Source organism: Takifugu flavidus, chromosome 21 (assembly GCF_003711565.1).
Source record: "Takifugu flavidus isolate HTHZ2018 chromosome 21, ASM371156v2, whole genome shotgun sequence".
Classification (NCBI taxonomy): Eukaryota; Metazoa; Chordata; class Actinopteri; order Tetraodontiformes; family Tetraodontidae; genus Takifugu; species Takifugu flavidus.
Window position 1 is genome coordinate 6,003,052 of NC_079540.1, and position 124,137 is coordinate 6,127,188.

At 52.0% G+C, this 124,137-nt stretch overlaps 7 protein-coding genes and 3 long non-coding RNA genes across 23 annotated transcripts; 5 read left to right on the forward strand and 5 right to left on the reverse strand.

Moving 5' to 3' along the window:
• Positions 1 to 2,995: 2,995 nt before the first annotated feature.
• On the reverse strand, positions 2,996 to 7,203 carry LOC130518660 (uncharacterized). Its single transcript, XR_008948117.1, has 2 exons — positions 6,679 to 7,203; positions 2,996 to 4,083 (listed from the first exon to the last, which is right to left on the reverse strand). It is a non-coding gene; the product is annotated as an uncharacterized LOC130518660 (long non-coding RNA).
• Positions 7,204 to 22,526: 15,323 nt separating this feature from the next.
• Positions 22,527 to 25,060, reverse strand: LOC130518514 (stathmin-like). Of its 2 annotated transcripts, none has more exons than XM_057021146.1 (5): positions 24,955 to 25,060; positions 23,822 to 23,862; positions 23,581 to 23,747; positions 23,314 to 23,505; positions 22,527 to 23,241 (listed from the first exon to the last, which is right to left on the reverse strand). In XM_057021146.1, the coding sequence occupies exons 2-5, from the start codon at positions 23,835 to 23,837 to the stop codon at positions 23,179 to 23,181; spliced, it is 438 nt and encodes a 145-aa protein (XP_056877126.1). In that variant the 5' UTR covers positions 23,838 to 23,862; positions 24,955 to 25,060; the 3' UTR covers positions 22,527 to 23,178. The 2 variants fall into 2 exon arrangements, with proteins under 2 accessions (XP_056877126.1, XP_056877127.1); XM_057021147.1 differs by having other exon boundaries at positions 24,891 to 24,992.
• Positions 25,061 to 31,403: 6,343 nt separating this feature from the next.
• On the reverse strand, positions 31,404 to 39,533 carry pkib (protein kinase (cAMP-dependent, catalytic) inhibitor beta). Its single transcript, XM_057020406.1, has 3 exons — positions 39,248 to 39,533; positions 33,086 to 33,237; positions 31,404 to 32,901 (listed from the first exon to the last, which is right to left on the reverse strand). The coding sequence occupies exons 2-3, from the start codon at positions 33,225 to 33,227 to the stop codon at positions 32,819 to 32,821; spliced, it is 225 nt and encodes a 74-aa protein (XP_056876386.1). The 5' UTR covers positions 33,228 to 33,237; positions 39,248 to 39,533; the 3' UTR covers positions 31,404 to 32,818.
• On the forward strand, positions 35,309 to 40,181 carry LOC130518076 (uncharacterized). Its single transcript, XR_008947926.1, has 2 exons — positions 35,309 to 38,823; positions 39,149 to 40,181. It is a non-coding gene; the product is annotated as an uncharacterized LOC130518076 (long non-coding RNA).
• Positions 40,182 to 40,544: 363 nt separating this feature from the next.
• Positions 40,545 to 43,987, forward strand: serinc2 (serine incorporator 2). Its single transcript, XM_057020392.1, has 10 exons — positions 40,545 to 40,702; positions 41,590 to 41,751; positions 41,863 to 42,050; positions 42,136 to 42,215; positions 42,295 to 42,432; positions 42,507 to 42,676; positions 42,752 to 42,842; positions 42,917 to 43,076; positions 43,169 to 43,381; positions 43,463 to 43,987. Exons 1-10 carry the CDS (start codon positions 40,664 to 40,666, stop codon positions 43,596 to 43,598), a joined length of 1,377 nt encoding a protein of 458 aa, XP_056876372.1. The 5' UTR covers positions 40,545 to 40,663; the 3' UTR covers positions 43,599 to 43,987.
• An 802-nt stretch (positions 43,988 to 44,789) lies between these two features.
• On the forward strand, positions 44,790 to 62,375 carry hivep3a (HIVEP zinc finger 3a). Of its 7 annotated transcripts, XM_057020381.1 has the most exons (7): positions 51,759 to 51,898; positions 54,201 to 57,444; positions 57,532 to 58,334; positions 58,655 to 58,788; positions 59,519 to 59,655; positions 60,027 to 60,484; positions 61,187 to 62,375. In XM_057020381.1, exons 2-7 carry the CDS (start codon positions 54,543 to 54,545, stop codon positions 61,526 to 61,528), a joined length of 4,776 nt encoding a protein of 1,591 aa, XP_056876361.1. In that variant the 5' UTR covers positions 51,759 to 51,898; positions 54,201 to 54,542; the 3' UTR covers positions 61,529 to 62,375. The 7 variants fall into 7 exon arrangements, with proteins under 7 accessions (XP_056876358.1, XP_056876356.1, XP_056876361.1 ...); XM_057020378.1 differs by lacking the exon at positions 51,759 to 51,898 and adding an exon at positions 44,790 to 45,409 and having other exon boundaries at positions 54,201 to 58,334; XM_057020376.1 differs by lacking the exon at positions 51,759 to 51,898 and adding an exon at positions 45,345 to 45,502 and having other exon boundaries at positions 54,201 to 58,334.
• LOC130518073 (uncharacterized) lies at positions 48,776 to 51,732 on the reverse strand. Its single transcript, XR_008947922.1, has 3 exons — positions 51,595 to 51,732; positions 48,993 to 49,157; positions 48,776 to 48,907 (listed from the first exon to the last, which is right to left on the reverse strand). It is a non-coding gene; the product is annotated as an uncharacterized LOC130518073 (long non-coding RNA).
• Positions 62,376 to 65,752: 3,377 nt separating the features above from the next.
• Positions 65,753 to 67,741, forward strand: edn2 (endothelin 2). The gene is made up of 5 exons (XM_057020405.1): positions 65,753 to 65,956; positions 66,088 to 66,241; positions 66,321 to 66,434; positions 66,779 to 66,847; positions 66,930 to 67,741. The coding sequence occupies exons 1-5, from the start codon at positions 65,890 to 65,892 to the stop codon at positions 66,994 to 66,996; spliced, it is 471 nt and encodes a 156-aa protein (XP_056876385.1). The 5' UTR covers positions 65,753 to 65,889; the 3' UTR covers positions 66,997 to 67,741.
• A 7,156-nt stretch (positions 67,742 to 74,897) lies between these two features.
• On the forward strand, positions 74,898 to 87,972 carry phactr4a (phosphatase and actin regulator 4a). Of its 7 annotated transcripts, XM_057020387.1 has the most exons (17): positions 74,898 to 75,254; positions 75,424 to 75,854; positions 77,579 to 77,650; positions 78,355 to 78,399; positions 82,070 to 82,240; positions 82,315 to 82,395; positions 82,479 to 83,588; positions 83,785 to 84,123; positions 84,625 to 84,747; positions 85,169 to 85,733; positions 85,803 to 86,029; positions 86,107 to 86,269; positions 86,362 to 86,417; positions 86,708 to 86,769; positions 86,840 to 86,977; positions 87,109 to 87,185; positions 87,285 to 87,972. In XM_057020387.1, the coding sequence occupies exons 4-17, from the start codon at positions 78,387 to 78,389 to the stop codon at positions 87,298 to 87,300; spliced, it is 3,141 nt and encodes a 1,046-aa protein (XP_056876367.1). In that variant the 5' UTR covers positions 74,898 to 75,254; positions 75,424 to 75,854; positions 77,579 to 77,650; positions 78,355 to 78,386; the 3' UTR covers positions 87,301 to 87,972. The 7 variants fall into 7 exon arrangements, with proteins under 7 accessions (XP_056876367.1, XP_056876365.1, XP_056876366.1 ...); XM_057020385.1 differs by lacking the exon at positions 78,355 to 78,399; XM_057020386.1 differs by lacking the exon at positions 75,424 to 75,854.
• A 5,883-nt stretch (positions 87,973 to 93,855) lies between these two features.
• Positions 93,856 to 98,540, reverse strand: oprd1a (opioid receptor, delta 1a). Its single transcript, XM_057020395.1, is given in 4 exon segments — positions 93,856 to 95,501; positions 95,779 to 96,134; positions 97,695 to 97,795; positions 97,797 to 98,540. Coding segments are annotated over 4 exon segments (1,155 nt in total). The 5' UTR covers positions 97,965 to 98,540; the 3' UTR covers positions 93,856 to 94,971.
• Between the last annotated feature and the right edge of the window lie 25,597 nt (positions 98,541 to 124,137).

Below are 124,137 nucleotides of genomic sequence, written 5' to 3' on the forward strand. Positions count from 1 at the left end.
GGCGCGGCGCAGCGATCCCGCTAATGTGAGGCGTTAAAGCGCCGTTATCATCTGGACGTTTATTCACGTACGGAAGGAAGCTGAGAGACACTTTCAAAGTAAAAGAAGCACCGTTGAACTGGAGACGTAGCTGTCGCGAGCTAACGGCGTCGCTGATTTGCTAGAAACGCAACTTAGCTGTGGCCACAAATGAGCGGGGGGAAAAAAAAGATTGGATTAAATCCCATCTTTGCATTTTTGAAAGGATGTTTATTTTGAAAAGTCCGACTTATTGAGGATCTTTAGTTGAAAGGTTTATTTTTGCCACCATTTGGATGGAAATCTGTTGTTTCGCTGAGAGAAGCGGGTTTCGAAGGCATCTGTCCACCGTCCGCTAGTTAGCTAACTGCTGCTAAAGGCTCCGGGACTTCTATCGGACCATCTGCGGCTCCTCCCAGTCAAGAGCTTCAACCTTCGCCATCTTCGTCACCATCATCATCATCATCATCATCATCATCATCGCGCACGCCTCCGTTTCAGGAGTCGAGTCGAGCCTCTTGAATATGCTACGTTCAGCACATCAAAGCATCAAAGTGGATGAAAGCGTCTGTACGTCGTCGAGGAAGCGCCTGCTTTACCGTATCGTTTCCTGTTTTCCTTCCGTTTGCCTCCTCTGTTCTCCGCAGCTCTGCGGATCTTTCCCCTTTTTTCAGCCGTTGGCTCACATCAAAGGAAGCCTTTTCCAGTTAATGGGCCATTAGCTCCGCTCCGAGTCCCCGTCCAACGGCTCCCCGCCCGTCTCATCTCGTGTGTTTTAAGGGCAACAAAATAAAACAGTCGCGCTCCTTTTTGATGGGAATTGAAAATAAGGGACATGAAAGGGAACAAGCAGCGGATCACAGGAGCAGAACTCCGCGTTACTCTTTGGATCGCTCCGAGATTGTTACCAGCCCCGTGGTGAGTTCAGGGACCGGCAGGTTGCTGTTGTTAGCCTGGCAGGGTGGAGGTTCAATTACCCCGCTCGCCCGTCAGGACCTCCTCGAGACACCGGAACCTGCAGCTGGTAACCTCCAAGTACCTGAACGCACCGTCTCAAACCAGCCGCGAACTTGGAGAAATCAAAGCATCAAAGGCCACTTTAGGTATCAGCGCCTGTCTGTCGGCGCCCGACAGTAAAATCAGGAAGTGATTAGAGAGAGAACATGATGTTTTATAAATGAGCTGTCAGGTGGGTTCTGGAGTCGTCAACGTTCCCGTGGCTTCCGTCCCATTCAGCCCTTTCAGCCCTAAATATACAGCCGAGAACACTTAAATTGGATCCAAGTGCTCCGATGAGGGGGAATAAGCAGCGCATTTAAGAGGAGAGCTCTCAGACGTTAAAGATGTTTTCCCAGCCGACTTTGAGTCCCCGTGTCCGTGTTTCTGATTTAAAAATAATCCGGCTTATGAAAAACAGCGGCTCATTTTATTCCATCCTGCCCTCTGAAAATGGATGTAGCCTTTTCCGCTAATCAGGAAATTGTTGTTTTGATCTATCGGAGCCTAAAGAAAACCGCCGCAACAGGCGCCAAATCTGTGGAAATGTTGCGAGATGGCAACTTTAATGACAACCTGCAACCGTGTGGAAAATCTTCAAACGGCTCTGGAGTCCTCCAGATGAAGAGGGCTGCCGGTTTGATCCCCTCCGTGACTGCATTAGCATGCAGAGACACTGCAGCCCTCCCCGGCTACACGCCGCCACTGTCGGGTCCTTTCACGCATGAATACACGGCGGGAATTATCGGAGCTGACGAGCGGTTCAAAAGCTCCGCTCGTCCATTCTCCGCTCCGATACAAAGTTGAACTCCGCCGCTGCGGCTCCCGACGATGCTAAAGGCTCAATGTTGTAGTGCTGCACCTTTGTTATGTGTGCTAGTGCAGCGGTTAGCTTAGCTGCCTCAAAGCAAGAAGGTTCTGGGTTTGGTTCCAGTGTGATCAACAGCTCTGCATGTGACAGGCAACGCTAAACATGCTAAAAGAATGTTTGGTTTAGCATTTTTAGGCTAAACTACCACGTGATGACTCTTAATTCAGGCTACCATTAGCAACAGCCGTCACATGCCAGGCTGCCACATGTTGGTGTCACAGATGCCTGAAGCAGCTGGTCTACTGATAACTGATGGTATGGAATAAGCTAGCTACCCACAGGATGGGACTTTGCTAACGATCTGCTGGTGTTAACGACCGTTTAACAGCTTTTATAAGATACAAATACGTATAAAACACAAACAGGCTTCCTTTCAATCGTAACAGTTTCCTGCTCAACACAACATAAAAGGGCCAAAGGAAGCTAAACAACAGCAGCTGAACCCACGCTGATCAGTTGCTCTCTTTCATGTAAATATGCTTTGATCTGACAACCGCCGGGCTGCTCGACCAACGTTTCCATGTGATGATCCACCAAAGTGTTGGGTAACAACGCTAAACAACTGCGCATCGCTAATATTACATCCGCTACCCGTTAAATGTTTGTCGGAGTAATCTCGTAACCTTCACGCGCCGCGTCGATGCAATTACAGCTTCCTGCTTTGTTGCCGATTGATGTTTCCGCTCCGGCGTTCCCGAACGAGCGTCGGCATCGAGCGGCCGAGCTTAAAGGTGGATAAAGTTCCTGAGACGGAGCCGCTCCAGCCTCGTCTGGGCTTGACTGAAAATGTTCGCGGTCACAGAAAAGCGTCGTTACGATAAAAATCGTTCTGAAGGGAAGAAAACAGACGTTTGTCCCTTCATGTGAGGAGAAGGAGGAATGTTTATCTGATCAATCGCACTCAGGGTTAGATCAAAGGAGTCCTAGCACCTCAGAATAAAGAGGATCTGTTAGCACAGCTGAGTCGTTAGCACAGCTAACAGTGTTGACGTGAATAAACGACACATGACATCTGTTAGCATCACACATGTAGCACAGCGACAACACAAAAGCCCTCCTTAAACGACTTTTTCCACCTCTGATTGCGACAAAAGTCCAGATTCAACACAGAACGTCTGGAATTATGTTTATTTATAATGCGGCATCGAAAAATGAGACAATTTGGCCTCAGAGAAGCGATACAACAGTGTTGACATCCGTTGCCTCCCAAACTCCACGTTGAGTCAGTTAGCGGGACAACCTAGCTAGCTGGGGCGCTACAGCCGGGGAAGCTAACCTGTTTATCTTAACGTCTATTCATATTTGCTGCCAGCTAGCTTGAGCTGCCCAAGGTTGCTTTGAATAAAATCGTAATGATATACGATGCGTCGGAACTCTCCTTTCCTTATTTTCACATGTTGCCATGGAGACGCGCCTTTTTAGAAATGTTTAGAAAAAGTCTTGAAAAGCTGCACAGTGGGAGGAGGAGGAGAAAAAAGACCTAAGGCAGAGTTCTCAGAGGGTTAGGAAACATAAATCAAGAGGCTGTGAGAACTTTGGTCCGAGCCGCACAAGAATATAACGAAAATAACCCAAAGTTCAGACGGGCGAAGGAAAAGATTCCGTAGCAGCAGCGAGGACGGAGGTGAGGTCTGAGGCCGAGGAGGAGAGCCTGTCGAGGAGCCAAAGAGGTTCTGGAATCATCTCAGAGGGAAGTCCCGCGTGTTTAATCACACGTCTGGTTCCGGAAGTCGTCACCTGGAGGTGGAGACGAGGAGCCAGGGAGCAGCAGGGGCAGACCTTCCATCAGGCCTCCAACGTTCCCTCTGACCTTCGGGGAGTTTTCCTTTGGGCCGGCGCTACGATGCCGGTTCTGAAGAGAACCTGAAGGAACCTCAGAGCCACGACCAGCAAAACATCAACGTCGCTGAAGAACCGGAGATGGTTGAAGGTCGCCTGTGGAATGAATCGGGTTAGCGTGAACACGGCCCCTCCTGGACGATCCGCCATCCTGGGAGTTAGCATCACTGGGAGGATAAATACGGAAACTCCGGCTCTGTAATTACTACCACACTTCCTGTCTGGACCCGGCAGACTTCCTCGGCCCTCGGAGGGGAGGGGGGGTTAGCGAGCTAGCGAGCTAGCTGCAGGCTGAATAACTGAAACCTGAGAGGAATTCTAGCGTGATCCCGTCGCGCTGCGTCCCCGCGAGGTTCCATCTGCAGGAAAATGACAAACAAAAGGTTCTGCTAGGCTCTTTTCCTCTGCGCAGCGCAGACTCCTGCGCGGCTAATTGAGTATCAGATGCTAATCTTCCCTCTGCCTCCTCTGGAAGAGGTTCCCCTCTTATTTATTTAGCGACGGCTCAGAGCAGCAGATCGACTTTCCAGGAGATAAAAATCCTCCCTGGCAGCCCGGATCAGCCCACAGGCCCGCGGAGGCTCCGACTCCTGATTTTTAATCAAGATTCCCTCCGGAGGTCACATGGCCTCGTGAACGTTCCTCTGAAATCGTTTTTAGAAAGAACGTTTGTTTTGTTGCGTTTGATTTTGAAGGTGTCCAGTTTAGCCACGCCCCCCGGGGACCCTGAAGGATGCTGGGATAGCGAGCGGGAGGCCCCTGACTGGGAATAAAGGACATTTAAGGAGACACCGTGTTTGGGAATCACCAGAATTCCTGCGATACGATACCTTCACCGAACTTTTGTCTCGACGCAACATAAATGCGATATTGAGCAACATTCAGAGAGGAGAAGTGTCTTTTTTACATGTAGCATTGTTAGCACTGTTAGCAGTGCTAGCAGTGCCGTTGTGGGTTTGGACTCCTAAAGGTTAGAGCTCGAACAGTCCAGAAAACTTTTCCTTAGAACATAAAAGAGAATCGTCGCACTGATTTTCCATCAAAGACCTCCCGTCAGGGCAATCAAAGGGGAAATTTCAAGTGGAAATATTCCCGGGACGTTAGCGTCTGTACCACCGGAGAAGCGTCGACTCTCTGAATGTCTCGTGATTGCCCAATAGGAGAACCTCCAGAGGGTCGATTCTTCGGAAAAAGAGAAAGTTAGGAAGTGCGGCTTCTGTGGTTTTAGCCTCTGTCGTCACATCAGCCATTTTTCCTGAGTTTTCCACACACGCTGGTGGACTGGAGGACATTCCCAGCCCGTCCCTCCCGGCGGCTCCTCTAATGCATTTTACCACCGAAAGGAGACAAATCTCGCCGATGCTAATGGGGGCAAAAGGAGCCTCCGGCAGCACTTCCAGATCCTAATGTGGAGGGCCGGAGCGCCGGAAACGAGGTGGTCACGCTGAAAGGAGATGGGATTGCTGGGATTATAATGGCTTCTGGAGAGGGGGAGAGGCGCAGATGGGCTGCGAGGGGAGCCGCAGCCAAACCGGGCGTCAGTGGTCGGCGTGGGTCACAGGGGTGGCGGCATGGCGGCGTGTTTGAAATGCCGTTAAACTCTGACGTCTGAATCAGGCCAGACACACAGGTGCAGCGGGCACCTGCTGCCGGCATCGGTACCACTCCACAGTGCATGCTGAGGTTTTCCCGACTCATTCGTCACGTGGATTTCTGGCGTGGTTTTCCCTCTAACAAGGACAAACATCCGACGTCTCCTTTTGAAAGGCTCCAGCTAGTTGCAGCGCCTCCGGGCTCTGTGGCGCCCCCTGGTGGCCGCGCCGCCAGCTTGATCCACAGACACAAACAGTCCAGCTCTGTGACGAGCTCGTGCTGTTAGCGGCCGCGTGGCTGCGGCGTGAAATAAAGGGAAAATCTCCACGACAGCTGAGGAAACTGGGCCGTCGCAGGTTTGAGTCCTGTCCAGGTGAGACGGGAGGAGGTCGGATTTATCCCGATGATGTGATTATCCTGCACTTGAAGTCGAGAAATTAAGAATGCCAATAACGAGCTAGCAGCCGCGGCTAATCTTTGTGATAGTGAATAACTTAACTGTAACATAATGTCCAAATCTCCCCGTTTGAGTCTCCGTAATCGTGTCCCTGATCTGTTTCCTGCTCAAACCTACGCAGCCTTTAATCACTTTGAGGCGCGCGGCGCCGCCGAACGCCGCGTCGCTGCAGACAACAATCAAACCATCCGGTTAAATCTCAGGAAAGCGGCTCACATGCTTCCTGCCAGCCCGTCTCCAATCTCCTGCATCTGCCGCGCAAATACAGAAATAAATAAATAAATAAAAACGTGGCTTTATTGCCGTTCCAGCATCAATTTAAAAAAAAAAAAACGTGGCGTTGTAGAAATCCTCTGGTGGTTAATCCCTCCGCCTCAAACCTCCAATCCCACTCTTGGGAAGGTGTTTTTGCATTTCAGGGCCAGACAAAAAGCGCTCCGTCTCCAGACTTTCCTGCGCGTAAGGACAATTCATCCTTCGCTAAACAGCCGCAGTTTAATCACAGCGAGGGCGAACGTATGAATTCCCGCTCGTTACGGATGCTCGCCGCGCGGCCTCGTCCCGCGCGCAGCCATTTCCCGCTACAGCGGCGAGAGTCGTGGCCATCGTTCATGCTGCCATCGTTCACGCTTTGTGGCGCGTTTAGCGACACATGCTCGGGATACGCAGGGAGAGCGGAAGGCAATTGTGTTTAATCATCCCCGGGGAGAGATTTGCCTTGAAAATCATCTCGGCGTGATTGATGACTCCCGCGGTTTCCTCCTTACATCTCTCTCCGGCTCCTCCGACACCTCCTTTCATGAACACATATTGTGGGATGAGATAAGCGAGCTGTAGAACATTATTCCGAGATAAGACGCAACCGCCGAGCCGGAAAAAGGACTCGCAAACACAAAAATCGCACCTGCCGTCGCCGATTAATGAGCGGGATTCTGCGCTGCCTGAGGGGTGATTTACGGGACGGGACTTCCTGTCACATGGTGCCAATCGTTCCTCCTCCCGTGGGTCCGTGATGGCCGATTGATTTGGGAGTATCCCGGACGCCAACGAGGACCATCACAGAAAAAGCAAAAGTGTCCAGCGTCACTGAAAGGGAATTATGGGAGTGATTTATTGGGAATCAGGCGTCCACGTATCCCTCCTCGTACGGGTCGCAAACGTCAGTCACGCGAAGCTGCTGGTGGAGCGATTTTAGAGCGGGGGGCGCCGCATGCACGAGGAATGAAAGTCAAGCAGTGACAGGACGGTTTTCCATCACAGAGACCCCCCGCAGAGCGGCTGAAAGGCGGAGGGAGGAGCCCGGGAATGTCCCGCAGAGGCTGCAGTTTTGGGATTATTGTTTTGTGATTAGGTTGCTGATAATCAGATGTTTGCTCAGTCTCTGTTCTTACGTCTCTTTTCTTTAGCCCCCCCAGACTCCAGACTCCGATTCAGGCTCCGCTGGGTTCTTTATTTGTCCGAGACTTGAGGATTAATTACCTTTTCTTACACTTCTGCGGCTTCAGTTTGTCACACGCTGGTCCTAATTGTAGCTGATTGATCTCTTCAGAAGGAAACCTTTTTTTGGTCTTTTGTGTTCAGCTCTGTGCTGTCGGAGAACCTTTAACATTCCGGCTTGATGGCATTCTTAAAGCTCTCGGAGCGTCAATGATGTTCAATCAGAATGCCTGATTGGTGCTACTTCTGCCAGCGGGTGCCTCTATAGCTAAACAAATGCTCACATTTAGCTAGTTGGTAGCATTGTGCTTTGACTTTTGAAAGGTTGGGTGGTCTGAGGCTACTCTGGGCCGACTCAGACCACAGGAAGACTGGTCCCTTAGGAAGCTCCAATCAGGAGTCCAAGAGTAGGACACACAGTTTTCCTTCCAAGGTGAGGAGAGAATTGGCTCCTGTCAAGGGGAATGATATTGGAATAGAGGAATGGACACGTTAGAGCAGCTTGGCTCTTAAAAGCTGTTAACAAAGAGTGGAATCCTCCGTGTGCGACATCGGAATCCTGCGTGTTAGCCTGGAGCATCAAAGTTGGGCCTGGGGCCGACTGTCTGGACAGACTTGGTTAGCGTGTTGCTCCTCTCATCTCAGCTGGGAAGACTTGTTCATTCCCATAATTCTCAACCAGGCACCTGAACGGCCTCCTGCCAAGGAGGCAGAAACATGTTAAGGGTTTCCATGACAACAAGTGAGTAGATTTATTTTTTTTTTAGAGGAAAAGGGCGTAGAGGGAAGGGAAGAAAGACCTCCTGGTGTTGGGATGAGTGGTCGTTGTTCTCTCTCGAGGGATCAAGGGGTCAAGAGCCGATCCAGCGGACGAGGGAAAACACAGAAACTTCTGGGTTTCCGGTGCCGAGCGTTGAACCCGAGGCTGTTTCCTGAAACCGAAGCTGCCTGAAACAGACCAGCTCAGGCTGCTGCCGTGATTAATTATTCCCATCGTGGAGCAAATTCTGAGAGACAAAAAGAAAAGCGCGGTCCAATGGAAGGCTCGGGACATGAGTTCGGAATAATTACACAGCGACGCCACCAACAGAATCCCACTAACTATTTAGGGCGGATGAGACGCAAGTGGGTAATAATTTTTGAATTAGCATGAATTAGCACGTTGTGCCTAGAGAACGTCTGTTGTCATGACGGCGATACCGATACCAATTTGAAGAGGCCAAAAGGCGTGAACAGATGAAGATCGTGCTCCATGAAGAGCGCGGCTGATGAGCACTGAAGTGGGCGGGGCTTTAGCTTCTGGTGGAGTACAGAACGGCCAGAATAAACTATGTTCTGATCACCCTGAGAGTATGGAGCCGCCTCCCATGACCCCTGAACCCTGACCCTCCTGAAAACTTCATGAGTGCTCCCTTCGAAACATTTCAGAATAATTTTGAATCATCATTTCTGTAACTCGTGGTTCTGATCGTCTCCCTGCCGAAGAAAACGACCTCTGACTCTTCCAAAGGACGGCGGCCTCCGGCCAGCAGAGAGGATCAAAAGGAGAACTTCCAGTCTGGTCTCATTAGTTGGAACGGGAGATGGAAATGAAGTGGAGCGAATGCAGGGGAAAAAGGGCCGTTTTCACCTCCAGGTAATCTGCTGCAACAATTATTCCTGATGAGGTCACAGACACAGCGGAGGACGCTGCAAAGTCTGGATTCAGCATTTTGGAAGGACGGAGATTCCACCGAATTCTGCTAATAGTAGCAACTAGTAGCTAATGGAGTCTTTTGGAAAAACAACACAAGCACCAAACAAACAAATGGTGCACAGACCGAGTTAGAATCCTTTCGCATCCTCATAACTGAGCTGTTTTAGCTTTCAAGTCTGGAGCTGAATCCCCATTTCAGGAGTTGTGGAACGTGTGTAGTTGCAGGTGGAATCACAATCGCAGGCTGTAATTACGGCTCTCACCTGCCGTTCTCTCCCTGAACCGTCATCAGAGCGCCCATAAGTCACGCAAATCTGATTCTAAGTCAAGTGTTAGTCTTCCCTACCAGCTCTGACAAGTTCATTTGGGTATAATTACTCCGCCGCTCAGGTATTCTGTCGACATTTTTCACCCACGTTACCCGACCGGATTAATCTGTCATATTCCTCGACTTTTCCCTGCAGCCGCTGATCTAATCCTCCCAACTCGACGGAGTGTGGCAGCTCAAGAACTTCTTTCACCTGTGAGCTCGCAGTACTTTTTATTTCAGTGGGCTGCTGGTTTATTCATGCGCGCGGCCCCTGTGCTAGCAGATAACGTCATTTAGCGCGACCCTGATCCTTCTCCTGGTCAGACTCGACAACGTGCAGCCGATTCCGCTCCTTTGCCCCGACTCTGCACCACTTAAACTGCGGGCCGTTTGGGTATCCATTAGGAGAATCATTTCCTAATGAAACCTCCTCCTCCAGAGGGAGTGATTAATGGTCGCGGTCAGCCAGCGTTGCATTAGCCAACAACGGCGCACTCTGCAGAATACAGTCAGCAGAGCGCTAGCATCCCAGCGTTGTTGGGACGGCAGAGGCGCTTTCAGATGAAACGAGTCTCTATCTCCTGGATATCAGGAGTTTGCTTGTCCTATTTCCGCATCACAAAGAGCTGGCCAGTGATCTGGAAGTATTATTTAGTAATCCTTTGATTCACACTCGCCGTTTGAAGTCCAGAACCGCACACACCCCCGGTAACGATCGCATGAGATTTTCTTTAAGGGCGCCGGAGATGAAGGGATTATGCCGGAAAGGATCATTAGGTCTGTTTAATCACTCCCAGTAAAAAAGCTGCCGGGCCTCCCAACAAACCGGAGCCGCCTCGTTTGGAGACGAGTGAAACTCCCCGACATCGGAAGCCATCGCACAGACACACGACGGCCATATGTTGGGGACAACAGGATGGCGTCTTTGCTGGATCTCCCTCCCCCGGGGGGCAAAGTCTGCCAAACTCAGCAGAGCGCCGCCACTTTTTGCTTAAACATATGGCGGCGCCGCTGCCTGCGAGGACGGTGCCTTGCACCAGGGGAGGGTTCCGACAGTCGCGCGGCTCCATCGGCTCGGCGGGGCGTTCGTTCGTCGGTAATGACACGGACAGGAATCAGGAGAGCTCTCTGCGGGGAGAAAAGCTGTTTCCTCCACCATCAATTTACCGATCTATGACTTGAGCAAAAGCCTCGTGGCCCCGTTACGCCAACGGCTTCAATGCTGCTGGGAAACTTTGGCTGTTTCTCGGCGCTCTGACCTCCAGGAACTGACACAGGAAATGAGTCAGTCATCTCGCCCAAGAGCAATTTCATCAAAACAAAGGAAGATGTCGCGCGCCAGCACCCTCGACTGGTTTGATGAGGCGTCCAGAGCGGCGTTGAAGAGCACTCGGGACGTGGAGAGGCCACGGAGAATGGCTGAGACTGATTACAGGAGCCACTACAGCCTCTTTCAAACCCATCTGAGGACGCTGGCGGCCCACGCCGGCTCCCCAGGTCTTCAGACACAGCGAGGTGCTACAGGAAAAGCCCTCAGCTGCACTCTAATTCCACGGTGGCCTTTAGCCTGTGTGGCCGAGCACAGCCGAGCGTGTGACAGACACCACAGCCCGACCCGCGGGGAGCCTCCGATTTAAGAAGGTCGCTCCAGCTGAGACCCTGAAAGGGACGTTCGGCGGAAGAACCTGGTTCATTGTTCACATTTCCATTTTCTGGTCACTTGGCACTTGCTCTGATTAGCTCATTATGCTAGTCAATAGCCGGCAGATGCGGTAGAGTGTACTGGTGCACAGAAAATAGCTGCTATTAGGCCTGAGTGTCCCGGTAATGAAGAGACAACGGTGCTGCTTTTCACACGTGCGTGTTTCCTGCTGAGAGGAGGCAGCGGAGACGTGACGGGAAAAACGGATGCCCGAGGAGCCCTCGAGAGGCTTCGCAGGGCGGCTTAATGCTGGACTTTGTGGCCCCACTCCAGCGCCGTCCTCGACCGAGAGGTATGAATCAAACGGACATGAAGCCGGGTGTCATCCGGCTGCCCCGGAGGAAACATCAAGTGATGGATCTCGTAGCGCTCGGCTGTCTTAACAGCATCATTTTCCGCATTTCAATTTGGACCTGGGCGTTTACGGCCCCCCCGGCTCTGTCGGGGGGCCGTAACGGCACCTCATTGCACTTAAATGTGTTGTTTTTACCACCTCGTGTCCACAATAAAACCAGCAGAGGAGCTCGGGCTGAAAACGAATCGAGGCTGTCAATCAAGCATCGATCCATACGGGGATCAATCGGGGAGCTGCTGGACTATTCGGAACAGTGCGACTGTCCTTGGACGCTGTAGCGGGCAGGATGACTGGTTTGACCTTGGGCGTTGTTTTGGGAAGAGGGGAGGCGCTCTGCTCAGCCACGAGCACGCGGTCGCTAACAGGCAGATAGCCGGGCTCCTTCTGACACGTCGCTGAGAGCTTAGTGGCAGAAATAAAGATATCCCTCTGCAAATCCTGAAGTGACAGCTACTCCTCCTTTCCAAAGTGGAGCTAATCCGCTCCTCTCGGCCCACCGGTTGCCGCCTGATACACATTAGCATAAAACCCCACTTTTATTGTTGGTTACATGGGACTGGGAATACTGTGGCTGCCTTCTTCCCGTGTTCGGGTTGTTTCTGAGAATAAGTCGGGAATCTTGTGCAGGATCTGCCAGGCGCCCCACCCACCGCCGCCTCCCCCCGGGCTTGTCAAAGACCCCCTTCAGGGAGCGCCGCCTGGAGATGACGAAGGGGGGGAATGTAGTTGAAAGAGGAATCAGATAACGGACGATAATCCAGAGTTTGAGATCGCTCCCAGATCCCAGATGTGGACGGCAGCCTTTCGGCATCTGGACGTGCTTTAATAAGCCTCCGAACGCCGACGTCAGCCGGTCCGACGGGCTGCTTGGCAACATCGAGAAGGTTGATGCTGAGAGGAGGAGGATTTGAACAGTGGGAAACAAAACGTCCTAAGAGGCACTTAAAGAAGGATCCCGGTGAAGCTCCGAGACAACAGCAGGTTCAGTTAATCCCCCTCGAGCCCCCACATTAATCTGGAGCGACAAAAACCCCAGAAACGCGTTGAAAACAGCAAGAAGGAGCAAATGATTGGAAAGAAACTTTGAAAGTGATTCAACAGCCGCCCCCACGGGTCGTGACCCGAGTGTAGGAGCGTCTTCTGGGTGGAAAAGGTTGTTCTGGCTAAAATTATCCGACCGCTGCCCGAGTAGCTGCAATTTATCCGGACATCTCATGCTAACTTATTCACATATAAAGTGCGAGTGGCATCGACGGCGCTCGTGCGCTTCGTTATTAATGGCCACGGATTAGCAACCACGCATTAGCGCCACAATTCAGCCATTTTTACGCTACCAAATAAATAAAAGAGACAGATCCATTAGTGTCCTCAGCTGTCATAAGGCGTTCTAGTAAAACCACTTTGTGTGTCTTTTTTTCTTTTTAACGACGCGTCTGCCCGTTTTTATGAGAATCGTCCGATATCGCCGCCGTTTTTCCACCTAATTCAATTTTCTCCATCCAGGCTGTTTTTGTTATTGACGGCTTATAAAACTTTGCGGCTCTAATTAAAGTCCACTCTGGACACAAAAGACGGCTCGCTGTTATTGTAAATCTTAGCCATCGCTAATGCTAGCATGTGTGGTATACTGTGGCGTTCCCTGCTGCCTGTTTTCAGTTGATTTTGTTGCAAGTTTTTTGATCCCCAGATGGATTTTAAATCACGCCGATTCACCTGATTGTTGTCAGGAGATTGACAGAAAAATCGTTTTTTGTTTCATGCACTGAAAACAGTGATTTTAAGACGTCTTTGTCATTGTTGCGCTGACATTGTTTGGGCTGTTTTTTAAGAGAATAATTTCTCGGTTGCGCAGCGGGAGTCGGGCAGAACATCTGAAATTGAGCTTGGATTCAGGTGTTTCTCTGTGAGACTCTGTGTCACAGTTTTCCAATTCACAGAGGAGGAACTTCACAATAAAAGCGAGGCTGCTTTATTGTCTCGCCCTCGCCCAGACTCACATCCTGTATTGATTTGTTTGGGGAGCAGATTTACTCAACTCTACAAAAGAAAACGGGGGCACATTCCAGAGCTCGGAAAATGTGTCAAAACAACAAAATTACAAAAAGATCTAGTTTGTTATCGTAAAAATATCTTCCTCAGTACTCGAGTCCCACCTTAGACTGGAGCTTTACCTCCCGTGTCAGGGTCCCACTTTAGCTTGAAACTAGCTAAATAATTTTTAAAAAAGGACGTTATTTAATTTCTTATGACTGGCTGGAATATACAAACACTGTTTATCTTATCCAACAAGCAGAGTTTAGAATATGCATTTAAAGCACATCGTGTGGGCTCGAGCTGAAACAAACCTTCTCCTTATCCAGGAAAACTGTTCAGTGGTTTGTTTGCAGTGTTCATCTGACTCAGGCTTTTTGTTGGGTTTGTCTCCTTCATCCTGTCCCACCTCCATATCCACTGATTTCTGTTTCTATTTACAAGATTCGGAGGCTCTCATTTTAAAGCTGCGAAGCAAAGTAAACCCGTATTCAGACCCCGAAAAAGGAGGTTGCGCTCTAAAAGCGGACCAGGGTAGAGCAGGGGTGGAGCTACGGCCTCGTTGGCCAAAGGTGTCAAATTACATTCAACCATTCCATGTTTTGTTTAACAGTCTAAAGGAGCGTTTCATGGGGGAACAAGTGTCAGCAGCCAGATTTCAAAATAAGAGCACGAGCCTGAAGGATGAGTGTGAAACAGAAGAGTGCGCTGCATTAATCTCAGTGTAATGACGGCCCCGGTTCAGTGACCCCCCCCCACAGAATGAATTATTACTGTCCACGCATAATTACAAGGCCAAGTGCAGACCTTCCCTCTGGGTTCGGACTGGGAAGTCTGCAGGGATCCGATTCCCTAATCAGGCAGATGAGAGTGTGAGGACACAAAAGAGGAGGCGAGGAAGGAAGTGTAGTGAAGGAGGAGTCACCTGACAGCAGAGGGAAGGGTAATAAATCAGGAGTCGCCCTCCATCAGGGGACTTTTCTACCTGCGTTGACGGGGGCGCGGAGCATGAAGCGGAGGAGAGGGTGTCATGATGGGATGGCGATGGTGATGGTGGGCCGCTGACTGCAGAATGACTGATAGGATGAGCTCCCCCGAGCTGCAGTTCCAGCTGAGCAGGCAGGGCGGCGTAGCTGCACAGCACAACTGGAAACAGACCCTTAAAACACACGTCTGTTTACCCCCCACCACAGGATTAAAGGACCGAAAGGCGGCACAAGCCCCCCCCCAAACAAACCTGTGACAACTTCAATGACTGCTGGTGCACAAAAGGAGGCTTAAAAAGGTGATATGCCCGACTGCGCCCACCCCCCCCCCCCCCCGTGATGTGTTCCACCTGCGGCTGGTCACCGGTGGATACCGACGTGTGAAGGATCGGATTATTTCAGCTTCTTTGTTCACTGAACACTCACATGAATGGTCTCATCACTGAATCACTGTTTCTTTCAGCTCTGGAGAGGTCTGAAGTGAGCCCCCCCACCCCCCCCACCCCCACCAAGAATGTTATTTAATTGATTAAAACTGATCCATAATCAGGAAGAAAGGCTGATCACAGTCATTGTCATCGTTAGCATCACTCAGCAGCTCTACAATCCTATAAAAGGCTAAATAAATCAGTCACACACCAAATCGTCTTATACGGATGTCTGTTCGGCGGCGGCGTCAGTCAGCGATGGGGGGGGCGAGCTTAGCGAGGCTGAGACGTGGAGCAAGTAAACCAGGAACAAACTCTGTTCCTCACTGGATATTAATCTGGAATGAATCCTGGGGTCTCATCTCGCCTCTGCCGCAGCTGAAGAGGCCTCCGTCCACGTCCATCTACTGCCCCCTGCTGCCACCAACAGGAAGTCCACGCAGGTTCCCTGAGAAGTTGGTCGCTTGGGTCATAGCTTTGAAACAGTTTTAGCTAATTATTTAGGAAGAAAGTGCAAACACTGGCTTCAACGTTCATCAGCAGTAAAAATTTAGGTTGCTTTGATTGTTGCAGGAAAGTGTTCAAACACAAACGTGCACACATGTTCACCCAACATAACCCCCCCCCCAAAAAAAAAACATTAGAACAAATAGCAGCCTGACAACATCTATTTTAAGAATATCCTTGCTGAAGGTCCAGTTCAGCCACGCCCAGCCTCTGACCCCGCCCACCACACGCGGATCTCGGATAAGCCCCGCCTCCTTTGCACTTCACCTTGTGGAAATTGCTCCAGCACTGAACCCAAAAGCTCACAACCTATAAATTTGGAGAAAAGATGACCGCGGGTCCTCGTAACCAAGGGCAACAATCAGCCGCAGGTTCGGAACAAGTCATTATTCTGACTGCTTATCTGCGCCATGGAGACAGTCACGCGTTTACACTTTCCAGACTGCTCGAAAAATTAGTACAGCGGCTAAATCGGTGCTGCGGTGTGCTGACACCTCCTCCCGCGGCTCCTCCGCCTCTTCACACCTTGTTTAACAATTACCAACAGATGATTTTTGCTCGGATTGGCAGATCTTTCACAGGCCGCGAGTCCTGAAGTTGCTGTGGCTCCACATCAGGAGACTGCTGAGGCCTTTGGGGGGTTTCTGGAGCTGCCTCCTCTGAGTCCTGGGAGGGTTTTCAATCAACGCTGAAGGCTCAATTCAATCCAAATGCTTCATTTTCATCTCTCCCGAGAAACAAATAAATAAGTAAAAACACCAGATTTGATTTTCCGGGGATCTTTTTTCCATCTAGATTTGCTTGCGGCCACCTGACTCAGCATTTGTCACGCCGCATTTTGTGGCGGTTCGATTTATCTCGGCCGCTAATCTAATCTGAATGTGGTGGGATGGAGAGATTGGGCCCTCTGGCACACGCCGCCCAGCCGGAGTGCCAGAGAGTTGATATTCAGGCGCGGTTAAGGGGATGAAGACGGAACACGCATTAATATTTCATGAGGAGCTCCTCTTTGCAGAATAAAAAGGGGTTTTTTTTATGGTTTTGCAGCCGAGTCGTGACAAAGCGTTCCTAAAACTGTCGCTGCCACATGGAGAAGGATTCCACTCCAGCATGCATCTTAATTACTGTGTGAATATATTACTGCTGCCTTTTGGAATAATGTTCCAGGAATAAACCAGCTGAGCCGCGGCAGCAGTGAGGTCATTGCCCACCGCCCCACCGCCCCCTCGTTAGCAAGTTTTGTCCACTGATGAAGGTAAAAATCAGACGCTTGAGGACACTGCAAGGGCGCTGGCCTAAAGACTCATACTCTGGATCCACCCCGCCCACCCCAGGCCACGCCCACCCAAGTCCCGCCCACTCTTCGCTGGAAGCTGTTAAACTCCGCCCCCACCTCTTAGTCATGTGAAACTCGCTTCAACACTTCACCATCACCAACAACAGTTCACAGCCACAGAAATGACCACAGATCCTTGTAACTCAGGGCAACAGCCAGACCATAATGATGCAAACGTTCACGGCTAATTACGTCAGCTCTGACTCTCGTTATCCCAGTTTTAGCTCCAGTCCGTCCAGCTGAGGCGCAGCAGCGTCGAGCTCAGCTCGAGCTCCCCCGCTCAGGTACCCCTGCAGAGGACGGATAAGGACACTTTATCGCCTACTAGGACACTTTATCGCCTACTAGGACACTTTATCGCCTACTAGGACACTTTATCGTGTACTAGGAGGACACTTTATCGCCTACTAGGAGGACACTTTATCGCCTGCTAGGAGGACACTTTATCGCCTACTAGAAGGACACTTTATCGCCTACTAGGAGGACACTTTATTGCCTACTAGGAGGGCACCTTATCGTGTACTAGGAGGGCACTTTATCATATACTAGGAGGGCACTTTATCGTGTACTAGGAGGGCACTTTATCGCCTACTAGGAGGGCACTTTATCGTGTACTAGGAGGGCACATTATCGCCTACTAGGAGGGCACTTCATTGCATCCCTCCACTGGAAACACCTGAGAGGACGCCTCATCCTTTTTCCCAGAATGCACTTCATCACTCTGCCGTCTGTAAAAGCATCCGGGGGACATTTTAAAGAGTTTTCTGCACTTTATCATCCCTGCTGTAGTGGAAGTCTTGGCTTCGGTTTGATGTTTGTGAACCCCCCCCCCCCCCCCCCCATGCCCCGCCCCCATTCTGACCGCCGTCGACCATTTTTAACAGCGACTGTTTACAGCATCGGCTGAAGCCTTTATTGGTTTGAAGCGTGATTGATGATATATTTGTTGTTTTAAAGGGTTGCGTAGGTGCCCATTGCTTCTGGGTGCTGAGGAACGTGCTGTGCTGGGGGGGGCTGTTTATTGGCCCGTCCCCGCCAGTATTACCTTCCATTTGCATTCTAATTTTGTACAAATCTGCTGCTTGTTCAATGGGCCTTAGTGAGATGGATGCCCAGGTTTATAACACGCTGGGATGTCGTTATGGAAATGAGGGAAATATTATACCCAGGAGTCATAACCCCCCCCCCCCCCAACCCCCCCAGCGATATGGGCAAAAGGTGGCGGCGGCCACGGGAAGTACGTCTCGTCACCGTTCGTTGCCTCGCACAAATGTCGTTATGGTCCGATTTGCGGGGCCGAGGGCAGCGAAGCGGCCGCCGTCCCGGGCGGCAGATTGATGGGTCTGGCGCAGGCGCGCAGGAGATGTGCGCGGCTTTTAATAATGCGATTGCCGAGAATAACGCGGCGCTAATTGGCTTTAAACTTCTGCTGATTGGCGTTCATGGAGGGCCGCTCAGCAGGAGGACGGGGTGGCGAGGAGAGGCTGTCAGTCAGCCCTGAAACATTAGCAGCTCCGCAGCGAGGTAAACAAATGTTCTGGCAGCGGCGCGGCGGTGCTCAGCTAAGAGCCCCCTGGTTGGTATTCAGAGGGAAGCTCGTCCATTAAGGTTCATTCCGGGTCTCTCGGGGGCGACCTTAATGGACAGAAGCTACGAGTCTGTAACTCCAGCGAGCTGTGATTCCGAGCGCTGCCCAATGAGCCTCCAAAGACTTTACCCCCCTTGGGGGGGGGGCCTGTTGCTTTTAGCGGCTCCTCTTATTACAGTCACGGTTCATGTAAACATACGCAGCCAGATAACCTGAACGCAGCGCTCTGATTCGCCGCCTCTATTAAAACGATCAGTCATGTTGTCACTGTTTACTCTTAACAGATTCATCTTTCTGGTGGCGGTTGGAGCAGGGCCGTATTAGTCTCTACGCCGGCCCGCCGTGCTCGCTGGTGTGATGGATGACCGCCGGCAGGTGGCACTGCCTTCTGATGGATGGAGGCAGAAGTGTGCTAATGGCGTATTGTTCTAAAGCCTTCACCGGGCCGTAACTTAGCGCACCGGGAAAAGCCTTTTGCTGCAACTCCGGCAATTTGTTGCAACCCAAAAATATTCCGTTGCAACACGCGGTGGGGGAAGGGGGGGGGGGGCTGCTGGGTGATTTAAAGGGGAGGGGTGCCGGGAGCATAGCGAACCATATGTTTCTCAGCGTTCGTTAGTTTAACGCAGTGGTTGTAGAATGGATATCTTGTTGCTGTGCGCGGCACCAGGCTGATTAAACATCTGGACGCGTCAGCGTGAGTGATGACTTCATGAACGCAACATCAGGAAACCTCTGAAGTGAACCACGGCCGATTATATCCTGTTAAAAAAAAAACTTTTTCTGCCTCATTTTATCTTAGGTAGCTTCGGAGGTCTGAGTGCTAACACATCATGTCAAACATGGCACAAAACTTTGCTGTTGCAGTGTCAGTCAGAAAAGTTGACGTCTGTCCCCAGACAGCATTGTTCTTTAGCACCGGCTAAAATCATTCAACTATAGCAGCACATGTTGTGTCCTGCATCCCTAAATATTCAGAGTCAATATTCACAGTCTGATCAGCAACTGGATACTCAAACCCAATGTGCCCACTAAAGAGTTTTAGCTAATGCTAATGCTATCATCTGAGGAGTTAGTCAAGTTGCAGAAATTGTCTGAAAAAGATTAAATAACTGTTATTGAGACTCTTTTTTGGAAAGTCTGGTGTGGTTAATTAAATTCTCTGTATTGTTGTTTTTTTAAACGCTAGCTTGCGTCTGCGAGAGACTCATCAAAGTGTTTGAAAAGGCCGTGCAGAGACCTTACCTGCCGCGTTTCTGCTTCATTTGAGTCGAGCCATTCGTCTCTCAGGCCAAAAACTGTCGGCTGAATACAAAACAGACAGTTTCCATCTGTAACATTTATGAAATGAAGCCTTGTCTGCGGCACCACCGCTAGCCGCGCGTCTCAAGGACGGCGTCCAATAAACAAAACAACAGCAGACTGGAAATGAGGATCTCACCTCCAGATGGTGTTTGGAGTCACTTTCTCCTTTCATATTTCCTCAGATAAATCTTTATCTAGAACTTGCAGATGTTGCCTCTGCGTATTTGGACACGTAAACTCGCCGTAGCGCGCCGCGCTTTGTGTAATTAGGCTTCCTTCCAGTTTCATCAAGTGATGCCAACGCCGAGCACGCCGCTTCCTGCATTTCATGTCCCGTTCTGTTCATCTACCCGCCATTACAAGCGACCTCCGAGATTGCAGGGTGCCACGTAAAAGCCCCCCCACCCCCACCCCCGTTCTGTTGTAATGCCTCACAACAGTTGCCAAAAAGCAACACAACAACCATCTTAACCGAGACTTAACTATGGGTCATCTGTGGTAAATGGCGAGGCAGATGGATTAGCTACTCCTACACTGCGGTTTAAACACGCACACAAACACGCAGAGTTTTGGATCGATGTGTGTATTTGGAGTAAAGAGCCCGTTGACTTGCTGACACCTACACAACAAGTGCTGCTTTCAGAGACGTGACTCTCGAACATCCTCCTACTCTCCATCACTTATTTAGCATTTGTGTACATTTCGGATTTGGAGCTGCTAAAACAAGTCTGGCTGATATTTTTATATAATGTATTGATGTTTTTTCCGCTGATATGCCTGCAGCTAACTGGACTGTGAACATTGAGGCTTTATAGCTCATCACAACAGAACTTTTTAAAAAGGTCTCACAATGTGAGGCTAAGCTATACATCTTTTACTTTCAGGCTCTGAACGCCTGATATATTTGCAGGTTGTTTGTTGGTTGGCGGCCCATTATCTTGGGGCAGCGCCCCAGTTGTGGCCCACACACCAGTCGTTGCTGAACCACTATTTACCATTTTTAACAAATGAAAGTACAATTCTACTGAAATAAGATATCACGTCGTCTTTCAGCAATATTTTTTGGTTCTGTCATTTGCTTTTCTCACCAGACATCCAAGAATTTTAAAGTTGTAGAGAGATATGTTTTTGGAAAAGTACAGTCTGGTTTCATCCACAACTCCAGTAAAGTAAACAGCAGGAATAGTTTAAATGAGTGAAGGTCGGAATCTTTTCACCAAAGCTTAGCCAGGGACATCGTACGTACAGATGTGATGGAGTGACGCTAAATGCTAAGTCAAAAATTGTATTTAATGCAGTTATGTGCTAATGCTTCAATCAATCAATCAATCAATCAATCAATCAATCAATCAATCAATCAATCAATCAATCAATCAATCAATCAGTCAATCTTAATTTATGTAGTGTCTGTTACAATCAAAATTGTTTCTACGCACTTTCCAGAATCCCAGGGACTGACCCCCAACAAGAGACAGTGGCAAGGAAAAACTCCCCTTTAACAGGAGGAAACCTTGAGCAGGACCAGGCTCATGTAAGGGGACCATCCTGCTGATGGGGGGGCTGGAAAGAGAGGGGGAGAAGGGGGAGGACAGGTAGAGGAGAGACTAGGCAGAGATCACTGCAGGATTTCCTGAAAGTTAACCCATTAATCTGAACTCAGTCACATTAACTTAAGCATCTTAACACAAACAAGCTCTGCTTAAAGGCTAACCTTTGAAACCGTGAGAAAGTGTTAGCATTAAATCACTGGGGTGCATCCGGAGAGGGGGCAGGAATGATTTAAACAGTTGCAGTAATCTAGACGTGGTTGGGTGGTTTTGATTCTAGTTAAGGGCAGCACTAACACGACGCCACTCATGGCTCGGCCCTGCCCTCATGCTGGGTGGATGAGGTGGGTTGTTTGGAGGACTCAGCATCAGTTTCCTTCGCGGTGGAGCAACTAACCTAGTCAGGCCTATCGTTCTGAGATCATAAAGACTGCGATGTTCTTTTCTTTCGGTCGGATATAAGTTGACAGCTTTAAGGGCAGGTGAGGACTGACTGAAGTGAGCGGTGTGGGAACGACCCCATCTGGTGGTCAAACTAGGCAACTACAACGTTCAAATCCATACAAGAAAATAAACTAGCGTTTATACACACACACACACACACACACACACACACACACACACACACACACACACACACACACACACACACACACGATGTCCTTAACAACGTTACTTGGAAGCTTTGATAACTTTAAACCAAACGAAGATTGATTGATGACGTCGGCGCTTGTTTCCAGGGGCGGAGCTTCGGCCATCCCACCGGCCACGCGCGCGGCTGGGGCATAATAATCCCAAATGCAGAATATTAGTTCCACCTAGCCCTTGTTTCCGCACGGACGCATTCTATAGACGCACACAACAAACTTTGTGTGGGAGCCGAATCAATAGTTAATTTTGAAGCGTTTCTGTGTGTTTTTGTGTTTGCTCATCATATTTAACGCTAACAGTAGTGATGAACATTACATTTCTTCTTATGCATGATTCTAAGGCAGCTGTTCCGTGGAAAGCCATGTCTGCTGATGTTATATTACATTTGAGATTAGAGATTATGATTTTAGTACCGTAGATAAAACTGCAGCTTCCCATTTCGTTTGAATAATAAATAATGACGCGGGGGACACTGCCCTCTAGCGGCGATTCCATGCGATCAATTTAAAAACGTCTATTGCAGGGTGATTTTAGGCACTTAAATCCACATAAAAGCCACGTAGTTCACCTGCCTCCTTTCGGATTTGTCGGTGCGAAGCATCTTATTTTAGCTTTAGAATATTTTATATCTTTTATTCTAGAATATGCAACTCCTCCACAAAACCAATCTTTCCCCATTTTGAATCTCCAAATCTCATCCAATCCAGTTTGTAAAGGAATTCTCGTTTCCAAACACGCCAGAACCGTGTGCAGCACCTAAAACCACCAGCAGGGGGGCGACACAGGCCCAGAGATGACGTCACACCCCAGAAACTCCTGTAGTTGATGTCACACGGATGTTTAAACCATATCACACACGTTCCATTTGAAATGTTTTTATTTGTTTTAGTACAACAGTTCAAGTCAACTAGCCACTGTATCTATGCAAACGCCCAAGTGTATTGCTCATTCCACGTGCAGGCCCACGTCAGGTGATCTTCGCGATGGCATCCATTCGTTTACAGCTACAGAACAAGAGGTCGTGTGCTTTTGAAGACTTTTTATACAAAAGCAGAGAATCAGTGGCACAAAACATTTGCAGAAGGGAGGGAAAAACTAGCATATGGTAGCGAAGCTGCACCAACACCGCAATCAAACCTTGTGCTACTCTTTTTTTAAATACAGTTAAGTGCCGAGTACAGGTGATTCACAGGATCGTTTGCAAAACTATGAAATAGGGATAAAAGACCTATGCATAGAAACATGCTTCCTCGAACAGGTAACACTGCTAATTTTCAAAAAGAGCAGAAGCTGCACCGACAAGCTAACACATCGAATGGACTGGACTGAACACGGGGGGGCGGCGGGGGTGGGTCCACACGCAAAACCAGCGCGAGTACACTTAAAGCGGGAGAGCTGAAAAATTCACAAACTGGTATGTTTTATTTCAAAAAGGTGGATGATGAACGCAACAGAAATACTGGCCGGACAAAATAAAGCAATCTTTGGATACGTAAAAAACCCTGTACAAGCCCCGCCCCCTCGCTCAGTCCTCCGAAGTCCCCTCTTTGGTTTCCTTGTTCTTCCGGACTTCTTCCAACTTCTTGTCCTGTTGAAAGAGACAAACGTCAACATCCCCAGCAAGCCACAGGTCATTCCGAGTCCTTCCAGGAGCTCCCACCTTCTCTTTGAACTTCTCATCCATGGCTGCCTTCAGGGCAGTGCGGTTCTCCTTGTTGGCCTCCATCTTTTGGTTGAGCTTCTCCTCCGCCATCTTGCTGAAGTTGTTGTTCTCTTCCATGGCCTTCTGCAGCACCTCCTTTTCGTGCTCGCGCTTTTCAGCCAGGTGCTTCAGGACCTCCGCTTCGTGGTTCTGGAACAACAAACATCCCATCACCCCACAGACATCTTTGGACATCCGAAACAATTACCAAAGATGAAAGGCCACCTTGCGTCTCTCCTCCGCGGCGTCCAGTTTCCGCTGAATTTCCTCCAGCGAGACATCTTTCTTCTTGGGAGGGGACAGGGGGAAGTCACCCTTGGGGTCTGGAGTAGCCAGGATGACCTCGAAGGCCTGACCAGAGGCCCTCTTGTCGAGCTCTTTAACTTTGATGTCTGAAATGAAAAGTCTAATTAAAGCAGAGTGAATAAAGACTTTTTGGTTTAAAACCAGAAGAGAAATCAATCACCTTCGGCGGCGGCCATCTTCAGGGTGCTGCACGTCAATTACCTGCGAGAGGACAATTAAGGGGCTCGTTAGTGACCTCTAGCGGGCATCTGTAACAATTCAGCTAAAAACCGGGGAACGGCGACACCCCGTGGCCACCCTCGGTACTTCAGCAAACCACCGCCCATCAGACACAACAGAAACAAGAACATCGAGCACGGTCCATTGTGTCCAAACTTTTGGCAACCGTCACGCCCAGAGTGACCAAATGCAGAGGGGGGAGCGCTTCAGAACCGCCAAATTAGCCGATAATCCGCCACACGGCGAACAAAAGGGCAGTGATCAGGGTGGGCAAGGCTGGCAGTGCCAGGGGCAGACAGGCCCGGAGCCGAACAACGGCCTCGGATCAGGGAGGGGTGGCACAAAAAGGAGCCCATCAGGGAGCACCTGTTCGGTGCAGCATGTGTTCCTGCGGGGGGGGGCGGGCTGGCATGCACAAGTGCATCAGGGTGGCTCCACAAATATTTAAAATCTAATTTAAGGAGAACGGCCGCTGTCGTCGACCGGGTTCCCAAATGGAAAACTAAATATTGAAAACGTCTTCAATAATTTGCTTAATTGGAACGGTGGCCTCACGCTCCCCACCTCACCAATCACGCCCACATTTGATATTTGGGCTGAAATGTTAAAAAAAACAAAGACTAAAAGAAGAAAAATGAGGACCACGACGAGGAGTAACGTCTTTAATTGGATTCTGTGTCATTAGCGGCTAAAACAAAGGCGCTTTTGACAGGAGGCGCAAACAAAAGACGGCGGAGCCTCAACACGCACCGCCCGCCAAACAATGGCTCAAACCGCCCCGACAGCCCGCAGCACCGGAGGTCCCCCGGCCGGAACCCGTTCCCCCCCTCGTCTGGGCCAACGGCTCCGAATTCAAACAGAACCAGAACCAGACAAAAACGCGCTCCATCACCAACAGCCTGCCGCGTTCCTTCACTCACGTGCCAGCGAATCAGCGATCGACACAATCAAAAGAAGAAAACCATCAAATTTGTCGCCGCAGCTTCGATTCCGTCAAAATTCGTACTTACGGGCGGGAAAACGCGGTGATTGCGGCGGAGTTGTCGAGCACGAGATGCTGCGTGTCACACCCACCTCCCGCGAGCTCTGGATGCTGCTGCGCCGCGGTCGCCGTCTGCGCTGCGCGCGAGCGCCTCGAGCGCGCACATAAATGGGCCAGGGGGGCGTGCCGTGACATCAATCGCTCTCTGTGATTGGCTGTCACGTCGCTCTCTGGTGCTGATGGGAATTGTAGTTTTTGTTTTCTCTCGATCAACGGGGAAAATAATCAGCGTTTCTGGGGCCGCAGAATCCCGATTAACCCGAATGTAGTTTTAAGGACAATGTAGATACATTTGTTTCGGATTTTAAAACATTATATGAAGAAAGAAAAATACTAAATAAAACTTTTGTAGTGCAAGATGAGTTCAAATGTGACACTGGGATTTGAATCACATTTGATAAAGGCATCAGGCATAATCTGGATATCAGTGATGATTCACTCTGGGTCCTCACAGAGGTGGAGAAATATGTCTAGTGTGTACGGTCTGATCTGGGCATGTTGCAATGATATAACAAAGGATGACAGTGCTGAATTAGCATTAGCGGCTATTCAAGATCTGTCCTTTCCTGCATTTGGAGAAAGTCTGAGCAGGATAAGTTATATAATCCAGTTTTTGTGCTTAATATTGGAGGGATGGGACGTGTGAGAAAAGCAACGGGCTGTTTGGCTTCAGTTGCCACAGAAAAACAACTCCATTAATCCTATTAATGATCAAAGCTGTTTGTGTTCATGTTTCCCTGAAGTTATGTCCCCTCATTTTGCTGCTTTTTCCTAATTCACTGGCATGCAGATCGAGCCCAGAGTTAATCAGTATCACTGAAGCTCTTCTTTCATGCAGATCCTAAATAAAACATTTTCTGTGTGAATTCTGACGACCAAATTCAGCTTCAACCGATCGAACTCCAGCTATTTAGTTTCGGACTATTTTTAGTTCCACATTATTGAAGAGGGAAGCAGATCAGCTCTGATGCTGCCAACAGATCTATTTTTACCGCAGGCATGTGGATGTCACTTCACCTCGCTTGTTTTTGCTTTGTTGAAGGCAGGGTTGCAGAGGCGACGTGCTGCTGGATGGAGGCATGAGAACCCTGCACACCTCTGTCAGACCAGTGAAGCTGGACTGGTCACTCTGGTGTCACAGGTGACCAGCGGGGCTGCTTTCGTAAAGGGCACCGGTCACACTCCCAGAGTTTGAGTGGGTCAGTGACAGATCCCACCCTGATAAAGGCCACGATGTTTCCAGTCACTGGAAGTGCGCGTTAGAATAGTTACGCATCACATGCTCTCAGTAGCATGTGACTAGCGCTAAGATGCAGATTATATGTTAGCATGCTAACGGGTGTGTTTGACTCCAGTCCCCTACATGGGCGCTAAAATGTTGCCGTGGTGTGTTTTTGTTCAGCCTGAAACAGGAAATCAGGCTAAAAACCAAAACTCAGCACCAAATGAAGTTGATCCGGATGGTTCCGATCCTTCTGAGTCCAGCCTGGATGATCTGCTTCATCTCATTGAGGAGGAGCAGATGGTATTCACAGCCTGCCAGTATCAGCCCCCCCCCCCCCCCCCCTTCCCCTCTACAAGAGACAGGATAGGGACAAAGACGAGGTAGAGAGCGGAGGGATCTGTCTGTCAGGACAGTCCAACCCTGCAGATGTGTGTCTGAGGTCTGGGGAGCTGTGCTTGCCTTGCTCATTATCACCTGTATGATTCAGACCTGTTTGGTAAATGAAAGGGTCACAAAATTCTGTGATCTCCCACAAGTGGCTCAAACATCAGGATGCAAATGGTCCCTCAGGTGTGCTCACAACCGTAGCCTTCACGTGCTAACGTCCCCGCTGAGGGAGCTTCACCCCGACAGGTGCAGCTTTGTGATGACTGAAGAATCGAGCGGTCGGATGATGGGAAGTGGGGGGGGGGGGTGTTAGTAACCAGAGCCACCACTGTGCTGCGCCACAGGAAGGTCTCCCACTGTGACGGCTGAGGAGCGGGACCGTCCCTCCAGAGGGGCTCGGCCACGCTGCTGTGGCTGGAGCTGGAGCCTGACCCACTTCTGTTCACCCCCCCACTGTGTTGAGCAGGACCCAACGATGGAGTGGAGAGCAACCCCGCTGTGGTGCGTGAATATTTAAATATGTAGAGCAATCACGTTTAAGAGAAGTGAGAACTTTTTATGTAACTGCGGGTTACGTAATCACCAAGTCAGCTGCTCTCTTCCCTGGGAGGCTGTGGAGACGTGGTCCCGGCATCCCCACCCCCCCCTTTACTCCGCATATGTACGCAGGCACGTGTGTTCCAGCGTGTGCAGCGGCGTAGCGTGGAGAGATGCTGCGATGCTTCGGTTGTTCTTGAGACCCGTAAAGGTCCAGTGTGCAAGATTTGGCAGCATCTAGTGGTGAGAATAAGCATAGCAAGACGCTGCTGTCCTGCTGCCTCTCAGGAGTGTAGAAATGACTGGAACAGGGTCGTGGTCCGTTTTGGTGGACCAACAAGCTAGCACCCACGGAGGGGGACCCGCAACAGCGTTTATATAATTACTCTCCTCCTAAGTGAGCGTTTCCATATCCATGATCCTGGAAGTGTCTTTGCTAACAGGTCAGCACAGGTCACAGGGTCTCTACAAACCACCTGGTTTCAGTCTTTGTTCAGTGAGGTTCTGCCAGCTGCTTTAGCACGCTTGTATTAGCATCGGATGACAGGTTTGTCAGCAACAGGTTGAACCATCTGGAAAAGGAATCCTGATTTTTGAGTTTTCTCTTGCTGGAGTAGCAAAATATCAAAAAGAGAAGTGCATGTTGAGTGTTTAAATAGATTCTTGCACCTGCTCACCACTGAGGCCAAAGCCAGCAGTCCGGCCCTCACTGTCCCATTAGCTAATCCTTTAGCCCCAAACATGACCCCCCGCCGTCCTTTCACCCCAGCCGGCACAAGGAACATGTTTTGGGTTCCCACCCTCTGACAGATGGGCAGCTCAGAGCTTTGTTAGCTAGCCCGAGACAGTGTTAGCAGCGGGCCTTTCCTCCTGTCAGGGCTGCTTTCACTTTAGCGGCCTTTTAAAACTTTAATCCAGGCGACCACTTCGCTGAATCTCCCTGCAGCAGCAACACTCAGACCCGTCTGTGAGACAAACCGCCTGGAAAAGAAGGTGAAATGTAAAACCTGAAACTTTGATGTTCTCCTCCATATTCATACTTTGGATTAATATTTCAATATTTCAGCATCGAGGACGACGATGCTCCCTGATAATAGTCCCAGGGCTGAGACTGCACACTTGGGACGGCTCCTGGGCACTTTAAAAACACCCCTCCTGGTTACAGTGGGAGGGGAGGGGCTGTTGTAGGGAGGGGCAGTGTGGTTGGGGGGTAGTTGTTGTGGTGAGTCAGGGTTTAGTTCTGTTGCAGGACTCCTTTGGGACTGAGGTGTCAGCCCCAGGACACAAGGAGCAGGCAAACAAAGGGCTGAGATGGACCGGAGGGAGGTGGAGGGGAGTTGCTGGGGGGGGGCGACAAAGAAGACCTGCGGAGATGATCTGCAGATGGCTGCTGGGGTGACAGCTGACATTTTACACTGCAACAAATCAGGTTTTTCGTTCCCCTGATTGAATTAGTCTCATAAACAGATGTGGACATTATGGCGAGGGGCGGGGCCTCTGGGTGGGTGTGGCCTCCGAGGGCGTGGTCAGAGCAGGACACTGAAAACTGACCCCTTTGTTGTGCACGTGTCTCAGTACAACCCCACTTGATTTCCATTCAAACTTGCTGAAGCGGACATGCTCGGGGTAGTCGTGAGCTGAGACCGTGATAATCATAATCCCAATCTGGACCGTAAGTGTAATCCTGATGTTATCCGAGCCAGATGTGTGAGTGTGTGTGTGTGTGTGTGTGTGCGGCCGGCTCATCCCAGTTAATTTCTGAGCATTATCTGTCTGATCGAGCGCTCCAGTTGTCCCGACCATCAGATCATAGATGTGCCTCTGATGGCTTTAGCCCGGTCAGAGCGCCAGTTGTACTCGAGGTCTGAAAGAAAACGACGCTTCCAATTAGATCCAGAGTGAAGAGAAGCTTTGGGAGGTGGGCTGAGCCCCCCCCAATGAGCAGTCAGGTCATGTTTGCCACCCGTCTGTAGGCCGGTCTGTTCAAGGAAGGATCTTGCTCGAGCGGCAGATCCAGGAATTTCAGTGGGAGGGAGCCGTTTGTTGCTTTGAAACATCATTGTTGGGCTGGTTTTGAACAGTTTTAGCACCAAAAAACATCAAAGTTTTACTCACAGACCAATAAGAAACCACCACCAGAGGATTCCCATCCTCTCCCCCCCACCAGTCAAGTCCTGCTCAGGGTTTCTTCCTGTTAAAATGGAGGTTTTCCCACCTTGTTTGGGGGTCAGGCTGGACTAAAACACTCAGAGGGATCTGGAGTGTAACATACGCTATTTAAATAAAGTAACAGACGCTATTCAAATAAAGTTTGCAGTTGCGCCTGAGAGGGAACGATAGCAGAGCAATCGGTATCCTCCAACCTCAAGGATGCCCCAGATGAACTGAGCAAAAACAGACCTTCTTCCATGAACTAACTAAAAAAGCGCCATGGAAACAAAGCCAGTAAAGAGTTTTTGTGCTCATTCTGGACGGCAGACTTACAAACAGTGACGTTTATCGGTTAGCTTAGCGCAGCAGACGTTAGCACAGAGAGGTTGTTGACGAGACGGAACAGAGGTCAGAGTGGACCAGAGCTGATTTTAGCCCGAGGAGGAGGAGGACGGGGGGAGTGGACCCGCCAGCCCTCCCAGGCAGCTATGAGCTAGCGCGGCGTGTCATTAGCTCAAAGTGAGAACGGGGTCAGGCCGGAGTGAGGGTGATGCCAAGCTGAGCTGTCTGACAGGGAGCTTATGGAGGAGGAGAATACGATGGCGCGCTTACGCTGTCAGTCCGCCCTGCCCATCGCTGGAATGATGTCATGTTTACAGCCTCGGTCGCCACCGAAGGAGGGAGACCAAGAACCACCTCTTCTTACTAAATAGGGCACATGAAAGGAGGGTCACTGGCGTAGCCTGGTGGAGGTGAGGGAGGCTGCACTGTTTACAGCTGTGAGCTGGACAGAAGATCGGAGCTCCATCATTGGGGCTCATTTAGCCGAAGGAGGCTACAGGACGGTGGTTGCTATGGTTACAGTTTGAGCCAACAAGGTCTGTGTGAAGGTTAAAAATGTCCCTGACATGAGGGGTCGAGCTCCAGCTGCAGATGAGGGTCGTCAGATGCTGAAATAACTGACAGAATCAGCCCCCCCCCCCACGTCCTCACCACCACCCCCCTTTCGTTCTTGTCTCCCATGTCTCGCGTCTCGTCGACGTCCCTCCTCTCCAGGCCCCTGCATGTTGGAAGCGGCACGTTAGCGTCCACGTGATGGCTTTGCTCCTCGCCAGGCTGGCACCCTCTGTGTGACCCACCTCGGGCGTCTCCCCCCACCCCCACTCCTCCCTTTTACCCCCCCCCCCCGTCTCCATCATCTCGCCTGCTCTCCACCCTGGCTCAGGAGATACCAGCCTGAGCAAGAGGAAGAGGAAGAGAGAGAGCGGCGTCCTTCATTTGTTTAGCCGCTAACAGCATCTGGACCCGACCCGCCTCTGACAGAAACCAGAGCTCCTCTGAGACCACTTCCTCCAGGACACCAGCGGCGAACCGCTCACCCCTTTCATTATGGAGGGAAGCAGATCTTTGCTTGCAGGCGGCCCAGAATCCGCCTGTCTTGTTATAGCAGACGTGTAAAACGGTCAAAGAGCTTCTCTGGTTTCGAACATTTCGATAAAATGGTCTCTTCCACCAACCAGTTCCTCCCCTCCTCTGAGAAAAGAGTCCCAGCTTTCCTCAAGGCTTGGTTACCCTGGCAACAAGTTACGTCGAAGCCTGTCTGGACAAAAGCAGCCGTCCCCTCCGAGGAGGGGAGGGTACCGGGCCGGGCTGGAGACTGGCTGGACTCTCGCTGAAGGAGCCGCGCTCTGCTCTGGATTAAATAAATCATGTCCCGGTTATATAATGACACAGTTCGCTGTGGCGGCGTGTGCGCGGCCACGCGGAGCCTTCGGGTGCACGGACGGCCTCGTCCGCTCCCAGCAGGAACAGAAAACGTGCATGAGCCCGAACCTGGAGCGTCCCGGCGCTGCTGCAGCCTTGGGCGAGCTCTTTGTGGCAGACACAACAAAGAAATGCCCCCATGGGGGGGAAACGTGACGCCGCTGAACCATCATGAGCCGGCGAATGTCTCCATCTGCTGCACGCGCGCGGCAACTGCTGCGCCGTGCAACAGCAGACGTGCACGTCAGATGTCAACAATGTGTGGCGCCCTTTTTTGAGTGATTTAAACAGCTTTCATATATTTTTTTTTTTGTAGGACGGATGCAGCTACATAAGACAACAAAACTGGACGTAGAGCCGCCAGCAGGGGGCGCTCTCCGCCACTGCAGCTCATAAATCGGACTGGAAACGACACCGTCTGTCTCATCGGGCTTTTTATTAAAGTAAATGTTTGTCGCAAATCTCCCAGCGATGTACTCACAAACATTTACGACCAGTATCTTAGCCTACATCCTCTAGGGTAGGAAGCCTTTAGCATTCACTGCTAGCAAGTCTGCTGCTGCTACCTCGGGGCGCCAGTTAGGGAGTGTGCACGTGTTTGTGCTAATGATTGGAGTGACCTTATTCTTCCGCCATGTCAATTTTTAATTGGATTTTTATTAATTTGTTCACACACGCTCCACAACAGCATGCTAATCTTCTGGTTTTCCCCCTCTTGTAGCTTAACGCTAACACGGGGGGGGGTCCTACCAGCTCAGAAACAACGCCGCTGGACACAGATATGTAGAAGTGAAGCTCGTGGGTTTTAATGTTTCCACCGCAGGAGAGAATGGACACACGGGAATCGGTCCAGCTACGTCAAATATACTCGCCACAGAGAGAAGGATGCTAAACCACAGCTGGACGGTGGAGGGCGCACGTATGCTCTGCCCACAGACGGCGTGGAGGACGATACGGCATATTTTACAGTACAGCACAGCATATATACAGCATCGGGGGGGGGCGTCGACGAACGCGGGCCCCCACCGCTCCCCCCTCGTTCACAGCTCTGCTCATGTGTTGATGAGCGCGAACAGATTTTCCTCGCCATCTCCGTGAGCACGCCGCAAGTTTCAGCACTTCAGAGACACGCTGCGGCGGCGGCGGCGCCTCTTGGCAGGTCCATATGCTACAGCAGGGAAGGGCGTGCCGGGAAAAAAACGGGAAAAAAGAGGGAAACCTAGCAAGCGCTAGCAAAGGTTAGCGGCGTCCGGAGGTCAGCGCGTCGTGATGGAGCAGCGTTGACCCCCGCCGGCAGTGGGACAGTGTCTCCAACTGGAATGTCTCGAGCGCTTGGAAAACAGTCAGGAAACACCCCCCCCCCCCCACCCCCCACCCCCCGGGAGGGGAGGGGTGGGTAGAAACTGTACAGTTACACTGCAGAGCTCCACGTTAGCCTTGATTAGCCTCAGCTCCAGACACAAGCTAAACATGTAGGGTAAGAGGACAGCAGAGACCACCCAGGTTCCCAGAGTCTCCGCCCACTGTCGCATCCTTTTAAATAAACCATACAAAAATAGTAGTTTACAGTAAACAATCTGTAGATTCACACACACACACACACACACAGAGTCATTGTTCATTACTAAGTGATGTCTGACTCATTTCAGTCATTGTCGAGGCCCTGGACCGTCCAAAGAGGTGCGTCTCCGTCTGGAGTCGCTCCGTCACGCCCCCCCCCCCTCAGGTCAGCTGATCACTGATCAGCTTCTGCCCCCCCCCACGTCCTCCAGCTCTGCTTCAGTCTCTCAGCTCATGTTTGCAGGTTCCTTTGGAGGCGACCAGGCGAGTCCCTACGAGCCCTCTTTCCCCTCCGAGCTCTCCGGTGGCGCCGGAGGATCCTCCGCCGAGGGAGACTGGGCCCCTCCCGGACCATCTGTGCACAGAACCAGGAGGGGAAAAAAACAGGTTCATTGAACTTTACTGATAAACAAGACAAGACAAGAACCAGCCGTCAGGTTCTGGGGGAGTTCTTCGCCTTCTCTGAGCCTCACGGGTGGATCGGACATGGTGCAAACAGGGACGGGGGCTGGTTAGCAAACAAGCTACAGCTACTCCACCTTTGAGGTTCAGTTCAGCCAGTTTGAGAGGCAGGTCTCCTGGGTTGACCCCCGCCGGGGAGCCCAGGATGTCGGGCAGGGCGTTTCGTCTTCCAGAGCGCCCAGAGGAGGCAAAGTCCAACACAGGCTCCACCTCTGTCATCTCCGGAACCCTGGAAGACAAAAAAAGAAGCCCCGATCTTTAGTTAAAGCTAAAATCGAACGCTTTGGGGAATCAGCTTTTTACCCACTTGCACAATTTTTGATTTAAGCTATGAGCTGAGTCAGCTCTAGCTTCTTGCTAGCGTAGCAAATTTCTTCTTCTGCTTTTATCCCTTAAATCTATGGAAACATTTCTGGTTCTTTTCCTTCCTAGCAGGCTACAATGCTAATAGCTAAACCTGTCTTCAGAGAAGGTCCATGTTGAAGCTGCAATAGTTAAAACACTGTTGTTCGCACATTTTAATCTTCTTTTGTGTCTAAAAGCCTGGACAAACTTCCTTGTTTCGTTCCTCTTTTTCCGACTAAAGTGGATTTTAGGATCTCGGAAGCGACTGAAGTGCAGTGAAGACTCATGGAGCGGCGGATGTGTCTGTCTGGTCTCCTGGCAACCAGCAGCTGGGGATGGAGCTGTGGGCCACTCTGGTGACAGGCAGAATTACATCCTCCGCCACACACACACACACGGTGACAGTGTTGCCATGGTAACGGCGCAGGAAAAAGCACCCCTGGCAGGTAAACACCAGTCAAATCCTCCCCTTATATTAGAGGAAGAAAACTCCTCACTCCTTCTCAACAAAGAAATGACGCGTAACGCGAGATAAGGGCCACGTGTTAGCCATCTGTTAGCCGCAGGCGCTTCTGTAGCCTAGCCATTCGGCGTGACACAGCGGCGTGCTGCCATCCACCACGGTTACCAACGTCTGGACAGATTTTGTTTGTGGAGCCCTGACGAACAGCTGACGAAGCTTCTGATAAAAAATGAACTCTTACAGATCTAAGCGGGGAATTTCGGGCATCCTGGAACACTTTTCCAGGCTCTTGTCCTGGGTTACTGGCCGCAGTTGAACTAAAACCCCAACAATAGGCACCTAATCGGGGCTAAGCAGCCGGATAACGCCTCTCTTTCCTGCCTCCCTCTCTGGCAGGCCTGTCAAATCGACTATTAGTGTGTTAATCTGGATAATTGAAATCTTGCTGGATACTTGGCCGAGGTAATGCCGGGGTTGGTCTTTAAAAACCCCGCGCTACTTCCTTTGTCCTACCGACATTCCGAATCACAGGATCGACACAGGACGTGTTCCAGGACGTCCCAGCAGGAAGCCCGAGACCTGCAGATATTATTCATGTGTGATAAATATGAATAACCGAACATCTGCGTAATCTGAGGACTCAGCAGCGCCAGCATCTGTCCCAAATGACAACATCTGCTCGGTAACTTTCATTAATCTGCTGGATTAAATACTAAACAAAGCCAGACCCATCTGAGGACACTTGTTTTATCTGGTAATCCAGCAACAGTTCAGATGGGATTAGCCTGTCAGCTAACTTGACCTACATGCTGTGAAGGCCGCGCTAGCTCCCAACACGCCGCAGGTATGTTGCGTAATGAAGAGGATCGGTAAAAACCTTGCTGACAGTCGCTCCATCAGAGGTCGGCCCCCCGCTTGTGGAGACGGCGCCAGAAATAGGACCGAAGCGTTTGGAGCCAAGATATTTAACTTGAAAAGTGGGTTAAAATCTGAGAATTTAGCCATTTTTTAAAAAAAAAAATTACCAGCAAAAGTGTCACGTATTGGTCCATTTGCTGCCACATCAGGAACCTTTCCAGCTAAAAATGTCTTTGCGTCCTGTCTCAGGTGGACGTGAGATTAAAACAGCTGAGTTTCATCACTCATGAGGAGGCTGGAGGCTTCCAGCACCATGGACAGAGCGGGAGAGGCGCCTGGTCTCCAGCCGGGTCCAGAACCAGCTTCTAGAAGCTGTTGGACGGCCGTAGTACCGGTGCTAGCTAACGGTGCTAGCCCAAGGATGACGACATTACAGGTCCAGTAAGCTTGTAAATGCCTTTACACAGGAAACTATGAAAGAGGTTCTCCCTCACCTCAAAGCTCAGATGTTTAGTCCATCTGTTTAGCCGTAGCTCTCAGCTAGCTTGGGGCCGATGACTCTACGTCTGATAATCAAACACATCGATTGGTTTTATATAAAACAGGCTTTTTTAACTGCGATGGGAGTGTCCAGAACCAGCTCATCTCTTTGTTCCAACGGCTCGGAAACCAACTAGAGCAGCGCTTAACAGTGTCGCCATCATAAAAGACCAGACGCATCAAAGCAGCGGAGCGTGATTGTGTCTGTCACTGTAGCCGCCGTCTGCCTGAGGCTGACCTCCGCTCTGCTCCTCGCCGTGAAGCAGTGTCGCGGCCTCATGACGCCCCCCCCCACCCCAACTGGCGACAAATCTTCCGCTCGTCCATGCAAATCCCATCATTCGCCACCGCGGCGAAGAAGTGAGACCAGCTTTCCCGCGGTCATCTGGGGACACTTCTGTCAAACCGCCGCGACCTCCGCGTCGAGTCCGGCGTGATGTCAGAGGGTCGCTAACGCTTCGCGGCTCCGGGTCGGGGATGAGCGCAAGGAACGTTGTTTACACGCCTGCCGCCGACCCAAGAAGTTCCAGATGAATAAATCATGCCCGGGATTAAGTTCCGGGCTATTTTTAGCCCGGCAGGCCCTGTGATTATTCCCTGTCCTTCTCCCCACTTTTTTCACTGCTGTCCTGAAGCTTAACACGCTGTGGCTGCCATGGAAACCGCACCATTGTTATAAAAGCAGCTATAAAGTGGAGGAGGGGAGGCAGCGGCGTCTGCCTTTACATTTCCTGGTGGGTTGTTTTTCAGGTGACGGGAGAAAGCTTTAATGTTTGGGGAGTGCTAACACGCTAACACAGCAGCCAATAAAGGCCGCTATCAAAGCTAAATAAAGACAACGGCAAATGTTAATTTGCTGATATTTGAAGAAGACTCATTATATTGACGCCAACAGGTGTGAAGGACGTCACACGTCGGCGTGTTTTACTGGGAAAATGACGTGTTTTTGGCGCCGACAGCAGCGGCAGAGAGGCGCTCGGGGTGATCTAACGAGACGGAGCCATCGCACTCGCACCGCAGCCGCGTCTCCTCGGCCGAGCCGCAGTCCTGGGCTCAAGCTACAGGTACCAGAACATCAAAGAGAAGCTTCCTGGGGAACCACAAACGACCCGGCTGAGCCGCGACTTCCCGTTATTAACCAATTCTACTAAAACTGAACAGCCGGGTCATGTTTTCTATCAGGTTACGCAACTTTTGGAAGGTGAACACGGGCTGGAATCATTCGATGCCGGTTCACGCGTCCAGAGGACATAAAAGCCGGGCCTCTCCTCTGTCAAGTGGTACCGACAACATCCCATTATCCAAATGGACCTCCGCGTTGCCAAATATGGCGGTCTGAGCGGCCCTTGATGAGGGTCAATCACAACAGAGGCGGCTATTAACGGCAATTAGCGCACTCGACAGAGACGCTGGGTGGTGAGAACGGAGCAGAATAAACAGACGGTTCTGGAGAGGGACTGTTACTCCTCCTGAACCAGTCTATGGCTCATTATGGGCTGCGGGGTTAAAGCGCGTCTGTGTTCCGTTCAGCCACGTCTCCGATGGTTTTACGTGTCAGGGAGCGATCCAAGGATCCAGAGCTCCAAAAACGAGACACGCGTGTCTCTTAAAGGGGACGAGTCCCGTTTGCCACGATTCCTTTGAACGATCAAAGCACGTCCGATACGAGATCAAAGCACAAGCAATATGGAATCAAAGCTCTGACGCTTCAAATCAATTGGAGCGCAACCGTTTTCCAGTCGGGCGGGTGGTTATAAAGAATAAATACGTCACTATTGGCGGTTTGCAGCGCCGGCGGCGAGGACAAACGGAGGAATCCGTTCACACGTGTGAGCGAGGAGGACGGCGTGTGCGGAGCCACATCAATATTTCAGCAGCGCCTGTTGTAAGAGCGTAACCCAGGCCGTCCTCGACCTCCGGCGCTCTCCTGCTTGTCGACTACCACCCGTGGACGTCTGCCAACAGGCCTGACACACACACACACACACACACACACACACACACACACACTTATGTTTGCGTTTGAATCTGCAGTAAAACCCGATTTATCCCTGAGTGAATCTAAATTTGTCATCTGCACTTTCCTCTCAAATTTTCCATATTTTTGACATCAGGAAATTCCCGGTGTGGACCTGCAGATCCGGGACGACGTCAGACGGACCGACACACTTTTAAACTGCGACGCTGCTGATCGGTGATAGAAAAGGCATTCCCGGAATTCCAGCGTTCCCGTCTCTCCCACACGGCCGTTCGATTGATGGAGGCTCTAAATGGCTCCGAAGTGGAAGAGTTAATTCAGATAATGGAAAAGATGCCCCCCCGCCCGGGGAGGAAGTGTGCCTGTTTCTGGGGCAGGTGGAATTCGACGTGCTAATTGCGGGAGGAAGAACAGAGCAGCTGATTCCACAGTTTGGGCGGTCGTGGTTCCGTGCCTCGGGAATGACAATCTCGCCTTTGTCTGCGTTGTCCCGTCTCACCTACCGTTCCGATCGGAGAGACAGGCAGGGAACCGGGCCGCCACGTGCTGACGGGGGGGAGGGGCAGCTGCGGCTCCAGACTGCTGCCGAGACGGGCGGAGGTGGAGGTCATCGCTAACTCATCTTATTCCAAACCCGTTCCCGTCCTCCGCGTCTTCTCCATCGCGTCCTCTAGACGCAGGTGGCGAGCAGATCCTCCGACGTGGTCTGGTGCCAGACAAACTCCGTCTCCTGGCGGTGGCCGCAGGTCAACATAAAGGTCAACCGGCCCCATCTGAATCCTTAAAGGTCACCGATCAGCGCAGGGGAATAATGATGGGGATCAAATTTAGCATTAGCATTGACCTTCTTCACCCTCGGAGTGGCGAGCCCAGCTGTCCGGATGTGGACCCTCACCCGGGGGAGGGGCAGCCTGAAGGTCCGTCACCTTAGACCTGGACACATGTGATCACTCTGGGAGATCTGAACCACACAAACACGCTAATTAGCCCGACTCTAGTTAACGAGCTGGCGAGGTGACGGAGGTAAACAAGTTAATCAGATTGTTCCGGTAAGGCGGTCGTCAGGTTAGCGATAGCAGAGGAAGCTTTTGTTTGTTTGGAAAGACAAAGAGAAGCCGGGGTTTGTCCTCCCGGTCCAGGCCCATATGGGAGCGAGCCGCCCGCTCAGCAGGCCTCCAGCATCGCCAGTGCCACGTCATCATCTGGCCGCCATTGTTGCGGAAAACACGGCGACTCAGAGCTCCCAGAAAGAAGAAGAGGAAGGAGGAGAGCCGACAGGAAGTCAGATGATTCATGAGGTGCTGACGGAGCCGAACGAGTCGGCTGCCAGTAAAAGAGAAGTGATCAGACTGTTGCCGTTCTTGCGCTCAAATTAGGCCGAAACAACCCCATCCAACAGTCCTGTTCCCCGGTTATGCTGCCCCCCGCTGGACAAAACGAACCGTCAATTCTGCCAAACAAACGCGAGCAGTTTGTTTCTGCAGCTTTGATGACAGAGCGACATGCTAGCACACGTGGAGGGGGCCCCGCTTCAATGTTTACATAAATGCGTTGCTCTTTGAGGACCATCTCCCACTAAGAGGAACCACCGTTGGATCTACAGATACAAGATGGAAATAACCTAGAAGAAGGTGCATTGTTATTACCAAAGCTCGGTCCTCCAGACCTACGAGGTTTCAGTCTAACTTCCATCATGTGCATCACTGGAAGGTCAGCGTTTGCGCACCTTTGGGTGCAGCAAAGCTCATAATCCAGGTGCAGAGCTCTCAGATGACATTTCTGCCCGAACACTTGATGCACACAAAAGCTGTGCATCCATATGGAGCCTGAAGCTCGTCCAGGCTTCATTTCAAACATGATGCTCGTGTTCAATCTGCTGGTGTGACCGCTGACAGGTGTCGGCGCGTCACAGGTTGTTCCTGCTCCCCGTGTCTTTAATTTTCCCGTCTCTGTTAGGTGGACCTGGTTCTCCTGTACATGAACACACAGCGTGTATCGTCCCTCGGGCTGTTATGGGCTCAGCAGCAGCAGCGGCAGCAGCGGCTGATGTCCTACCTGTGGAGCTGCACAGGTGACACCGGGCAGAATGTGCGCAACGACCAGACGCTCTCCGACTGACTTCAGCGCGCTTCGCCGAGGAAAGGAGCTCCCCGAGTTGTTACTAGCCAGCAGCCACCATCTTCCGCGGGGAGGTTCGGCGGGGAGGTTCGGCGCGTCTTCAGGGGTTCCACCCGCTGCGGCGCGTCACAACGCTTAGTTCCAGCTGACGGCGCCGGAGCCGCGGCATACTGGGCTGCTGAGGGCGCGCAGGGGCGGCGGAGCGAGCGGCGACGGGGAAGGAGCGGCAAGCTGTTCGTGCACGTGCGGAGTGTACCGGAAACGGACCGAAATCGGCTTTCAAAGTAAAAGAGCAGCTGGCGACAGGACTATGGAAAGGCAGGGATTGGAGAATGAAATCATCTTTTTTTTAAACAAATGTACGTTGTGGACATGTTTTGTTAGGCACGATGACTCCTTCCCACATCTACTAGTATTCATTTAATCAATACATTCAAAATGAGATAGGAAATCATGTGTACAAGACAGATGTTAGATTGCGTTACTATTTTAGAACATTTTTTTTCAAACAATGGAGTTGTATTTTCAGTTTTCCTCTGATTGTTTGACGTTGCAACAGCTGTAATTTTTAATTTGAAGAAGTTTCAGTTCCACTTCCGGTGTAACTCTGCGCTACTTTGCCGCCGCTCGTAGGTTTGTACCATTATCTGATAAATACGGGGGTGCTGCGATCTTCACAGTCATGTTTTCTTGGTATCTTCTTTTCTACGGTCTGTTTACAGAATCACTGTTTAAAATCATTTTATTTTTTCTGATTATTGGAAAAGCAAATTTCTATGAATTTTCAGCAATGGTAGAAAAAGGTGAAAACACTTCCCCACAGACAGACAGGATTAAACTCTAGAAGAAATAAATCTGTTGTTTTATTGTTGATCTCTTGCTTTTATATATATTCGTCAAAATGTGCATTGATTTTTTTAAAATCATGAAACACCTTTCTAAAATTAATATACATAAAATGAATGACTATATGGTTTGATCACTATGATCAATGGGCGTCGACAGAGTCGCGTACAGCTACTTAAACTTTACCGGAAGTATATTATTAATTGGTCACTAAAATAAAAAACTTGCGCTTCGCTGAGTATCAACAACGTGAAGGTCAAAACAAACGTTTTTGCATTTCAAACAGTATTCGTACTGTGTCGGTCGTTTGGGTTTTTTTTAACGATTGTCCCATAAAAATGACGGATGCGAGGTTGAAGCTGACGCACATCTTTTATTTTGAAGGTGGCAGCAGGAAGTAGGGCCGCAGTAATAAACTTCCTTGACGTCGCCATTTTGACTCAGTTTTCCAGCAGAACTTCTTCAGCTTTCGAGACTTTTTGTCGGATTTTGCTGAGCAGAAGAAACATGGGCGCCTGTTTGGCCCTCGGCTCTCTGGCCAGCTGTGTGAGTCTTTATCCCCTGGATTCACCGTCCTCTCACCGTTTATCAGCTTTTACTTCCTGTTATTTCCTCTCTGATTTTAACGACGTTTAGGCTTTAAGATGTCGACATGACGTCACGTGAATACCAACTTAACTTAGTCTAGTTTCTGAAGTCGAAATAAACAAAGTTGTGTATTTTATTATAGAAGTATAACTAAAAGAAATGAGAAAGTGGTTATTTTTCAAAGACTTTCTGAATGTTTCTGTTTGTTAATGTGTCGGCAGTAGGAAACGTCATTCTTGGCTCTAAACGGGTTTTGTTTTTTTAAACTTTAACTGTATTTGTTCTATAAACTGACATTTAAACTCATTTGTGAACCACAAAAATCAAAGTTTTATCTCATGCGGTGAAATATGGAAGAAAGGACACAATCGCCAGTTCTCCGAGCCGAATTTGGCGTAAAATGAAACATTGTTTCAGCTTCAAGTTTTTTTTCCTGTTTTCATCTTTGAGTTCTTACAGTCGAAGAACTCTTCTAACGAAGACTTTAACCCGAATAGGAACAGCTGGCAGTTCTATTCTTTAAAAACACGCACACTTCCGGGTTCAGGGAGGCGCGTCCCAGATCCTTACTGGGTCAACTGGGAATATTGGGACACACACATGACATCCTCAGCTGCAGCCAGTCTGAACTGGGAATGTGGATCCATCCCAGCAGAGTTGTGGATGGCTGATTGGATCTGCCACACACACACACACACACACCACACACACACACACACACACACACACAGATCCTGTGTTGTCTTGTTTACAGTGTTGCATGAGAACCCCAGCTCCGAGCTCCCGCCTGGCTTTTACCATATAAGAATCTCTTTGCTCCTCTTCCTCTTCGTCTTCCTCTCCAGGCCTCCTGCTTGTGCGGCTCGGCCTCCTGCCTCCTGTCGTCGTGCTGCCCGTCGGCGTACAACTCCACCGTCAGCCGGCTGGCCTTCGCCTTCCTGCTGCTGCTGGGAACAATGGTTTCGGTCATCATGATCCTCCCGGGCATGGAGGAGCATCTGAGGAAGGTGAGGAGGGAGGGAGGGTCGACCTTTGACCCCGGCAGAGGTGCCGGACGCACATGTCCGGGTTGAGTCGCGAGCTAAGGGTAAACACGGGCTGTGGTTCCCTGGTTCCAGATTCCAGGCTTCTGTGTGGGGGGGACCAGTGTACCAGGGATAGAGAACAAGGTGAACTGTGACGTCATCGTGGGCTACAAGTCGGTGTACCGCATGTGCTTCGCCATGGCCTGCTTCTTCTTCCTCTTCTCCCTCATCATGATCCGAGTGCGCAGCAGCAAAGACCCCAGGGCCGCGGTCCAGAACGGGTTCGTGTCCGCCGCGAACGTCTTCTGCCCCCTGCTGGACACTCTCACGCACTGCACCCTCACTCTCCCTTTTCATGTGTCTCAGTTTCTGGTTCTTCAAGTTCCTGGTGCTGGTCGGCATCACGGTGGGAGCGTTCTTCATCCCAGACGGCGACTTTAACGCAGGTAAGGGAGAGCCGAGCCCGTTCTGGACCTGAGCGCCTCTGCCGGTCGGTAACGGGCGACTCCGACTCTCTGCCCCCAGTCTGGTATTACTTTGGCGTGGTGGGCTCCTTCATCTTCATCATCATCCAGCTCATCCTGCTGGTGGACTTTGCCCATTCCTGGAACCTGGCCTGGCTGCAGAACGCCGAGGACGGAAACAGGAAGTGCTGGTTTGGCGGTGAGCAGGCAAAGATTGTGCAGAATAAAAGGCTCCTCGAGGGCGTCTGTTTGAATCTCCTGCTTCCTGCGCAGCTCTGCTCACCGTCACCGTGCTCAACTACATCCTGGCCTTCACCGCCGTCGTGCTCTTCTACGTGTTTTACACCCAACCCGACGACTGCGCCGAGCACAAGGTCTTCATCAGCCTCAACCTGATATTCTGCATCGGCGTGTCCGTCATCGCCGTCCTGCCCAAAGTGCAGGTGAGCGTGACGTCACTTCCTGTTCTGTTGTCCCGTGACGATGCGTGACGAGCTTCGCGGCTTTGACCCTCCCAGGAGGCCCAGCCCAGCTCCGGTCTCCTCCAGGCCTCCATCATCTCCCTCTATGTCATGTACGTGACCTGGTCGGCCATGACCAACAACCCCAGTAAGTCCAGTCAGCTGTCCCGCTCAGAACCCCCCCAGGACAGAACGTTGAGCTTTCTGTGTTCCCGAGCGCAGACAGGAAGTGTAACCCCAGTCTGCTGAGCTTGGTCCAGCCGGGCGCCGCAACGCCAGCTCCAGGCCCGGTTCCCCCCACTCCGGCTCCGAGTGTGCAGTGGTGGGACGCCCAGAGCATCGTGGGACTGCTCATCTTCCTGTTCTGCACGCTTTACGCCAGGTACGTAGATATCTAGATGAGGCGGGCAAGGTTCTGGGCCCGGGTGGTTCCGGAGGCCCGTTGATGGCGTCTGCTGCTCCGCTCCTCCACAGCATCCGCTCCTCCACCAACGCCCAGGTGAACAGGCTGATGCGGACCGAGGAGGGCCAGGTTCTGACCGTGTCCGAGGCCACGGTGGGCGAGGACGGGGTCCGGCGGGCCGTGGACAACGAGGAGGAGGGCGTCACCTACAGCTACTCCTTCTTCCACTTCTGCCTCTTCCTGGCCTCCCTCTACATCATGATGACGCTCACCAACTGGTACAAGTACGTGCGCTCCGAACCTCTCTGCCCCGTCTCAGCTGGTTCCTCCCAGAATTCCCTCTGACGTCCGTCTCTCCTCCGCAGGCCCGACTCGGACTACCAGAGCGTGAGCTCCATGCCGGCCGTGTGGGTGAAGATCAGCTCCAGCTGGATCGGGTTGGCCCTCTACACCTGGACCCTGGTGGCACCGCTGGTGCTGCCCAACAGAGACTTCAGCTGAGCAGAACTCTTTAAGCTTGGCCCGGTCCATCAGGACGGGTTCTCCCGGCCTTTTAGGAGCCTGTAACCGTTTTTCCAGCTCAGGTAATCGTGTGTCTAGTTATAAATAAGATAATCAGGAGCTGCGGACGCCGTGACGACACTAACAGATGGGTCCTGGGGGCCGTCGACCGCTGTTCCACTTTGTTTCCTGACTTTCTCCTTTTAATTTGATCTCAGAGAGTTTTTGGACTGATGTTTGTACTTCCTGTCTGTTTTTGGTGCAGAGCTTTATAAGGTGTCTTTATATTTTGTACACTTTCTACTCTGGCTCATTTTAATGCAACCCTGCACTTCAGTGAGCAGATGCTGCCTTTTGTTTATTCATCAATAAAAGTCTGTTCATGAGTGCAGCGTTTCCCCAGCAGGTGGTGCTGTCGGGCCAGTTTGCCTTAACCACGACATCTCTTTAAGGTATAAAAACCTTGCTTTTTTTGGGAGGTTTGGCCTCAGTCTTGTTCTGGGCGACGTGTTGACATCAGTAGGGAGTTCTAGACTCCCCCCGTTCATCAGATGACCCTGGTAACGTGAGTTTCTTCTGTAGAGGATCCACACACACTGAAGCCACGCAGAGGGAATGTTCCCCTCACATGATCATCATGAGATCACTGAGTTTTGTCTCCCAACATTCACGCTGTGGAAGAACCAGAGTTTCCACTTTAACCTGGATGCAGATTCCACAGATTCTTCCCCTCCGGGTCAGCGCGAAGGGGGCGTGTCCTCTCAATGATTGACAGCAGCCTTGACCATGGAAGTGAGGCAGTTTTTTGGTCAACGGGACAAAGACGGCAGCACAGATGACATGTGGCTGGCTCAACATCTGGTGGGGGACGGCAGCAGACGGGGACCTGGGCCCGCTGCCCCACGCCTCTGCAGACGGCGGCGGCGTGCACCAAGTGGCCGTTTGAGCGGGACCGTTGTGACGCCGACCTTGGTCCCTGGGCCAGCTGTGAGCAGCGGGCCACCTAATGCTCTTACATAATCCAGAGTGGAGCTCTGATTGGTTGCATAAGCCAGTTACGGGATCAAGCGCTGGTCGGGAGCTCTCCTCTGACTGCTGTTGATTGGTATTCCGGGGTTTTTCCCCAGGGGCAACCTTCATCATCGGCAGCAGTAATCACCCTCCTCTGGGAGTTTGGGGGGGAGGGGGACCTGGCAACCACACACAAACAAGCTAAGAGGATCCCTGAGGGTTCCTGATGGGTCCCCTGGAAAACTGTTTGTGCGTTCTGACAACGAATCAGAATGATTTCTAATGCGGTTTGAGAGCCTCCGATGTGGCTACTGGACGCTGCGGTCCAGCTTTAGTTGACAAAGCAAGAATTAGGGAGGAGGGTGAGTTCACCATCACGGAGAAAAGTGTGATGGTGAACACAAACCTGCGACAAGAGACTTGATGAATCAGGTGTTGAGGTAAATTAGGCTAAATGTGGTCATCTGTGGTGGGTTATGTGAGGTGGTGCATCAATTTCCAGATTTAACACTACAAAACAGCCTATTTCCGGTCTAATGCCTGGGTATCAGAACTCTGTACTCGGACCGAAACCCGTTGAATCTGCGTTGGTACCGAGTTATTCCACCCGCTCATCGGAACACGCATCGCCCGCATTCGTTCGCACTTTGCTTTTTCCTCCCCCAGCAAAGATGGGACTTTTCCAGCTTTTATTTTGAAAGGCGCCAGCGAACACTTCCTGTTTTGTGGTGTCGCACCACTTGACGCAGCTGGAGAAGCGGTGGCCGCACCGCAGAGAAGTGAAGTTGAGCATCCTGCAGGTAATTAAAGCTCGTTCTCAGTGTCAGCGGCTCCTTCTGGGAAATATCAGCACGCGGCCCGCTGCTCTATTCCACCCAGGTGCGCTCGGACAGGTACTGTTATTTATGTTTTTATTCCTGCCCGCTTTGGGCTGGGGATGATGTGGTAAATGTGGCTAGCGTTGGGATGCCTAGCGTTAGCATTTCTAAGGATGCGGGTCTGTCTGGCGTCTGCAGTGATGTTGGCGGACATGACGGAAGGGCGTTAGGCTACCTGAAGTGGTCCTGGGCTCGTCCGCTCCTTAAACTGGCTCCATTCATTGTCTGTGAGGGGAAGGAGGATGTGGCGGGCTGCGGCAAGCCAGGCGCGATCGGACGCAATGAGACAGGAAGTGGAGCGATGCCGCTTTCAAAATAAGCGCCTGACGGTCGGCCTCGCCTGATAAAAGCGGCCACACGTGCACGTTAGCCGCGTGTCACAGCTGCGCGATGGCGACGTGCGTCTTTTAAAATGAAAAACAGCTACGGTGTAGAAGGAATGGTACGAAAAAACACCCGCCTGATCCGTGGCAGCTTTTATTTTGAAGTGGCTTCGCTCGGCGGCTATGCTGTTCCTGTTAGCTTGACGCCCTCGGTAGTGGCAGAACTGCATGGTTCGGTTCGTGGCGCTGCCTCGGAACACCGGAGTCTGACGCCTGTTCGCTGGCGGAATGTTGCCCGGGTCGCCGTTGCCTTTCCCCCGCTGACCGCGGCCCCGCACACGGTCCCTCTGACGCTGTGGTGCACAGGTGTTTTCATCGGCATTTGGGTTTTTATCGAACCGAACTCCATTCATGAGCAAACTGTTTCAATTTCTTACGGATGACATAAAGTAATTCTCGGCTGATTTTTGAAACCATCGTCCACAAAGTGCCGCCTCTTTTATTCCCCAGTTATCGCCTCAAAGCTCCGCGAAGCACCAATTTCAGAACCACCGGTCCACGTTTGCCAGATTAAGTCCATTTAGGAAAGACGAATTCCTTTATTAGACGCGTGAAACCGCTCCAAACAGGAATTGCCACGGAAAGCTCGCTTCCATGCGTTTTCTGGTCGAATTTGTGAATTTCTGAATGGGATTTGGTTCGGGATCAGGCGCTCGGACGTTCCCGCATGACGTCACCTGAGAACCGGAGCGTTTCTCCACGCATCGACCCGCTCTCATGCGTTTCTGCTCTGATGCGCGCGGATCAAACCGCCGATAACGTTACGTAATCTCAACAGGGCTTAAATGATCGGGATAATCTGGAACGTCCCGTGTCGGGGTGGGTTTTGGCAGACGGTTCTGACTGCAGGTTGGACTCCGAGCGCGTTAATGAAGGGGGGGATCCGCGCGTGGAGGCTCTCCTGCTGGATTAGAGGGCATCTGAGGACAGATGTGGCGGCTGCTGCAGCACCACAGCAGGGGGAGCTCCCCGTCATCCTCCCGACAAATGAGCTCTATTAAGAGATTTACCATAAGCTGATTCCCCGAAAGCTCCCGGCGCCTTTTGGGCCACCAAAAATGATCCTCTGGGTGTGAAATAACGCCATTTAATCAAGGAATCGGCCTGGAAACTTTAATATTTCCTGTGTTGTCTGTCGCCCTCTACTGGTAGCCACCGGATAAGCCACGCCCACTTCCAGATGTCGCTTTTAACGTTTTTCCTTAACGTGTTGACGGTGACCGCTGGGCTTTATTTGCCGCATGTAGCGACACCGATGCTAACACAACAGGGAGCATTAGCGGCCTTTGGGCCGGAACCTTCGCCATGTTTGTCGCAGTATCGGGGGGGGGCAGTTTTCCTGCCCCTTATTTGTCCTCCAGAGGACGTGTCCTCCTCCTGGGGCCTTGAGGAACGGTCTGGCGGTCTTGCTTGTTGTCATCTTTCTCCTCCCAGCATTGTCCTTCACCTTCGGGGAGGATCCGCAGGACACGGACCGGCCCGCCACTCCGCTCCGTGTCCCACCAATCAGCTTCCGGCGCCACCAGCCTCCATCAATCACTCTGGAGGCGGCGGAGGAAAAACGGACCTCATGCATCTCTGCGGCCCACGGTGGGGACATTTAAAGGGACGACAGAGGAAGGAGGCGGGTTCACGACGTCCTCTGGAGGCTGATGATCCTCCCGTTGATGTCATCGGGGTTTAGTCTCCGGTCTGACCGTGGTTTGACTGGTTTTCTCTGGCGTTCTCCGGTTTGGACCAGAGGTCTGTGGGCAGGACCCCAGGTTAGCTCCGTCACAGCACGCGGGCTCGGCGTTTGCCCCGTCAAAGGTTCCTCTGTCCGTCCAAGGGCAGCGGACAACATTGACATTCATGCATTCCGTCCTCACGGAGGTGCCGGCGGGGCCTCATCGCTCACACGCCGCTCGTCACATCGTCCTTGGTAGCAGGTGAAATGTGAGGACGCGCACGTCTCGCTGATGACGTGTGGCTGGGGACACGTCACACAGGCTGTCTGGGGTTCCTCAGCTCAGGTCCAGGTCCATGTCCAGGTCCAGGTCCAGGTCCATGTCCAGGTCCAGGTCCAGGTCCAGGTCCAGGTCCAGCCGTGGAGAACGGGTCTCTCTGCTCTCCTCTGGGTCTCGTGGAACCACACGGACCATCCCCGCGGGGGCAGGAAACCGGCGCTCGCCGTGGTTACCGAGCGTGATGCTGGACTTGTTCTTCTCCGGTTGGACCGGGTCTCGTCCACGTGCACGTTCTCGCCTCCCAACCTGCAGACCAGCGTTTGTTTCCCTGTGAGAGACTACAGAGGTCATAAATCACCGCTTCCTGCTGCAAAACCCGGGGGTGATTAAGGACGTGTCGCTCGCGGGTGCACGCGCACACACACACACACACACACACACGCAGATATTCAGGCAGTAGGGGACCCCGCAGCGGCCCCGGTCATTAATCTTCAGGACTTCCCTCAACTGCAGAGACTCGGCTTTAATGTCAAAACTGCCGTAAGCAAACAGATTTTCTCTCTGTCGGCGAGCGACTCTTGTTAACAAGAGGAGACACTCGACTCTGACGCCTGTGTGTGTGTGTGTGTGTGTGTGTGTATGTGTGTGTGTGTGTGTGTGTGTGTGTGTGTGTGTGTGTGTGTGTGTGTGTGCGCCGTTTCCTGAGCTCAGTGATTTGGTGTCAAGTGTTGGGGGATTAAAACAAGCGCTTGTTTCAACGTGTGCAACATCAGACACCCTCCCCCCCCCCCCCCCCCCCCCCCACCCCACTCGCCCCCTGGAAGGGGTTGGATGGCGCTGGTGCCCCTAGAGGTGGTGGGTGGAAGGGCCTCATGCTAACAGGCGGCTCCTGGGGAGGTGTGTTGGTAGCAGAGGCCCCAGAGATGCAACGGCTCTTCTTTGACCTCTTTACCAGCCCACCGGGGGTGTTTTACGCACCAGCGCACACCGTGGAGACTTCCACCAGGTTTCTGTGAGACCCACAGAGGAGGAGGTCAAACCGCCACTAAAAAGATGCCGCGGTCGCCTCGGAACCAAACCTGGGGACGTTTCTGAGGACGGGAAAAGGTGGATTTTATCTTTCTGCTGCATCATTCACCTCTGGAGCAGATGAGAGGAGGCGACGCTCGAACGCACCGCAGGGGCAGAGCAACAAACGCTGCTCTGCAGTCCGGTCCTGGACCTGTTCCTGGACCGGTCCTGGACCTGTTCTCTGCGGGCCCTCAGGTCACCCTCTTATGTAACGTCAGCTGTGTCCCTGCGTGATGGAGTTTCCATGGCGGCGAAGGCGTTTCTCACTTCCTGTAAGCACAGAAAACCCGGCAGGTCGTAAAACAGATCATTGACTCACTGCACGCTCTAAACCTCACAGCCAGCCACCGTCACGGGGGGGGGGGGGGTCAGACAATGACTGAGGGGGGGTCAGACAATGACTGAGGGGGGGGGGGGGGGGTCAGACAATGACGCGCTGCTTTACATGGTAGAACATTCCAGCTGACTCTGGAATGGAATCCCCGTTTTTGGTCCCTGTAGGGGAGACTCTTGGACTCGTGGCGGTCTGACGGTGAGACGGGAACATGGGGGGGGGGCGTCACCTCCCCTCCAGGTCTGAGCAGGTTTGCTTTCACACTGGTGAAAATCGGAGCCAGGTTTTCCATGGAAAGAGCCGCTCCCTGAGTCTTTGTGGACCAATTAAAGCAAAACTCCTCTCCGTCGCCCGTTTAGCATTGAACGCATCATTGAGCGCCGCGCGGCGTTAGCATCGACCCGCATCAGGGCAGAGCCGGCCCGGCTCCACGCCCAGACTGAGTTCTTTCTGCCCCTTCAGCTTATTTACCCACTGGACCAGTATAACGTGTGGAATTTTCCACAACTGGTTGAGGGTGACCACAGAGCCGGCGTCGATAAGGAGGACGCCCTTCTGACTAATGTCAACAAAGACAGAGGGCGGAGCCACTCGCGCTAATCTAGCACGTAAGCACATTTCTTGGACTGAACCACCCATGTCACTCTAGCACGGCTGCACCAAGCATCTGATAATCGCTGACGTAACAGATTCAGTTCCCTCCTGTCCTGGTCCCTCTCCTTGGCCAGCGCTCCCCCCCCCCCCTTCCCCCCGTGTGGGCGAGTATCAGCCGGCACAGATCCAAACGTCGCCTCCCCAGCAGGTCCACCTGACAGGAGCCGGTTTCTGCAAACAGAATCCCAGTTCCAGTCGGTCGGCCTCACCCTGAAACCACAAACACTGACAGAAACAACCAAATTAAGATGTGGGGACAAATATAGCCACACCCCCCCCATATTTAGCCTTTCTTCTATTTTCATCCTGTTTTCTCTTCGCTGGCACAAAAGCCTCTTTGTACTTTATTTCCTTGTTCCTCTTATAGTTTGACGCCGTCCTAAATATGATTTCAGCGTGTAGCTAAATGGACCTTTTGTTAGCGGACCTCTGCTCTTAAATACCCACCAGGACTATTTTTACCAGCGATTACCCCTCTGAGAGTGCGTTGTGGCACAGTCTAAATAACAAATAACTTGTTTATCCGGTGTCTCAGCGATAGCCATAGTAAACAGAATCATCTCAACTCCACAAGTCCCCTCTTTAGATCTTTAAAAGCCATCAGGATCTAAAAATTCCCAGCTAATTTCTTTAGCCGGAGGAACGACAGAAAGGCCCGGTTTGTGGTGGAGATCTTTCATGTCATTGGATCCTTTGATTCTGGGCTCAAATTTTAGCACTTAGCGTATTAGCAAGTCTTCAACCTGCAGAGGATGTCTTTAAATGTCCTGTCCATCAGCCTGATGGACAACCAGGAGGGTAGCATACCCCTGGACCCTAGAGACAGCGCCTACTGACTTGGACAAGCCATTCGGACTTTTCTGCAGAACCGGTCGGAGAGACTGTTTATTTTTCTGTCCGGGGTTCTTTTCCTGCCACACTACTGGGCCTGGATCAATCAACCCCCTCAGGTGGTTCTTCCTCGACCTTGCGTCTGCAGCGTGGCACCTGGGGGGGGGGTCACTGGTCCCCGCCTCCGTCCCTTTAAAGTCCTCCCTGATGCAGATTACCGCCGGCGATTTCCCAAATGATGAGACGGGTGACGCACAACCAGAAAGGCTCAGATCAAATCCTCCACGGTAACAGGCGGTCCTTTGGCAGCCTGTGACGTCATTGTGGAAATCAAAACACTTTCAGAGGACATTATTATTCTTCTCTGGAAGAGCCTTGATCCTCCACCACAAGGGTCTTTAGAAGAGCAACTGGCTCCAGAATCATGGCTGCAGCGGAGACTATTTATGGTTTGTTTAGCTCTTCCCAAACCTCAGGACCCCCAGTCAGAGTTACCCTGCTGGCTCTAGGATGGACCCTCCAGCCCCCCCCTCCCTTTGATACCCGGCCAGATGAGTGGCCGACTCCCTCCACCATCTATTCCCTCAGAGCTCCGCATGGCCACAAGCTTTGGTGGTGCTGAAAAAAGTGTGTGTGTGTGTGTGTGTGTGTGTGTGTGCGTGTTGGGAAGGGGGGGGTGGTGATGTCCGAGCTGCCTGGGCTCTCGTTCCACGAGGGGCTCAGATTTTCCAGGATTTTTCCTCTCCCTCTGCTCTGGAAAATGAAAACTGAATGGGGAAGCTGTCTTTTTAAAATATGAAGTAACCTCCACCCCCCCCCACCCCCCACCCGTCACCCCCGCTGCCTCCAGTCAGATTAAAATGCCGAATACGCCCCGTGCCCTCGTACCTCTTAGCTTTTCCAGCTGCGCAGTCCGCCTCCAAAAGGAACAGGCTTACGTCAACTTCCGAACAAGGAACCGCCGCTCCATTCTGGCCCAGAGGAGGGCCGAGCGGGTGGGAGTATGTGTGGATGGAGGAGGTGGAGATAACCCCCGGGAACGTCCCCTCCTCCTCATTCATACTCCTCATGCTCTCAGCCCAGTGCACGTAGAGCGGCGGCTCGATCGCCCCTCCGTCACTCTCATTCATCTTTTCTCTCTCTCTCTCTCTCCACTCATTCACCAGCGGAGGACGCCAGCACCTGCTACCAGGTAAAGAGCAAACCAGGGGGAAGAGATGCCGATGCTCGTCGGTGCATCGTGGGCGAGGTGATGGGAGGATTTTGGGATGGAGGGAGGGATGGAGGGATTTTCATTCAGGTCTTTGTTATTGCTGCTCCATCAGTGGAGGACGGAGAAGATGCAGGATTCATCTGTGGAGACCTGTGCAGAGAGGAGAGGAGGTTTGTTGTTGCAGTGAAGACGGTGCGGCGAGGCTGGCTGTGTGTGTGTGTGTGAGAGAGAGAGAGAGAGAGAGTGTGTGAGAGTGAGAGAGCAAGAGTGTGTGAATGAATAAGAGTGCGTACAGTGAGGGAGTCCGTGGGACGTGTACGTATGGCAGCTCAGGCTGGGACTGAATGAGCTCCCTGTGCTGTACATCCACCTCCTGTTTGGCATTTGCTCCTGTCGACAGGGTAGCGGACACACACACACACACACACACACACACACACTGGCTACGTATGCTCTGGTTCCCAGAGGTTCTCCTCTGTCTCCCGGGAGCGCCACACTCAGGCTTCTGATGAAGGTGCGTTTGTTTGTTTGTTTGTTTGTTTGTTTGCCAGCGCTCTCACTGACGTCACTTCTGAAGTTTTTAAATCAGAACTTTGGTCTGATCTGCTCTCCTCAGCTGCTCCTGTCGTAGTTTTCCTGGTGTATGCTAATGTGGTGCTTTAACCATCCTTTGGTCACGTGATTCGGGAGATGCTAATGCACCCAAACGTGGGCCGGACAGTTTTGGGCTGGAATCTGTCATTTTTGCTGTATAAATGGAACATTTTAGATCCCTGCGCTTATTTGTGAATTGAACGTGGCGAATGTGTGGTAAAAGAAAAAAAAGCCAGTTTTTGGAGATTTTGAGAGTTTTGGGTCAGGTGCTTCCTCCCTGCTGTCTGCTGAGCTTCTTGTTTAGAAATTGGAGAGAACCTTTGCCTTCCTTTTGCACGCTGCAGTGCATTTTCCTCCCGGTTTTCTCTGAAACAACAGCGTCGACGCGTTACGCGCTCATCGCTCTCACATTATTGATTTTCTTCAGAGATGGGCACCGTCCTCCTGAAAATGCTGTAGCTTCTGGGAGTACGGCACCTTTACATGCCTCCCTCTCTCCCTCTCCCCTGCCGGTGAGGATGCTGGAAGATAAATTTAGCCCTCCAGCTCTCCTTCCATCTGCTACCGCATGGTTTAGGGCCGTTACCATAGGAACTACCACTGGGTGCCCATTGGTGTGAGGAGAGGAAATTGAGGAGGTTTTTGAAAAGCCGTTTAATACGCCGTCCTCTCACCTTGTGAGCGTTTGAGAAACCTTATCTTGCACGATGTGACGTGACCCGTTGATACCGCTGACATTCTGGCCAGGTCTCAAGCAGCATCCAATCACTTTCTGAGAGCCACCAAAGGTTTGAGCTCCTGCATTCCCTAAGCTCACCCCTGCGGGGTTTCACAGCCGGCTGGTGAAGATGCCTCACAGGGGGAGTTCGACCACCTGGTGGAGGGTTCACACCTCACGCAACAGTCACCCAAGAGCCAGAACACACATCCAGGGAGATGAGCAACACGTCATCCTGCTAGCTTCGTTGACACCGTCTGAGGTGCAAAAGAAAATTCCACCAAGTGTGAACGAGCAGACGTGTCGCTTGATTTAAAAAAGATTTAAATCTTTTGCTCTTCTCCAAAACTTCTTCCTGCTTGTGCACGACCGTCCGACCTACATTCACTTCAGACCCGCGGTGCGTGCCGGCACGGGTTTTGGGTTTTGGAGGACAGCTACGCTTCGACTGCTGGTGTATTTTTCCTCCCACGACCGGAGACGCTTATCAAACCCTCGTCTGTAATTTGGATACGATCCAGCAGCTTTGCCGACTTCCACCAGAACGTGGGTGTCAAAACCAGCTGGCCAGCGCGTGGGATGCCTTGTTTACTGTTTCAGTACGATGGCACAGAAAAAGTCTCTCCAGCATCTCCACCGAGTCACCACAGCGTCCCTTATGTGACTCATTTAAATGCCTAAATTTAAATTTAATAAGTTAATTTCTGCAAGTTACAGTTATTAGAAGGTTTCTGAACTAAACTGAATCCAGTTTCCGGCTGATTCTGATATATTTTTATACCTAAATATTACATAAACCATTCAGATCATGGTGCTCAGCTGCCAGGGAAGGTCAAAGCGGCTTGTTATGACACATACAGTTATTATGTAACGTGAAGTATTCCATATTTGGGGAGGGTTGGAGGGTTGTCTGCGGCCTCAGTGGTGAATTGTTTGCAGGAGCCTTTCAAGAGTTGCTTGTTTTTGCAGATTTTCCTGAAGAAAGAAGAAACAGTGGACGCCATTTAACAGAGTCAGCTGCTCCTCACACTTCCTGAGGGCTCCGTGATGGGAGGCTCAAGGTCAGCAGAGAAGAGGACCTCCTCCGCGGTGCCTGACATGTTCCGGTTTTATCACCTGACACCCTCTTTCTGCGTCTGATGGCGACGACCATCAATAATAATACTTGCGCAACCTAAGAAGAGGTTATGACGGCTGTGAGGGAATAAGTTGCTTATAAAGTCATTACCGGTTAATGATTTGGTGTGAACTCTGTAGCCTGATACAGGCAGACACATCCCACTGGTCTACCTGAGGCTGCATCTTCATTTTATGGAGGCCCCGCAAGGTTGCCTGACGACAGGGGAGCAGTCCGGAGGGCAAGGCCGTTGCCCGTCAGAGTCTCATCCCAGAGGCCAGTCAAAGCCTCCCCCCCCACCACCACATCAGCAACAGCAAGCCGGCTCCTCCAAACCCCATGGCACCCTCCAGCAGCCCAAACATTCACGGCGGCAGCATCCCGAGCGCAAACGTCTCAGGCACCAGCGGCAGAGTATCGAGTCCGACTCTTTGGCGGAACACAAAGATGAAGCAACAAATGCAACAGAACCGTCAGGTTTTTCACCAGAAGGCCCACCTTCCTCAGCAGGGGGTCCCACCCAGACTACCCAGGAAGGGACCCCGAAACAGAAACGGGAGCGAAAGCCTCAACGGCCAGGCAAATATGTCTGCACTTACTGTGGCCGTGCATGTGCGAAGCCCAGTGTCCTACAAAAACACATACGTTCACACACGGGTGAAAGACCTTACCCATGTGGCCCCTGTGGATTCTCCTTTAAGACCAAGAGCAACCTGTACAAGCATCGCAAATCCCACACACACAGGGTAAAGGCAGGTCTGGCCGTAGGGGAGCCAAGATCTTTAGAGGAACAGGCGACGGAGTCAGAAGATGAAACCCAGCAGTTGTCGTCAGCATTGACCAACACAGAAAAACAAGGCGTGGCGTCGCTCAAGAGTCAGGAAATAGACTGCTCCAAAAACTGGACCGGTGGAAATGGAGACTCCTGCGCTGTGAAAAAAAGACTGGCCCTGCGTCTGAGCAGAGGGAAACATGGCCTGCAAGACTCGCCTGATGAAAAGGCCTCATTGCTAACGTCTGGGAGTAAAGGCAGCACCGAATCGGGATACTTCTCTCGCTCAGAAAGTACAGAGCAGGCACAGGAAAGCCCCGCAAACACGAGCGTCAAAAGCTATGCAGAGATAATCCTTGGCAAGTATGGACGTCTGGGACACCTACAGAGAATGCCTCGGCAACACAACCAGCAGCACCAGGGCCAGGAGGACAAGGTCGTCCCCTTCACGGTCCCCAAGAAACAGGTCATTGACCATATCACCAAACTCATCACCATCAATGAGGCCGTGGTAGACACCAGTAAAATCGATCGGGTAAAACCCAGGCGGTTCTCACTGTCCAAGAAGAATAGTTCTGAGTCTCTGAAGTCTTTGTCTATGAAAGGGACACTTATTCAGGCCCCCAAAGCTGTGGATCTGGGATTTAAAACCAGCGGATCCATCACTATGGGAGTCCCCTGTGAAAAGTTTCATCATTCATCTCTAAACGTGGAGAAACCAGCCGACAAAACGCCCTCCCCTCTGGTGAGAAGTCATTCCATGCCCTCCGCCCAGAGTTCGCTGGACTCCTCCAGTTGTGGCTCCGGTAAATTCCGCTCCAGCCAGTCCTTCGACGAAAAGCAAACATCTGAAAGGTTGTCGTCTCGCCGTTATGGAATGCTGAAGCGACAGCCGGCTATTGAAATCCCTCTCAGTGCTGAACTTGACCCTGAAGGTTCTCATCCGTTTCATCCCGACTGTCCAACCAGGGTGCCCGATCACAAGGAAGGGCGGGAACGTCTGTACGAGTGTGAAACCTGTGGAACTGGGTGCAAAGACTGGGAAGGTTTTCAGAGGCACAGGCAGAACCTGTGTCAGGTGCCTCAGCCCAGAAATGAGGTGGTCATTAGTCAAATGAAGTGCTCACAGTTAACGAACCAGTCAGCCAGAGCAGGAGCTTCAGCCTTGCGCAAGAGGAGGAAAGAGGAGAGTTTCGAATCTGACGACCCATCTTCTCCTGGTGTCTTTTCAGGACACCACACGGATGAAAACGATGTGGCCTATGGCGCCCCCAGAAGACAAACGCCTCACACCTGCTCAGTTATTCAACACACCAGTTCCTTTGAGAAACAAGAGTCCTTGTCCAGTGACAATCAAGCAACTGAGGCGAGCAGAAGTTCTCCACCTCACGAGGAAACCCCCCTGCTCCATCAAAAACCACCTCAGCAGGAGTCGTCAAAAACAACCCGAAGGTTAGTCCGTCAACACAGCGTCCAGGTTCCGGAAATCTTTGTCACAGAAGATTGCGGCATGAGCGCAGGTTCTTCAATAGAAGCCCCTTCTACAGTGAAACAGTCAGAGAAACCAGATGAGTTTCAGTGGCCACAGAGGAGCCCTTCACTGTCCCAGTTGCCTATTGAGAAACTTCCTCCAAAGAAGAAGCGCTTACGTCTGGCTGAGGTTGCTCAGTCCTCTGGGGAGTCCAGCTTTGACTCCGTGTCCCTGCCCAGGAGCCCTAGTCAGGACAGTAGCGCATCTTATGCGTCCAGTCGGTCCACATCCTTTGAAGAGTCAAACAGACCCGACATGGAGATCACAACATCCCCGTCAGTGAGGAAATCAAGAGCTCCGAACATGCTGACAGTCCCTGGAGTACATCAGTATAAAGAGATGAGGCGCTCGGCATCAGAACAGGCCCCTCATGACCCACAATCGAGCACCATCCTGACCGAAACCCGCAGCAAGTCCTTTGACTACAGTTGCTTGTCCCCTGAACGATCTGCAGTTGGGTGGAAGGAAAGAAGAAAATGTCTTCTCATACGCCACACTGCAGTCATGGATCCTGACGACGAAGAGGAAGAGCGCGGTCGTGCACCAAACCATCGAAGCCCCGAACGGGTTAGTCCAAGCCTACCCTTGCCAACAGGCCCGTTTTCAGAACTGCGCTGCAGTCCACCCCCTGCTGCTTCCCTGACCAGTGAGCCCCTCCTGCCCAGTACAGGAGGATCACAAAGCAACGAGATCCCCTCTCAGTGGGAACTCGGGCTGCATTCGACAGGCAGTGCTCATCTGTCCCTTAAATCCGTGGAACCTGTGCAAGAACAGGCGTCCCACATCCATAAAGGTCAGGCCCCTCCTCAGACACCACAGCCTCATTCCTCACATGGATCCTCGGGGGCAGCCAGGGCTCATTATCTCCCCATGTCTACAGGGTTGAAGCTGGAGATTCCTTTACCCCGCGATGATTATTCAGAGGTCCGTGGGTGTGACTCCAGCGTTTCTCCGTCGGCTCCTCGCATCACCTCCAGTCAGGAGTTACTTCACCCAGTTGTGTCTCCAGCAGTAGCGGTGCGGCTACAAACAGACACCCTCACCTTAGCATGTGCCATCTACACCACACTGTCACAGGCCGCCCCCAGGCCCCGAGAGAAGGGCGATGATCTCCTGCCACGTACCGCTCTCCCAGCCCCAGACTACAAAGACCTAGACTCAGATCTACAATGCAGGTCTGTTGACCAGAGGACATCTGGGTCAGGGAGCAACAAGCGCATGCTTTCCCCTTCAAGCAGTATCGAAATCCACTCTGAGTCCCAGCAGCAGCAAAAAAGGGTAAAAGAAGGCGAAGACGAGCGGAGGGAGGGGTGTTTTGACAATGCCTCTGTGGAGATAGTCAATCAGGAAGTGAAGGGGCAGATCCAGTCCCGTCTGGCCAGCAGTTGTCCTTCTCTCCCAGGTGTTGCCCCATCGTTCCCCAGCCTGCTGCCCAGCACATGTAATAGCTGGTGCTATTTGAACTACACCAAACCAAACCCCTCCGCCCTGGATAAACAGAAGCCTTCAGTTTATTCGTCCTGGTCCACAGCCGGCTATGACCCCAACCCGCCTGGCCTCTCCAGCAAAACGGCCCTGGCACTGCTGAACTGCAAGCAGAGACTCAGCCCCTCCATCTACACCACGTCCCCCATGTCTGCCAGCACCACTGAGTCCGTGGAGCAGGAGGACAAAAGGAGGGAGGTAATTGCAACACTCACAACAGTCTGCAGGTCTAGAAATGAACTTTACATCTGTGAATATCTGCGTGGTGGCTGCAGCTCCACACCTGGAGAAGGGAAGCTACACACAGGTGTCACCTTCAGTAGGAAAACAATGCAGGAAAAATGTGTGATCGTTCCAAGATTAGACCTTTAAAGTTCCTGCCCTGACCTCCAGGAGGAGCCACTGAGTTTTTCAGTGCCAAGTTTGTGTTTATGCGGCGATTTGAACGAGTCTTCCTGATCTTTGTCCCTCTGCTGCAGCAGAGTTGGTGAATTTGCCCGTGTCTCTTTTGAGTGTAGGTCTACACCAGCCAGTCCTACAGCAGAGCCCAGGACGCAACCAGGGAGGGGCTGGGAGCCGTGGGAGGACAGGGCAGAGCAAACCAGCAGAAGGAGGAGGACAAGGAGGAGATCCAGCTGATCTCTGAGACGAGGTGAGTACCATCCAGCTCGGCGTGGAACACAAACCGGTGACGTAACGACTATTTAGAGAACGAACGCGATGTCCCTCCTCGCCTACTGCGTTTCGCTGTGGAAACTGTTAATCTGTCCACCATGTTGGACAGCTCAGACCCTGGCTGAGACCGTCTGTTGAGGCGCCGGAGCCAGGAAACCGTCTCGCTTCCTGTGCACCTGCAGAGAGTCCATCAGCACCACCAGGAGGACGGCTCTGTGCTGGGGGTCGGTTCAGGGGAACATTTTTCCAGGCATTGTGTCTATTGTGCAGGTGGTTCTGGATCGGTTGGGGGTCTGGGAGCTATCTGAACACTGTTGTGACTCACGTTTGATGCTCGCCGCCGCCTTCCGGTGACGCATCCTCTGACCTTCTGTTCAGTCTGTCTGGAGCAGAAGGAGTAGAAGGACCAAGGTTCCAAGCTGCCGAGGGTGCATATCACAAAGGTTCTCACACTGTTCTCACTCAGCCTCTGGTCTTTTTGAAGAGTGAAAGGACCTCAGGTCCCTGGTCTGTACTGGGATGGGGGTGGGGACTGGGATGGGGGTGGGCAGCTCTGAGGCATGGGGGACCCCGGGGCCCAGCGTGTCCTCACTGTAGCAGAAACCTGGAGCTCTGCTGGATGACGACCGCCTGTGTATCAGGCTACGCCCGTATTGATGGTTGCTGGGACCATTAAACAAGCTTCTCTGCTCTCTACACACCTGCAGATCAAACCTGGACCCCTCGGCGGCCGGAGCCGGTGCCTCTCGGTGCGTCAGCACCACAGTCCCAATAGGAAGCGCTGCCGAACACCTGAGGCTGAAGGTGTCTGGGAACGAAGCCCCCCCAGGTGGGACAAATCCAGGTAGAGACTTCTGTCACGTCACTATGACCATATTTATTATGATGAAGGGAATATTTTGTCATCACAAATGACAGCTGAGAGGCTGACTGGCCATATGGGTCCTTCCACAACCCCCCCCCCCCCCAACTGTAAGGAGAGCCCTGCTGGATATTCTTGTTGGTTGTGTGCAAAAATGGCAGGATGCGACAGTTTCCTCATACTTAATACTCTCTGGGCTCCTCCTTATAAGCACATTTTTTTACACCTAAGCTAACACAGCAGATGGGGGGGGGGGGTCCGGTGCTGCCTGGGCTGTGGTTCTTGGGGGGATTCTAGTGCAGAAGATCTGCAGAACGTGTCGGCTAAGCACATATTTAAATTCTTGTGTGTAGGCATGTGTGAAAGGCCTTCAGAAGGCGGCGTGGAACAGAAGAAAAGTGATGGCGTGGACGGTGAAAACACGTCTGAAGGTCCCCACGGGTCCTCACAGCTCGGGCGTCCTGGCCCGGACCGCTGCGCCCCGCAGCCTGCAGGGGGCGCCGCCCAGAAGAGCTCGGCCAGTGTCAGGAGGGCCCTGTTCGCCCGCAGACGCCTGGATGCCTCATCGTCCCCCGGAGGCTCCCCGTCTCCGAGCACCGCACCCGCCACCATTCAAAAACCCCCTCGTAGCCCATCTCCCGGGCCGCTCCGGACCTCCACGCCCCCCTCGCCTCTCTCCTTGTCCACGTCCAGGCCAGTTTCTCCATTTCCAGGTCTTTCTCCCATCCTCCCGGCCCTCATGCCGGAGCCGCCCGTGCCTCCAGGCCCCCCGGGGGACGCTGCCTCCAGAGGTGCGGCATCAACTCGGCTGGTGAGTCCCTTCAGCGCCTGACTTAAACTGTGTCGAGTCTTTTTTACCTGCCGACTCCCGCCATTGTTTTCATTTCAGCCCGTCCGTCACGACGCCGCGTGTATAATTACCGTCGGTCAAAAGCCGCAGCCTTCGCTCACCTGTGACCCGATGGCTCGGGGGGGTTTACCCCCGCAGGCTTAAATAGACCCACTCGGGCCTCACAGAGCCGATCCTGTGTGGCTCGCTCGGGTCCCAGTGAGTCAACATGTTGAACAAATACAGATAGAGCCGAATGCATCGGGTTATTTTAGAAGGTGCACGATGATTGGGAGAGGCTGCGCTCTTGTTTTCTCCCAGTCGGACCAGTCCTGAGGCTCCGCACCTTAAAATAATAGACCGCAGCTGACAAACACGCGCGGCGCCTTTTGCCCGGCCCGCCGACCAGCGGAGACCAGCGTGAACAATGTGGTCAATCCCAGAATCTGATGTAAACATCTGGGCGCCGAGGCCGTGGCTGCGTAGGGCTCTAACCTCACTGCTTCCTCCCCCCCGACCTTTTCATACCTGTCGCCACGGCACTGTTGAGTCCACATACCACCATGTTTCTACTCATGCCCCCCCCCCCAGCATGTATGTGTAGCTCATTAGCAGGGAAGGCTAACTCACATGGTGAGATGTAGTGAAGCAAACACCAAAGCTCCATTTCCTTTGTTGTTTTAGTGCGCAAATGAAGTTGGCCCCGCCCACATAGGCCCTCAGCGCACGCGGGGGCCAGACAACCTCCTCCGTCACCTGCCCCTGCACTCCCAGCGGCCCAGCAGGGCCCCCAGCGTCCTCATTCCCATCGGGGGGATTCACATGATCCAGCCCAGCTCGCTGCTGCCCCTCTACACCCTGGTGAGCAGCCCGTCGGTTAACCCCCCCGCCACCTCCTGGAGATTCAGCGACGCCCCCAAACGCAGGTCTCCTCTGCGGCTGCAGCGCCAGGATTCGCTCAGAGCCGCCTCGCCCGGGAGCCGGGCCGCTTCCCCGGACCATGCAGAACCCAGCCCAGGGAAGTAAACACTGGTCACACGGACGTGCGTTCCACCCCAACCCCCCCAACTCCCACCCCAAAGCCAAAAAATAGACTCCTCGCTCCCGGAACCGACCCAGAGAGGAGGAAGAGTCTACGGGACAGTGCAAACCGGCCTCGGAACCAGCCGCTGGTCCGGAGACGGAGGGCAACAACAGCACTTGGACGCGGCTTCTGGATGACGCTGTTACGCAAGAGTAATATATACAGACGTTAGATATGCAGTACGTTTTGTAAATCTTTTTTTACCCTCTCGTTTGATGTCATCGGTGTCAATATATTTATGTGCTATTATGCAAATTCTGTACTATATGCAAAAGCAACTGGAATGAAAACAAGGTTTCAAGGCGTTTCCCCGTTCCTTCCCTGGCTGGACGGCTGGAGTCCGAACCGCTGCGTTCATGTACTGTAGGAAAAATATTTATTCACCCCCACCAGTATTTTGAAGTGCAATTTTACGTCAAGATTGTGATGGGAAGCGTCCTTTTTTTCGAAGGCTGTGATTATTATCGATGCTGTTATTATTTGTGGGTTTCGTTCCGTCCTCGTCTCCGTTTGTGTTTCTTGGGGGGAAAAAAGCAAAAAAAAAAGCAGGGTAACAATCATCCTCCGTTTGTTTTTGGTTTTTTTGGAATAAACCGGGGAAGAGGAGCTCCAGACGGACCTTTCCAGTGCACTGACTATTTGATATTCAGAGGAAACCTGTTTCATGTACGGTAGCTACCTTTTTTTCACAGATACGTGTATTTTTGTGTTGTTTTTTCTAACTGATACAATCACTGTCATTTTCATGTTTACCATTAAAACGCTCATTTTTACAGATTTATATTAAAACTGTGTCACTTGCTTATTGAAACCTTGTTTTCGATGGTTCATCGTGTAAAATCTGTTTAGTAGTTTAACGTCAAATACGACCCGCGGATTCTTATTACTGTGTTATTATTCAGGTGGGTAATATTTACGTGCATTTTGAGCCCGGTCCCCCTCCGTTGGTGCTGCTACTGTTGCTATGGTAGCCCAAAATGGACATTTGTTGGGCTCAATATTGAACTTTTTTTTTGATTGAATAAATTAATCGCAACTCTCCAATAGACGACTTTTTAAAAATGTTCCGTTGTTAGAGGGAATTTTGAAAATTTTTAACCTGGAATTTACACGATAAAATTCAATTATAACCGAAGCAAGATAATGTAATCAAACCAGTTAGGAAATGCTCGCAATTTTATTACCCCGAAAGAGTAACTATGGATTTTAAATCCCAGTTTAGGAGCAGAGACGTCCTTATCGGCTGAAGTTAGTATCAGATTTGTTGTTGTTTTTTAACCTTTAATAGCAGCTCAGTGAACAACACCAACCGCATCTCTTTTTCGGTATTATGTCTCTTGTTTTCCAGCACTTTATTTTTTACCCACGTTGATTTCATTCATAAATTCAAGGCACTTCGACGAAAACCTGAAATCTGCGGACTGTGGCGCCACCCGGTGGTTGTGTGAGAACACGACGTTTAACCGCCAACAACCTCTCAAAACATCATTTTTCATTTTTGTTTTTCGTCCAGTATCCATCTAAACTTTTCACTCTCTTCTCTCAACAACAACGCAGATATTTAATTATTGCACAGAACACATAACTTCTTTGTCCTCTGTTCATGAAGGCACCGCGGTTGTTTCCTAGGCGGCCGCTGGGTGGCGGGAGAGAGCCGCCTTCAGGAGGGATGACGTCATAAGGCGAAGGTATCGGTGTTTACTTTCTTGTAGTTACACACAAGTTTGTCCTGCTATCTTTGTGGGGTCTTTAGGGGATTTCAGTGATCTTAAATGAAAGTTGACATGAACTAGTTTATGATTTGAGTCCCAAGATGAGATTTAAATCTTTTATCATGGATAAAGTTGAGGAACTTTCAGCTAAACTTTTAACCTCTTGCTCCAAAGTTGATGGATTATAACTGCTGTGAAACATTTAAAAAAAACAACTATATTTAACCTGTTTGTCCATTCTGAGCTACTGTAGAAACACGTAGGAGCAAAATGCTAACACCTACGGGGGGGGACCCACATCAGTGTTTATGAAAATGTCCTACAAAAACAGAACGCTTATGATTCTGAGGTTACTGTGCACTCTAGGAATGTGTGATCTTATGTGAAGAATGGCTTTGAAGTGGCTGCAAAGATCGTGTGTGATGTTACACATTTGGTGATTTGAAGAAAAACATGAGTCAGAGTTTCCATTGAACCTCAGAGATGATGATCTCAGATGATGCTATCGATGTTTTCATCTTTTCATGGAGGGTTTGGTGTGTGTGTGTGTGTGTGTGTGTGTGTGTGAGTGAGAGTGTGAGTCACTCTTCTACACTCTTACATTAATCTCCACCATCATTTGTGAAGCTTGCTTCCTGTTTGTTAGCGCAAACCCTCTGGTGTCACATTCCAGACCCTGGTAATGATTCGGTCCATACAAATTGTGCCCGACCTTTTATGGACATGACGTAAATCCTTCAAATCAATCAAAAATAGGGCTCCCAGAGTGAGGAACTCGTGGAGAGGGCGAGAAGAATCCATGACAATGTTCAGGGCTCCCTGGGAGAGCTCTCGTACAGAGGGGAGGGGAGGACAGTTAGGGGGACCCCTCAGGTTGGACTTTTTTGTCCAACATTCTGTCGATGGAGTCCCAAGTTTCAGCTTCATTTGGCATCGTTTGGGAGGAAAACTGGGAAGGAACCACAGCCTGAAAATAGCAATCAATGCTAACGTCAGCTGCTGCACATGAAGGTGCTGTCCTGGGGGGGGGGGGGGGTTATGCTATGACTGTAGTCTCAGTTATTTATCCGTAGCGAGGCCGGGCCCCAACACCTGAAGACACCCTAAAGCTGGTGCGGGTGGCCTCGCCCTGCAGCTCCCCTTGTTGTTGCTCCCTGGTTAATCATTCCGCCACCTCTGACGACACCGCCTCAGCTTTATCGCGGAGGACGCGCGGTTGTTGTGTCAGGGCCCGCACGCTTGGCTCCCACCCCTGAGGAATTCCGAAGGAGCCTGCGATCGCGGCGTGTTTGTCACGGTGCCGTCCCGCATTCCTCCGTCAGCCCCGGCGGTTTCAGGAAGCGGGAAACAAATAAGGGCACATTTTTCTGTCATGGCGCATCGCTGCTCCGCTGCGTCTGGGAACAGATATTTCTCTGATTCCTTAACCTGTTGGAGATCTTAATTCCGAAGAATCTCCTTTTGTGAACTTTCCGCACTGATGCTTTTCCCTGATCGGAACAATCCCCCGTGAGGCTGTTTGGGCTGTTTTATGACGGTCCAACAGCTGATAAATGACACAAATTTCACTTACTAGTCAGGTTAATTGGGCTCAATGATTAACTAGCGTTTTTTTTTTATGCAGTTATCAAAGTTCCTAGTTTCCTCCCAGGAAACCGAACTGCACTTGGAATAGTTGGAGAAGTTATAAGTGTTCGTTCAACGTCGAGCTCTATCTGTTGAAAATTCAGACCAAAAGATCAAAGAAAATCCGATCTTTGTTCGTTATTTTTAGCTTCCGAGATAGTTTATCAGATATTATTGTTCAAGTTTACACAATGTGGTCAAACCACGTTGTCACTGGGAGGACGCGCGTGTGTGTGTGTGTGTTGTGTGTGTGTGTGTGTGTGTGTGTGTGTGTGTGTGCGCGCGCGTGTGTGTGTGTGTGTGCAATACTGATACTTCCACTATCGCCACTCATGGACTAATTTAGGTTTTTATTTGCAAATGTTTAAATGAATTAACGTTTTGTGAACGACAGGAACTCGTGATCTGAACATCACGTTGTTCCGTCGGTGTTTTAATTTTGGCTCCACAACCTATTTGTAAATAACAGTTGTCATCGTGTGTATTGGGTCAAATTATCACTCTGGACACACGACTGTGTGTGTTTGAACAGGGGTAAAAGGATGTTCCCCTCTGTGTGTGTGTGTGCGTGTGTGTGTGTGTGTGTGTGTGTGTGTGTGTGTGGTGTGTGTGTGTGTGTGTGTGTGTGTGTGTCTCACTTGTACCATGACCTCAGCTTCCTGGCGTGGGGTGCTGACATCGCTCCTGGTCCTCGTATCAGTCTCGCGGCTCATGCGATCCCTCCTTTTATCTGCCTCCGGTCGCCCTGCAGGGGGCGCTGGCGGCACTAAGGTCACTGCTGGAATGTGAGGAAGGCAGGTCGGAGTGTGTGTGAGCGTGTGTGTGTGGTTGTATAACAACATTGTTCTCCTCAGACCGGGGGCGGGGCCTGAGCAGCAGGGGGAGTATAAGCTGTCAGGAGCAGCAACAGAAGGCACCTGTTGAACCGCCGCCGCCGCCGCCTTCACAGCGCCGAGCATCAGAGCATGAGGATGGCTCCCTTCACGTGCACGCTCCTGACTCTGTTCTTCACCAGCTTTGCCCTGCAGGAGGGTAAGAGACTTAGACTCTTGGTTTTAGATCCGGGTGCAGCATCTGAGGTCCTGAAGGCGCCTGTAAGGGGTCCAAAGTGTTCTGGACTCGCTGGTCCCTGCCCTCAACGTCGGGTCCTTTGTGCTCTTCAGGTTGCGGGCTCCCCTTGTCGGACCAGGCGGCGCTGCCGGCCCCGGAGGAGCGCCCTCGCCACATCAGAACCAAACGCTGCTCCTGCAGCAACTGGGAGGACAAGGAGTGCATCTACTTCTGCCACCTGGACATCATCTGGGTCAACACGCCGAGGTGAGTCCAAGGAACAGAACCGAGACCCCTTCGGCTCAGCTCAGGAGCTGGACCCTAAAGCCTCCCCTGTCCTCCGCAGTAAGGTCCTTCCCTTTGGTCTCGGAGGTTCGCCGTCCCGCCGCCGCCGCTCCGCCGAGCGCTGCCGGTGCCTCGACCCGGCTGACGCCTCCTGCTCTGGCTTCTGCAGCCCAAGGTGAGCCCAGACCTGCCCCCCCCCACAGCGGTACTGTGGCACCAGGGGAGGTTCTAGATGATGATTGGGGCTCTGATAAGGTTCTGGCAGCACTGGGGCAGGAACCGTCTCCTGGAAAACGGCCTTGAAGGCGAATGGCAGGTGTATTAGTGGTGTTTCTGTTACGGGAGGGATTAAAGTTCTGAGTGTTCTCGGTGGAATGTTTGTTTGGTCTCGGAGTCACCTGCTCCAGATGGTATCTTCATCCTGTAGGTGTGACCCGCATTCCACAGATGCATCCATTAGGAATTCTAAATTTCAGTTTTGATTCTGAATCTTAATTCCCTATTTTTCTCTCTCTACAGATCAGAACATCCAAAATCTGCCCTCAGAACTGCAGGAACCTTGAGCAAGAACCTGCTGGCAACCTTCAGGTACGTGAAATCCATTTGGATCCATCCGGTTTTCCAGGTGTCCGGGACGCACGTCTCTGAGCTGTTTGGTTTTTCCCAACAGGACTGTGGTCAAATCCAACATGTTTGTCGCCAGCAAGAAGCGTCTCCGGAGCAGAACCATCAGATAGAGGCGCAGGTGGACCTCAGAAGGGATTCTGCCGTCAGGGGTCCAAACTTCCTGCACCGGACGCTCCGCGGAAGAGCGTGGAGACTCTTCCCAACTCTGTTCACGCGGAAAACAGAAGAGCTGAAGAGGGCGTGGAACCGGGAACTGGTTCCGGACAGTTCCAGGAAGGATCAGTTACCACGGACACTGCAGCTCAGCCGCAGGAGACGCAAGATTGTCAGACTCTGTATTCAGGGAACGTTTTCCTCGGAAATGTTTCCCAACGTTGGTTTATTTTCCTCTGCATCAGAGCTGGAACGGCCTGTTTCAAAGCGCTTTTTAGCTGTTAGCCTAGCAGTGCTAACAATGCTAACAACGCCTCATTGTGCAATGAAGGTTCGGGGATCATCAAAGCAACATGAGTGTTTATGCGAGAGCTCGTGGGCGCTAGCGTAGCAACGGCAGCGCGTCACGCTCCGCGATGTGTTTATGATGTTTAATCCCGTTTCATGAGCCAAAGATCACCGATAAAACCAACTGTTTTCCCTCTCCGACACTTCCTCCATCTCTGCGGGGGAGTCCTCGTGCACGCTCCCCCAGAGGCCGTGAACGAGCCACCTGCACCTTTGATTTCATCTGGTTTAAACGCCGCTAACGTCTCCCAGCGCCTCATGTTTACAAGCCCGAAGGCAGCGTTATTTATTCTGTAATTTATTGAAAAATGTTTTTATATTTGTATCAAAAGTGCATTAAATGTTTTGAAGGAATTACCGTTAATGTCTGTCTCATTTTTATATTTTACTACACTAATTTCGCACTCATAAATCAGCAACACCGTGTGGTTCGCTGGTGCCACCGCCAGGGACAGACTGAGGCTGCAGCGCGTCGCGCGCGCTGCCGAGAAGGTGATCGGCTTCCATCCATCCAGGACCTGGATATCTCCAGGACCCGGAGGTGTGCAGGTCGGATCACGGCCGACCCTTCCCACCCTGGTCACGGACTGTTTTCCCCCCTCCCCTCAGGCAGGAGACTTTGGTCCATTCGGACCAAAACCTCCCGCTACACGAACAGCTTCTTCCCCTCTGCCATCAGGCTGCTGAACACCAAGTGACTTATCACTTAAGCACCATGAACAGCAGCCAGTCGGACCCATGAACAATACATCACATTACTCCTGCATGGACCTGCACTATTTCTTACCACTTACCTCTTACCACTTACTATTTATGTATATACTGTATATATGTCTTATTTTATCTTATTTTATTTATCTTATTCTAGTGTGGTCTTCTTTATGTTGAATGTCGCAGCGTCACACCATGACAAATTCCTAGTTTGTGTAATTCTGTGTATTACATGAACAATGGCAATAAATCTGCTTCTGATTCTGATTCTGATTCTGACACCATCATTTAAGTACTTTCATCAATTTTCTAAGTTTTAGCGACTTTAAAATTAAAATTAAAATTAAACCTTAATTTATGGAGTGACTGTTGAATTCTGGGTAATAGGAACACCGGCGTCTTGCATTTCTGGCTCTAAATCTGAAATTAGATTTAAAATTCTGCTTTAAGTATCCGCTAATTCATGTTGGCTTTGATCTTTCGCTAATTGCTTTCATGTAAGATCAAAGATGATCCGACCAGTGGTTGAATCGAGCCCCGAAACGTCCGCGGCTGACAGTCAGACCAGAGAACTTTGTGTCCTGGACATGATTTCTTCTTCTGTTAGCTTAATCTGCTATCTGTTGGCGGAGGGTCCCTCATCGCTCCGATGTTTACTTTAGATAGGCGGTCCTGGACCGGCGTGTTTACCACGGAGGATGTCGGAGACTTCTGCTTCCCGATCTTCAGGATGTCCTCGGCCGCAGGTCAAGTGTGTGAAGAAAGGCAGATATTGCGGAGTCGTTAGCACAATTAGCGACGTGCTGATAGCATGTTTTTGTTTGTCTGCTCCTTTAATGGGGGGAGACCGGGATGGACTTGTGTTAGCAGGACCAGGTGTGGAGACACTGGGCCGTGCACCTGCGCGGCCACTTCCTGGTCATTTACCATGATGTCATCGAGAATTGTCGGACGCTCTGTGCGTATCGCCGCGTGACGAGCTGACTAAGAGCGCAGGAGGAAAACAGGATGCTTTTGTTGCGTTCCTCCCGAATTCCTTTCACACCGGAGAGAAAGAGAGAGGAAAGAAAACAGAGGAAAAACAGAAAGACCTCGGCTGCTTGACAAAAGCTGATATGAGCTGGGGGGAGCGTTGCACCGTTGCTACGACAACAGCTGCATTGGCCACGTTTGTTGTCGTTCATTTTCTCCACGATCGGGCGTTTGGTCAAAAAGTGTGTTGGATCAAAGGGTCTCAAAGGGAAGTTTAGCCATTAGCCGTTAGCAAGCTAACAAATATGGATTTGGCTAAAACAGGCTGATTTAGCGCGAATCACCTCAGCTGAGGAGGGTTTTTCAGCCGCCCTTTTCTTTCGTTTGCCGTCAAAAACATCACGACTCGGAAGTTTAAAGTCCTTTTAAGAGAATCCTGCCAACGGCCCAAAGACAGTTCCGACACATCGTGACCGTGCCACTCTATTTACGCTGAAAATTAAAAATGGTGACGAATCGGCTATTTTCGCCCGTCCACTTGCTGTTGTTGGATGCCCGCACCGCCGTCAGAACATTCCTCCTCTTCCTGGTTTTGTTTGCCGGGACCGGAGCGACTCGGGGACAGGCCGGCCTATCAGCACTGGCAGTCCAAACACGCCTGCGGAGACCAAAACAAGCGGCCTCTCCACGGCCGACTCTCCAGGAGCGGGAGGAAGGAAGGAAGGCGAGAGAGAGAGATGGACGGAGTAACTTTCCAGCCGCTCCAGAACCGGAACGTCTCGCGCTCCTGCGGATAAACACTTGCGCCGCTGTTTTGAATAGCGCGCATTCCTGGATGCTTTGTCACGGGGTTCAAAGGTGAAGCTCATCAAGCGGCGGCGGCGGCGGCGTCATTGTTCGAAGCCAGAAGTGTTTAAGAACACGCTGTCTGTGTATTAGCGGCGACGTGCGCTCCGTGTTTACGCCGGGAAATGATGTGTCTAAAACTTTATTGAGCGGACTGACCCAGACAAGCAGACATTCCTTTCTGCTGCTTTCAACGGTCGCCTCGCTCGTCCCCGCATGTCGGCATTCTTTGCATTATGGCGCAGATTAGCATCGCGCGGCGCTCTGTGTGCTAGCCCACGTACGCCCGATGCAGCGATAGACGCTCGCCTCGATGTCGTGTCTGCTGTCGCTACAATGTAAACAGCGTTAGCGTCTCTGTAAACAGCCGCCGGGCCGCAGATCTGGATCTGAGGTCGCCCCAAGATGGACGCTCAGGTAGCTGCACGCTCACCTGGATACCTGTGACAGGTGAGTGTCAGCCAGGGGCGGGGCTTACGGAGGCGGATCGTAATGACCAGTGCTTTTAGCCTCTCTGTCCCAGTATAACCAGTCCAGAGACTGTTGCCCTGACTCTGTAAGCTGGTCAGGACGCTTTCCTCTTTCCAGGAACAACAAGGTCGCCCCCCCCCCAGTTCTCTGTGTTCTCACACAACAAAGGTAAGTTTCATCGTGTCCTGATTAAAGGGGAACAAACTGGTTCCCAGTTCAGGATGAGAACAGCAACAGTTCAGCAGGAACGTTTAATCGCATCTCCAAAATAGGAAGGAAACATTAGCAGCTGTCAGCTGTCAGAAGCCCCCCCCACCGCCCCCCCACCGCCTCCACGTGGTCTCTCCCGTTGTTTATTAATTCCATCTTCCACCGTCGCGTTTCGACCACATCAATCTCCAGGCTCCGCCCCCCCGCGGCGGCGCTGGATGGGACCTGCTGTAGCTCACACCTCATCTGCCAGAGCACGTGTTTGTTTGCAGAGGAGGTGCAGATTCCTGCTGGTTCCGAGAAAAGAGGTCAAACGGAGCGTCGGGGGGATAAAAGAAAGAGAGGACAGACGGGAAAAGAACGAGAGTTTAGTCGGGATTTCGTTTGGACGTTCCTGACCCCTAAACTCCTGGAGCCGTCCAAAAACCACATCACCAAGTCAGCGCCTGATTGGCCGGCTGGCAACAGGTCCAGTTAGCATGTAGCTGTGAGTCACGTCACCTGGTGTAATCAGATGACAGAAGTAATCAGATTACATGTCATCGTTGTCACTGTTGACTGTGACGAGGAGTCTTAATCTGCTCTGAATGGTCCAGATAATCAGATGTTTGGTTTACACATCTGTCTGGATGGGCTCTGTGGGGAAATGCTAGCACACAGATTAGCTAGCACACAGATCAGCTAGCACACAGTTAGCTAGCTAACCTTTCTCCCAGGATTGTTATTTAGTGTGGGGACGTTCCTGAGCTTGTTGCACCGTCGGGCCTCTTTGTTCCCCTCTTACTGGATCACTTCCTGTTCCAAAGGGTTATTAATCCAGATTAGGGCCTAAAGTGCCCAGGAATGCAAATTCCGATGGAAAGATTCTTCTCCCCTCCAAACATGTCATCGTTAAGACATTGTGGTGAAAACCGATGGGACGCCTCATTGGGAATGTTTATCCTCTTGTAAACATCAGGTCCCGCAGACTCCGGGTTCGGACTCTTCGCTCTTATCAAATTACGCTGAAATTCCGTAACTTCAGGAATCTTTGTTTTATTTTCCTGTCCAAATATAAATGACACTGAGCAGAACTTTGGGTAACTAATTATAGTCGGAAGGACCCTCTGAAAACAGCGATTCCTCAGGTTTTTATCTTGTTTTCCTTTGGGGCATCATGGAAACTCCGGCCCTTATCCCTGGACCGGGGACACCCTGGACGAACACCTTCAGGAAAGTGGGCGGAATTGGGAAAAACAAACCTTTGATTGGCAGCTGGTGCCGCTTTAACTGAAAACTGCAGAAGACAAACGTCCCGGCCGATAAATGGGTGAAATTTTCCACGTCTGCTCGAGGATTCCCAGCTGCTCCGCCAGGCCGATTCCATCACCTGGGACCGGCGCCCTAATGTACACATCCATCCACCTGCCCAGACGCTTGCGTGTCTCCGCTGTGTGAACAGACGGTGTGTCATCCACAACACACTTCTCACACTGGCTCGGAGAAGACTTTCGTACTTTTCCAGAGGAATTCCGCATCACCTTCCCTTTGAGCTACAAAATCTGGAAAACAGGGAGGCGTGTTGCGAAAGTGGTGATTTTGGAACACTCGGGAACTCGGTGATCGTAGAATTTCCCAATCGATGCCATTAAAAGCTCAAGTTGTTGTTGTTCCCGCCTATAGCTCATCCATAGATCATATTAGCATTTACGGGCTGCAGTTCCCGCGTTCCGCCACTAGAGGGCATTTTAAACAGAATTACTGCCTAAAAAGGGGTAACGATGCTTTTAAAAGTTTCTAATCCAGCTCATCTGGTGAAAACGTGACGTGTGACCAAGTGCAGCAGTCCAGACCCAGATGGCCTGGTGCTGAACGCCGTCTGGGTTCGCTCCACGGAAACAGACGCCATCACTCGTTCCACGCCAGTAACAGCGTTAACTATCAGTAATCCAGTTATGGAGGTCACAAAGAGCAGAGATAACGGCCGTGAGTCACCTGTAATCTGTGGTTTAGCATAGCTACGCGTTGTTTAATCTCATGTTTGAGTGACGGAGCGATAGGGCGGCCTGTAATCGCCCTCCGCGTCCGCTGTGATGAGTTTACTGTCCTCCCGCCTGTTTCCTGCCGGCAGGCTGGACGCGCGTCGGCAGCTCTTATCTGCCCACAAATATAGCCCATAATGATCTTCTGCTATTGCCAGCGTCACGTCTGATTTATGTTAAAATGGAACTTACAAAAGCAATTGCAGCTAACAGGAAGTGGGCGGAGCCATCGGGTGTATGACCTCTGATCAGTTTTAGACTATTATTGACTATTATTATTGACTATTTAGGTCATAGAATTAATGATCGGGTGCAAAGATGCCCCCCCCCCCTTGGCTCGGAACTACCTAGCATAGCCCTGTTAGCCCCGCCCATATGTTTCCACTGGTGGTAAACACATGTTTAATTAAAAGTGTCTTCATTGAAAGTATTTTATTTATATTTTTGGTTGAATTTTTGTCTTTAAAAACAGGCTACACCTGCTCCAACCGTGGCTAATGCAAACATTTTGGAGGGAAAAGGTTAAAAATACAGCAAGACTTCGGGCCCTGATCAGCTGGCTGGAGCGACAGTCACAGTCGTTAATGTCTAATTTCATATCAGGGCAACAATCTCTCCTCCGACATCTGAAAGTCATAAATGTGCAACGAACCTTTACATCAAAATCAGGATTCTGACCTCACCTTGGCCTCCACAAATGGAGCCCACTTTATATTTAAAGCTCGCATAAACCTGATTAGTTATTAATCTGATGGGCAGTTATGGTGATAATGTGCACCCCCCGGCAGCAGGAAGACGGCGTCTGAAAAATAGAGCCACAACAGAATCTACGCAGCTAACTTTAGGTCTGCAGACGGGCGGAGCCGATCAAACGCACATTGTGCCGGTTTTATTCAACTTGAAACGTTGAAACTATTTGAGTATTTATAGCGAGCCTGGAGACACAGGTTTCCTTTATTTGTTCACTGTTTCTAAGTTCAATTTGAATAAGTGCCAGGAGAGATCAGAGTGTTGATGGCAAATGATTCTTGAGAGAGGAAACGGAGAAACTGCGTCTGCGACGTAAAAATGTTTTATTGTTTTTATTGTTCTGAGTTGACCCGAGGTTCCATCACCAGAAATCTAATGTACTGCCGTAGCAACATGAGCATGCTAATTAGCGCGCTACAGCAGTAAGATGTTTATGTAAATATTGATGCGGGTCCCCCTCCGTGGTGCTAGCTCACTCCACGTTTTTAACGGTAGCACAGAAACGAAAACAAACAAAAAAAACCGTCCAGAATTATCAGATATAGTTGGTGAATCTTTATGAATGCACATGCATGTAGCGCTTATTATCACCACTAGGCGCCGCCAAATCTCCCACGCTAAAGTTTAGTTTCATTTGCTTTGGTTTCATTGGTTGCGACACGCTGACCTTGGCGGTCTGACCTTGGCGGTCTGACGCTCCACCAGCAGGATCCAGTAGAGTCCCTGCTGGAAGAGGCTCCACCTAAAGGTCACTGCTGGTTTTTGTGTGACTTTTGCCCTTTTTTCCCTCCAATCAAATGCAAACATTTCCATGCTGGCGGTGCACATTCTCAGGCGGGCCATGCTAAACACCGTGTTTGCTTCCTAATCGGAGACAAAGGGACATGCGTTTGTTTTTAATCATGAAATGGACAGATTGATCACATCTATCGTTGAGGACTTTAGAAGCGTGTGTGGAATCTAACGTGTTTCCTCTTCCCCCTCCTTTCTGCTTGGCTTTGCCTGGTTAAAAATCAAGCTCTGCTGCTGTCGCCAGTGAGCGGCTGCAGCGTTTCAACCAGGCCAGAAGAGGGCGGACAAACCTTTGTCATTTAGGCTGCGGGGCCACCAATGAACGCACCTTATTGTGTCAGGAAAAGGTGGCCGCACTGAGACGTTCCCACGCAATAAACCTCCCGCGGCTGCAGCGTGACGCGCGTCCACGCAGCAGCGCACCTCGGTGAACCTTTTTATTACATTTATATCTCTGTAAACAAACACTCAGAGGTGGTCTTAAGCTGTGGTGTAGCCAAAAAGTCAATTTGCGAATCACCTGTGTGTTTTAGATGATTCTGTAAAGACTCCATCCACTTTATTTCAAGTTCACTTTTGACATTTTTATCAAACATCAAATAAAGTCGTACAATTAATTTAAAAATTTGATGAATCAGGACAAAAACAATGTTTTCAAGGGTAGGTGCGGTTACGTCACTGCTCGATCACGTGACCCCTGTTCCCAGGTGGGGGGGACCGCCGCCCTGCCGTGAACTGCGCATGCGCAACAGTATTTAATCTCACCCACGGAGTTTACTCGAAACACCTTTTTCACGGCTAAAAGTGTCGACGGGGAAGAAGAAACCTAATTTATCCGGCCTCGCCGCTTTTCGGGTAGAATGTAGCAAGTGTTCGCGCGCTCGGCTTTGTTTGCGCGCCCTGTAAAGTGACTTTTGTCGGACTCTTAATTGGGTCGAAAGGTAGTCGGACAAGCTAGTTCCGCCTCGCTGTCGCCCGGCGATCAACAGCGGCGACAAGTGTCAAAAGTAATCAGCGGCCGGGGACGTTCCGGATAAAGGCCTCTTCCACCTGCTGGATAAACGTCCGGGTTCGTTAGCCGAGCACCGCGGGAGGTGAGTTTCCACTTTGCTGCCTTAAACAAAGTCTCCTTTTTATCCAACAGCGACAAGTGGCTGCTAATTTGAGTGCGCTAGCCAAGCTAATGCTACAGTAGCCACCTGTTGCTCACTATAACTTCAGCTGGGGATTAGCGTCATGCCCGTAATGCGTCTCTATCTTTAGCTTTGGCTCCTGTGTTTGGTGGGACCCCCCCGCAAGGAAAATCGAACTTTGCAGAGCCGCTTCCCAGAGCGGCTCCGCCACGGTGGCTAACCTCTGCACCTTGAACCCGAGCGGCTGCTTCTCCAGATTTACAGTTTGACACCAGGACAGCGCAGCCCCGCAGCCCCCGCCACGCAGTTTGACACCAGGACAGCGCAGCCCCGCAGCCCCCGCCACTTTAAACCGCGAGGTTCCTGCAGGAGGACGGATCCCGGTGTTGTGTTACGCTGCAGGCACCGTGGCTGCAGAATTCCACAGCACTTGTTCCAACAAGCATTCCGTGTGTTTGGAGCCGCGCGACGCTGCAGAGGAGCCGCGCGACGACAGTGTGACGGAGACAAAGGGGGCTGCAGCTCATTGTGTGTGTTCTAGATAAACGACACTTTAATCAGGTCAGTGGCGGCCATTGTGCGTGTGTGTACAGAGAGTTGCAAATAGTTGAATCGGACACTGGCAGGGATTTAACCAGAGGAGGATGGGGGGGGTCAGGTGGAGACGATGGGCGGGGGCAACTTGATTTTTAGAGGATTCCAACACTGAGGAATTGGACTCCTGCCATGACTTTTACACGTAGTCATGTGACACATGCGCAGGAGGTAAACTCCTGTAATCGTCCTGAAACTATGTGTTAACCTCCGTGTTTGGAACAAAGGTGGGTTTATTCGGCTAATGCGCTTACAGGAGTGAGGAGAAAGGGTGGCTGTGTTGACGTTGGACTCTGGGCTCGTGGGTGACGGTTGCGTAATCATGGTTCTGGGCCCGGCTCGTTCAGATCCACGCAGCTCGTTTCCACGCCCCAGCTTTTATCTCCATTTACTGGGCTCCTCCGTCCCAGGCCGAACAATTAAAGCTCAGAATCTGGTTGTCGTAGAAATGCTCGTCTGTTGGAGTCTCTCACCCGTTCCCCGAGAGCGTCGTCCATCCGGGGAAGATCCCAGGAATCATCACAGCCTTCCGAAGGCAGAATAAAGACTGGCCTCCTGTCCTAATTAAAACAAAGGCGCGCGTGCGGCTCGTCTCGCTAACATCATCTCGTCCCTCTCGGCTTCCATGATTAGAAAATGCTGCTCGCTGGCCGTCTTTGATCGGCCCATTTCCAGGACGCTTCCTTCTGATGACAGTGGTGCTTAATTAGCGTCAGCGTCTCGTAGTTCTGTCATCTGAATTAATTAATCGTGACGGTTTTCCGCGGCGTGCCCCGTCTCGCCTCCCCTCGCTGTAGCTTGCCCTCCGGTTATCTGCTGCCTTTTAATCGTGCGGGACTCTGCAGGAAATCGCTGGTGTTCCACACACGCATCATACATGAAGCCGCTCGTGATCAGAAATGGAGGAGCGTGCGTTTGGTTCTGGGTCCGTGGCGTCGTTCGGTCGTTCAGACGGCGTGTTCCTTTAGGGGACGGCGAGACAAGCCTGCCTTCTGTGTGGATGCTAGCAACATCGGTGGTGAAAGGTTCGCTTCGGCTCCTGTTACAAACCTGAAAATCTGGCTGCTTCCCCCTCCAAAAGTTCTTTAAGTTCTGCTCGGTGCTCGGCCACGGACACCCGGGCGGTCTCCTCCGACAGGGTCGGGTGTGCTGGGGGAAGGGGGGGCTGGGGCCTGCAGCCCCCGTCTTTACCTGGATGGTGCACCTGGACCAGGCGGTCTCGGCCCGGCTCCTGCGGGACATCTGAGAACAGAACCGAGCTGCCGCCACCCTGAACTTTATCCTGTGAATTATTTGTGAGTCAAGAGGCTCCACGGTCTCTGCCGGAGCTTTGGAACCATGAATAATGAAAGACCCGGTCCTGGCCCGCTGATGGCAGCGGTACTTTGGTTCTGCAGGCTGCAGTCCAAGCTGACGTCCCGCGGCGTCCTGCCGGCCCGCTGGCGTCGGGTGTTTGTGCCGACCTGTGGACAACTGGGGCGTCATCTGCCACAGCTGCTGCCGTTTGCTGTTTGTACAGTTCAGCCTGAGACCCGTCAAACCAGTCGGACTGAACCGGTGCCGACCTTTATGAGGTGTAAAACGAGTGGCGCTTAAAGTTCTCTTCACTGAACCAACAGCAGGCTGAGCGCTACTTCCGGCGATGTGCGATTATTTTTTATTTTGAAATTTTTTCATTTTGTGTTTTACAGTGGAACCGGTCTGATCCGGCCGGCGAGGGCGGGAACTCTGGGAAGGATCCTTATCCATGATCTCCAACACAAGTAAGTGGGCAAAACACGGACTTCCTGCCTCAGTTCCTCTTTTTCTGATAGTGCCGCAGCCTAAAATCTTAAATTTCAGCAGTTTTTTTCCAGCGGAGCTTCTTCTTTTAGGGCTTTTTAGAACAAACTGACCCTCAGTCCCCGGTTCCAGCTGCTCCTATCAGAGCAGAACCTGACCCGTCCACCGGCTCAGCCTGACACTGCCCCTGCACCAGCTGTACACTCTTGCATTACACAGGCTGGGTCAGACTGCTGGACTTTGGACATTCCACAGTCCTGGCTGATTACCCCTCCCCCCCCCGCCCATGTCACCGCACCCTTTCATTTTGACCAATTAGCCGCCGGGCTAACATCTGGATGGCTGGTGTCGAGCTCTGCTGGAGAGACGACGCGTGCTGGGACAAGTCTGATATCACGCCAACACCAACCCCCACCTCCCCACCCCCCCGCCGGCGTCCCCGGAGCTGCCGTAGCTCATTACGCTGACGCGTGTGCTGCCTTTCAGCATAAGTCACCAAAGGCTTCTCTGATTTTAGCCCCGTTGCAGCACCTTAAGGCTAAATCTCTGCTCTGAAGCCCCCTTTATTCGTCTCCCCGACAGACATCGATACCGACTACTGACGGACGTCCCGGGTGCTTCTAGGTGCCACTCTTGGTGTTTAATTTGGGTTCACTCATTAAAACTGATCCATCCTTTGTTTCAGCACCTGCCGACTGCTGAGTTTTGTCCGGCGTGATGGAAAACCCCGGTAAGGAAGAACCCTTTGATCCTGGGCTGTGATTAATATTTTATATTTAGACGCGGGCCTTAAAAAGCTGTCACGTCAGCGGTTTGGACGTGCCCCGTGGGGGCTTTGTTGTTATCTGAGCTGTAGTATCGCCGGGACGGTGAGTCAGCGTGATGTTTGTAAAGTTACGAGGCTAAATGCTGCGGGGGGTGGGACCTGTGACGCTTCGGGCTCTCTGATTGGCCCACACCTCCAGGACACGCCCACAGGTGAGCAGAGCCAGTTTGTCTCGCTGTCTCCGGTGGCCTTGTGTCTGTTTTAGCGCTGACCTTGATCAGGACGTAGCTTCTTTCTGAGTGTTTTCCAGGATCAGGATGGCCGTTCATGCGGAATATAACCGTGAGTAAACGCTCTTTCAGCTGTTTAGGAGGGAAATCCGGAATGTTTCAACCGTTTTAAGTCCTCTGCAATGGTTAAATCCTCGTTGAGCTGGACGCTGAGTGTCAGTATCTTTTGTTTGAGTTGGCTTTGTCCCGAGGACGGCGTGTTTTTGTGCGCTATCGGGCTGATGTGACGGCCAGCTCCAGCTTTGTTGAAAGGCCTCATAGATTGTGTGAATCTGACCTGTGAGCTGCGGCGAGTCACGGGTCATGAGGTCCAGGCGGCCGCCGGCCTCAGCGATGCTCCCACCGCTGTCAGAACCCACGATCCCAGTCCAGCATTCCACACATTCCTGTCAGATTTCCCCCTGCTGTGGCTGGAACTGGCCAGCAGATGGCGCCACAGAGGTAGTTTACTCCTTCAGTTACCCAACCGCTTCCAGTTGGACTTAACGCAAAACAAGTTTTTAAATCGGAGACCCACAAACCAAACCAGTCGGTGACGCGTCTTTATCTCCACATGGATTCCCAGTTGAAATTCTGCTTGCTCGGTTTCATCTCCAATCCCAAAGAAGCGTGCAGCTGCTGCCCTCGGTTTGGTGGTTTAAAGCGGCTACAATTTATTTGGAACCAGTGAGGAGCTAATAAAAGCGTTTGCAGTGGGAGATGAAGGGCGCAGCCTGACGTGTGTAATAACGGGTCACGCACGCAGCGCCGCGTTCAGAGGGACGATCCCGGGAACGCCATCGGACACCTACGCGCTGTCACTTCCTCCTCTGAGCCGCCACCTCCCCCGGCTCACCTTCCACGTCTCAGGTTACCTCACCCAGCCCGCCCCTCTCCCTTCAGGGAGCTGTTGTGGGTCTGAACCGTTGGGACCGCCTCCCCCCCCCCCACCAAGGTTTGACGGCTCGACTGGTCAGACCTCAAAGCTCGCCAGCGTGAACTTTGCCCCTGAAAAATCTGCACTCAGGAATGAAAGGCATCCGAGACTGCCGGATTACCATATTGGCGTTACTTATTTATGAAGTCAGAGCGCCAAGAAGGGAGGGACCAGCACCTTAGCGAGTGTGTGTTTGTGTTGTAAAGTCAAAGACTCGCGGAGGGAGAGACCCAGTCGCACCGGCGGGAGGGGAGCGGGGAGGCCAGACACGAGAGCAGCCGGGACGCTCGGGAGCTGCACAGACTCCGTGTTTGGTGGAGGAAGACTGAGGTGGCTTTAGGTTTTGCTCTGCTGCCTGGGGCCTCTGGAGAGGGAGGCCCAGGCAGACCGGAGGGAACGGGCGCCGTAGCATGGGACACAATTCCAGCAGCCAGTCAGTGGCCCAGCAACCAGAGCAGCACAACACTGGTGAGTTGGACTCGAGGCGCCGGAGTTGGCTGCTTTAATTCCTGATGAAGGGCGTCTGGAGTCTGTGCCTGTGCTGAACCTGACGGAGGGGGGAGAGGGTTGTTAGAACAGGTGGAGACAGGGAGAGGAGCTGAAGGCAGCAGGCACCGACAGGTGAGGAGGAATGAAGATGGAATGTGGCGATTGCGAAACGTGCGACCCACACAGGCCTCTCTGTGTGCGCGCTCCTCCATCTCTCCGTGGAAAGGTCTCGGAAAAACAAGATGCCAGGGTGCGAGGCACCGGCTGACACCGGCAGCGCCCCCTCCTCCTCCATCTGGATCTGTTTTTCTTTCTCCCGGCCCGACAACTTTGCTTCCGAGGGTGATTTCTGCCGCACGTTGAGCTCTCTTTGCATAACGAGAGCGGCACTAAGCTGCAGGTCACGAGCAGCGAGGGGAAACAATCGGCTCTTTGTGGATTAAAAGGCTCATTTTTGGAGCTTTTCCCCACTCTCCACCACAAAAAGGTCTAAAGGGGCTGGCTGGGGGAGGCCCCTGTGTGTTTTAGCTGTGTTGTCTTTACATATTTGCTCACCGTGCAGGAGTTATTTCTGCCTGTGGTTTGCTGCTGCGTGTGGGTGGTGTCGAGGGTGTCATGTGATTGGCGTGACTCACATGGACGTCCTGACCGGAGTGTCGGCGTGCGTGCCGAGTGGCAGTTTCAGGATGCTTTTATGTACACGGTGCATCCCAGTGGGTGATGATTTCAGGGAAAAAAAAAATGAAGACGGGGGGGGGGGGGAGTTTTAATCAAACAGAGAGGAGCTCCTGAGGCGTGGGTGTCACTGTGTAGTCTGAGCATTTAAAGGTTGTTTTTGCCTCCTTTTGCCTGGTTCCTTATGGGTCGACGCCTCTTATCCAGAACCGTGTGCGTTATTTCAAGGGGAACATTCTGTTGCTGGGATCAGGGTTGAGCCGTTAGATGGAGCTTTCCTAAAATACTCCTAAAAAGCTCAAGTCTAGACTTGTAAAACCGTTGTTGCCTCATAAAGTCGGTATTAATGCTGTAACCTCGGTCGGCAGCCTACAAACATTTGATTTTCGCTCTTCTAACTTTATTTATGGTCTAAAAACTCCCCGTTTGAGTCTTTACTTGTCATTTTTGCTAATTACACTACATTCAAAGTGGTGTTTACAACTCCTGAACTTTAATATTTGTCCATTTGAAGTGTTTAAGACGGACGTGTCCATAAGTTGGAGGTGCTATAGATCAAGTGTCCTCTAATTTGACCTTTGTACGGGGGCAGAGGGTGGATTCCGTCTTTGTCCCGAGCCTGGCAGCTGTTCCATATGTCGGATAAAATGGTGACCAAAAGCTTTACACATGATACCAGCGACCAGCCTGATTGGTTGGACTGGGATTGTTTGCTCTGCTTCAGCTGACAGTAAAGTTAGCTTTAGCTCCGTTAGCATTCCTCTCACAGCTTTCTCTCCATTTTTATTCATGAACCCGAGCCATGACCACGAGATGTGGGTGGAATCAGACCTTTTGGAGGGGAGAAAACCAGCCTCCCAGTCACCAGAGCTCCCAGTCGCGCTCCCCCACTGTGTTGGAAATAGCTGCGATATTATTGCACGTGTGTGTCGAATTTCCTTGAATTTCGCCTCATCGCTGCAACGCAAACATCCCGAAGCTCTGGCGGCAGCAGGAATAAAGCGGTGTGAAAGACGTTCTCGGGAGGGCATCAGAAGTGTCGTAAATAACAATGTGTCGGCGCCGCCAGCGACTCATCACCTAAGAATTCTAATGGAGGTTTCACGCCCAGCCGCTGGTGTCTTCAGCTCGCCTTAAAAGGCTCATTTTGGAATTCTGAATCATCACATGTCCCAGTGTTTGAGCCGGTTTGCCCGTATTCCAACGGTGAGCCTGTTGTTCCCCATCACTCTCCTGATTTGAGCCTTTTTTTTGTCTGACGCAGACGATGAAGCCGACCTGCAGCAGAGCACCACGCGGGGGGAGGACGAACACTCCAGCGGCAGCACGCCGCCGGCCAAACGCAAAGGCAAGTTCTCCAAGATGGGACGGATTTTCAAGCCCTGGAAATGGAGGAAGAAGAAACCCAGTGAAAAGTTCACCGAAACATCCATAGGTGCGTTGGCCGCTCGTCTGCACCACTTGTGGGGGGGGCTCTGCCTCACGGAGTCTTTATTTTCCTCTTTTCAGCACTGGAAAGGAAAATTTCGGTGAGAAAAAGTCGTCAGGAGCTGATTGACAGGGGCGTCCTCAAGGACATCCCAGAGAACGGTCGGTCCAGCTCTGTTGTAGAGTTTAGAGTTTACGTTGGGACCGTCTGTCCTGACTGTTGTCCTTTTGTCCTCCTGGAGCAGAGAGCAATGACCTGAACCAACACAAAGGGCAACCAATGAAAAATGGACACCTGCTGGCGATGGACGTGGACAGGGTGTCTGAAATGGGGGCGAGGGTTTCCCGAGGGGAGTCCGACATCAAGGGTAATCCCGTCAGGCCGCCCCAGGCGGAGGAGCGCAGGACCAGGACGGCGTCCGATGCTTCACGGAGTAATCGCGCCCCTCTGGACGTGGACTCGCACGCACGGCTCGCCGTGGACGTGGACAGACGAGGACGCCTGCCGTCGGATCTGGAAAACAGGGGCGGGTCCTTGCAGCGAGGACCTCCCCAGGAAGACCGATATCGCAGAGAAGAGAGGAGGAACGGCAAAGAGAGGGAGGACAGAGGGAAGAAGACCAGGGAAGAGGTGGAGAGAAGGGACTGGAGAGAGGACAGGGAGCGGAAAGACGAGAGGCCGGAGAGGGAAAACAGGGAAAGGAGAGAGCGTGACCGGAGGGAAGACGATAGGGAGAAAAGAGATCGCGATGAAAGGAGGGATCGTAACGAACGGGAGCGCAGAGACCCTGACGAGCGGGAACGGAGGGATCGGGATGAGCGGGAGCGGAGGGATCGGGATGAGCGGGAACGCAGGGATCGGGATGAGCGAGAAAGGAGGGATCGTGAGGAGAGGGAAAGGAGGGATCGGGATGAGAGGGAAAGGAGTGAGCGGGAAAAGAGGGAACGCGAGGAGAGGGAAAGGAGGGATCGGGATGAGCGAGAACGGAGGGATCGTGAGGAGAGGGAAAGGAGGGATCGGGATGAGCGGGACCGGAGGGACAGGGTGGAAGATCGACGGTTTGAAAGGAAGGATGTTAGAGATGACAAAAAAGATGAGCGTGAAGACAGGGAAAGGAAAGACACCCGCGGAGAAAGAGACGAGGGCGATAGAAAAGAGAGCAGGGACAGATGGGAAGAGAAGGAGAAGAGAGACGTCCGGGACCTGGCCAGGCCCGCCTCCGACATGGACCTGCGAGCTCCTCTGCTGAAGAGCTCCTCGGAGGACAACAAGAGGGTTCGTCCAGTCTCCGAGGCCGACAAGAGGAGCACCCTCCCCAGATACGTCCCTCCTGCGGAGCTTGGAGACCGCTCAGGTAGGAGCGCCGCCCCTGATCCGGGAGCATCATTGTGTTAGTGTGGAGCCCGGACCTGAACGGTTCTGCTGGTGAGGGACGGTTCTCACGCCGTCGACGTGACACCTGGCTGCTCCTCAAATGTTTACTTCCTGTGTGGCGTCGGTGCAGACGTTGTGACGCGTGTTTGTCGTGTGTGTGTTTGTCACCTGTGTAGAAGTTGCTGCTGTCCGCTTCATCCCAGACCCTCCCCAGGAACCTCCGCCGCTCAAACAACCTCTGCTCCCTCCGAAATTTCCCACCGACTCCAGGAGCACCGCCCAGTGCTCCTCCTCCTCCTCCTCCTCTTCCTCCTCCTCATCCTCCTCCTCAGCTGCCCCCCCTGTGGCCAAGCCGCCCCGGACAGTCTCCCTGTTGGTGGACGACCTCCCCCGGCAGCCCCCCGCTGCTCCTTCCATAGCTGAGGAGGCCCCGCCCCCTGTGCCTCCCCATGCCAAGCAGCCTCCCGTCCCCCCTCCCAAACCCACCAACCGCAACAGCAACCCAGCCCTGTTCGGTGAGTCTATCGGCCGTCCGCCTGTCGCCCCGGCAACATTATCCACCACCTTTCCGGTATCCGACGGTAACCAGTTGTGGTTTCGGCCGCTCTGGCTTCCAGAACGGTTCCGTGTGTTTATGGACACGTTCGTCCCTCCCCAGGAGAGTCCCTGAGCCCAGCGATGCTGCTGCGTGTCTGTTTACGCTCTTGGACTGAGTCCGCAGGGCTTTTTCCTTGTTTGCTCCCAGTAACTTGCTTTATAGAGGGAATATTTACATTGCTGCTGGACTTTGACTCCATTCCAGGGCTGAGTGAGAACAACTGGATTGTTAGAAAACGGCTGAAACCAGCTCAGGGCTTTACGTAACTGGGTAATTAACTCCAGGATGTCGTGTTTCACTCTGAAACCGGGTTAGTCACCAGGTTGCTCAATCCCAGGACAGGTTTTGTCCGAAACCGTCCGCATGGAAGCGCGCACCCAGCTCCGTCCCTGACTCGTCCGCTCATTTTTCCCAGCAGTCTCCTCATTGAGCAGAGGCTGTAGGGTCGGGCAGCCCTGTTACTGGACCAGCTGGAGGCGCCAGAGCCAGCTCGCCCTCTCCCTCTCTCTACCCGTCTACCTGCGGCACCGGACCGGCTCAGGTAGTCAGCCCCCGGGCCCTGAGGCCCCCGGGCCTCCGCCGGGCCCGTGTCGCATGTGCGGTTGCACGTTGGCTCACTCGTGTTCTGCCTCAAACATGCATGAAACACACGTCTGGATGTTCCCCACCGACTGTTGCTGTTGCTGTTTCACTCTGTGCTGACACGGTAACCGGCCTGATAGTAACCAGCCTGATGGTAACCGGCCTGATGGTAACCAGCCTGATGGTAACAGGAACAGCTCGTACAACCTCTTTATTTATTTATTTATGTTTTTTTTGTTGCACTAACTTCACCTGCTGTGCCCCTCCCTCCCTCGCTCTTCACTCCCCTCCTCACTCCCTTACATCCTCCCTCCTCACTTCCTTCCTCCTCCCTCCCTCCCTCCTAATAATGACTAATTGTAGCGTTCCTCTCTGAACAGCGGAGCTCTCACAGCCCGGCAGCAGCATCGTGGTCGTGCCAGCACCAGCCAAGCGCTCGCCGCCAGCGCCACCGAAGAGGTTGACCCCCGTCACCAAGCGCCATTCCGTGGACCCGTCCCCTCCCAGCCAGCCAGAGGCTCCCACCACTGCCCCCACCACTGCCCCCGTGACGGCGCCCTCTACTGTCCATAAAGGAGACGGCAGTGACGACGCTGGCGTTCCTCCGGCCTTCGCTGACCCCCTGCCTTCACCCCCCTCCCACATACCTCCGTCCCCTCCCAGGGTCCAGTCCCTAAAACTGCCCAGCCACCCCTCCCAGGGTCCAGTGCCGACTGTACAGGCGGATCCCCCCAGCCCGACCACCGAGCCGCCCAGCCAGCCTCCTGCCATCCCTCTGCACATCCTCATCCAGAGGGCGCTGGCGAGCCCCGGGCCCGTCCTGCCCAACCCGGACAGCTCCCAGAGGGCTCACTCGCTGCTGTTCGAGACGCCCCCAGAGGTCCTGGTGGAGAGGGGGGGCAACAGCAGGCACTCGCTGCCCATCACCATCGAGCCCATCAGGCTGTAAGTGGGACTTGATTCCGGGTTCCCTCCAGAACTTTGCCGTCATCTCACAGCCGGACTCTCTTACAGACCCGATGACGACGACTTCGACATGGAGGAGGAGCTGAAGAAGCTGCACCCCCCCCGGCCTCCTCGCCAGCTCGAGCTGGAGCCTCGCAGCAGGAGGGGGCTGGTGGGGGACCCCAGAGTCGGCGTCATCCCCGAGGGCCGAGGGGACAGCGAGGACGAGGAGTCCGACTCCGACGGGCCGATTCTGTACAGAGACGACGACGACGACGACGAAGACGTTCCGATGAGTAAGCTGGAGTTTAAACGTCTGGAGCTTTCCAAAGCTGTGCGTTTCCACTCTGACGCTGTCCGTCTCCCGTTCCAGGCGGCCTGGCGAGCCGCGTCAAGAGGAAGGACACGTTGGCCATGAAGCTGGAGCGGCAGGAGAGGGAGGAGCGGGAAGCGGAGGAGAGCCAGGCTGGCCTGAGCTGGAGCAGCAGGGAGCAGTGGGAGGAGATGAGGAACAGGATCGGGACCACTCTGAACAGGTACGCTACCGGAGGAGGGCGCGATGGAGCCGTCCATCGCCCGACCTCGTCACGCCGTTCCCGCTACAATCAGCCGTGTTGTGTGTCCTCAGGCGGCTGAGCCAGAGGCCGACGGCAGAGGAGCTGAAGCAGAGGAACATCCTCCAGGGTGAGCGGCGTTCTTTACCCAGAGCAGGATCGCCCAGTTGTGGCTCGCTCATTGCTTGAAATTTCCCAACTTCGGGGGCTCATATGGCCCAGAAATGCTGCGTCAGCAAACACGCTGCCTAGCTAGCAAAGCTAAGGAGCGGTAGCCGTGCTAGACGTTGATCAGCCCCCCTCATCTAGATGCCATACGTGTTGGTATCTGTCAGCACTTTGTGATGAGGATGGTGCCCTGGGGGGGGGGGAGGGGAGCTGCCGCGGTGCTAACTCCTGGAATGTCTCTTCTCTCCGCAGCCAAGAACGAAGCGGACCGGCGACTGGAGAGATACGAGATCAAGCGCAGGCTCACCAGAAAGGTCAGCACGCCGCCACCACCACACCCCCCCGCCTGGTGAACCATACACTAACCCCCCCCTCCTGGTTTAGCTGTCACAGAGGCCGACGGTGGCTGAGCTCCAGGCCAGGAAGATCCTCCGGTTCCACGAGTACGTGGAGACGACCGAGGCCGAGGACTACGACCGCAGGGCGGACAAACCCTGGACCAAACTCACCCCCGCTGACAAGGTGAGAGCACCTGTGTGCTGGTGCCCCCCCGTGTCCGACGACCCGTTCCATAAATGATTTGAGGTTTCAGAGGAAACAGTGATTAGGAGCCAGTTTGGGGGGGTGATGTAACCATGTGGGTGTGTTTGCAGGCTGCCATCCGCAAAGAGCTGAATGAATTCAAGAGTTCAGAGATGGAGGTCCACGAGGACAGCAGGATCTACACCCGGTCAGAGCCCACAGAGAATTCAGCCACATTCGCTCGATCCGCTCTCCTCCCAGTGGGAATAAAAACCTTTGCATTCTGGAATTCTGCTCCTTCCTCCAGGTTCCATCGGCCTTAGCTGTGCTGCTGACCAGGAATCGGACTGGGAGCCACAGGAAGACCCCCCCCTCCCCCTGTTCCTGACCGACCCGCTTCCGCGCCGCAGTCAGAAACTGGAACCAAAGCGGCAGAAGCTTCGAGATCCTCGGGCCTTTTCCATGTTTTGGACTGTGGAATCCAGGACAGAGAGAGAACCCCCCCCCCCCAGCTGAGGGGAGGAGGACCGGAAAGGACCACCTGCTGGGGTGGTACCACAGCCTGGACTTGTTCTGCTGACACTGCTGTAAATCTGGACTCCCACCAGGGCGCCACATCCTTCGGCGCCGGCCTTAAGTCCCCCCACGCACTTCAGAACGTGACCGGGGGGGGTTTATTTAAACCTTTAGACTATTTAAACCCCACGCACACCCTCAGTGCATTTTTACTGTATTTTTGATGATCATTTGAAAGGTTCCTCGTCAAGGTGTGTAGAAAATTTGAAACACTGTAATTAACACTTATTTTCCTTCCTGGTGCTTTCTATATGCACACTAGACGTGTAGATTTATACTGTGCATCAACAGCGACGCTTTTAATTGTAAAGTATTTAGTAGTAATGACACTTTTATTACAGAGATTAAGTTTTTTTTTTTTTGTTAAACCTTGTTTATGTGAACAATCTTCAGAAATTAAAAAAATCCTGTGATTTTTATTTATTTATTTAAAAAAAAGTTTATTTCGCCCTTCGTGTCTCTGGCTGCGCTGCCACAAACCGCCGGGAGGGGGCAGCGTTTCCCCGGCAACAAACCCACTGACCCGCCGGAACACGCACGGTGTCGCGTGATCCCCGGCCGGTACTGGATTTACTCCTGGCGGCTCGGTACCGGAGTGGAGGCGGGGTCTGAGCCTGGAGCCGGGTCGCTGGTCCGTCCAACAGGTCCAGACGGCAAATCCCGAAGAAACGGAAACATTCTGAGGACACGGGACGATATTTAAAAGGATGAAAAGTTCCCTGTCGACCAATCAGAGGACTGCAGTGTCCATAGCCACGCCCATATCCGTGGTGACGCGCACTGGCCCCTCCCACTTAGTGTCGACGTCTTTAGATGAGCTAAATTGAGTTTACGTGTTTTAAACGTGAGGGACAACAAAATAGCGATCTTTTTTTCTATGACGACGACCCAGAGTTGGCGGAAGCTGTGAAAACAAGTTAATTCCAAATAGCCTAAATGCTAACATCGGCTAATGCTCGTGAGTTTTATCCCTAAACTCATCAAGCTTCTCGTTTTTGGCGGCACATCCGGATATGATCTTTTATCGCAGGTAAACTCTTTGGCGTACATTACATTCATGGCAACTGTTAGCATCATAGCTAATAGAAATGGTCATTTTTATGGGAAAAGTGTATTTGATGCCACGTGACTTCCACTGGAGGAGGTGGACTGAGGTAGTGGACAGCTACTTTGTACCTATTTTATTAGTTTTGTGCTAGCTGGGGGCTCCTGTGGCGGCCTGACTCTCCTCACGCCTTCATACGACCACGAGAGGTTCGAATGCTATGAGAAATGCTACGAGAGCGGCGGCGGCTGTGCAGGGGAACAGGAACGGTCAAGCATCACTCGACGCCGCCGGAGATGAAGAGCTGGCGTGGGAGCGTTGAGCCGTTCCACGCTAACGGAGCGTTCTTGAAGTTCTTTTGCTACCTTTTCTCTGCACCCAGGAGCCTTTTCCAAATTAATGTGGGCCTGAGCCGCTCCGTCGAGCATGATGCTAACTGTGGCGTTAACAGAGGAGTGACTGGCAAGCTACGCTAATTAGCGGGGCTTCGCTGCCTTTCCCATCCTGGAGGACAACGAGTAGCGCTAAACTCTTTGAGGCTAAACAGATAAATAAGTGTTGTTTATTGTTGAGGTTTCTCCTGGAGAATGTTGGATAACCACATCTGAAAACAGGAAAATTAGTAGAAGAAGAAAGTTTAGGACGAGGCGGAGCTTCTAGTCAACCTCGTCTTCCTGTTAATGAAGAACAAAGGGAAGAAGGGAAGAACAAAGTCAAACTTGAACCCACAACCTTTAGGCGATTGCTAATCTTTGCGCTGCTGTCATGCCCCAGGACTACGCCCTGTGGTGCTAGTTAAAAATGCACAGGTTAGCATAAAACCCTTCGCCTTAGTTTGCTTCTTTTCCCAATAAACACCGAAGCTTCCCCCTACCGATAGCTGTTAGCATTTAGCTCAACAGCGAAGTTCCAACAAGGCTTTGTTCGCATATCCTTGGATCAGCTCCAGGGACTAGCGTGGTATTAGCATGTCCACCACTTACTCAGGAGTGAGAGGAACCAGCAGTAAATTCGTACATGCTAACAAACGAGGGCTGCATAATTAATGAGACTCTCGCCGTAGCGATGTATAATTTATGGGTTTTAAGACAAATGGTTGAGTTTTGCTCGCGGGAAGTGAGAAACCCGCCCTGATTCATGTCTGCTGGCGCCCTTTAGCCCGGCGTTGGTGCGAGGTTAGCATCCCCCGCTATCACGCGCTGCAGTAGCTCACGAGTGGTCAGCAGGAACTCGCGGTAGCAGCTGCTGCCTGCAGATAAAGACCTTCCACTCGTCCCTTCCTCATCCTCTCTTGGTCCCCCCCCCCCCCCCATGTCCGCGGCGCCTCTTAGCCGCCGTGTAATCACCTGAAATTACCGTCTAAAGTGGTTCAGCACCTGCAGTTGTCAGAAGATGGAACTGTATCCCACAATGCACTTCACCTGGGCCAGAATAGTCGATGGTTCAGTGACAGGTGTTTTAATCAACAATCCCACTTTCAGATTTGCTCGTTAAGTCCCAGAGACGTAGCGCTGCGGCTAGCTGCGTGATTTAAAGCCTTGGTGCTGTTTCGTTCGGCTCCGAAGCTCAAACTCTCTCCTTTTCATTTTCTTCCTTCAGCGAAAAGTCGTAATCCTCGGTGGTGTCCTGAACGTTAGCCGCCGCGGCTCTTAATCCCGCTGATGGGCTCGTAATTTACATGTTCAATCACGGCGGAAAAACGGTCCTTTATCGCCCGGCACAGAATTCGCTTCCACGACTATTACGGATGTGTTGCACGGCTAATAGCTCGAACGTAGCGCAAACATTTGAGTTCTAAACATCCTACAATGCTAACATTAGCAACTAAAGCAAGCAAAAATGTCTTTTTGATGCCAGTTGATGTATTTTTTGTGTTTTAAATTTGCATACAAAGGCCAGTGCTTCCGCCCCCTGGTGGTGGGACGAGATAACGTCCCTGTTGTTGTAGATCCACTCGAGTTTATCAGAATAAAACTGTTGAGATTAGCGAACATTAATATTCACGCACGTCCGTTAGCGCGTGTTATCGCGGCCGCTGTTACGTAAGCAAACAAATCCGAAGCTGCACAGACGTGCGTGTCCAGCAGAAGAAGCGTATCGGCGCTCCAGCTCTGGTTCCCCTCCTCTTATCTGGGAACCTAATTACCTCCAGGTCCCTGTGTCCCAGCCTCCGTTGCCACGGGAACAGCTGTTGACATCCCCAAAGATTAAACCTGGAAGCTAACTCGTGTTCGTGTTCCCCCAGAACGGACTGAAATCGTTTGCGATGTTGCTAACAGGTTTTTTTTCGTCTGGGTTGATGATCCGGTTCATTGTTCGCGCTCTCCTCGTGACTCTGCTCGCCCTGCTATCATGCTAATCATGCTATATTTCTTGGGTTTTGACCTACAGCTGCAACCATCTCGACATCATCCTCCACGTAAATTAGCACACGGCCTTAAATTAGCACCAAAGCTACATCTCGCCCTCTCGTTTCCAGAGCGGTTGTGAATACGTGAACAATTGTCAACAGCTCAAACACGCAGCAGATTTACAGGATCGGTCAAAGGCTAATGACTTCAAGCTAGCACAAGGTCAACGCGGCGACCTCGGGAGTTTTCTGCTGGCGTAAGAGTAGTGATAAAGTATCATTCTGTCACTTTTTGTTTAAGGCTAATGTTAGCTAGCATGCCCCAAAAATCCCAGACTCGGAAGGGCCCAAATAGCTAGCACATTAGCAACAACTATACATCCGAGATTCAACAGCGGAGGATAACACTCTTCTGTTGGTGGAAGCTAACAGTTTAGCCAGCTGTCAAGTGGTTGCAAGTGGTTACAAGTTTTCCGAACCTGCTGAACCTGCTGGAGAACATCTGACGGATGAACCCGCCATGAGTCCGGCGCCGCTAATGGAGCCAAGTGCTAGTGTGTGTGTGTGTGTGTGTGTGTGTGTGTGTGTGTGTGTGTGACGAGGTGGGAAAAAACATCCATACGTCCTGACGGGTGTGATTAGCTGTAATTAGCTGCTGTCGTGTCTGAAAGGGGTCACGGTAAAACCGTCAGCGGCTAATTGATCAGCTGTGTTTACGTAAACCAGCTATGCTAATAGTTGCATATCAGCTGCACCTGTCGTTAGCGGGGATGAACACAGGCTGGTGTTTATCTCCGTGTCTGTGATCAATTCAATTTATTGTGGATTTAGATGCACAACAAATCAAAACTAGCTTTTTGTTCATGTACGCTAAACGTAGTTGAAGAGTTGTGTCCGTGCTAGCAATAATCCAAGACGTTTAAGGAAATGAAGGAAAAACGACCTCTAGGTTGACCTGAGGCCGATCATGTGCAACTTAGCATCATCTGCTAGTGACGAGGAGTTTGATTAGCTAAATAATTCATTATCCAAAGTTTATTTTCTGTGTTTTGGAACAAACGATACAAATTTGACAGGAACGTAAACACCTGTCCACAGAGAGGGAGTGATGCATTTTGGGAGCTGTCCTTGCTAATGCTACAGATGCTAACTATACAATCAAATGAGTTTAGATCGGATTAACCCAGCGATATAGCAGAATTAAGCAAGCGATGCTAACTGCCAAACATCAGGGCACTCAACAGATGATACTTAGAAAAGAGAGCGGTAGGCATTAGCATAAAATGGTGCTAACGAGAGAAGGTTGAAGGTTAGAAGAGTTACCAGGGAACGATTTAGATGCTAACAAATGGTCGTCGGAGCATCCAGAGGCCAGAACCTTCATGTTTTATCCCTTTTAAAATTAATTCGATGGACAATTTCATGCGTTAAGGCCGCTAAAAGTTGGTCGTTGCCAGGGTGACCTCGCTGACAGGAACCTTAGCAACATGCTATTGAAGCTTCGGCTAGTTCTGTTTGTCAAAATATATATAAATAAATATTTGTGAGCTCAAAGGGGAGAAAATAGTGATTTCTTTTCTTTTCTGGTGGACATTTGGTCGAAATAAGTTGACATTTTAGGTGCTAGCGAGCAGCTGGATGCTCCCTGGTTCCTGTAGCGAGTTTCTTCAGGTTCTGTTGGACCCGGGCCGGTACCGCTGTCATGGCAACCTGCGGCTCGCTCTGGAACCAACAAACCAGTTTTTCTGTTTCAGAGCAGCTTAACTGGCAGTTACGGCTCAAACGGCGCCTCACATTTTCATTTTCACCGCGGCGCCTGAACGCCTCTCCGTGTTCCTCCTCCGTGATGGGATCCATCTGCTGAATTGAGACCTTGCAATGCATTATGGGAACAGATCTTTGAGGGTCACTAAGATGAGAAAAGGAAAAAGAATCTTAAGCTTTTCCTACATTTGAGGCCACAATCTGGTCTTTATTAGGAGCTAGCTAGCCCTCACTAGCCTAGGCTAGCGAATAATAGGTGAACGTGTGTTGATGACGTCTTGGTCCTGCTGATTAATGAAGATCAAAGCACGTGCAAACGGTTAACGGGAAACAAAGCTGAGCCTTCTCATTTATTATTTCTGTCATCGTATCCATGGCAACCATATTTCAGCACCTAAATCTGCTCAATAATCCCTCCAACGCTGATCGGCGGTGGCGCAACAAAGGGATGAAAGAGTTGTTGTGGTTGTTGGTTCTGATCCTCGTGGCTGAAGATGAGAAACAAAGAGGAGAAAAGCCTTGAACCATGAAGTGGGTCGGATGCTAACCAGCAATAGCGGGTCGGATGCTAACCGGCATTAATGATCTTCGTTATTTCCAGGATAAAATAAGTATCCTAATTAAACGTATAAACCAAGACCTTCTGAGGAGACTCTGGTCTTCACCAACATAGAATCAACAAGAATTAAAATATTTAAAAATCATTTCCCAGTTACTGGAATCAGCTCCGTTAGCCACGACTGATTAGCATCCCCGGTCAATCACGCTGGTCTCCTTGCTGCCCTCTTCTGGTTGGCTGATAACGGAAAAGCTCGGATTCTCCCACGAGGCTCAACAGCAGATTCCTGTTGCACCTGAAACGTGTCTCTGCGCCGCAAAACAGCGCCAACCAGCGGCCAGAGGGGGCAACTGCAGCACCTTCACAGACTCCGATGATCCTAAATTATTTTGAGATGACGTGGTGCTGCGTTCAGGTGCTGCGGTCAGATGATGTGTTCAGGTGCTGCAGTCAGGTGAGGCATTCAGGTGCTGCGTTCAGGTGCTGCGGTCAGATGATGCGTTCAGGTGCTGACTCGCGTGGGTCACCTGAGCGCCTCTGCTGGAAGCAGCGAGACGTCGTCAGACAGGTGGAACACCAGCTCGTTCTGGTTTATTCAGCTTCTTTTTATTTGTTTGGCAACACAATGAATTCGTGACACACCTGCGGTGGGGATTAGCTAAAAGCGTGCTAACCGTTCACCTGTACCCGATGAAACGACACAGAAAAGTTACATGAAAAAAAGTTACATCAGCAGGATGTGTAATAACAGAGTAACGACCGCTATCTTTGACTTTAATAAACAACGTGATCGACGTGCAACGACGGTAGCATTTTAGCGTCCTCGTGCACGTGAACGTACCCTGGATCCACTCCTGGACTGCGACCCCCCCCCCCCAGGACGCTACCGCCACCCTGTTTCCAAAACAAGACGCAACAATCAAAAGTCAGGTTCTGGGTCTTGAACCCCCACGTGCACCAACGTTCCCCCACGTGCACCAACGTTCCCCCACGTGCACGAACGCCTCTAATGTGACATCGGTCACTGAGGCTCCGCCTCATTAACGAAGCAAAGCTGATGTAGTTGCTAATTTCACCAGTGGCTGGTCGATGCCTCCACCCTGCTGCTCCTCCACGTCGATGTCCGGATAAATGACACCTCCGGTTCTGTTGGTCCTGTCGGTTAAACCCGGGTGACGGACGGCCGCCCCACCTCCCTCATTCGGGCGGATCAATAGTTCTGTTGACATCAGTTTTTCTTTCCTTTAGTTCAAACAAGGAATTCTTTTTGTGGGTTCGGAGACGTCGGTTTTCCTTTAGAACTGAGCCCGACCGGGTTCTTGGGTTCTGGACGACGGCGGCGGAACCGTTTTCCTCCTGCGACTGTCAGACCTTCAGCTTAATCCCTAATCAGCAGAGTCCAAACCTCCGTCTGAAGGCGCCGCCTCGCCAAACTTTAAATTGGGAATCTGGAGACTAAATTGAGTCTTTAAGCTCGGATAAAAGATGTTTTTTTTCCTACTTTTCACCGTCTTCTTATTCTGGGATGGAAACGAGTTTATTGGGTTTTACTTTTCTGAGCCTGTCAGTCCAATTGGGCGGAACTCTTCTTCTCTCTTGAAGAACTAAAACTCTGTTGTGGAGATCTGAGTGACCTCCGACTGCAGATCCTGCTGGATCCTCCCGGAGCGGGAGCCCGGGGGGACCCGGTCCAGGCCTAGTCATGCCGGCTTCCTCCCCGTTTCCGTCGGGGAGCAGACGGACACCGGCTCCCTGGCGGTGTTGCGGCCGCGGGCCAGATGGTTCTGCTCCATCCGGGTGCGACAGGGGAGGCAGAAGTCCCTGAAGCACCTCTTGAAGTTCTCGTCCAGGAAGGCGTAGAGGACGGGGTTCAGGCTGCTGTTGGTGTAGCCCAGAGCGATGCACAGGTGCCAGCTGGCGATCACAAACGGGTTCCTGGTGTCGATCTCCACCATGGTCTTCACGATGATGAAGATGTGGATGGGAGTCCAGCAGACGATGAAGGCCGCCACCACCACCAGGACCATGCGGGTGATGCGCCGCATGTTCCGGTCCTTCTCCTTGGAGCCGGAGAGCAGGCGCACGCTCTTCAGGCGCAGGATCATCAGCCCGTAGCAGATGGTGATCACCAGGACCGGAACCACGAAGGCGAAGATGAAGACGCAGATCTTCGTCACGGTGTCCCAGTACCAGTCGGGGTCCGGGAACTTCAGCATGCACATGATTTTTCCTGCAACACAACAGACACTCCGACATGATGACGTCTGGAATGATATGAACCATCTTATCACGGACGAGGCTGGTCCTGCTCAGGGTTTCTGCCTGTTACTGGGTTTTCCTGCCACTGTTGTGTGTTCGAGGGTCAAGCTTGGGTTCCTTCAGAGCGCCCAGGGACCACAAAAGTGCCTAGATGCTAAACCTTTAGCGTAGCATAGCATGGGAGCGGGTATCTCCACATTTCTACCACCACCACCACCAGACCCCAAGAGCTGGAACACAATCCTCACCGTTGTCCCCCACTTTGGTCACAGCCATGACGATGATGGGCACCCCGATAGCAGAGGACACCACCCAGATGAGGACGTTGATCAGCTTCGCCTTGACCGGCGTCCGGAACCCGAGGGCCCGGACCGGGTGGCACACGGCGATGTAGCGGTCCACGCTCATCATGGTGAGGGTGAAGATGCTGGTGAACATGTTGTAGTAGTCGATGGCGATGATGAGCTTGCACAGCACCTCGCCGAAGGGCCACGTGCTCATCAGGTACTTGGCGCTCTGGAACGGCAGCGTGCTGGTGGCCAGGGCGTCGGCCAGGGCCAGGTTGAAGATGTAGATGTTGGTGGCCGTCTTCATCTTGGTGTATCTGCGGTCACAAGAGAAGTTCAGACCCGAGCCTAGCGCGCTTTGAGGCTCCTTCCCCACAGCCTCGCGAGGCTGTCGTAATGCTAGCTTCCGAACCCGCTAGCTGTGAGTATACATGCAGTCGGTCTTCATATATATTGTATGAGCTGGGCGCTCGTGGAGACGGAGCCAGTGTCCCTCAACAATATGCGGGGGGAAAAAAAAAATCATTATCTTCAGCGCCGAGCTATTTATGGCGATATTGACTTATTGGGGTCACGATCCCTCTCGGGGGAAACGCTGTTTCCTCCTCAGGATCCTCACAAAATGAGCCGCTTGTATGGCGACGTTTGAATAATCCCGCTCGACGCTCCAGCCTGAGCAAGGGCTGACCACCGAGGGCGGGAGGAACGACGGGGGAACCGCCCTTTGGCTTTCGTTAGAATATTCGTTAACCTCGAGGCGTAGCGCAGCGCTCACCCCGGACGTCCTGATGGATTCTCCCGCCATAATCTGCTGTTCGCAGAGATTACAGGGACCAGAAACAGAACCAGCTGGTCGCCTGGACGCCGCCGCCGCCGCCGCCCGAAACGCGACGAATTCCAACTGGCGTCCTGCTAAAGGAGACGGGGCGACTGGTTCTGTTGCGAGGATTATGTTCCAGTGGGCGGAGCCTGTGGGACGGGCCCCCATCTCGTTGCAGAGATTAAGGCTAATGTTTGAGCTGTTGTTCATCTAAATGCTAATGACTAAATGCTAATGACTCGGGACGATACGGAGCCAAGATGATCGTAAACCGCAGCGACAAATTTAGAGAAACGGACCGGGTCGAAGGTTTAGACGACAAACGAGCCCCAGCTGCAACGTGAGATTTTACTCTGGATCACTCCTCAGAACCTCGGACTCGGCCACGGTGAAGGTGAGAATGTCCTGCTGCTGTGGACACGTCTCCAGAGGACACGTCCAGCTCTCATAAGGGCTGGGGGCCCCCAGCTGACGGGGGTCGGGGCCCAGTTCCCACCGGCGTCTGCGAGCACCCGAAGGACGCTTCAGAGACCCGGTTCTGGTTACTGACAGAATCAGACCCAGGTTCTGTCCCAGTATGACCAGTCTGCTTCTACTGGACCAAAGAGGATAACCATTGATCCGCTCTGTCCCAGTAGAACCAGCCCAGCCCTTTTTATCCCAGTAGAACCAGCAGAACCGTGAGGGGGAACGTCTCCACACCACTGGTCCAACTGGGTTTATCGGTGCTCTTTCATGGTGAATCTGGTCCCTCTGCTGGGATGGTGAACAGCTCAGGGGACGTTTGAGGGACACGTCCACAGATTAGAAAGTAATTAAAGGGATGGAGACGCGAGGACGAGGCGTGCTGCTAATAACGGGGACAGAAGTGATCCAGTGGATCCCCTGGATCCTGAGCAGTCTCAGATTAAAACTACACCCAGATCCACACTAATGTCCCTGCGGCTGCAGGTGCTGGTCCCTGAGGACCTCAACCAGATTCCAGTTCTTCTAAAGGACACTTCCCCGTGGAATTAAGGATGAGAGTGATTAAGTCATAGGTTTAAGGCTCGGTTACCTGACCACCCCGTACATGACCAGCAGGTTGCCCAGCAGCCCCACCACGCAGATCAGCGAGTACAGAGCCGTGATGGAGACGGCGATGATGAGCCCCGCGGCGGCTGCGCCCCGGAACCTCCTGGCGGCTGGAGTTCTGCAGCCGCTCCGCCGCCGCTTCGTCCGGGAGGGAGACGTTCAGGGGGAGGACGGAGAACAGGTCGGACAGGGAGAGCTGCGCCCCGGACGCCCCGGACACCCCGGACACCCCGGACACCGTGACCGGCTCCATGATGCTGCTGCTGCTGCTGCTGCTGCGCGAGACTCGGGACCAACTTGTGAAGCGGGTTGTTAAAAATAAAAACGCGGCTGGAACTGTGGAGAAAGTCCGGGTCCCGGTGGAGGAGGGTAGCGGAGGGTGGCGGTCAGCGGCGTCTGGCTGTGCGCCCTCGCGGCGCGCCGCCTCTTATAGCCGCGCGCGCTCGGGTGTCCGCGGCCACGTCAAGGCTGCGCACGAGGCGCGTCACTGTGAGGAGGGAATCGAGCAACATGGGTTGCACCGTCTCAGGCACGCGAGCCTTGCGAGGTCCGGCGCTGCTGTGCGCGCGACCTGCTGCCTGGGCGGGAAAAAAAAAACCGTAATTGTGATTTACCTGCGTGGCGGATCGGTGGCTCTCAACGGCTCACGCAAGGCAACAAATAACGGCACGTGACCTGGTCCTGGTCGTCATGGCAATTAAGAGTCGGAAAGTCAAATAATTGGCCTTAATTGATAAGTTGCTGCAGGTGATGGCTGGAGGCGGGCCATCTGACGTCACACGCGGGCGCGGGTTCCATGTTCACCTGAGATGCAGGACTTCAGTGTTCCGGGTGACGGACCAGGGACAGGTCCAGGGTCCAGGGTGTATTCTGGCCTCCCACCCGATGAATGCTGGGAATTCCTGATGGTTCATGGTCAAACATGGAGCCAACCTGCTGACTGGGCCACTCACTGGCTGATTAATTAACCAGAAACACTCATTAGCATTAGCATGTCGGGCGTAGCGGTGATCCACGTGTCGGTAGGAACCGCACGCATGCTAATAAAACCTCCCCCTGCCCTCCTGTTCCCAGGGGGGGTGATCTGCAATTCCAATCCCACATCCAATAAACATCTGCCCTTTACCTGCTGCGGAGGTGATCGATCTCGGAACATCATCTTTCCGCGCCGCAGGTGGTGGCGACGGTGGCTGGACGCCGTGGTCCGGAGGGACGGGTTTTCTGTGGAGGCGCCTGAAGGCAGCAGGGTGAGTCCAGCCTCTTTTATAGTGTCACTAAGTTACTCACAAGGTGGGAATTTAGGCCCGGAGGAGACGCTGGTGAGGGTTCGATCCCCCCCCCATCACCAGCGGTTCTGATGGGACCGCTGGGACATGAAAGCTCGCATGGCAGCTAGACGGATCATTAGCCTCCTTCACATCCATCACTCACTTTAACCAACCAGCTGACGGGGACGGTTCCGCCCCGTCCGGCTCCACCGTCTTTATTCAAACCCGTTGATGCCCGGACCCGTTCTCCTCCTGATGGAACGGAACCGGTTCCTGCCCCGCCGAGCCTCTTCGGGATTTAATTAGCGTCGTGTTTAGCTCCCTTCCAGTTCAGCAACACCTCCGTCCTTAATCACCCCACAGAAACGTCAGATTAATTACGCCTCCTCCAGATTCCAGCTCAAAACTGTTGCAGACTCTGAGGGACGTAATAGAATTCAAAATTATCGAGACCACCGCGACCCAACAGTCGTTTATTCATCCCCGCGTAAATTAGCTGATTAAAACACGTGAAAATCGTGGGCAGCTGTGACATAATTCACTTAAAAAGCAACTCAGCCTCAAACATCCCCTTTAAATCTCACTTTTGCTTTAATATGACGCACAATTTAGCATCATTTAGCAGCTAAACGCCGACATTTCTGCGTTTTTTGGCTCCTCTTGGTGGTCTGAATGGTTGAAAAGGCCTCAGAATTGATGGCAACATCTCTTGAAAGGAACATCTAAACGCTTGCTCGGCGCGGCTCCTCTTCATTATGCTAAGATCGATAGCGTGGGCCAGCTCATTCAGGCCGGAGAGGCCAGATAAATCTCCACGTGACGGCAGCCGGCAAACACTCGCGGCAGTTCGAGTATTTTCCAGCCCGACACTTAATGCGTATAAACGTTAGCATCGGTCAATATCGCCTCGCTGGACCACCGGGTGGGTCAATTAGCTGATAGCTTCAGTTGAGGGTCTTCAGATGGTTTATGACGTCCCTACGTCTACTCTCTTATTGGCTGTATAGCTGAGCTCAGCTAAGCTAATGCTAACAATGTCCTGGGGTTCGTCCACGTATTTGAGACGTCCTTAAAAACACGAAACAACATTCTTCTATGTTTTCATTTCAGTGTGATTCGGTTTTCTTGTTGCTAGGATGCTACGTTTTTCCCAATAGTTGCTAATTTCTGCGCAGAGGAGGCGATTTCTCTTTCCGACTGTTTTTATCCATCTGGTTTCTGCCTTTTGTTCGAAGAATCCAGGAGAATTTTAGCGCTAGACGTCCTGAAGGGAGGACTTCCTGTTGGGGACGTGATGGTCGTGATGCAGCGTGTTTGTGATGAGTTGTGGGCTGGAGCCAGGATTCACAAACAGGCGGGAAGGATCGATCTTCCTTAACGAGCCTCGGCAGGTTGTTCTGGTCCGGCAGCAGATCGGAGACGTAAACAGAAGCTTCTCGCCTGCGGAGCAAACAGCCGCCCCGGAGTTTTCAAAGACTACTGACCCACTCTGTCCCGGTCTGGACCGGGTGTCCACTCCTCAGGACACCCTCCTGGCTCGCCCGCTTGCCGCCTGTTTCATCTTCCTCAGACAGCAGCAGTGTCGCGGTCCTCGCCAGGACCTCGGGGGTGTGGGGGGGGCGCTCCACGTCCGAGCTGGCGCCGCTCCCCGCCAGCGCGTTATCCGCCTCTCGGCCCCATCAGGAACGCCTTTGAAAAGAGGAGAAACGGGACGAAGAGGCCAAACGGTTGGAGCAGGATGGAGGGAAGCCTTGAACGAGGGTTCTGGAACAGGATCGAGTCCAACTCGGCAGGCGGGAAAGCACAGATGGAGCAGCGGGTTAAATCACGCTAACGTACCCGGATCCTCCGAGTTAACGTCGGGTCGGGCGAGTTTATTACGCTGTAACCTGCTGGTTTATGATTCTGAAGCAGCAGCTGAGAGGGAACCGGCGCCGAGGTCGTCCATCGGGGCCGAGAGCCCGACCCCTTCGCTAAACGTGTCGTTGCGTCACAACCGTTTAATCACAAGGAGAGAATCTAAAGTAACGGAACCTCTGACATCGAGAGCGGAAATGGTGCCGACGCGTAAAAACCCGACTGAGCCTTGGATCATGTTGCAGCCTTTTAACGAGCGACCATCAGAGGAGCGTTGAGCCCCTGGCGGCGGCCACGGTCGAGCTGTGAGCGTAATGAACCTTCACGGGATTTGTAATCAAGTCGGGAGCTCCAGGAGACGAGCCGGTGCCCCTCCGTGGATGCTAGCACGCCGCTAGTTCATCGCTATGTCGGACGTGTTGTTTCAGGAGTCACCCAGACGTCCTCTTCCTCCTCCTCCTCCTCCTCTTCCTCGCTTCTTTTTTATGTCTCGGCCGCTGCGGACAAACCGAAGCGCTGACCTGCGTCGACCCGGCCCACGTGGCGCCGTTAGCGCCAGAGCAGCATCGTCCAGAGAGGCTTCGCTCCTGCGGTCTCAAGTGTTCCCGGCATTGATGAGAAGGCGCTACTTCATCGCGCGTCGCCGCTCCAGTGGAAGAGAAAATTAATTTCAAATCAGCTGAAAGCGTCTGCTGATCCCGGGGCTCGATAAATACGGGAGCGGTTGGAGGGGGGTCATGAAATATTTGTTATGTCCTCCGAGGCGGCTGCATTAGCCTTCAAATCCTCCCCCAGCTGACATTAAGAGCAGAAAACGGCCTTTCAGTTATTATATTTTATTCAAATGTGAAGCTTTGAGAAGCCGCGTGGACCTTTAAGAGATGATTAGAGTCGGGCAAAACCCACAGATGTGTTTTTAGTCCTTGTAAAGGTCACGCTGCCGCTCTTGTGAGGCTGAGCTCCAACACACGCCGCGCGTCGTTAGCCCTCCGTGCTAACCCTCCGCATCCACCTCTCGGGTAAAAGCTGTCGTGGGAGAAGATCTCAGCAGGTGGAGAAGCCGCGGCCGCTTGTTCTTCACCATCAGTCGCTCAGTTTCACCAGTTTCGGGTCGACTTTCGGACACATAATCGTAATCATTAGCATTTTCGGCCATCCAGGCTCAGAGAGCAACAATGGTGACCACGGCAACACGGCCCGTTTCAGCTCTCAAACCGCTTTCATCCGGATCGCCGCGTCCTGGACCTGTAGCAGGTTCTGGTCTGAGATGGGACCCGTCTAAAACGGGTTTATGCAAAAATCAGCCTCACTTATTACTGTTGAATTCAGCCTTCAGGCACAAACTCGATATTCAATCAGCCACAAGGTCGCTGGTCGTCACGGCGACGTCCACATGAACCGCTGCTCTCTGACAGCCTGTTGGATTCCCGGGACCCGACCAGGTCTCTGCTCACCATGCTAACGTCGCTACCTGTGGTTGCAACAAGGCAACCTCTTCAACGTCGAAAGGCTTTTTTAATCACGTTAATTAGCGTTTTAATTTTGCTGTTTGCTGATTAATCCGCCCTATTTTTTTCCCTCCTAAACGGCTCCATGAGGGTTATTTTTCCGGCTCTGCTGCTTCCAGAAGCATCAGTCATCATAGCTCATGAATAAATCATAAACGCGATCATTTCTTGGGTTTCTCAGCATCGTAATAACTTTTTACGTGATTGAACGAAGCCCGCTGCAGCGTTAACAGGCCGTTAGCATAGCCTGAGGGCTAGTAGAGGCGCGTGGTTGGATGGAGGTCTGCAGCTCCGGTCCATCAACCTGACCTGATTCGTTCCCGGAGCACCACAGGGCTGCCGGTTCAGCCCACTTTATCTTTATCTAATTCATCCTGTTTTAACCCTTAATTGGGGAAATTTAAATCTCCTTTGACCCTTTTTATGCACTTATCTGACTAAATGAAACCAGTTTAGCTTTTTAAGTCTAAAGGTTCTCGCCCATTCTGGCCTTTTGATGCAGAAACAGTGAGTTTAAATTCATTCATTTCGGTTTTCCCGTTAAAAACGTGCAGTTTTTAAATGATTTCCTATTTTCCAGTATTTCCTGAGAGGTGAGAGGTGAGCTCCATCCCCGGGGCTTCAGAGGACCAGAGCTGCCCACATCTCCCCTCCTATAGTGAGGTGATATATGTATGAGGTGTTCAGACGTAGCAAATGCAGAACAAACCTGGCGGCAGCGTCGGGCTTCAGGAGGAATCCGGCTTATTTCAGCTGCTGTCTGAAGCCTTCAGAGAATCAATTACTCTGTTTTCCTTGTTTGGTCAAACACAGAAAAGTGAGATATATTTTGGTTTGATTTGCTGTTTCTGACCGTCGGGAACCTGCTGATTTCTGTCAATTAAGGCTTCAAATAAACCAACGATGATCTGCAACGTTTGGTAGATTGAGAGTGTCGAGGACCCTGGGGAGCCTCACTGTTAGCTTCATCTTATTGAGCAGCATGTTTTCCTCAGTTACACATCTCTGTGTTTGCTACACGCTACACGCTAAGGGTCTCCCTCTTCCTGCCGTATTATCTCCAGAACATTAAATTCTTGGCTGAAAGCTCTCAGGTGTCGACACTAAAGCCTCCAAACAAGCACAAACGTGGTTAAGTAACGATTTCTGCGTCCATGGCAACTGGAGTTCAGTGTTCTCAGCCTGCAGACGGACACGGAGCGGGAAGGAAAGCTAACAAGCTAACAGGCTAACAGGCTGCAGGGCTCCTCAAAAACCCCAAATGTTCAGATTTAGAGGAAGAGGGAGGTTCTATGGAGGTAAAATATACAACAGAACTTTTCTGTCTCTGATGTTTCAACCAAAGGGCATCAAAGGACGAATTCCAGCATTTCTCCTGGAAACGGAGTTGTCAGGAACATCAAAGCAACTGCGGCCGTTTTTCCGAAATTAAAGTGTTTTCTTTCCCAGATTCCATGAACGACGGATAAACAGGCAGCAGAACGGCGGTTGAGGCGGTTGTGGGCGCAGTTCCAGCTTGTTAGCTTGTTCTCCTCGAGCCTCGATGTGAACCAACGATATCGTCGAAACACTCGACTCAGTTTCAGGTCGTTAACTCCGGCTTTGTCACCCATCGACTAAACGTCCCTCCGAGGACGGCGGCTCATTGGAAACCTCCTCCGGAGGAGTAACGATAATTACAGAAACGTGATATCACATCAGCGTGTGCCGGGTTTTAATTGTGACGAATGCTTTTCCGCTAACGCCGACATTCCTCTCCCGCCGGTGCGACTTTATTGATCCATTCGGAGCCGATGTTGGTCCGCTGGGGCAGGAACGTTGCTTTATGTGTGTAATATCCTGCCTGACAATATTCCCTCTTTTTTCATCTCCCTGCCACCGAACACGGGTCACCTGCGCCAGCTCCGTTAGCTTGAGGCTAGTTCTGTGCCTGGATAACTGAGCAAAATAAGGATTTTTGCTCAGGCGAACATGATTTACCTTCTCTAGGTCCCCTTGAGCCAAAGCCCAGTTTTCCGTCTCCCGTTCCACCTGTTGGGATGATGGATGTGGCGTCTCCGCCGCTGCGAGGGGGGTTCTTTTATTTTTCCTGCTGAGTGGAAATCTGATGTTCAGGCTGGACGGCGGTCCGCTGAGGATCATGTGAGGAGGGAACGGAAGGAAAACAGACGCTGATGGAAACAGCATAAAAAAAGAGGAATAAAGAAATATGGAGTTTAGCCTGAAAAGGTGGCTTTGATGTCTGAATTCTGAAGAATAGCATTATTTATATGCCTTCTCCCACAATCCCTTTCATGTTCCTGCTGGTTTCATCTGTCCAGGCGCTTCAGAACTACAAGTGTTGGTTCTTCCTGCGCATCCACGCGGGAATGAGTCGTGTCGCTAATGGTGTCGAATTAAGCTAATCGTAAATATGCTAAATATAAAGGTTATGTTGGGGCTTTGGTTTCTCTGATGTCAACAACTCCTCTGTTTTTCTATTAATCATCCAGTTTCAGGAGCGTTAAACACGTCCGTTCCAGCGCCGCCTCGCCGTGGTACCGGCCCGTCGGCCCTTCATTAGCTGTGAGTAGCGCCGCGTCTGCGAGGAGCCGCCTGAAGGAAAAGAGGTAATTTTCAATTCATGTCGGCAAACCGGACGTGATATTCAGCCGTGGCGCCTGCCGGGGAACCTTCAAAGGCCTCCTGGTGCGACGCTGATGCTGGAGTCACATGTCTCCTCCTGAATCACTGCTATCTGCTAACTGTCAGTCAGTTCCTCAAGCACACTTCCTCCTTTCAGTCCACCCGTACGCCGAGTGTACCGGCCTGTTGAAGGTGCCGGTCCATTAGCGCGAGGATTAGCTCGTCCGGTCACTTTCATGTCCTTCGGCACTTCCTGCAGGTTGACCGGAGCCTCTGATTCGCCCCTGTAGGCTTCGTAATTGGCTGGATAAATGATTAGCATCTCTGTGATCGCGCAGCCTCTGAAGTTCAGGGGGTCTTTGTAGCATTTTGGGGGGCTTTTAGATAGCATGAGCGCCTGCTGTTAGCAAGAAACGAAAGCCTGAACTGTCTCGGTGCAGCAATCCATCAAAAGCTAAAGCTCGAGCTAATGAACAGATATTGATGCTGGTCACACATCCTGAGCTTTAGCGATCCCTCCTTAGCATGCTACATTGGAATGCCACTATCGTGACATCATAATCCTCCGTACAATAGAACTTTGGGTGCATGAAACTATCGCTCGGCTTCTTATCCGAGATTTCCTTCACATTTTAGGGAGGTCATGTGACGCCTCCAGATGGTTTCCTGATTAAGGAAATAAGAGTCGTCTGTTCCGCCGCAGCAGCGGTGACTCAGCAAAATGCTCGTCACCCTGAGAGTTTGCATAAATGGAATTTCTCGCCTCATTAATTGCTCTCTGACGGCTGTAGATACGTAGCCGCGGCGCCTCCGGTGTTAGCATTTACTGAGCGCAACTTTGAGTTGTCTGAAGCTGCAGAATTTCTTCCTAAAGTGCTGCAATTTACAGAGATTTTCAATTAATCTGTAGGCGACGGCACCGGGGAGCTACATAGCAACGTAGCGCTAAAGTAAACATTATTCCTCTAGTTTACCCGTTTCCGAGAAATGATCTGTTTTAAGTCAAAAACCTCCGAACATTTGAAAGAATCCTGATTTTACACCTACTTCAGGTGAGCTAATGACGCCGGCCTTTGCTAGCATGAGCCGAAATATTTGGCGCTTTCATTTCCTCCTCCCACTTTTCCTGCTTCCCTTCAACCATTTATTTTAAAATAACGTAGTTTCCCAATTCCTAAAGTTCTGGTTCACTTCGACAGTAGGTTAGTGCCGCGCTACAGCACTCAGTGGGCAGCTAGCTGAGCTGCTCACTTCAAAAAGAACAACAAACTCGACTCTTATGTCAGTTTACCACACTTGCGAGGCCCTTCGTCAGTAACGAGCTCGCTCCTCCTCAGTCTTCTTCACTGGTGACATTTGGTTCGGGGTATTTTGTGTCCCGGCGCCTTCAGAAGCGCTAACATTATTCACGCCTTCCGTCGACACGGGCTAGCGCTGACCTTTTCCTCACGAATGAGCCGCAGCCTCTCAAATTAGGCAGGTCCACCCCCGAACCCCAACATCTGCTGCCTTTCGGAGGGGCGGGGGGGGGGGACCCTAATTATTTCTGACATTTAATCTTGGCGGCAGTTTCGCTCAGTTCGCATCATCTTAGCATTTCTAAAGCTTCTGCCTTTGATCTGGAACATAAAGTCCAGTTTCTGAAGTCGGGAAAATTTCTCAAAAGGCTTTTTGATGATGGAGCTCGTTAACTCTCCGGCAGCACGATTAACTTTTGTTTTTGTTGTGGAGACGAGGGTAATTATGTAGTTAGCACAGCTAGGCTAGCTGCTAGCTGGTGTGACTCTTCTTTTGGCCTTGATTAGACGTTTTTCTTGAGTTGTATTAAAAGACACCATTAAAAAACCTGACGTATGTTGTAAAGAAGCATCGGAGCTCTTGGCCGCCCCCTGGTGGTGGTGGTGGGGGGGTAATCCTGGATCTGGATCTGGATTCATGGATCCGGAGATGTGAGCTTTTGTATCTGCTGGACTGAAATCCATCAGACTATCAGACTAAATTCTGGCTCTTCAATTCCGGGACAGTTCTGATCTTTTGTGGGGGGGCATTGGGACCTCTGAAAGGCCAGGCCTGTACCATGTGACCTTTTAATGGGGGACATCAACAGAACATGTCATGTCTGCAGATGTTTAACCTAGCGTTAGCTTCACTCCTCTATCATCTGCAACCCCCCCCCCCCCATTCTGACCTGGCCTGACGTCGTCTTGGCCCCTCGGACCCCCCCCCCCCCCCGGGGTTATTTCCTCATGCTGCACCAGCAGCTATTGGCTGGTGTGATCGGTTGATCGGACTCGAGGTCGTTATTGATCCGTTTTGAGGTAAAAATGAGGTGCTGAGACCCAGATCCCTCCCCCATGAGGACGGATCGATCCCTTTGTACCGCTGCCTCTCACGCACTTCGTCTCCCGGGATGATGCTAAAGCTCAGCGCACAGACTAGCTAGCATGCAAATGCTAATTCCTTACAGTGGAGAGGGACTGAAAGAGGGTCCACGTTGATGTTGGAAACGGCTCAAAAACCTCTTTGATGCCAGGAAAAAGCGGAAAACAAAGGAAATCTTCGGCGTTATTCCGAGGCCCGATGAGCTCCCCAAGCTCCGCCCCTCCTGAGTCCTCCCGACCTGATTTGGCAGCGTCTGGTTATCTGTGACCAATCTTCAACAAAAGCCCAGCGTGTCAGCGACGACAGACGCCTGATGGACGCCGTCAGCTGGACAACGGGGACTCGTCCGGACTCTGGCAGCCTGTCCCTGAGGACACCGGTATCTGGAGGGACAAGCCCTGTGAAGGGACAGATGATCCGGGAAGAGCCAGCCGATCCCAGCGAGCCTGGCTAACCGGCTAATTGGCTCAGTTCCTCCGGGGCAGAAGATCTTCCAGATCCCGTCCAGCTCTCCCAGAGCAGCAGAAGACATCTGTCCAGCAGGAGGACGCTGGGACCACCAACCGGCCCCGACCTCCTGTGGGTGGGTCTCAGCACGTTAGCCGAACAGCTGTTGACATGTGGACGAGTTCCGTCCTCAGTCGGGCTTTTATGACCCGAACCCGTCTGAACCGACACCAGTAATGGAGGTCGAGGTCGCTAATGTGGAGGCGGCGTTCCCTTTCCAGCTCTGGGAAATGTATTTATCTCTATTTGAGAAGAAAAGATCCTGTCGGAACCGCGTTTCACGTCTCGGAGAACGAGCTAATTGCTAATAGCATCTCTTGTAGCTCTGTGGGTCTTTTTAGCCACTTGCAACTGCAAGTGTAGGTGTAAAGTCTCTGTTAATATGCTAGTTCCTGGCTAGACAGGGTGATACTTCATGTGAAATTTAATTGGCCGCCTCGGTCATTATAGCGATCGTTGCCACGGCAGTATGGGATGGCAGTAATGAGGCAGGAAGCAAAAAACAAACCGGAGGCTTTAAATGAGAAGAGCAGAAGGTAAAGTCGGGATGCTGGTTAGATGGTTGAGTTGTGGGGGGGGTTCCTGGATGGTTCCTGGAGGGTCCCTGGAGGGAGGGTTCCTGGAGGGTTCCTGGAGGGTCCCTGGGGGAGAGTTCCTGAAGGGGGGGGGGTCCCTGGAGGGTCCATGGAGGGAGGGTTCCTGGATGGTTCCTGGAGGGGGGGGTTCCTGGATGGTTCCTGGAGGGTCCCTGGAGGGAGAGTTCCTGGAGGGTTCCTGGAGGGGGGGGGGTCCCTGGAGGGTCCATGGAGGGAGGGTTCCTGGAGGGTTCCTGGAGGGTCCTGGAGGGGGGGGTTCCTGGATGGTTCCTGGTTGCTGTGCTTCTTTTCCTTGTCATCAGTAGGACGACAGATCGCACGCGGCTAATTTCTGTTAGCTTCGAGCTCTTGAGCCTTTGTCACATAAAATATCTGCCAGTAACGAGCTGTCGCTAATGTGCTAGGCTAGTGCTTTCAGAATGTGTTATTGTTCACTTTTTACGCGGTCCGGCCAAGATAGCTTGTTTTTGTTTACTGAGGATATTTCTGTAAGCAACACTGCAGGTCCCCCTCCACGTTTCCACGGTAACCCAGAACGTTTCAGTCCGTCTCCCACCCGTCCAGCACACATCGCTCACTCATATCTGTATTTTTTCCATTACAGCAAATAGGTTTTTGAAGGATCAGGTCATATCGACACGCCGCCTTCCTGTGTGTGTGTGTGTGTGGGGGGGGGATCTTTCATCCTGGGGGCTGCTGCTGACGGTGGAATTTAGCGTGTTTGCCTTGGAGATGGCGGCCGAGGCGGCGCGCTCACGTTCTCATCCATCACTGTCAGCACAATGTTCTGCCTGTAAGTCTCAGATCAGGGCTGGACGGGCTGTTTGTGGACAGAACCTGAGCCGGACCAGGACCAGGGATGCGGGTCTGCTGCCATCTAGCGCTGCAGCTGAGCGGCTACATGCTAAAAACGCGCACGAGGATGGAACGCTAATTTTTAAACGTGTCCCGGAGGCTTTGTGGCATTTAGTGCGGAGTAAAACGGAAAATATAAACGCTAACTCAGTACGGCCAGCAGGGGGCGGTAGTGCCACACGCCGACCATGTTGCGCAGCCAGAGGTTAAAGGTCACGCAGTGTGTGTTAAAATCACATTCCTGCTACACTTGTCAGCTCTTGCAGGAGAAAATAGCAGGTTTTTTTTATCCAGTGAAGGTGAAGATGCGGCGCTGGGCAGATTTCCCTCCTCAAACAATCGGTTGTTTCCTAGAAAAGTGCACGAAGAAGAGAATTTGTGTCTCCTCCAGGCTGAATTCCCTCTTCTGACCCAGCGTTTGAGGTCCGAGCTGACGGCGTACAGCCGACTCCCGTAAGAGTCGGGAGGTTTAGCGCTCAGCTAGCTGAGTTAGCTCCCACTATCGCGGCCCCTCCTCCCGCTGTGGCCGCCACCGCCGGCGTCTGGCGTCCATGTGGGATTTATCTGTGTGGCTCCGGCGCTCCTCAATCATGTGATCTCCCTGTGGAGCGATTTATGACGCCGCTTTATGATCCCCTCGCCCCAGAGGGGGGAAGCAGCGTGGAACTGTGGCAGAACATTCTTATTAACTTTAGTTTCCCAGCCTGGCGTGCGGAGGCGGCGGCGCTCTGACGGCTAACGGACAGGCTGGTCTGGGGTCAGATCGAGACCGAAATGCTTCTCGTCTCTGCTGCCGAGCGCCGACGTCCTCCCGGCGAGGGCTCCTAATGATGGCGTTGAGTCGGGTTTTATTTGAGCGCCCCCGTGGATATATGTGAGGGGCTAATTGTAGGCAATCATGCTAACCCTCTCTGAAGGAGGTCCGGTCCGCTAGTACAATGTTCTATTCAACCCGAAGCTGCTTCAGCATCTCTGGAGGAGTCGATTGGTCGTTTGGTGTCGTCCAATCAGGAGCCAGCAGAGAAAGAGGGGTCGTCGTCCCTGCTGAACGTGCAGCGTGGCGTTGGGCGTGAGGCGACTTGTTCGGGAACAGAAACGGGAATATTCCAGTGGCAGGTTGTCAAACCAACGCTGAAGTTGTAAATAAACTCTTCAGGTCACTTTAACGTACAAATGCTAAAGAAAGCTGCCTACTTCCTGTTAGCGCTATACTTCCTGTTAGCGCTATACTTCCTGTTTCTTCCTGAATCACCTTGGCCCCGCCCACTTCCTGCTCACGCTGAAGCCTGATTGGTGCCGTTTGTATATTTTAGACGTTCTGCTTCATTCTTGTTTAATCGAGTTCCTTTTGCCCGTTTGCTCGTTTTGTTCCATGCAAAACGGCAACTTTCCTTTATTCCAATTCCCAAATGGGAAGTGCAGCTTCGCCCCCAGATACAGGAGTTTTATTCCCAAATTTCCTGAAGCGCTGCAGCTTTGTGAGGTCATCTGTTTACAGAAACGAGCGGCTGACCTTTGAAAGATGGCGAACGCCTCGTCTGTCGTCCCTCGTCCGTCAGCTCCCTCGTTCCCGGGCCGGACCGGCCGCTCTGATCACAGGGCGGCTCCGGGATGATTACAGGGCAATCAGCGAGGGGCAGAGGTGACATCAGCCGCCAGCGGATGGCGGCGTCTCCCCGGACGGCCGATGACAGAGCGGGGCAGCGCGGCCTCCTGGAGGAACCCGGGCTCCTCCCGGAAACCGTCACGCACCATCCAGTTCCTTCTCACGGATGTAAACATTCCATACGGCGGCGCTCCCGTTTACCCCCCTGTTGCGGCCGGCGTTTCTGCCCTCTGGAACTTTAATTACACACACTTTCTCCCTGGCATGAACTCTTCACCTCGTCCCCGTCCACCTTCTCCTCTTCCTGGCGGCGACCGCGGGGCCGCTCCGGCGTGACAGACCAGAGTCTCCGCGGCGGGATGGAGGAATTCGGGACGGAGGCAGTTTTATTGCTACCTACCTAAAAGAGCTAATTACATACGGTCGCTGATGTGGAATCTTTTCTGTGAACAAACTCCGCGGTTCTTCCCAAACCGCCCATTGGACCTTCGCTGGGCCTTTTCCTCACACCGGCCGCTCCACACTCACACGTGCTGGGAGCTGTGGGGCGTTCACAGGCAGCTGGGACAACCGAGCTTCCCGTCTGGGGCGACAAACGCCTCCTTGATGGGACCCAACAGGCCCCCTCAGACCCCCATGTCTCCGCTCCTCGTATGCTCCTTCCCTACGTCCACACGGCGTTCCAGACTAGACAGACGGCCCGTTTGGACGTCCGTTACACACAACAGAGCCAACGTAAACATCTGCACGTCCCTCAGGGGGCGTTTCCTCGGTAACGGGCAGATCTGCACTCGGAGCTCCGGGAAGTGGCTGGAATCTTCGTTTGGAACCGGATGCTAGCGAAGGGCTAGCCGCGGGTTGTGATCCAACCCCTACACCCTAGATAGTACACTAACTAGAGGCCATTTGGGGGCTCTCAGGATGGTCGCATCCTATATCCCATAATGCATTGTGAAATAAAGGTTAAACCCGGTTGGTGTTAGGCCATTTTGGGACCGGTTCTTCCAGTTCCAGACCAGTTCTGGCAGGTGTCTCCCAGGCTGGACCAGCTGGAACCTGAGAGCGGTTTGAAACAACTGTCCGCCACTCTGAGGACCGACCGGAGCACCAGGAGTCCCCGGGAGTCCTCCCAATCATGGCGTCCATGTGCCAGTGTTGACGTCCAGACAGATGTTCAGTTCTTGGGATATTCTTTGGAGATTATTCTATCGGAGCAGAATTCCAGCAATCATTCAGTGGAAACAGTGGGGACGTGTCCACGTGCGCTCCTGCTGGGATCTGTCAGCCAGACGCTCGTGTCAAATAACTCCTAATTTAGAGCAAATGTTTGGAAGCAGGAACGTTCGGAGCTGGAGGAAGCTCAAGGAATCGTAGAGGCCTGATCCCTCCGATTAGAGAGGGAAGGAATCTGGATGGAGCTCCTCGGGGGGAGAGGACAGGCAGGAGGACGTCCAGGGAGGAGGACGTCCAGGAGGACGTCCAGGCAGGAGGACGTCCAGGGAGGACGTCCTCACCCATGAGAAAGAGGGGAGAAGGTCACACGGGGAAGGTTGGGTGGACACGCCTCCAATCTCCACGTTCACTTTATAGCGTCACATGTCGGTTTAACCTTCGCCAGTTGCTATGCTAACTAGCATAATCGCGGCGCTCATCCACCCATTTTTCATTTTGGCCTCAACGGCCAAATGGATGCCGAGACTTTATATTTGGTTTGTTTTACTCCGGAAAACTGGGACCAGAGACTTTCCACGGTGACGCGTCCCAGCCGGGCAGCGCCAGGGCCGTAAATGACGTCCTCAGGCGTCTCTGGGCTGTTTGTGGGGATTTATGGCGACTGATTCCATGTAGCGGAGAGTCTGTTAAAGCTACAGCGGAATAAATAGATTCATCCTCCGCCTGCGACGCGTTTGTTCCGTCTTCTGGTGACCAGCATTCCAGGCCTCGGAGCGCCGCTATCGGCCCGTGGGCCCCGCTAGGTCGTTATCCGTATTTTAGCATGCTTGGCCAGGTAGCTGTGCACCTTTGACACGTGCACATGTGAGGGTTCCAGACGCTCGCTGCTGCTGCACGTGTTCTCCTGACGTGAAGGGTTTTCCAACGATCTATACGTTCTCCCTATGTGGGCTCACACACCCTATAGGTCTCAAAGCTATTAGCTATTAGCCGCCATCTTCACTCCTCCATCGCTGAAGCTGCGACTCTTCTTTAGAGTCGCGTCGTTACACTATTCTGGTGTAACTACAGATTAGCGTTAAGCTTAGCTGCTACCTGTATCGACGCTAATGCAGCTTTTCTCTTCTTGAGGGGAAGGTTGGGTAAAAATGTGCGCCTTCGAGGCCCGTCAATCACGTCTCCCTGCAGTAGCTAGCATGCCAGCACAGGCGAGCGATAAATAGGCCTCATAGTTCTGCTGCACGCATCATCTGTAATGAATCATGTCAGTGTTTCAGGCCCTTAAATCTTTACAAGTTTCTTCTGAACGTACGTTTTCACGTAAAGTCACCGCCCGTTTTTATGCCCCCTCCATGACGGCGTGGAGGAGGCGCGAGTGGAGACGGACATAAAAGCGGCGAGACCGTTTTCACCTCAGGAAATCACCTCTCTTCTGCTTTCCTTTCGCCGCCCGTGTGAGTGTTTTCCCGTCTGCCCGGGCAACGCCGGCTCGCGCCAAGAAATCCAAAGAATGTTAATGAAAGGGCGGCCAAACAGAGGCAGGAGCCATGGAAACGCTGAGACGCTAACGTCATGTGCATATATGACGGGACAGCCGCAGACCAGGGATCTTTGATCTGCACGTATAATGTCTGTTGGTCTGATATGAGCCGGTTGTTGCTATGCTAACGTGCTAGGTTGTTTTTTTTGCCTCTCCCTTTTTGTATCTGTCACTGTTAAAGTGTAAAAACGACTTCCTGATCATTGTAGCCTTTTCTGCCACTAATCTGCTCCACTGAATAAAGTGCTGCTATGCTAACATGAGGCGCTAACTGCTTGGGACACTCCTGTGTAAATGCGTTAACTAACCTGGCTAATCTCTGGATTTCTTTGGTTTGTGACACGGCCATGGATGCTAGCTACGAGGTTTTTGCTAGCTCTTTGTATCAGCTCAAAATTCCTTCGTATTTTTTGTGACAAACACGCACTTTTGTGTTTGCCGCCGCTAGCTGCTAGAAGTAGATGAAGGCAGACGTGATACTGCCTGCAAAAATTACAGACAATGCCGACGTGCCAAAGGGGCGGGGCGGAAGCCCGAAGGGATCGTACGCACAACTTTCCCCCAGGAGGCTGGAATTTAAAGGTGTCTCGCCAGGATTTTCCTCTCTGGAAGGTTCCGTCTCAGTTGCTGCGTTTGGCTCAAGAGGTCAGAGGTCAGGGGACGGGAGCAGGGAGCAAGACACCGCCGTTCCGAGAATTAGGAAAGAAATCGGCGGGAACGCTGGTCCGCTCTTTCTTGTGTGTCGGAGGAAGTCCTGATCCACGCCGCCGCCCACCAGCGCTCTGTCCCGACTCCTCTATGAAATATTCCATCTCCTCCGTCTTCCCAGACTCCTGTAAATAGTGCCACATCCATCGGAGCTCTCCTTTCTGTTTCCGGAGAGACGGAGAGAAAAATCCAGAAGCTAATCAGGCTCGCATCACAATTTAACGCTCCCGGGAGGCCCCGATCGATGCCGCAGCCCCTCCGATTGTGGAAAATCGTCCACCAGAGGAAGGCTTCCTGACAGCCGGGAGCACTTAGCGTGTCCCTGCGCTGCACATGAAGGCGGCTAATCACTCACAGATAAAGACTCCGCTGGAAAGAGGCGAACGCTCCGTCAACAACCTAACGACCCCGAGACAATTACGACGCTTTTCCCGGGAGAAAAATGAGCCCGGATCGTTTATCCTCAGCTCTCAGAGGAATCCAACAACACTTCAGATGTTGGAAAACTTTCACTCCAGGACGCTGAATCAGCCCACCATCTGTTAGCTAACGGTGTTAGCATGCCCCTGTCACGTTTGGTTGCTACGGTAACGGGGACTGGCTCACTTGTCCAGGCCTACCTCAGAGTACAGCAGAAGACCCCGCTAACCTCAGACAGATGTTTTGAAGCGTAGCGTAGCTTAGCATTCCTCCTGGAGCCACTCTGCGTTACCTCAGCTAGCATTAAACGATTATCCCAACGTTAACTTGACAGTTTGTGTGACACTTCACGTCAAGCGCGGGGGCTGCGCCAGGACCAGTTAGCGTAGCTCGGCGTGTGCGTGAGGAACCCGAACGTTAGTGAACACTCATGTGTTGGATTCCTTTTTGGCCGTAGATCTGGACGTCACCCAGAAATGCTAATTCATTAGCTCTGGGGGAATCGGGAGATGGATTTTATGGAGCGAGCCCTGACGGCGCGGCGCTGCTAGCTCGGTGGAGCTTCCACGTGACGGCACGAATCCTCGCCTCACTTATGCGGGATTATCGGCCGCGGAGCACGTGTCAACACAGCGGTTTTCCTTCTCCGGAACGTCGGCGATGGCCGACAGCGGCAGCCGTGTCCAAACAAAAGGCTTCTCTGCGTGTCGTGTTTTGCTCCGACAGCTGGATTAAACCCACTTGTTGGGTTAAGAGCTCAAAGCTGGAACCGTTTTCCAGCGTAAACATCGGCCCCCCGAAGGCCCGGCGATAAGGCGGAGTCACGGGGGGCTGCTCCACAGTCCTGGGAATCTCAGCAGAAGGAATGTGGAGGGTTCTGGCTCGATGACGACCCGATCCGGCCGTCAGTGGTCCGTTAAAGAGCCGACTGGATGCAGAAACACGGAGGAGGCGGGAATGACGGGGATTATATCTCCCACTTTATCTCCAGGTTTAAACGGAGCCTCCGGTGCCGGAAGTCCGATCCTGAGGGTCCTGGCTAATTACCGGTTTGAATTCCTCCCTCGGGCCTCCGACATCTTGTCCCGCTCTCGGCGCTTCGCTCTGTAAACAGATTAAAGCAACACGGAACGATGATCCACAGCTGGATCCACAGCTGGACGTTCACTTTCCCCGGCAGAGCTCGAGGCGCTCGGATCCCCAGGAGGCCCCCGGCTCTTGCTACCTGGCCGGGGGGGGGGGGGGGGCGTTTAACAACGTGTAAGAATATATAAAAGTGTTCCATGTGGCCGCTTTACGACCCCCCCGGTGAGTGCTGAGAACTCGGGAACGTCGGCCCGGCGGGGAGGCGTAGGAACGTTGACAAAATTCTCCTGCCGATGTTTCCCAGAGTGGAACCATCTTATGGGGGGGGGGGGGGGGTTTCCACCATTAAGCCCTCGTAATGTAATCAGATTACAGTCCAAAGCTGCAGCCTTAATTGCGCCGAAAATCTTTCCTAACTGATGTCAGCCGGACGTCTTCGTCTGCGTCGCTCGGAAGATTCCGACCTTTAAGGCTAGCTCATCCTCAGCTGTTTGGATCAAACAACCTTCGGATCGGATGAAGCCGGGGAAGCAACTTTCGCCCCCGCGGCGGCGAATCGTCGTCCCAGTTTCATTTTATTTACTTTTGGGGTCGGTCGGGAGTGAAGTTACAGAAACCAGGAAGTAGTCACAAAGGCTCCATTGTTCCGGCCAGAGTTCGGAAATCACCTGCTTTTTCCATCCCAGGTCTGACGGAAGGTCGGGAATAAGAAATGTTTGCAGGCTGAATCCAAACTTTCCACATCGACGTACGTGCGCCTGGTCCCAGAGAGCAACAGCTAGCATATTAGCCACCGCGAGGTTCTTTAGCATAGCTGCTAAATTAGCCTGATAATCCCATCAGGGAGAGAAGGAAGGGGAACATGTCGGACTTGTGCTACTGTTGCATGATGGGAAATGCGGCTGCTCGATTGCTGCTCCAAATCCCTGTTTCCCTGGCTGTCGGCTGAAGCCTCCCTTCATTTGTTTCAGGGAAACCAAACCTGATTAGATCTGTGTTCTCGTCCATTGTTTTGACGCTGACGTTCCCTGATTCCCCTCAGCGAAATCGCTTCAGTTTTCCCACAGAAAAGCCGACACGAGGGAGGAAAATGATTTAGAAGTGATGACTTCAGTGCCGCCGAGTTCATTCCAGACAAACACAGAAAAAAGTCCTAAATCCAGATTTTTAGAGTTTTAAAAACAAAGAGCTGTTGAAAGTTCACACAGTTGGTGACTAAAATGTTCAGACACACTTTTTTAGAAAGCACAACAACAATTTTAATATAGAAATGGGGGCGGGTCCCCCTGCATGGGTGCTAGCATGTGGTACTTTCTCAAAGTTACTCTTCAGATTTGCAGTAAAAATGTGGCTAAATCTGCGTTCGTAGCCGTTTGTACCTGTTCACATTCATAATTGATGATCGTTTCAGATTATAGACGATAACTGTGACCTCTTGGATTAACGTCCCTAAATGCTGGACTGACCCTGCAGGCTTCTGAGGAATGCGCCCAGCTAAATGGCCCATTCACAAACAAACCCAGCCCGTCTGGGCCCCGGACCAGAGCCCAGCGCCCCCGCGGCTAACGTAGCCGACCTCTTTGTTTCTCAGGTGGTCCTACATCTTGTTTTGTAACCGTATCCGCTGGGCGGGTCAGGTTGTCTTTAATGGTGTCCTGTGGGCCGCAGCGCCGTAAAGGAGCTCGTTACTGCGCGCCGCTCTGGAGCGGGACAACGGAGAAGCCTGGGAACTGAAACCCAGTAGGCGGCTGCTGGTGGAAACTCAAGAGCTGCGAGCTGCTCCCCTGGTCACTAGCGTGTTTTTGTCTTTACGCTAACCTATAATGTGGACGGGCTGTCCCACGGAGAGGACAAGAAGCTGCATATTCCCCACAGTTGAGGTACAGATGATTATTTGACCCTCTAGATGCCCCCTGCTGGGTCGCTGTAGCCACCGGGCCATTGATTAGGCAAGCTAACGTTAGCCTCCCTTCAGTCTGGAAGGTCCCCTGGCATCTGGAGGACAGGGCCTCTTTGGTGCTCTGGTCCTGCATCTGCTGAGCAGAGGAGCACTTGTGTGGCGCTCCGTCCCTCCGAGCGCTCCGTCATCTGTGATATTAATTATGTTGGCGTGGAAACGGACGGATTATCTCGCAGCGCTGCCAACCAGATTTTCCTCCAGCGCCGGCGACCTGGTCCCACTTGTGTGAAGATAACCAGCGTTCACTTATGGAAAAACCACGCGCACCTTGTGCCAGTTTCTGCCTGTTAGCGTAGCACATAGCTCCAGCTATCGCTCGCTATCCTTTCTGTAATTAGTCGGTCTCCTTTCTACATTGTTAGAGCCAGACAGAGCCGCACAAGACGGAGAAAAAGGATGGAAAATCCCTTAAATATGCTCTTCTGATGAGAGAAATAGTTCCATATTTGCTGTTTACTGTCCGAACGTCTGAGTTTTGGATTTAAGATGTTTTTACACCTGTAGAAGATCTTTTTTGGATGGACGTCGCTACACTGTCTGCACGCTATAACGAGCACTCCCGACCAGAAGGGGGCGCTACTCAGCAGCAGTGGAACCACCAGGTTGGATGGAAATGGCCATTGATGGTCGACGATTAGCTCGGTGTTTTAGCGGTGACGCTACCATCGGGGATTCCGGCTAGCGCAGGTTAGCGCCGTGTTTGCCTGCATCTGAGCGAGCGCCACACACTTGGTGACCCCGCCTGGCCGCTGCGCTATAAAAAGCCGCTCGGTCTTCGTCCAAACCCGCTGAACAGGCGGCAGCGCCAGCCGCCACCCGTACTTAACCCGCCGGTCCACTTCCTGCCAAGGACCTGCCGTTTGCGCCACTGAGCCGAGCGTTACGAAAACTCTGCCTTTTTTTTTATTTATTTTTTAAGAAAACAGGCTGCAGGTTTGCATCAGGAGCTCCAGAAGAAATCATTTGTTTTGGTCAGACAAATGACCCCGTGGTCACTGGAGCGCGGCCCAGTTCTGTAGAACCGAGGCTGTCGGACTCTGAGTTTCATCATAAGAGCACTGGAGGAGCCTTTATTGTGACTGAAGGTCCGTGTTTCTGATCTCAGCTGACATCAATCAGGGCTCGACGGTGCTGCGGTCCACATTTCAGGCTCTTTCTTTTGTTATTACCCGGGAGAGAAGGCGTCCAGATGTTCGCCAGCTTTCTCAGCCAACATCTGTGAGGGCGAAGAGGTCGACCAAGTTTTAGATCCAATCTGTGACCGCAAAACTCAGAGACGCTGCGTTTTCGCTGGTCTGTTTTTAGATGATTGTTGATGTTTTAAATGAGAAAAACCTGTTTTTTCCCCCCCATTATCCTTGAAAGTTTGGATTTTTGCTCAAGGCAGTTTTTGAAAAGGAGCTGATGTGCAAGAGGAAATACTAATAATCATATATTAATGTCATAGTTGGAATATGTCGCAGGAGGAAATGTGGTAAAAAGAAGACGGGAAAGAAGGAAATGGCCTCAAAATGCTGCCTGGAATTCTGTGAACTGGTGCTTTTCTTTAATATTCCTGCCGGCGGGGGGACGGTTGTTGTTGGCGGTGAGAGGAGACCTGGACACGCTGGAGGCCAGGCCAAGTTTATACTCCGAATATACTCAGAATAACCATAAACGTGAGATGCTACGGGTTATGAAACGTAGCGCTGAACCAAAACCCAGAGTTAAGATTGTTTATCTTGACTTTCCTTTCATAAGGGAGAGCAGGACACACGCTCATTCACAAAGAATAATACACAGATTCCCTTTGATGGCCTAAAATATTCTGGTGTGTGTGTGTGTGTGTGTGTGTGTGTGTGTGTGTGTGTGTGTGTGTGTGTGTGTGTGTGGGGGTTCTCTGCCTGTATTTGTACAGTAACTCCATTAGCGGTGTGTCATTCCTTCTGCTGGCGTCCAGGTCAGCCGATGCTCCGTCTCCCGTCTAATGACGGCGTTTCCGAACGAACCGTGTGGATTTTATACGGCGGTGAGAGACTCCACGCTGTTAAGTTCAAGGTTCCCCCTCCGGCTCGCCTGTTCTCTCCCACCAGATAGAAGATTTAGCTTCTGCTTCTGGGCGCTCTCTCTGTTGGCCTGCGGACAGGTTTATTTGGGAAGGAGTATTTTTACAGAGATCATTTATCCTTTAAAGAAAAAAAGACCCGGATCTGCTTTGATTTGGGAGATCTTTATGGGTTTTGAGGTTCGCTCTTTACATATGATGTTACAGCACAGCACTGCTGGTGAGCTAGCCTTTTCTGCTAGCACGCAGGTAGCAACAATGACCAGACCTGCGAAGTCGTTACGTCCTGCTCCGGACATTCAAAGGCGGAACTTATTTTTGTCACACAGCAGCCCGACACTAGGGGGCAACCTGCATAATCTACCCTCAAACGTTAGCTTGACTTGTTTTCTTAGCTAGCCTCTGTTTTCCACACTGATTTAACATAGAGTCAGTGTAGCTAGTTTTATCTGATGACATCTCTATAAAGTTACGTTAAACTAAGACAAGTTTTTAGAAATTTCTGCAAATTGATATGTAGCGGAGCTACACATGTGGTTTTCTGCTTTGGCTGGATCAAAGGAGCCTCATGGATGTGAGTCTGGGTCAGGAAATACCGACGTGGAAGGCAGCAGCCCTCTTAAGGATTCCACTGGCTGGGAGGCCTGTTCTGACTGGTCAGACTGGAATCTGCTGAAAAAAAAATTGGATGGAAACGGAACAGGCCGGCGAACGCAACGAGCGATCTGGTTCATCTGAAACTTTTGGAAGGAAGCGAGGGAGAGGAAAACGGTGACGGGGAATGAAATGCCTTTTTTTTTTTCCCAGAGAGGAACTGGGGCTCAGCATTCCTGGCATCGCCACTGGCTTCCGAACAATCCGTACTGTGTGTGCTGGGAGTGAATGGCCGCAGTGTGCGACGCTCACGGGCCCAGTTTGCCCAGCGGAGGGAGACCAGCCAAAGTTACCGGCGTACTCCGAGAGCCGGACGAGGCTGAACCTCCGTCCCCAGCCGCTAAGCTAAACACCGGTGAGTCTGAGACGGCACTGTTGAGCCGCCGCGCTAGCCCGACCAGCACTGAAATCACTCCTGAAAATAAACAGGCCAGCCCGAGAAGAGCAAATATTTGAATCTAAGAAAAGGAAAAAGAGGGCGAATGTGCAGAGTTTGTGGGGGAGAAGCGAGTCAACGGAGAATAAGTCACCTTTTTTAAGGTGAAATGAAATGAAATCCACCGCTCGCTAATTAGCTTTGGTGGTGGATAATTCTGTTAAAATGGCTATAAAAGCTGCAGCCGCTGATTAACCTAATTCTGTTGGGAGTGGAACATTTACATCACCAGTTGTGACCGTTAGCACCCGCCCTGAGACAGCAGCCGGGTTAGCTTGGTGGTAGGAACGCAGCTCATGGGCCGCAGGAACCTTTTTGCTGGGAACGTCCGCCGTGAGAACTCCTTTAGCGTGGACACGGTGCTGGTGACCACGTCAGCCAGGTTCACAGCACTGATTTAGGGTCACTTCTCGGCTGATTCTACTGACAATGGAGCTTATGTGGCAGGAGGACAGAGTTTTGATTGAGCCAGACCACCAGGTCCACAAACCACATGTTGAGACAGGTGGGGGGCTGGAGGTCCTCACCTGTGCAAGTCAAACCTCAGCCGCCTCAACCAGTTGACGGATATTCAGTCAAAAGAAGGGAACCGTTTCAACCTGACAGACGTTTCAGCTAACATCCATTAAATTAGGCTTGCCTATAAACAAGCCCCGCCCCCTGTCATCTTAGCTCCGCCTCACAGATTTCACTTTCAAAGCTGACGTGAGCACCTGGCAGGCGCGAGGGAAGGGATAAGAGGGTCCATATGAGTCCGTCTCCTATAGAGGGCCCCTCTTCGGACCCATCCTTCCCTTCCCAACCTCCACACCCACCCGTTAGCATTCAGCGGCCATTAATATTTATGAGCGACAGACTCCTCGGAGGGGTGACGAACACTGTGACCTTTCAGAGGGGCCAGTGTTTACTGCGGCCCTCAGGAAGACGGTCGGACACCCTCCACCGGGCCCTCAGGAAGACGGTCGGACACCCTCCCACCCTCCACGGGCCCTCAGGAAGACGGTCGGACACCCTCCCACCCTCCACCGGACGGTCAGGAAGACGGTCGGACACCCTCCCACCCTCCACCGGGCCCTCAGAAGACGGTCGGACACCCTCCCACCCTCCACCGGACGGTCAGGAAGACGGTCGGACACCCTCCCACCCTCCACCGGGCCGCTGGTGTTTGGTTTAGAGCCGATGTCGCTATCGTAGCGCTAACTTTCACCTCCAGTTGAACCTCGGGGGCCAGCCGACTGCCAGCTCAAGACGTGACATTTCCATTCAGCAAAGCTTCCCCAAACCTGTGTGTGCGTACACACAGTGTCCCTTTTTGTTTCTAGCGGCGCCCACAGAGGTCTGGGACGCTCTTAAAAATATGCTTCATTATTTTCAGTCTGGGAGTGACTCAACGGCACCGGCGCTCGGCCGCTGCCTTTCAGCTCTCCTTTGTAATGAAAACACAAACGGTGGCTTCTGCTCGCTGATGTCGTCCGCCAGTAATTGCTTACAAGCTAATTTGTTCGTACAGGGCGGTGGGGGGGTGAGAACAGTTGCCTTCTGCCTGAGACACTGACCTGATTACACGGTCAGACAGCACAGCAGGAAAATGATCTCTTACTTCAGCTTTGGGGATCCGGCACCGAGCCGACTTTTCCTTCTGCCCAAACTCTTCGCTGTCTAACATGGACGTGTTGCTCTGATCACATGGACGGTCCACGTCTCCACGGAGACAGCCTGCAACCTCTCCTCAGGCGCAGTGGATGGTTGGTGTTTACGGTGCGTGTAAAGTTTGACATTTATAGTCAATAAAATGTCTCTCATAACTTTACTGGAAATTAGGAAATCTGCTGAACCGCCGTGTTCGAACAGCTGCTAGCGGTTGGCGGCTAAGACACAGTAGCTTCAGGGACACTGATAGATGGACAAATGGGCGACTTTATTAATCCCTTTTGGATGTTCTGACGTTGAAATGGAGGACAAAAATGCGTCTTTGTTGTTTTTCCGACATTTTATTTGGGCGCTGACTTTTTTGCTCTGTCATGGTAGCAGACGTCATGCTAAGATGAGCAAAGCAGATTTGGAAGTCATTCTACTCTTTGATCACAGTTCTTTCATCGTTCCTCTGTGGTTTTGTCATTTATAAAGACAAAAACCTAAAACTGTAACTAGCAGCACTGGCAAGAAAAACCTCCCTTGAACAGGGAGAAACCTCAGCCAGGACCAGGACTGCATGTGAGGCTCAGAGGTCAAAATTCTTCCATTTACATACAAGTGCAGAAACAAATAAGCATCACCATGGCGATGTGGTTCTGAACAGCCAAAGGTCCCACAAACATAAACGCCTCTGAGTCGTGGGGAATGATGGAGCGGTGCCACCAAGTCCCTTAAAAGAACTTTATGAGGGAGAAGTGCAGCGACTCTTCCGTCAATTTTGAACTATAAACACCAAAATTAGCATCAGCCTGATTCTGTTACCAACTAAAATGTTTCGCCTCCATTTTCACCAATAATTCTTTACATTTAGGACTTATTGGGAGAGTTTGGTTTCACTGGGAAAGAGCCTTTCGTCCTGTTGACTTTCCCTCTAATCTCCCTCTAAACTCCCGAGATAGCGTCTTTGCTAAAGCATGCTATTTAAAGTTCACCGTGCTCTTCTGAGAAGATGCAGCTGCACATGTAGCAGCTCTCGTGGGGATGAACTTGTTTTTCTTCATCCAGTCCCCCCTGACTGCCAACAAACCCAGATAGCGAGCTGAGCTCTGACACCAACGGGCTCTTCAGTTACGTTTGAGGCGTTCTTTGGGGCCCCTCATCCTGACCCGCCCCAACGTTCCCCCGGTGGTGTCAATCTCCAGCTAAACACGGCGTCCCACAAGCTAATTGAAGGAAATTTGCTACACCAACAGACGAAGCGATAGCCAGGCTGAGATTAGGCTTTTTAGCAGGACGATGCACAGGGAGAGGAACTGTTCTGAGCTCCAAAAGCCGCGGTGGCAGCTGGACCCGAGCGAGGCGACCACCCACATAGAGGAGGGAGGGCTGAGGAGGCCAAGCTGCTGAGAGAAGGTGCAACCGCAGATTCTACCCGGGTCAGATTCAACTCTGGTATTTGTCCAGCAAAAACAGACCCGTGGCTACCTGGCATTAACCCCGGGGAGGGGGGGGGGGGCCTTACCTTCTGTTCTCCTGAGCTAGCTAGTCTGAACCTGGACACAGGCT

What these genes read in the sequence shown, in the direction of transcription:
- LOC130518514 (XM_057021146.1), bottom strand. An exon ending in CCGCGGAGGAGAGACGCAAG is followed by an intron (nt 23,506 to 23,580) that starts GTGGCCTTTCAT and finishes TTGTTGTTCCAG; the next exon opens with AACCACGAAGCGGAGGTCCT. An exon ending in ATGAGAAGTTCAAAGAGAAG is followed by an intron (nt 23,242 to 23,313) that starts GTGGGAGCTCCT and finishes CTCTTTCAACAG; the next exon opens with GACAAGAAGTTGGAAGAAGT.
- pkib (XM_057020406.1), bottom strand. Translation starts at nt 33,227, where the DNA reads ATGACAGAGGTGGAGCCTGTGTTGGACTTTGCCTCCTCTGGGCGCTCT. An exon ending in GGCTGAACTGAACCTCAAAG is followed by an intron (nt 32,902 to 33,085) that starts GTGGAGTAGCTG and finishes TTCTGTGCACAG; the next exon opens with ATGGTCCGGGAGGGGCCCAG.
- serinc2 (XM_057020392.1), top strand. Translation starts at nt 40,664, where the DNA reads ATGGGCGCCTGTTTGGCCCTCGGCTCTCTGGCCAGCTGT. An exon ending in AGACGGCGACTTTAACGCAG is followed by an intron (nt 42,216 to 42,294) that starts GTAAGGGAGAGC and finishes CTCTGCCCCCAG; the next exon opens with TCTGGTATTACTTTGGCGTG. An exon ending in ACGCTCACCAACTGGTACAA is followed by an intron (nt 43,382 to 43,462) that starts GTACGTGCGCTC and finishes TCTCCTCCGCAG; the next exon opens with GCCCGACTCGGACTACCAGA.
- hivep3a (XM_057020378.1), top strand. Translation starts at nt 54,543, where the DNA reads ATGGAGGCCCCGCAAGGTTGCCTGACGACAGGGGAGCAGTCCGGAGGG. An exon ending in CAGCTGATCTCTGAGACGAG is followed by an intron (nt 58,789 to 59,518) that starts GTGAGTACCATC and finishes ACACACCTGCAG; the next exon opens with ATCAAACCTGGACCCCTCGG. An exon ending in GTGCGGCATCAACTCGGCTG is followed by an intron (nt 60,485 to 61,186) that starts GTGAGTCCCTTC and finishes TTGTTGTTTTAG; the next exon opens with TGCGCAAATGAAGTTGGCCC.
- edn2 (XM_057020405.1), top strand. Translation starts at nt 65,890, where the DNA reads ATGAGGATGGCTCCCTTCACGTGCACGCTCCTGACTCTGTTCTTCACC. An exon ending in ATCTGGGTCAACACGCCGAG is followed by an intron (nt 66,242 to 66,320) that starts GTGAGTCCAAGG and finishes TGTCCTCCGCAG; the next exon opens with TAAGGTCCTTCCCTTTGGTC. An exon ending in TCTGGCTTCTGCAGCCCAAG is followed by an intron (nt 66,435 to 66,778) that starts GTGAGCCCAGAC and finishes CTCTCTCTACAG; the next exon opens with ATCAGAACATCCAAAATCTG.
- phactr4a (XM_057020382.1), top strand. Translation starts at nt 80,052, where the DNA reads ATGGGACACAATTCCAGCAGCCAGTCAGTGGCCCAGCAACCAGAGCAG. An exon ending in CAGCAACCCAGCCCTGTTCG is followed by an intron (nt 84,124 to 84,624) that starts GTGAGTCTATCG and finishes TTTTCCCAGCAG; the next exon opens with TCTCCTCATTGAGCAGAGGC. An exon ending in AGCGCAGGCTCACCAGAAAG is followed by an intron (nt 86,770 to 86,839) that starts GTCAGCACGCCG and finishes CTCCTGGTTTAG; the next exon opens with CTGTCACAGAGGCCGACGGT.